The sequence below is a fragment of the Dermochelys coriacea genome, chromosome 6 (genome assembly GCF_009764565.3).
Source record: "Dermochelys coriacea isolate rDerCor1 chromosome 6, rDerCor1.pri.v4, whole genome shotgun sequence".
Lineage (NCBI taxonomy): Eukaryota > Metazoa > Chordata > Testudines > Dermochelyidae > Dermochelys > Dermochelys coriacea.
Window position 1 is genome coordinate 33,409,439 of NC_050073.1, and position 144,179 is coordinate 33,553,617.

General features: G+C 40.8%; 3 protein-coding genes across 9 annotated transcripts in view; 1 reads left to right on the forward strand and 2 right to left on the reverse strand.

Moving 5' to 3' along the window:
* Positions 1-243: 243 nt before the first annotated feature.
* Positions 244-46,450, reverse strand: BTBD10 (BTB domain containing 10). Of its 6 annotated transcripts, none has more exons than XM_038404625.2 (9): positions 46,197-46,450; positions 31,447-31,609; positions 16,714-16,907; positions 11,232-11,517; positions 7,909-8,011; positions 6,850-6,970; positions 5,418-5,615; positions 3,244-3,354; positions 244-1,387 (listed from the first exon to the last, which is right to left on the reverse strand). In XM_038404625.2, exons 2-9 carry the CDS (start codon positions 31,551-31,553, stop codon positions 1,077-1,079), a joined length of 1,431 nt encoding a protein of 476 aa, XP_038260553.1. In that variant the 5' UTR covers positions 31,554-31,609; positions 46,197-46,450; the 3' UTR covers positions 244-1,076. The 6 variants fall into 6 exon arrangements, with proteins under 6 accessions (XP_038260553.1, XP_038260555.1, XP_043371664.1 ...); XM_038404627.2 differs by having other exon boundaries at positions 31,447-31,582; positions 46,197-46,369; XM_043515729.1 differs by lacking the exon at positions 31,447-31,609 and adding an exon at positions 40,121-40,152 and having other exon boundaries at positions 46,197-46,366.
* A 9,523-nt stretch (positions 46,451-55,973) lies between these two features.
* PTH (parathyroid hormone) lies at positions 55,974-56,722 on the reverse strand. The gene is made up of 2 exons (XM_038404630.2): positions 56,629-56,722; positions 55,974-56,262 (listed from the first exon to the last, which is right to left on the reverse strand). Exons 1-2 carry the CDS (start codon positions 56,712-56,714, stop codon positions 55,974-55,976), a joined length of 375 nt encoding a protein of 124 aa, XP_038260558.1. The 5' UTR covers positions 56,715-56,722.
* Positions 56,723-117,781: 61,059 nt separating this feature from the next.
* FAR1 (fatty acyl-CoA reductase 1) overlaps positions 117,782-144,179 on the forward strand; it is a 74,930-nt gene continuing 48,532 nt past the window's right edge. The window contains exon 1 of one of the 2 annotated variants that reach the window (XM_038405582.2): positions 117,782-117,934. The gene's annotated coding sequence lies outside the window, so the exon portion shown is untranslated. The remainder of the gene's footprint in view (positions 117,935-144,179) is intronic. The other variant, XM_038405581.2, reaches the window with a different exon arrangement.

The window sequence follows — 144,179 nt, forward strand, 5'->3', positions numbered from 1 at the left end:
AATTTTTAATATTTTAATTCAGAAGATAGATTCCCCAGTGCTGGGATTCCTAACTGGTATTTGATGGCTGATAAGGAAGGGAAAAATTGAAGACTGACACCATTCCTTCCATCATTAACACATTATATTCCTCCTCTCTCCTTAAGACTAGAGATGGAGAAGGAGTAAGTGCACAGATAGACACTGGAATTTATACCTAGAATATATAGTCTTTAGTAAGGGATAATTCATTTGTCAAACTGATTAAAATAATGGAAATTTTATTTGAATGAAAAAACTTGAATTTACAATCATTTAATAAATGAAGAGTGAACCCTCTGCATTTTTTCTATTCCATGAGACTTACTACAAACTTTTAGTAAATAAATATTTCCATCAACAAATTCAGATAAGGCAAAATTTAAGAGAAATCCCCCTAACAATTGTTCACAATCCTTCAACATGGCTCACATTACAAACAAGTGAAAAAATTCACTGGAGAAATTTGAGTTGGGCAGGAAGTTAAATGGGTAATTGAATAATGTCCTCAATCCAAAAACCCCAGTGGTAATCATATTGTGCTCAATCATATACAATACATTTAAGAGTCCATCTATTTAGAGCAAACTATTTACATTTAAATGAGTAGAGAGACTTTGATAGAAGCACTTTGTTAAAGTTAGCATTGTGCAACACATTTAGAAAAAATGGCTTTGAGAATCCATTTATCAAGCAGCCATTCATAAAGTGCTACTATCAATTCTGATTCTGTATTTTGCCTTCCATGTAACAATATTGAATTTACAGTAGCCAGCAGATCCCATTGTTTTTGATGGGCCTAGAAGGACAGTCCAGGATACAAATAACCAATATTGCAAACCTACTCAAACAAATACATGTACGTAACTGGAACCTCAGGATGTTTTAGTTGTACTCTTTAAAAACCATGATTAGATACTCCTTTGGTCTCCAAGAGAGCCCATTCTGCAATATCCTAAACACTGTGTTATACAATGAAGAAAAGCTGGAATTGCAGTGCAGTATGAGAGAGAGTCACTTTTTAAGGTAGCATGCTTTTGTTTGAATAAGAATCTGAATCAGAGTGCTGGGTTTTGTCCCTCCGGATCCACATCATTGTTGCTGGGTGGAGGATGAATAGGTAGAATATCCAGCTCATCCACTTGTGGTGTGGGGTGCATTACCACTAGCTGGTCCTGGGGGATATCTGCTGCAGCTGCTGCTAGGTTTGTAATAGATTTACTCTTTACACATTGAAAGTCAACATGCCGACTCTTTCCTTCTTCCTTTTCCCATGACATCCGAATGAATGGTCTTTGGACATAGTTGTAAATCACCTCTGGCCTCCCACCTGGCCGTTTCTTCACTTTTTCTTTGTATGTGGGGTAACCTAAAAATATTAGAACAAAATGACAATTAAAGTTTCCATTACTACTTAGCTCAAAGTTCTCCTTCACCAGCTCAGCTTCAAAGCATGTACATAACCAGCCAACCAGAAGGTTGAGACACACTGAAGATAAGCAGGTCCATTTCCAGATTAGCATACAGAATGATGCAGACACCACCATGTTTTGGGTTGGGTTTTTTTTTTTGTTTTTTTTTTTTAATAAAAACCATCATGCATTCCCGCAGTTTATAAACCAAACACAAAAGCTGATAAACATTAGCCAAAATCCAGGAGAAAAAATGTTAAGGCCATTTACTACTAAAGCAACTCTCTCTGGACCTATTGAAGAGAGTGCCTGCAAAAGTAATGCTAATAACTCTCCCCTCTAGACAGAAAGTAGTATGCTACTCTCACAGCACTGTTGGCCTGGAGAGCAAGGGATGAGGTTTGAGATGTGAACCCCCATGCTGTTGATATAACAACGTACTGGCATGAGTTCTCCAGGCTGGGTCCCAAGCATTTTCCCCCTCATTTCAAACAACCGGAAACACTGACTAGAGACAATAATACATTACGATAACTTCCGCAGCAAAGCAAAACTGGGTTCCATATTTGTTTTGGGGGTAGGAAGAGAAAGATGCAGCCAAGTGGTCTTTTATTTCTCATTACTAAGTATGGAAAGTTGTCTCCAGTTTTATTTCTGTGGGGGCCCAGACAAATAGCAGCTGTTTTCTTTCATTTCAAAACAACAAAGTTGGAATCTAGAGACTGGAAATACCAGCAGTAAAAGTATTAACCGTGTATAAATGAAAATAGGGTTGCAGGACTAATACAGTTTTCAATTCAATTCAATATATTTTAAAGAACAGGACCAATTCTAAAACAATTGGATGCACGTTTTAGGTTAGCGAGCTAGAATCATCCAGCTGCTTCACCCAACCTGGCAAGTGGAAACATTGATTTGTGGGACTATTCATTTAAGATCATCAACAAGTTCACTTTCCTTAAATCACAACTACTGGGTTTCTGGGAACCGAGTTCAAGACTAACTCAGTTCTTATTCCTGCACTCATGCTCTAAAAATTTAGGGACACTAAACACTTCAGCTGTCCTTTGCCTGACCAAAGTTGTGCTAATGGAGTCTAAAGGGAACAGAGTCCAGCCCTTCTAGGCTAGAAGAAGGTTGTCATAAATACAGCTGGCCAACACTGTTCAAACTACTTTTGGGGGAGAATTTTGCTTGACAATTTCCATAAAATCTGGCTTATTGCTTTTTTGAGTTACAAAATTCTTATTTATGGAAAACCAGTGTTCAGTAAGCTTAAAAATCTTTTCCTATTTTTGTACCAGCTGCTCTAGTCATGAAATGGGGCAGAGAACAAGATCCTTAAAGCTCCCTAAAGTTCAGAGTAACCCAATTCCTTCCTTCCTTTCTCTTCCCCCACAGCTCAGTCATGGCAGCTTTCTGTCAGAGGGGTCAGGTTTGCCTATGTGAACAGGGCATGGGCAATATTTTTATATATAATTTTACATTTAAAAGCTCCATTATGAGATTATTTAGGTTGCAAAGAAAACACTTGAAAGTTAGGAAATCCATAATTAAGGTCACAGGATACAGCAGAACCATCCACTCATTGATAAATCAAAGAAAGCTCTGCAGTAAGAAGGTATGTTAGAATCTGGACACAAGATAAGCCAACAGGGTGGACAAATTAGTTTCCAACAGACTAATAAGCTAATACCACTGACTTACAATAGCTCATATAGTAAAGTAGGAACAGTGGCTGTACAGAAGGGCAGAAGCACAGAAATGTCCTTTGCCAAAGGATTAGCTTGGAAGCAATGAAAATTACTCATACCTTCAATACCCAACCGAATCTTCTTGAGCCCCCTTTCCTTCAGAACCGATTTGGCCACATCTCTGTTTTCAATATACTTGAAGAATCTATACAATTTTGTGCTGTAAATAACTGGGAAAATTGCATTTCAGAGATTAATAAAAAATTGTACTGGAAGTTTTTAACCTCTAGTTGTACAATGAAGATGGTCTAAGTGGTGGTTACAAATGAGACCAGAGGGGGTTGATAAACACCACAATGTAAAGTTACCTAGAATTCAACCATATGGGTGAATCATGAGCTCTTATTCCATCATCCTATTTAAATCTGTAATTCCAGTTGAAACTTTTGAAAAATCTCCTAGGATGTTATAAGTCAACTAAGATTGAAATATGAGAAAAATAAAGGCATATATTCAAACACAATTTAAGGGTATGGTCAACTGAAATGCTGGATGGTTTTTCCCCCACTGATTTCATTCATGTTTTTATAGACTGATGTTTTCTTGAAGGCGCTCAGAATTGAGACATGGCAGAGTTTGTAGTGTAAATTAAACTACAATGAATCCCAAGAAAGGTAAAGTTCTAAGATGCGTTCCTCATATAGACAGATTACCCTGCATACATGTTAAAATTCTTGCCAATCTATTTAGCAAGTGGATTAGAGTTAAGCTTTGATCATTTCTTTTAGAGAAAGAAAAAAGTTTCCTAAAAGGGCAGACACTACACTGACAAGTGGAGCCTGCTAAATACAGAGGAGGCTTCTCAGTCGTTTAGGTTAGTAGCCCTCGACCCCTTCCTGTTTTCATGCTATGTTATTTTTCTGAAAAATAGGAATTGCCAAGATTTACACAAAAAAGATCCCTTCACAAGCTATGTAAAATTCCCAGAGCAAACACATGAGTGTGTAATAAAACGGAATTACTTTTTTTTTTTTTTTTTAATTGCGACAGTTACTGCCTCCTTAAGATCGCTAGAAGTCTGACCAGTCTTCTTTGCCTTGCTCTGCTAGAACAGTGACATTACTCATACTTGGGCTTGGAAGTATTCCATTTTTATTGATAAATGTCAGTAAACATCAATGTCACCACATACACAAACTGACAAAAATATTTCCATCAATAATAAAAATTTACGGACAGGCAAAGTTAGAAAAATGCTGTTTGAGAACTTAGTGATTTAAGTATATTTATTTTGTATATTTTGACATGACACATTGACAATGTGTTTTAACAGTTATAAAGCTTTAACTTTTTGAATCTCAACATCTGTCATTAATTGTCCGACCCCCTATTCTCTGACTATAAATTCCCACAACTGTGAAAATTTAAATTAATAAAAAATCAAAAAATGGTTAAAAATAAAAACATTGGTATTTTCCGTTGAAATTAAAAAATAAAAATCAAATTCTGCCAAGCCTAACACACTGTCTGAAATTATTTTCAACTAAACTATTTTCACTGCCTCAAACATGCTGGGGGAGAAGAAACTGAAGTTTCTCAAGATTAAAATTCACCTTGACTGAGTTTTGGTAAAGTTTTAACAAAAGTTACTTGAGAGGTTTGCACAGTGTCAGATTAAAAGAAGAAAGCCTTGGAAGGCCTTTTATTTTGTTGGAGCACAAAAAAAAGTCAACTTTTTAAATAAACTGAATCCATATCCTCAGACTAGAAAGGAACTTCAAATGGCACAAAGATGCTGTGCATGAGCAGAAGGGAATTCATTATCAATTGCTTCTAACTTATTTATGGACCAAGCTGTTCAGAATGTTTACATAACGAAGGAAGAGAACTTTGGCTGGTGCACTCAATCCATGTCTCTTTTGTAAACCAATTCTTCATTTTAAAAGTAAAATTGGCCAAAAATGGGAATCATTCTTCAAATGCTTTCCAACTAACTCTGTTTGAAAGTATTTTTCCCCTCAACTGCTTGTGTCCTTTAGTAAGTATTTTATTCCTGTCTTTGAACAGAGTTCAGAGTAGCAGCTGTGTTAGTCTGTATCCGCAAAAAGAAAAGGAGGACTTGTGGCATTGTAGAGACTAACAAATTTGTTAGTCATTTGTTAGTCACAAATCATCTGTGCACTAGTAGCAGCGGGGATGTTGTAAAGCTCTGATAGTGACTCAGGCACTGATGCAGAGTCAACAAAGCACTTTGGCGGAGCTAAATTCAATACATTTATAAAATCAGACTTACTTTGTGAATATTCCTCTCCCATCTGTGGAGGATACTCTTCATCCCAATCAACCACATCATCATCCGTAAGCACGACAATGTGGCACTCTCTCTCGCCACTTTGGGCACTAGCTACCATCAGTGGAAGAATCATTTCTTCAAGGTAAAATTCAAACTGTCTGCGAGCACCATCATTTGATAATTCATGCATAAGAGCACCTGAAATCAAACCCATAAAAAGCGTACTGACATTGGGAACGTTGGTAGAGAAATGCAGGCTGGAATTAAAACTGAACAGCAGCAAACATCCGCCCATAACGAAATAAAACAAAGCATAATGTCAATTCCTTTGACTGTTAAGTGGTCTGATAGTTTCCTTTGGTTTATTAGTATGAGCAAAAGCAGAACTGCCTTTCAATTTAAATAGGCAGAAATAATGTGTCAAGGTTTGTGTAGGAAGGATTGTCTTGCAATTTTCTATTGTCCTGTCAAACAGAATAACCTGATAATCAGATTATGCAACCATGTCTTTCTACATTAAGTGATAACTGTTTTCTTACATTTCTGGTACATGTATGATAGTGATTTGTAAAATTCCCCTCGTATTTGCTAAAAAAAATTTGCAGTATTTAGCAGCCCAGGATATGAGAGAAACAAGATAGGTGAGGTAATAGCTTTTATCTGGCTAGCTTCTGTTGGTGGAAGGTACAAGCTTTAAAGCTACACAGAGCATTTCTTCCGGTCTGGGGAAAGACACCCTATGGAACTCCAAGGTCTCAATTCTGAAGACTGGCCGTCTAGGTGGGACATTACACTAATCTGAGATTACAAGTATCAGAAATATAGACTCATGAATGGAAAAATGTGTGTGCCAATATACTGCTTAAAAACTTGAAATACTATCTAGGATGCGTTTTTATTTATTAAAAGTTTTGTGCCTACTTTATTTGGACCAAAAGACTTGTTTAAGTATTGGCTCTTTTAAGCCTGGAACATACGGTCATAATGCTAAACATTGTATTTTATACATCCATTTCTCATCAAGACAGTTTGTCACTTTTACTGTGAAAACACTGAAATTAGAGAATGACCAACTTTCTAAGTAACAAATGATGGGGAGATCTGTTCATTAACTTCACCTCATGAATTTGTTCCCAAAAGATCTCTGCTGTCAACCAATTGCTGATATTTCTCAACTTGTCTACACAAGGACATACATGAACAAATAAGGACCTTAATGAGACACCTGTTACGGGGCTGTGCTGATCTGGCACACAGGAGGGAGTAGAAAAGAGAAAGGTTTATCTCCCCACAACATTTTACACATTCCAGATTATGCATTTGATTTTCTTACAATATTTTACAGTAATATCAAGACTTTTTAAAGTAAACTATGCGTACATTTTAATTAACACATGTACTCTACAATTATTGTAATAAATTACATACTTACTGAGATCTCTACATTTGATAGTACTATATTCAAAGGAGATGCAAAGATAGTCACATGCTTCTCTTAGTTCAGGAATAGATATTCCGTCAGGACAACGTATTATCCCAGTCTTATAGTAATCCTTATAATATAGGAAAAGCACAAATATTAGACTAAACTATCTGCTGATAGAAACATTTCGTTCACTGTTAAAGGACCTTTTCCATATTCATAAATCCTAATGCTCTGTATTGCAATCTTCAAGAACATGATTAATATGTTCAAAATATGTTTATCGAACAAAGACTGAACCACATGATTAATATGTTCAAAATATGTTTATCCTCAGACTTAGAGCTTCCAGAACAGAAGGGCCACTATCAAGTGAAAAGTCATTTTAAAGTTTTAGCTCTATTAAGTTTCTATTTTAAATTACAAATCTTTGAACTGAACATTTAAGTATGAAATTTATTTATATGGTTTACTATTTACACATCACTCAACTTCTACTGCTCTATAGCTCAGCCTCCAAAGCAGTACAGCAGCCAGACTGCATTGTGGTAATGTTTAAGGCAGTCTAATTTTCTTTGCAGACTGCACATTGCAATTTTCTGCAAGTGTAACTGCTGCCTGCAGTATGTACTGTTGAAATAACTTATTTCATTCACTGTAAAAGAATCAAGAACAAGAGCTGATAAAATAAAGCCCAAATGACTCTGAATTAAAAGTTCACAAAAAAGCTGTTTAAAAATAAGTTAAATCTTTCATAATTCTTGATTCCTGAGGCTTAGCCAAACCCCTGGAGTGCATGGCTGGAAACACAAGTGCACTTAAAAATAAGAGGAGCATTTTCCATATCAAGTTATTCTTTCAAAAGGAAAAATAATCACTTATTTATAGAAGATTGTATTTAAAAAGTCACATCCAGCAGAGAGATATTGCCTCACCAATATCTCTGTCAAACTTCTATTATATGCCTGTGTTGTTTTTAAATATAGAAAGTGTTCAGCTTTTCCAGTTTCAGGGATTATAAAATCCACACCTCTGTTGGTTAAACTGTACTATTGAAAATAAAATCACCAGAATAGCACGAAACACAGTTGATCCAATTCCTTCAGCTACTTCATATTCTCCCTTTTCATTAGGACGGGTGAAGTTATGTTCTCTGCCTGATCCAAACATCCTATTGAACAGAATGACAATTCAGTTAGAACCCACTTCAGATTTACAAGGAACTTAGATGAAGCATAACATGCTAAAACTGCAGATGTAATGGCAAAGAATTCACACTCCATCTCGGAAGTTATTGACCGTATGCAAGAGGAGATACTTTTGCACTGTTCAGCAGAGCTGGCCAAAACTTGGAATTTCCAATCATGGACATTTCAGAGTTTGATTTAGTTCCAAACTGGAATGAACACAAGTAATTTCAAAACCTCAAGCAAAACAAAATTCTGAAAAAAAATTTCTATCTTGAAAAAAATTCAAAACATTTCATGTTGAAACAAAACTTTCATGTTGATGTTTCTTTTGCAATACATACGGAGGCTTGGAGGATCAGAGAGTGGTTGGCTACAGAGTAATAAGAGGAACACGTTCTTCCTGAAGTTTGAGGACATTGCCTCTGCAGCATTCCCAGTTTTGAAAGTGAGGTATCCAGCTCATTCCCAAACTCAGGTGTGTTATCCTTACACTCCCCAATCTCTGCTTACATCTCTTGGTTCATATCCTCCTCCCTCTGCTTCTGGTTCCTAACCACTTCCCCCAAAAAAGTGCTTCCAGTGGAGGATTTTGCTTGTGCCACTGCTATACATAGCACATCAACCAGTACTGGCAGCAGTAAAGAGAAAGTTACTAGGATTGCACACATCGCAATTAATAGTGGTGATAGCAACCTAATGAAACTGAGAAAGCCTTCTGTGGTCAACCAGCACAGGAACAATTCTCCACTGTGGGATTCTCCTGCGCTATCATTTTACAAATGTAAGTTTAACATGGGGAAATAGTGACCCACCTGCACTTAAAACTCTCCTACATGTATTCATAGGTGTTATGTGCATATTATGGAAGGACATTTCCTATGAAATACAGTTTTACTGGCTAAAAGAAAAGGAGGACTTGTGGCACCTTAGAGACTAACAAATTTATTAGAGCATAAGCTTTCGTGAGCTACAGCTCACTTCATCGGCTGTAGCTCACGAAAGCTTATGCTCAAATAATTTGTTAGTCTCTAAGGTGCCACAAGTCCTCCTTTTCTTTTTGCGAATACAAACTAACACGGCTGCTACTCTGAAACCAGTTTTACTGGCTGTACTTCCCAGTTAAAACCTCCGATCTTCAGTAATAAGGGAGACCACAATCTTAAAGAGGATAGACTTTCAGCAGTTTTGAAAACTCCACCTATTGCTTTTACACTTTTCATAAACATCAAGCTGTATACATTATTTTATATCAGACATGGAGCTGAAACACTGCTTTGTTTTTTTAAGCACACAAACAGGCTCTAAGGCATAAAGTGTTATGCATTTATCCATCTTATGCCATTAGACATTTTACTTTAAAAATACACCCACTTGCCAATAAATAAATAAAATAAATCAATACATACATAAGTACATAAACATTAAAAAAAGTTTCTGCATGTATGTACATATCAAGGACAAATGCCTAGATTGAGTACCTTTTGTATTAATATAGGAGGCCAGCCTTTACATTCATATCCATGCCCTTGTTTAATATTTAATTTATGAAAGTCAGAGTCCAATAGGTTCTATAAGGCTTTAGGCAAAGAATAAATCTTCACCAAGGTAACCAAGTAGACTCTGGTTAAGCGGTTCTTGCTCAATGCCCTGCCAACTGGTGCTGGAGAAGGAGCAACATTAGATGTTATTTTCAGACCAATATTTTCACATTTTTTTAACCTACTTTTGAACTGGCAAAAGTATAGAATAAGCTTGTTCATTAGACCAATCCCTGGAGGAGAGACTAACCTAATGACATCTCATCTACACAAGAGCTCTAGTATTTTTGTCACTAGATGTCTATCCCCTAAGTCAATGACAAAGGAGACAAATTTGCTGCGTTTTACACTGACATGCAGTTTGTTTCCCACCCACGCCCCATATATGTCAAAAACATTTCCTTTCATCTACCTCATAATAAAGAAGGTTAAAGGTGCTGGTTTTGCCTTATTCCAGTTGTTTTGTTTCATTTTGTTTGTTCTTTTGGCACATAATCACAAAAGGACAACAAAGTTACTATTTAATCTTCCCATTGGCCATTTAAACAAAGCATGAGATTGTTTATCATTTTTACCACCTATACCTTAGCCAGAACCTCCATTCAGATGTATTTAAAAATATGACAGCATGAGTGCTGTGCTGAGACACAGCCATGTTTCACGTGAACATGTCGCACAAGGCTATATACCCAGAGAAGCATAACAATTTGGTAGTCCAGCATGAGACCCCCCTTGAATGTCCCATCAAGAGGAAAAAGTGACCCTTAAACATGGGAAATGGGAAAGTGCCTGGCGCCAGGCTGGTTGATCCAAAGGGTCTTTTCTGACCTATTACATTTATTAAAAAGACACAAAATATTGAAGTCAACACTGAATATTAAAGCCATACTTCTGATAATCTTTCATTCAACAATTTACCACTTCTTTAAGTGTTTTGATTCTCTTTGCTAATAAACACTGCCAACTATCTGCATTGCAAGGTAGTGTCACTCAATCTCACAGAAACAGGGCATGCCACTTTAGAAAACAGGAATTTTCAGCATCATTACGACTTTTCAACTGACTAGAACAAGATAATCCGCATCTTCCTGAATGGCTTTCCTTCACTCTCTTATCCCAGAGGTTAGCTATGGTCATTGCTTTGCTATCATGAAAAAATGAATTAAGAAGGGCAAATGTCCAAGTAATCCCAGCAGTCACTGGTTCAATTCAAAACCAGTTGCTTTGTAAATTGACTATAGTGCAGGACTGTATTTCTGAAAAATGTGAAAACAGACTGGCTTGAAGCAATGTATAGCAAGAGAAGAGGAAGCAAAGCTTCCATTAACAGATGAATGCTTCATTTCCTCTCTGAGAAACAGCTTGCCAGCAGTAACCATCTTTTCCATTTCACAGATTTCTCACTACCCTTTTAACTATTCATGTCACAAGGATGTTCTCTTTTGGATACAACTAATTGTGTTACTAATTCAGTCACAAAATCACGTGAAGTGAAATACAGGAAAGTAGAACTTACACAGTAACTATTTTTTTAAAAAAAATTAAAGATAAAACATTAGCAGCCAAAAACATTAGGATTCAACATTTGTTTTCAAAAAGCAATTCAATTAGATTCAAGAAATGTTTAGAGTATCGTATTGCGCAAAATAATAATGATACCAACCTGCCCAACATCGTATTAGGCTGTGCAGTAAAAATCGAAGGATCTACAACAAATCTAGTGTTGTCCACTATAAGAGTAACCCGTTCAGAGGTTCTTACACTCCGGGCTCCTTCTTTTGCATTCTCATACACAAATACCATTTCCCCAGCAGTCTTGCAACTCCCATCTGAACTTGACTGGCTACTGTTTCTACTGCTGTTCCCAACACTACTATTGGAACCATTTGGGGAAGTTTTCTGAGGACGAGGACTGCTTGGCCGAGATGAACTGTGATCCTTTTCTCGATCTAAAAACAGAAATTGGGGGGGAAAGAGAAGTTAGAATTTTAGGTTTAATAAGAGCTCGTCAGACCATCTATCTTATTTAAAAAAAAAAAACAAAAAAACCTCATGAACGTGGTGACCTGATTAACTGAAAAAAAAAGTCTTAGGACTTGTCTACACAACAAGTTACTGCATGCCAAGTATAGCACATTAGCTTGCTATGCAGCAACATCCTGCGTGGACGTTGTTACAGCACATTGAAAGTCCCAGGGTGGAATTTAGCATACCAATACTTCCACACAGGAAGCTATTGAGCAGCATGCTGGTGAGCAGTAGTTTGCCATGTAGACAAGCCCTTAAAAGTTAAAGACTAATAGGACAACCCAAATATTACATTTGACAACACAGCAAATCCTGCTACATTTTCAACCAAAGTTCCCATTTTCTGTATATATAATCATCTTTTTTTCCCCAAAAAAGTTCCTGGGAAAATGTAACATTCCATTTTCAGAGGAGAGGTTAGTGTATTGTATGAGTTCAGTTTCCAACAAATTAAAACAAAGGCATCGTATTTTTAAAATATTGCTTTGTAATAGCAGTTAAGCCTTTGCAGTGTTCTGTACCATTTGCTTCAACTCTGTTAATATCCTCTGGTGAGTCAATGACCAGCGGAAACTGCCAAAGGACTAGTATATGCTTCCAACTAGTGATGCACCTAATAGCCTTGTTACCTGGCAAACGGAGGCCAGCACCAGATACTTCACAAAAAGCAACAAGAAACTCCATAGCGGACAATGAGGAACAACATGCCCCTTGGGGAAATTTCTACCTAACCCCATCAGTCAGTGGTTAACTTAAGCCCTGAAGCATGAGAATTTATATCCATTATAAAAAATTATTTTAATCCTCACTAATAATATTGTGGATGTTCTCATCTATAAAATCTCTAATCTCTTGACTTCTAAGCAACTCTTGATCTCAATGATACCTTGCGACAAAGTACTGCAACATTTATTCATGGGTGGGGAAAAATCAATTTAACATCTGCCTTTCAGTTTCATTGTAACATTGCCATTTACTTTCTATATAGCAGTCATAATTTTGTATACCTCACATCCCTTGTCATGTGTTTCCTCTCTAAACTTTTTCAGTCTTTTCTCTCTTCGTATCATTCCATGCCTCTAACCGTTTATGCCACTTGGACCAATGATTTAAAAGTCACTTGATTTTTTTTTTTTAATCTGGTTTAAATCAGGTTGAGGCTTTGTAAAAATTAATTTGAAAATCTGTGCTATGGAATTTTAGACTAAAATTTATAATAAAAATACAGCATTTATAATTTTATTAAGTATCACTAATGACAGGATACATTATTTAAGATTACAGAACTGCTGTAGGCAAAAAAACAAAAACTTGAAAGTTAAGACCAGCAGACACAACTTTACTCACATGAATAATCCCATTGATTTAAATGGAACAACTTGTGTGTTTAAGATTAAACATGAACATAAGTGTTTGTAGCATCAGGGGCTAACATTTTTATTAAAAGCTTTCTTTCTAGCATAAAATCATTGTCATTTCAAAATAAAATGAACAATGTAAGCAACAATGCAATATTTAGACTTTTGCTATATTAACAAAATTAGTGAATTTTTTTTATATTCAACCCAAAAGTTTCAAAACAGACATGTAAAGTCAGACCCCTAAGATTGGTATTTTCAAAAGCACTAAAGTGACTCAGAAGCACAAATCTCAGTGACTTCAGCTGCACATCCTGAAGGAGGAGTTGTTGGGTGGTTGAAGCATTTCAGCCTTCTTAATTTGTGGAAGTTCTATAGGTCAGAAGTTGGTTTTAATTACAAAGTTACACAGGCTATTTATTTATCAATTTTGTGTTGCTTTCACAGTAAGAATGTTAATGAGACACCGGAGTTGTCTTTTTTGGCATAGTTGAGCATTTTAAGTATGAAATTTCTCTGTAGAAAAAAATCCATGTAAAATCTAAAATGACACTAATTAGGAAACTTTATAAGTACAAAACATCCACTTTAGCAATTTACTACAAAATGGGAAGTAAAGCAGCTTTGGCTTGTTTGTTTGTTTTAACTATATCATGGATTTTACCCACCATTCTTTGTATCCTTATGCTGTGACCAAATCACCCCCTCCATTCTTCGGGGCAGAAGCACAGGGGCCCACTTCCATTAGGTATTAGCAGGTATTCTCTCCCACCCAAAGAGAAAAGGGTGGACACCACCTTCATCCCCATATACACCTATTCTAGAAGGGGGAACCTTGTATTTAAACTTCCTATTGAGACGCATCGGAAGTGTATGCCTCTCAGAGCTATCATTTCACATTGCCTGCCTGAGTCTAAAGACCTCAGTACTTTGATTACATTCATTCAAGTTCTTCATCACAACTGTGATAGCCAGATATTTGATGTTTCCTTAAAAAAAAAAAAAAAAAAAAAAAAAAAAAAAAAAAAAAGCCCAGATTCTGATATAGTCACATGACTCCAGAAGATGGGGCCCTAAATGCATGCCTATAATTTGTATACTTCATCTGGCTCCAACTGAAAAAGAAATGAAAGGGTTATTTTATTTTATTTTATTTTTTTTAAATCGAACACTGCATGTCTTGTCAACTAACAGAAAATCGCATGTTAGGTCAGGATTGTTCCTCAAGTAGCACTTGGGAAACGGATTGCTTTTGTCAAAAGCAAAGAGGCAGATGACTTTGCATCCTTCAAGTTTTGGGAGGCAGGTAATATTCCTATAATTGACAATGAATGAAAACACTGCTCAAGAGGACACTGGCAACTGTTGGATTTGGGGAGTTGAGAATTGTTCTCAACGGCCTCAATTCTGGATAGACAAGGTGGATGAGGTAATATATTTTAATTGGACCAACTTTGTTGCTGAGAGAGACAAGCTTTCAAGTCTGGGAAAGGTACTCAGTGTCACAGCTAAACAGAAGGTTGAACAGCTACTCTCTAGTAATCACATGGAATGAGCATCTCTATAAGCGGTCACCTATTTGTGAAATCATACTCTGTGCAGCAAAGGAAAATACAGCCCAGTAACTGCAGAAAGTATTTTAAAAGTCACCTTTATTAAATATAAAAACACATGAGTGAGTTGAATCTCTGCTCTTTCATGATCTGTAACTTGACCTGCATCTGCCTCTTGATCTCTTATGTCTACCACTAGTATTATGGAGGCTCATTTTGAAGGGAAAAAATTACAGCAGTCCTTCCACCGCCACCATTTAACTTTTCTCGTTCTGCTAGTGAAGATTATCCCAGAGACCAGATTTTATTTATAAGTAGCAATCTACTGTTCTCTCATAGAAATTAGTTCTCAACGGCTGAAGGAGAATAGTAACAATCGCTTTTCTGGAACAAAGAATGAAAACGTGAACATAAACCTTCACTTTCATTCTCAACTATATAGTAGTCAAACAAAACAATGCTACCTGTGCTCTTCAGAAAGAAAGCATGTTCAGAATTCAGGAGTAAGTTAGTCCAGCTCAACAGTCTGTTTTGCCCAGCACAGTAACTCCTCACTTAACGTTGTAGTTATGTTCCTGAAAAATGTGACTTTAAATGAAACAATGTTAAGTGAATCCAATTTCCCCATAGGAATTAATGTAAATAGGGGGGTTAGGTTCCAGGGAAATTTTTTTTTTTGCCAGACAAAACATGCATTATATACATTTTAATCAATTTTAAACAAGCAATTTAATACAGGTATTAAACAGGCTGGCAGCCCTCCTATCAGTCCCCTATGTGCCCCCACACACACCCCACCCAGCGCCTCCCACCCATCGGTGGACCCCGCAGATCAGCGCCTTCCCCCTGCTCCCCCAGCCTCCTGCCTGTGGCAATCAGCCATCTTGCGGTGTTCAGGAAGTTGGGGAAGGAGGGGGGAGGCTGCACGCCACATCCTCATTCTCCCTCCAGCCTCCTGAATGCCGCAAGACAGCTGACTGCCGTGGGCAGGAGCAGCAGGGGGAAGGCGCTGATCTGTGGCATCCACCAGCAGGCGGGTGGGCGGCGCTGTGGGGGGAGGCACGTAGGGGGTCTGCGAGCCATGGACAAAGCAGGCGGCCAAATGACATTATAGGGGAGCACTGCACAATTTTAAACGAGCAAGTTCTGTAATGGAGCAGGGACGTAAGTTCGAAACGTCAAACGAGAGGATGCTAAGTGGGGAGTTACTGTATAGCAACAGTTCCACTATAACCTTAAAATGTTAAGGCACAAACTTTAGTAGCACCGGATTGTTAGACACCCCGCAAGCAGCAAAGTAAGGATGCTCATTTCTGAGCTTGTTTTTGGAACTGGAAAAAAAGCAGTTTACTTCAGAGATAGAATCAAGTAAGATTTCATATGTAAATTTGAGATCCTATGAAAATCAAGCTGTTTGACATTATGTTTCTATTACTGACATGACATGAGCGCTAATCATGACCAACGAGTAATTCTGGCTATATTTCATCAGCTGCGTCAACATGTGGCAGGAGCTCCCCAAACGCCAGATGCAATGAAACATTTAGCATTTTGTTCAACCCACGACGTCCGTTTCCATCTGGTACACCAGCTCCTTCTCCTATGTGACATCCCAGAAGACAGGGAGCCAATCTTTAAAAAGGTATGGAGAGGCTGAGTTTTTGTTTTTAAAAAAAGCCACTATTTATCAGAGTCTCCAGAGTTTAATACTTTATACCTCAAAGTTCACCAATTTACAAAACAAGATAGCGTTTTTTTGTTGTTGTTGTGTTTTGGGTTTTTTTTAAATGGAAGTATTTACCAGACACTCTCCCTGCCTTCAAATATTTAAGGTGCTACAGTAGGGTAAAATATATTTATTAACCAACTCCGGGCTTCAGCAGAGTTCTTTGGTTATTATGACTCAACATTTTAGTGCAGCTCCTACGTACTAGGGCATCATATCAAAATAGGAACCGCAAGCCAAACATGAATCAGCAACACAGTATGCCTAAGTGGAAAACATGAGTTTTGGACTAAAACTGAATATTACTTTCTAGTCCATGAGAGGCATTTTCCTAGTCTGAGGAATTTGAGCATGTATTGGTAATTATATATCAATTTTATCATCACTTGTAAGAAAAATTTTCTTTAATCTGCTCTACACAAAAAAAATAATTAGATTAAAAGATTAAGTTTTTGTAACACAAATTAATCTCCAACATACCACCATGGTGTTGTCTTGTTGGTGAAGTTACATTCCTGATACATGGAGTGAGTTGAGATTCTGATCTCTCATGGGATGAGTCTCGTGATCTGTCACTTGACCTGCGCCTGTCTCGTGATCTCTCATGTCCACCACTAGCACCATGAAGGCTCATTCTGGTATTGTCTACTCCTTTAGCAACACAAGATGGTGTACTAAAAACAAAAAACAAAACAAAACAAGAATCTATTCCGCATTCAACAATCTTAGAGCAACTTGTAAAACCATTCAGATTTTGAAAAATAATCCAGTATGTTTCAATATAAAATTAGGGAGACCAGACAACAAGTGTGAAAAATCGGGAGGGAGGTGGGGGATAACAGAAGCCTATATAAAACAAAGCCCCAAATATTGGGACTATCCCTATAAAATCAGGACATCTGGTCACCCTATATAAAATGATTTTAAATATTTTTATACTCAAGATACACAAAACTAGATTAATTTTATTTACCTCCAGTTCGTTGCTATATCATTCACATATTTCTGTATCTCTGTAGTATCGTTTAAGAGAATCAAACAATTACTCTCATATCACTGCAAAGCAACCTATAGTAAAATCCTACTGATCGCTTCGTGATTTGTAACGCCCAATTTCACAGAATCCATTGCACAGCTCCAATAAACCAACCATTACAAGTGATGCACATTTTAAAGTCAAAACAAAATATTTTAATTACTTCTACAAAATATACAAACAAAAGAAAATAACATAGTGCACCTTCAAAAGAAAAAAACATTAAATTAAAAAGGGTCAAGTTTAGCCTCAAAAAATTGAGTTTTGTAAAAAAAAAAAAAAAAGCTTTTATAAAATGTAAGACTAACAAAACATTGCCATACTATTTTAAAATTTAATTTTTTCCCTGAAGTAAACATTCCCCTGCAGTGTTCAGCCTCGTGCTAGCAACTGAAGAGAACCTGAAAATGGTGTCAATTTTTGATATCCAAACTAAGAGAAAAAGAAAATGAAAACTCACAAATCATAGCAATCCAGTAAGCAAAGAAGTAAGCTGCTTTCTTAAAACGGAGAAGTTTTTTAAAAATCTACAGTGCTAGTAACAGACAAGGAAATTTGTTTTAAAATATTTTAACTTGATAGCATAAGATCAAAGATTTAATCAATATAAAAAGTCATGTTACACTTTTTTGTTTAAATAAACAGAATGTGTTTTCTTAATACTGGCACCATTTAGCATTTAAACAAAGTTTTACTTATACATGTGAAAATATTTTTGTACTAAGAACTGGATTTCAAGCTCCATAATTTCAGAGGGTAGCTAAAATTATCTAATAATATTCTTAAACTAATTTATGGCACTTCAAATGCATCAAAATTTTAGATTACTACTGCTACAGTTTGGCACAGGAGTGATTCCACATAGTTTCTTTTTTGCACTCTTGACTTAGTTGAGAGTTCTAGGAAGACTATCAGTATAGACATGAATGAAAATATGAACTGATCCTTTTATAGGATTTCATATCCGATAATACAACGCATGCAACTTTCTAAAAATTAAGTACTGAATTACTGAGGCATAAAGAATCAGCCTAGGAGGCCTACACCAGAAAGAAAATCACTGTTTCCCACTGGTTTGTGTCCAAGAGATGGGGCTTGAATTACCCATTTACTTGCCAGCTTGTAAATCCCACAAACAACAATACTCTCAACCAAGAGAGAGCTTAAAGAAAGGACTGCTTGAGAAAAGCTAAGAGATTCAAGAACAACCCCCAACGGAAAAGATGGTAGGAATTATGATCCAATTAAGAACTACCAAACTAGACAGTGCACTCTACTGTAATTAGACACACAAACTTGAAAAGCCAGTTCCTGAAATATTTGTAAAAGGTTGATTAGAAGTTATCCAAGTAGAGATGAGACTCAAAGACTATTCAAAAGGTAAGTAACCGGCAGATAACAGATGTCTCCCCTTCAGCGATGGGTGCAGCATAAGAGCCTAAACACAACATAAGCTTCATGCCATCACTGCTTAATCTAGATGCCAGACCCCACCAAATTTAAAAAAAAAAGGATAGTGACTCTCTAAGAGGAGGAATTGGATGTCTCTTAACTAGCATTAACCAAGAAAATCCTAAAAATCTACGTCTTAAAAAGAATTTAAGAAGCCTAAAGTTTCTCTAAACCCTACCTGGATACAGACCATGAGGAAGAAGTTTCTACCAGCAAAAAAATTGGTGCAGAGAGAAACAACTGCAATATCATTTTCTGCCAAGCTTAAAATATGCTGCAGTAAGACAACACATTTTGTAGATGTAAAGTTGGCTAAGAGGTTACTGAGTAAGGTAAAAAACTGCAAGTCTTGATTTTTAGAGGGCAGCAAAGATCAGATGCACATTTCAAAATGAACAAGCTCTAAATGGATTCATTAACAAATGATGTTTTCAGAAGACACTTAGTGCCTACTTTAAAAATAAGTAATAAAATAAATAAAAAATTTATATTCTAGAATGTCAACATTTAAGGACTAAACATATATTCTTGTACTTGCCTTTCCCATTATGAAAGTAAAATAAGACTGGTCCTTCAAAAAAATGAGACTTGCAGCAGAAGTTGCAAACAAGAATCTGTAACCCCATCCCTTAGATTCCATGAAGATTTTGGAATGGAACATCTGCAAGTGCCTTATTTTTCTTCTAAGTATTTGCATTTATAAACTCAACTACTTTCACTGGAAGACTATGAAGTATTTTCAAAAATTAAAAGTGACAGGCTGCAACCTAGGATTTAAAAGCGCTAGCAACAAAAACTCTGTCCTGTCTACATTAGACTTCACAATCATGTTAAATAATGCATGCTAACATTCAAAAATTCAAGTTTAAACAAACCCATTGATAAAGTCATTTTAACACAGTAAAAACAACAGTTCAGTTAGTGTCCCTAGTCACTTCTCTGCCATCTCATTGTGAATTCAACTACTATACTGCTTGCCTGGGTTTATATATTAGTGCATTATGGGAAAGTATGAGCAGCCATCCCATAGTGCTTCAGCAAGGGAAAGAGAGCCCAAGGGACATGTAAACATTCTGGAAGACCTAATTCAAAAAAGCTGGAAAGCAGGAAAGACACAAACAAAAGGGATGGGTCCTGCCTACCCTGGAAACAGTTCCCAAAAATCTGTGCTGAACTGATTACAGGAATACAACCACATACATGACCAGGCAGGTGTCACGAGTGAAACACTTAGCCATCTAAGTTACTAAGGGCTAGTCTACACTAGAAGCACTAAATCGGTGCGGGTGCGCCGCTGTAGGGCATCCGTTGAAGACGCTCTATATAGAGCTCTTCCATCGGCATAATAAATCTAACTCCGCGAGAGACAGTAGCTATGTCGGTGGGAGAACTTCTCTCGCCGACATAGCACTGTCCACACTGGTGCTTAGGTTGGCGTAACTTGTGTCATTGAGGGGGATGGATTATTCACCCCCGAGCGATGTCAATCACACTGAAGTGAGTGGTAACGTAGACCTGCCCTAATACTTTAACCATGTGGTGGAAAGGTGCCTCATTTCATAGCAACAGTATTCATCATGACATGTTTCTTTTTGGATAATGTTCTCCAAATATATAAATGTCTTTAGACAAACAAAATGCACTACTGAGACATGAGATAATACATATAAGACTATAACAGGGTACCTTCAGATTACATTCTTTGGCACTCTAGGGACATGAGCCAATGGAAAAGACCATTCTTCAAGGAAGGACATATAAAGATTTTACTATATTCTCTAGAATTAAAATTTGTTTGTACACGAAGATCCAAGCTTTCAGTTTGAAGCAAAGTCCTTCAAAAAACAAATCAAGATATCTACAGCCACCGCCACCTCCCAGGCAATGTTCTTAGCTCTCATAGCAAAGCAAAGTTGACCCTGGTTAATCTTTCAATAGGAAATCTCTAAGGAAAAATCAATGCTACAGGAAGTACTGTTGATGACTCAATAGACCACGTATTTTCCTTTGTCAGTCCTGAATAAACACCTAACGAAAGAGACAGCACTCATTATGTTACTGGAAATGCCTTTTTCTGGACAAGTTGTAAAAACCAAGGTCTTCAGTACTCTGATCTTTTAAAAGGTACCAACGCACTTTTTGCAAGAAGTAGGGAGTCACAAAGGATAAGATTCCAGGCCCAATGTTCGCATTCCACCTGCATTCTCCACATACTTGGAACTCGAACTGGCGTTCCTTCACTCCTCCTCTATAATAGGCTGCTGAAGGTTTCTAGTTTCCATTTTTAATGCACACACAGATTAGACTCTCACATGTAAAATCCTATTCTTTTGGATGCTAGGTACTCTATAAATGTAAGACTTAAGTACGCAAGCCAGACTGATTGAAACAGCACTACTTGAAACATGAACATTTATCTTAATTATAGCCACTTAAATGTCAATGCTACTGTTGAATCATATCCAGCCAGACAAATTCAAAAAATGCATTTACTTGAGCAGTTTATATACCTGGCAAAATTTAAAGTTCTATTCATCTGAACACACACACTACAAAATAGAATACTATTATTGAATCACAGGCATGTTCAGCAGTAAGCAAGACAGTTAAAAGGGACAAGAAGCTCACCCCCAAATTTTGGGCTATATAAATAAAAAGGGTGGTAAAAACCCTAAGAAAATCAGATTTAGGAGAAAAATAAATGTCATTTAAGAGAGTTTATTAGACTTCGCCCTGAGTAATTATTTCTCTACAGTACCCAGCTGTCACTCTGCATTAATCTGTAATTTTGATCTTCAAGAAAGCTATGGTGTTTTGCCTATCATGCTGTAGCAAGTGTCCAGATGAACCACTATAGCTGCACATCTCTATTTTATTCTAAACGCTTGAGGGTTTGCAAATGGGAACTTTCAGTACAACAGAGACCTGAAAGTGCTTTTTTTATTCAACGATCACCTGTGAACTTCTCTCTCTCAAAAAAAACCAAACAACCACCCTACCTTTGCATTATAATCAATATATGATTAATAAAAGGTAATTAGATTTGGTAGTTTTGAATGTTTTGGTCACAATAGAGGAACAGAGCAAATTTTAAAAGCATAATTTGGAATGTAGATTCTCCTTATTTTGATTTTTAAATAAAAAAAGTTAACATTTTTAAATCAACTGTTGCGTAGTCGGTTTTGATCCAAATCAAAATTATATTGACCCAATACTGAAAATGAGGCACACAACAGCATCATAGAAGGCAATATAACACATATGGCTTTTTAAAGTTGCCAACATAAAGCAGCAGCATAGCCTGCTTTACTGTTTTCAGAAGTAGTGAAGTTTAAAAAAAAAAAAAAAAAAAAAGTAAAATCTTGCCCTGGGATGTGCGTTGATTGGCTCTCACTGACAGCAATAAGAGTAGAGCCTGCACATTCAGGAGAAGAATTTTGCTCAAAAACCTGTTAAGATTCTGAGAGGGACAAGACCATTCAGAGGCAAAACTCATTTCCTCTTTCATCCACGTGAAGCATACATACATAAATGGCAGCATATCAATGGTATAAAAAAAAAATCCCACATAGAAAAATGTTACCACAGGAGAATTTAAGAGATTTAACTCTGAAGCGCCTTATTTTGTCATTTATATTTCTACAGGGAAAGACATTATTCTGAAGATTCTTTAAATATACCAATATTCACAAACATCATGTATCACTATTTCCTAGCCACAATATGAATGTTGTGACAATACTGGTGCACACATCCAAAACTTTTGGGCCAGGCTACCTGGAGTATTTATTTTTCCTTCAAACACTGGATTAGAATGTTTTTCCAAGTAGTGTAGTGGTAAAAAAAGAAGTGGGTAACCTAACCTAAACAACATATTCCCCAAGTGAGAAGTATGGAAGCTCAGTTTACTGATATCTACTCTCTTCTACACTACTGAATGTGCCTCTAGAAAATATTAAAATATACAAAATATTTTAAAGTGCTTTAAAAGCAATTGCATTACAAACAAAACTTAACATGCTCAAAGCTTTACTTAAACACAGAAAACTAGATAATGGAGTCGGGTGGAAGAAAAGCATAAAATTTGTCAAAATGGCAGGTTTGTCAAAGTGTCATGATTTGTATGTTTTGTACTTCTGCAGTCAGGCAAGAGTTGATTATTTTTTTTATAAATGTCAACAGTCCTATTCCAATTTAAAACCTGGATGCAATTGTGAAAGAAAAATTTTACCCTTTCAAAATAAAATTGTATTCATTTGATACCAAACAATTAAAGGAGGATTAATTTTACCATAAAAGCAACTGCCATAGATTTCAAATTGCCAAGCTAATCCACACTCTAATGGACACTGTATAAAATATAATGGTTTACAAGCAATTTGTTGTAGCACTTAAATAGAATCAGAATATATTGATGTCTATGATCAGCAAAAATTTACGGACAGTTCAACGACAGTGAGCCAATAACAAAACCAACTTTAATACAATTTCTCTTCTTGCTATATTCTCTAAGGCTTTTATTTAAAAAAAATTCCTAACATATTAATTTATAGCTAACCTCTTGCACGCAATTGTGATTGTATTCATGTAATCAATACTTTCAGAAAAGGGAGGCCAATCTTTCAACACAAAGTTACCAAAGTATTTTTGTAAGGCTTTTTTTGAGAGAAAATCCTCTCTGCTTTTATTACAGTGACTTATCTTAGAAGTAACAAAATAGCCTCTCCCACACTCTTGGAAGTCTGCTCATTTAAACTGACCAGGATACACAAAGGACAATGCATCTCCATCTCTGTACTGTCCGTCCTGTTATGTATTGCTCACAGATTATCCCATTATCAACGGTTACGCACCTTCCTGTTGTATACACCAGGGAAGAAATACAAAAGCATTGAAATAATTTTGAAATCAGAGTACAAAAGAATTCTGCTCCTTCCAAGAAAGCAGCTCTGGAAGCCAGCTCAGCATCCTTTGGCATTACTTGCTAAATTCAGCATATTTGATATTTCCATCATCTCCTCAGTAGCACCACTGCACAATTAGCCAGTCTTACTTTTTTCTTCTATTTTCCTCTCTCCCTCAAGACTGACAATCCTTTTGCAGCTGTTCAGCCCACTAAGCGTTCAGAGACGCAAGCCCCCTCTAGATATTAATTCAATTCATTTTCTCACAGTCACTGACTCAGCCGTGCGTAGTGCAGTACTGACGTCTGACCTCGCAGCCTCCTGTGAGCTGAATTCATGCTTGCCATTTCGCCATTTCTAAGCGGCCATTGGATAATGAAATTGACAGACAGGATAAAGAGCGCATGAGAGGAGAGCTGCTTGATATATTGCCAAGTACCATCTGTGAAGATATTTCTAGTCCTGCCAGTTTGTCAGGTTTCAGCACACAAACAAAACACTGAAAAGGTTGTTGCTAACTTTCTCTTGTCATACATACATTTTTCATATTTGGTTTTATGGCTATTCAAGGCATTAAAGTTTTCATTTGGTATTTTACAATCTTCCTAAATTAGTATTTTCAACTAAAACAGTCTTTTGCTGAGACCACAAGCATGTGCTGCAATTGACTTTTGATCAATTTATATGACTTTTGATATAAAAATAGATCATCGAGTTTTTGGTTGCAAGTCCAATTTCTCATATACAAACGGGACTGGGTAAAAGCATCCCAAACCTATATTTAACAGTTTCAGGGCCATAGTTCCTAAAGTTTTTTGATGATCTGAGTGCTACACAATATTTTTAAATTGATTCATATCATTTACAGTCACATTACATTTAAAGAGGAAGGTAAATCCCAGGAAACAGACAACCATAATACGGAAAGTAAAGAAGGTTAAAGAGCAGATGATGGAAGTTAGATAAAGAGATACAGTTAAGAGTTCATCAAGAATTTGCAGCCAGGAAAGCAAATTTGGATTTCTAAAACAAAAAGAAAATCAGCAAAGGAAACAAGACAATATAGTTTTACTACTGGGGCAGCATTCCAGACCTCAAAGGATTTCAAGAATATGAATTTAGAACAATAAAAAGGGGATTTACAACAGTCAAGGTGGAAAGCTACAAAGGATTGAAGAAAGATTTCTGCTCATACAGGTTCATAGGATGGACAAGAGTCTGAATATCTATTTCCCCTGTTCCATATATACACCAAGTCTTTCAAATTACAAGAGACAGGGCACTCAATCCCCTTGTGCCCCTCATCCCGACCTCCTGCCCCTAACCAAACAGCCTCAACTTGTCCTTCCAATTGCTTCCTCGTTCCATTTCTGGACTCAGTACTGCAGCCCACAATACAACAACTTTCTATGGTATCCTTGATTAGCAAACTCTAGTAAATAAAAAGTTGTCAAATTCATCCACTCCACTATCCAGTAGGCACCCAATCACTTTCAAAGCCTACCTTGGTGTGACATACTGTACCCCAAAGTAGCATCCTACAACCCCCATATTCATCATTCATATATGGTTGTGATATGTCATACAAAGCATGCCATGTAAGGTACAATATGAAAAGTCATGTTCTGCTGAAACCCATTGTTCTGTCAAAATATGTACATCATTAGCATGTATGAGGTTATGAGACTGTTGTACGGTTGTCACTAAAATATGTTATAAGTTTGGGAGTCATCCACCACTAGTTTTCCAGTGACAGCAAAGCGGTAATCCACCCAGGAGGGTGTTAAAGGACCATTAATCAACAGGGGAGTTGTAAGCATGGAATTCAGTTATGTAAGAGAACTGTGCAAGCATCACACAATGGGTAATTGCTCAACTCTGACTCAAAGACATGTGTGGGCTAGTGTTTTCCAGACACATGGACTGAGGATATAAAATAGGGGACAGTGGCATCATGCTTTTACCTTTCTCCTCCCCCACTGATGCTGGAAGCAACAAAAACGCTAGGAAGACAGACTTGAACGGAGGAAATTGGTCCCAGGCTTAAAGGGGAAGCCTGCGTATTAAGGACTGTAAACTACCTTCCACATCGAGTGGGGTGACAAAAACTGTTTGATCAAAATACTACCTAATCTAATAAGGTTTAAGATTTAGACTGCGCCCTTACCTTTTATTTTCTTTGGTAACTATCTCTGACCTTTTGTGCCTACCACTCATAATCACTTACAGTTTATCTTTCTGTAGTAAATAAATCTGTTTTTATATTTTATCTAAAACAGTGTGTTTTGGTGGAAGTGCTTGGGAAATCTCAGTTCAATTGACAAAGGTTAGCATGTGTCCTCTCCACATCAAGGGAGAGGCAGACTGGGTAATGAACTTATACTGGTCAGGTTTCTGACCAGGGAGAGACAGCATATTCCGGAGGTGCAAAGCTGGGGGCTTGGAAGATTTACTGGTGCCTTTCTCTGTGTGATTCATGAATGGCTCAGGGAGCATTCACGCAATTTAGCTGGGCTTCCACATGCTGTTGTGCTAAGTGTTAGCAGCAGGTGGATGGGTTTGCTGCTTGTCACTAGAAAAGCATTGTGAGAGACAGCTCACGAAGAATTAAGGGGGCATAGCAGTACCCTAGTACCAGACTGTACCCCAGAGATCCTGTCACACTGCGCAACTCCAAAAAAAAAAATTAAATGACATTAGATAAACATCACACAAGACAGTCACAATTACCTCACTCTCTTCTGGCAGGATTGCAATCTGGATGTCCATAAAACATCATGAAATTTCTGCTCTTAAGGCAGGGGTGGGCAAACGACGGCCCAGGGGCCACATCCAGCCCTTCAGACGTTTTAATCTGGTCCTCGAGCTCCCGCCAGGGAGAGGGATCTGGGACTTGCCCCACTCCATGTAGCTCCCAGAAGCAGCAGCATGTCCCCCTCCAGCTCCTACGCGTAGGGGCAGGCAGGTAGCTCCGTATCCTGTTCCTGCCCCAAACGCTAGCTCTCCAGCTCCCACTGGCCAGGAGCCACAGACAATGGGAACTGCAGGGGCAGCGCCGGAGCACACAGGAGCCAGAGGGGAAACATGCCACTGTTTCCGGGAGCTGCTTGAGATAAGCGCCACCCAGAGCCTTCACCCCTGACCCCATTCTGTGCCCCAACCCGCTGCCCTAGCCTTGATCCCCCTCCTGCCCTCTGAACCCCTTGGTCCCATCCCAGAACACCCTCCTGCACCCCCAACCCCTCATCCCCAGCCCCCTGCCCCAGTCCGGAGCCCCCTCCCATACCCTGAACTCCTCATTTCTGGCCCCACCCCAGAGCTCTCACCCCAACCCCCAATTTTGTGAGCATTCATGGCCTGCCATACAATTTCCATATCCAGATGTGGCCCTCGGGCCAAAAAGTTTTCCCACCCCTGTCTTAAGGCAATCAGAGAAGAAGGAGAATTCACGGCAGGGTCAGCCCTAAAGACACTTGATAAAGGGAATCGTCTCTCAGGCTTAAATTTTAATTTAAGTCTAAGTCACGGAGTCTAGTTTTTAAAGTATTTGTTTCCACTTTTGAGTTCCAACATTTCCTCTCCTAATATATCCTCTCATGATTACTTCAGTCAAGTGAATTAGAGTTAGCAGCACTACATATGAAGACTCTGTTCTGACCTTCCACAAGGAAGCAGCAGTTAAATTAATTTCAGGGTTTATTTACAAGTCAGGACCTCCCATCATAAGTTTTCTCACCAAGCTTTTCTCTGACTCCAAAATCCCTCAAATAGAAAGTATGGATGTAATTAGAGTTCTTAAATGCTATTTACATATTCATACAGACTCATCTGTTTGTTGGGCTCTCAAGAAAGTTCAACAAGATTCCAGATTCACCATTAGGTAGGTGGATAAAATCTTACATTAGTTCTGCACATAAAGCCACAAGAATCTTCACCCCACAGCAGCATTCACAACCCACTCTTTAGGGCCATAACCACTTCCTGGGTTGAAAGGAGAAAGGCTTCAGCAAAAGAGTTGTGTGAGGCCACCATCTGGCAATCCTTACAGACCTTTACAAAGCAGGATATATCAACCCTATCAGCCTCCTCAGATGGCACCGAGTGCAGCTCATTGCTTCTCACCATTGTTCAGTGGAGAACAGATAGGGACAACCTAGAACCCACCCAAGGCCTTTATACATTGATGCTGGCAACTAGACTTTTTAAAAAAATATATAGAACATCAGACTAAACTGTATAATCAAATTTTCCACAATAAATATACTTAAGAGCTAAGAAAGAATCCAACAGGAGAAAGCACAGAAGCCAGCCAGTAGAAGGCAACAGATGGTGGAGAAACAGTCATGGAAACTGGCGATTGGTCATTTTGCCCAGCAAGTTAAACCACAGAGGAAAGCTCATTAGTCTAACTTTTCAAGTGTTTCATTACAGAAATTGAATTTATAGATAGGAAAAGTCTCCCTTGCAATAAAAGACTAAATTAAAGGATAAATAAAGGTTAAATTAAGGATAAATGCTGATGGTGCTCCAGTGATGACAGTAGGTAGCTTGGTGCCTTTCTGGAAAGGTTACATGCATCTGTATTTTAACTTTTTGTAGTGTGGATCAAACAGTTATAAAAAACCGTGAGAGTGAATCAAGTTACAGATTCATCCATCACCTATAAACATGTCCCAAACACCAACAAAAGCCATATTTGAACATGGATGTTCCTAACTTATAGTGAGAACTTGGAATGCAGATAGGCTCTTAGAGGCAAGAAGCGTGGAAAGTGATTCAAGAAAGATTAATAATTGTGGCCTTGGGAGTAAAAAACTAAGTTACAGAGATGGACATGGGAAGGCGTTATGGTGCAGCCAAAATCCTTCCATCATGACACATATAAGAAATAACAGAATTCAATAGTGAGATAGAGATAGAGAAATAGAGAGTGGTTTCGAACTGAGCATTAGCTGAACATAATCAATGGTCAAACAAGTATTGACACTCGAAGGCAGAAGAGGAAAGGTCAAGGATGAGCTTTGAAATAGCCATAAACAACAGGCAAAGCTTCCATCACACGTTAAGAGGGAGTGCTTAGAGAAATAGGATTAGTTAAAAAAAATGTGCTTTACAAGTTTATAAACAATGACAAATTAAATTAAAACAATACAACAGTTGTACTTACAACATAGTTGTAACTATTTAGATTACTCGTGCTTAAAGAGCAGTTGAAGTCCAAAGAGTGACTAAAAAATGGCACCTCTTTAGTCAACAGGTCTGATTTCTACAATTATTCAGTTTTGTCTGCTTATTTTCGTAATAGAATTTTTAAACATTACTCCAGCAGATATGAAAGTCAGTGTGACAAACATTAGTATCTGTATGCCATTCATTATTTTCTATACCTCTCATGTTCCTTCTAAATTAAACAATTCCTACCTATATAGTCTCTTCATACAGAAGGCTCTCCAGGACTAATTCAATTTCTGAATCCCTTCTATTTCTGCCATGGCTATATTTTATTATTCGCATGCTAGCTTGATGAGAGTTAATTTGAGTATGTCTTGTCAAACTGGGAATCGTACCCTCAGCTTGAAGCATAGAAGTACCCTGCGATGAGCTACCACAACTGAATACTGAGCTCAGAGAGGGAACACAGAGGCATTAACTTCATTTATGGGACTGAAACATTTCAGATCTGGGTTCTATGTGTAGGCTTTTTATTTTTATATTTTACACTTGAGAAAAATCTGTTCAGCCATTTTCTTTTTACACTCACTCACTCTCTGAGTTAAAAAAAAAAAAAATGGACACAACAACATTTCCGATATGCCATTTGCTGCATTTAGCAAGGCACAAAGTGAATGAAACAGAACTCTGAAGTAGCCCTTGTCCGATTATCAACCTTGTGCAGGACAATTTGCAAATAGTTCCAGATCATGCAGTCTCTTTTTTAAACCTAGTAAATTGCATAAAAACTATATGAAAAATGCTACAGTTCCATGGTTACACACTCAAATCAGGAAACGACCATTTGTTTGTACATGCAACCTTAACTTTGCTCCCTTGTTCAGATGGATTAGAATACAGTCTAGTTACATTAGGCCTTAAGTTTGTGTCCTAAAAAGCATTTTTCTACCACCACTAGCTCTATGCAGATTTTAGGTTCTTCTTTTGCAAGGAGCATCCAGTAAGTTAAGAGCAATACTGAATTAACTGATCACCTAAAAATATTAATTCTATTCTTTAGCACACTTTCTTTTCTAGTAATTCAGTCCTTTGCCCTAACACACTACTTTTCATATATTTCAGTGTCTCAATGTGGCAAAGAGAGAAACTTTTTTCAATACAAGTTATTTATTGTCAGCTGATACAATTAATTCAATTTCTTGTTCAAAGTTTCCCAAAAAGCTGTCTATATTATCCAATGGTCAAATATTAGTTTGGATGCTTTCCCTTCAAAATGTATATTAGAATTCTTTTTGGCATATTATACAGATCTATCACCTATAGAGCACTTAGCACTACCAAGTTATTTATCTTTAAGAGAAAACGTTTATTTGCTTGAATTTACTTTAATTTATGCTTCATTTTAGAGACATTAGTGCTCAATAATATTAATTCCACTGTTTTACCAGATGCATATTTGGCCGTTATGCAGTTATGCCAAATGCATGTCTTCCATATCTCCTAATGTAATATTAAAACTTTATATTGTAAATTTAAGTTATTTGATACAGCAATATCCCGTTACCAAGAGAGGAAGGTTTAGCAATTAAAAAGGGAATATAACAATCTGGTCTTATGAATTTTATTTCTAGCTCAACTGTTTAATCACTGTGTGACTTGATAATCATTTAACAATTGAGTGCATCAGTTTCCCCACCTGTAAAATGGATAGTCTAATACAGTGGTTCTCAAACTTATGCACTGGTGACCCCTTTCACATAGCAAGCCTGTGAGTGCGACCCCCCATATAAACTAAAAATACTTTTTTATATATTTAACACCATTATAAATGCTGGAGGCAAAACGGGATTTGAGGTAGAGGCTGACAGCTTGCGACCCCCCCATGTAATAACCTCATGACCCCCTGAGGGGTCCCAACCCCCAGTTTGAGAAACCCTGGTCTAACACCTAGCTGAGCAGAATGTTGTGAGGTGTAATTAATGTTTAATAACAGCTCAAATCCTTGGACATATATGTGAAGAAAAACTTTTCTAGAAAAATATGTTTGCAACTTAAGCTATTGTCTCGTTTAGCTTCTATTCTGAATAGAACAGCTGAAAAATAAATTTACTCCCTAAACTGTCTTCAGATTGAGTATTTACAAAGCATCGCAACTTAAAAAATCCGTATTTAGGTAAAGAACTCATTTAGCAGTCAAAAGCAAGCAAGTCTGCTAAGCAAACAAAAAGCCATAAAGAGTGAAACTCATGTAAGCAAATTTTAATTCATCCCCATGAGCAAGCTGCAAATAACCCAAGTGTGCTGTTAAATAATGCCAGCTCACTGAAATGATTACCGGTGAATAAAGTGTCTGGTATCCATCCCATCTATTCAGGTATCCACGTAACAAGCTACAAACTAAGTGAATTCATAATTCATTTAATTTGGAGAAGACTAAGAAACAAACACCAGAACAGATACAAGTGAAGATTAGGAAGGCTGATAATTGTTTCAATAAAACTAAATTATTTCAAGTGACATTTTTAACTAGAGTTGCTTTAAAAAGAGAAGAACTCCCACATTCATGGCAGTACTTGCCACAACCAAATATAGTTGTTTTTAAAATGAGATTTACTGTAGCTCTGAGATGCGATTGTATATGGCACCTACCTTGAATGTTTACAAAGCTTACGGGGTCTATTATGCAATTTCCGATCCTGATCCCAATTCTCTGGATCACTGGAGTTACTGTCATAAGGATGAGGCCGTCCTGCCATCCCACTGCAAGCTTCCTCACACTATTGCTCTGAAAAGCATACATGCAGCACTCAACCTACATTAAAAGAGCAGTGTCGACCTTTTACAATGCCATACAGAAAGAAAGATGAATAATTCAAAGTGCTCTGTTAGTTTATATTCATGAATACAGTATATTCTAGTTTTTATATTCTTCAGTATCCATGGTGCAAAACAGAGCTTATCTCCCCTACCTGGCTGCTGATACGGACACTAAAATTGTGTTTTCATTATAAAAAGTGTAATCCTATATACTTTAATAAATAATTTTAAATTTGATTTAATTTATTCCATTGTATGCAGACAAAAGGTTATTAATTAGATGTTACAAGCACAATAGAAGCACTTTTCAATATCATTTTAACTACAGAAAGTTAAATAATTCAGAAACAAACCAACCATTTATCTACTACAGAATTCTTGAATAGGTATAGATTTGTATTTTCTTAGGTGTAAAATGTTATTGTCTAACAGTTAATTGTTCCACTGTTCATCCAGTTGAAACAGAATTAAAAGCACCAACTTCATAGTTAGCAAATAGTGACATTATAGCCTATGCTCAAAATCCCATCAGAAATATTTAAAATGTTAAATATACTGAAAAATCCTACAATTTCTAGAACTGACATAAGAATTAGATGTGAATATCTATAAAGTAAAGACTTTGCAAACCTGCATGCTTAAATTGTTTCTCAAACTGAGACCAAACGGTTAGTATGTGACTCATCCATTAAGAGTACTTTTATGTAAAACATTAAACTTATGACCAATAAAAGACACAGCCAATCCAAAACAAATTGTATAAAACAAGTTACATCTGGAGTAGACAATACATTCTAGAGAAATTTGCAAAGTTTTCCGATCAGTCAAGCAATTCTTCTTCACCATTAGAAGAAGGACATGCTTTACTGATCATGTAAGCAGTTAATTTTCTCTAGGCTTTCCATATCTTATGAAGATTAGAAGTAAATTATTTCAGAAAGAATCTGCTATATTGGTTTGGCCAGATTAAGCTGAATATTCTGTGATCTTGTCTTCCTCTGCCTTTTCACTGTTATTCAAGTTTCAGTTTTTATATATTTTAATAATGAAAAATTACTCTCAAAGCTAATGAGAATGCCAGAAAGTTTCTATTGCCCAAGAAGAATTTAAAATGTCTTGTTGCTTGGAAAAACTTCCAGTAAAGGCAAACAGTAAAACACAAAACTCTTGGACAGAGTTAATTAAGAATTTAGAAGACAGAATTTGATTAGTGCAGAGGAATGGAAAAGCACAATCCATTTTTAAAAGTAATTTTGTGAATTATGTTTTATAATTTGTGGTGTCCATTTCAAACAAATGAAAAGAATAAAATAGTTCTAAAAATATTTACTGAAAAATCTATTTATTGATTATCTTTTTTAGCAAGCTGTTTAATTAGTCTGCACCATTATCAATACTTCTATATATGTGCTTAAGGTTTTAACTTCAATGGGACCACTCAAACACACATGGTTAAGCACATGCATAAGTGTTTATAGGATTGGGGTCTTAGTATCTTAAGAAATGTTCAACTCCTCCTCCATACATTTCTTCACCAAACATACAGACTAACAAAAATCAATAGCTGGTGTGAAGAAAGAGGGAGAGAGTTGTGTGTAATTTTTAATATAAACATCATATGCCCTGATATTAACCTGCCTGAACACCAGAGGTTAAATCAAAGAATGCTGTGAAGGGGGGAAACCCACAGGAAACAAAACAATGACAAATACAAGGCTCCTTGAGGGAACAATGGGAGGGGGCGTCATCAAATAAAAAATACTCTGGCTTCAACCAGGCCAGAATGGCTTCTCCTTCCCCGGTTGAACCTAGGATCAAAGATGATTCTTAAATGTCATAGATGCTAGAAAAAGGAGGGATTGAGTGAGTAACCAAAGGTTACCCAAGTTGTATTAGTGAAAGCTAACAGATCGACACATGCAAAGACAGGGATCCTGCTGCCACAGTACAGGCTATTTCTCCCTGCCAGCAACAGAGTCAGCTGGGCTGAGGGGAACTTACAAAAGCTGGCAAGAAAAGTTTAAGGCGTAAGCCCCAGGCGTGTACACCCTATGGATTTTACCCTGTGTTCTACGCACTTCATACCTTTGAGGAACAAATAAATAATGCTTTGTTTTGAAGACACAGTTTCTATATCACTGCAAACTTATACTATCACAAGTTCTTGAATGGAAACCACAGCAGATCTCAAAACCAAGTTATGCCTTCGTGGTCATGAATCAAGGGAGCTAAGCCCAAAAATCCCATCTAAGCGTGGTTTGACTGCACAGCTACACCCTGAGTGAGGTGCAGGGAAGACAGGAAGGTCACTTAAGTGGTACACTCAAGAGAGCTAACAGGGCCTAAGATGCAATTTGCCCTGTAATCATAGCAGTTTGACTTTTGAAACTGTGGCTTTGTGAAACCAAGAGAATTACAGCATATCCTACAAATCAACAACACATCTCTGTATAGCACACAAAGCAAACATAGAAGCAATAGTATTAAAGTTTTCGGTAGTAAAAAGCATTTTGACAATATTGGTGTCAAACCAGGTTAAAACAGCAGCTGAAACTGCTACCTCTCATGATTCACAATTAAATGCCAAGATAAATAGGTTAATGTACGTCTACCTAAAGAGGCAGGAAGAAAAAAAAAAAGTCTTAAATTTGTCTTGTAATTAAGGCGGATGCGGGCAAACTATGGCCCGCAGGACCATCCTGCCCAGCACTTGAGCTCCCGGCCAGGGAGGCTAGTCCCCAGCCCCTCGCCCGCATCCTCAACTCGCCATGCTGTCAGCGCTCTGGGCAGCGGGGCTGTGAGTTCCTGCCAGGCAGCATGGCTGTGAGAGCCACAGGCCTGTCCCAGTGCTCTAGACTACGGGGCTAGCTTAGCCGGGCTGCGTGGCTGCCAGTCCTGGTGCTTTGAGTGACATAGTAAGGGGGCAGGGAGGTTGGGTTAGGGTCAGGGGATTCCGGGGGGCAGTTGGATAGGTGTGGGAGTCCCGGGAAGCCTGTCAGGGGGCAAGGGTGTGGAAAGGGGTCAGGGCAGTCAGGGAATAGGTAGCAGGGGGAGTTGGATAGGGGGTATGGTCCCGGGGGGGGGGGATCCCAGGAGGAGACAGTCAGAGGACAAGGAGCGGGGGGGTTGGATGGGTCGGGGGTCCTGAAGGTGGGAGGGGGCGGATACAGGGAGTGGGCCAGACTGTTTGAGGAGGCACAGCCTTCCCTACCCGGCCGTCCATACAGTTTCAGAACCCCGATGTGGCCCTCAGGCCAAAAAGTTTGCCCACCTCTGTATTAGGGGATGCTAAGTTACTGCAGCACTAAAAGGGCCAATGACTCATTATATGTTAACTGAAAATTTAGGTGGCCAAAACATGAAGTGTATGTGATAGTTTTATAGCAAACCTAAAGTTATGTAGGTCGTTACTGTATTTACCATTTATCAAACAGCAAAGTTTTTGGTGCTTAATAAAGGAACCTGCAATCTAGTGCAGACTCAGAAAAAAATGGATAAGATACTCTGTATTTCTGTATGAGCTGATGGTGAATTTTGTAGTAATCTAGAGATTGTTAATATTAATTCACAGGTGCAGCACACCATATATTTTCAGCCCCCAAATAGTATTTAATAAATAAAAGACCTTTCTACATATCACATTTCACCTTGAATTGATACAAACTGTAAGCATCACTGATTCCATTATTAATGTGGAATGATAAGCAGCAAGTTTAGCAAAAATGTATCTGTGTAGTTTAGGACAGGAAGTAAAGAGTACTTTTTCCAGTTGAAACTATACAAGGAATTTAGGCAGGCAGAAGCGTAAATAGTCACGCACACTAGAATTTGGCCAGAACACAATACCCCTATTCATAGGTTTTCTCTACATAGATTCTTCTGAAACCTCCCCATCATTGCTGAAACCCAGTCTCATTTAAATCTATTCTCAGCAGTGACGTGGTGCTAAGAACACCTATACCCTACCTACTCTAGCACTCCTGCCATACCTACTGTAATGTTGGTTTTTCAAATTACTTGCTCACTTGTTCACACCCCATATTCTTTATGGAAATATGCTTATGATATGGATATGGCATAAAAGATATATTTTATGCAAGATGGGTCTTTTAAGATATCATGGAAAAGGTTATTTACTGAATGTGATTATCCAATTTTTATGTATGTATCATTTCTGTATCTAAAGTTAGGAATATTGACTATGTATGGATGTGTATTTAGGGGACATCCACCAGACAACAGTCTTGATGGGCCATTAGGAAGAAAGAATAAGACTTTGAAGATACTAATCTCTCTCCTTCCTGAGAGGCATCCTGGGACATTGCGGTGACACTAATAGGTCAAGTGATCCTGTCATCTGGTACTAAACACTGCCTTGGATTTGTAGTAATTTTTCACTAAAAGCAGGGGGAGGTCAAGACTGAGAAACAAAAGATTCCCGCCTTATGTAAATCTTATTTAAGGCAGGGAAGTAAGTTGATCTTGGTTCACTGCTCACTGAATCCCCACCCAATATGACTGCTGGAAACACCAAAGGAAGAAGGACAAAGGGAAAGGGGGAGGAGTACTGAACTGAGGCTGGAAAAGGGATCCATGTTGTCTGTGAATAAGATACCTGAAGATTTAAGATGCAAGCAGGGGAGCTAACCTTCAAGAATTTCTGCAATCTGCCCCAAAAGCAACATTCAGGGTGAGAAATTACTTCTTGAAACCAGTCTCTTTAAGATCTTAAGCTTAATATGCGTGGTTTGTTTTATTTGCTTAGTAATCTGCTTTCGTCTGTTTGCTATCCCTTATAATCACTTAAAGTTAACATTTTATAGTTAATAAATGCATTTCTTTATAACATAACCCAGTTTATGCAATTAATATCCGGGGAGGGGGGGAAAGGGGGGTGTAGAAGCTGTGCTCCCTTGAGGGAAAGGGTAAATTTTTATGAGCTTGCATTATTCAGACTTTTCTATGCACCACAAGACAATATTATTTTGAGTTTACTCCTCCAAAGGGGGTGTGCAGTTGAGTGCAGAGCAATTTCCTAGCTGAATCTTCCCATAGAGAGCTGCTTGCAGACTCTGTGCGATTCTACAGCTGGTGCGTAGGCCGTGTCTGTGTCTGTGTCCATAGGCCAAGAGCCTGATTCAGCAAAACAGGGAGAGGGAGCCCAGGCTAGTGGAGCAGGCAGTCTCAGTGAAACCTAAGTACATCAGGTGACATCCCCAACAGGGCGAGGGCAGATCTAACCCATCACAGGCTCCCAGGACTATTCTAGACTATATCTATATTAGGAGAACTTTACAAGTATAGGTATACCAGTATACTTTACCAGCAAAGCACTCCGAGCACAGACAGAGATAGAACAGCAAAACTGTGCTTTATATGAGTATAGTAAATCTACACCACCCCCTAAGCAAAACGAGCTATACCTATAAAAGCACAGATTTACCAGCCCATTGTAACTGTGTCTATAGTAGGGATTCTTGCGATACAGCTGTGTCATCAGAGATCATACCTCTTCACACTCTTGACTGACATAGCCATGCCAGCAAATATCCTAGCCTTGGCACCTTACCCTCCAGCTCAAGCCAGCTGCCCTACCAGAATAAGTATGAAGCAGCTATTTTCAACTCTTTTTATAAAAAATGTTTGAATATTAAACAGCTCTCAATTTAACTTTTACACTGGAAAGTGATGCAAAAGAGGCCAAATGCACTAAACTGCAGCTGAAGTGGCAGCCAAGCTTCTGAAGGGAAAGGAGCAATTTAAAATCTGCTTTTTCTCCTTCAGTTTCCTCATCCACCCTTACCTCTCTTACCACATTCATCTTTGTTCTCTCCATCAACTTTCTCTCTCTCCCTTCATTTAATGTAACAGACACAGGGATTGTGAGTAAGTTTGAGATACTAGATCTGTGTACCACGGGAAGACAGTGTGCAGCTGTATCATCATCAAGAAAGCCCAACCCACAAGTGTCCCCAATCATATCTTATAACAAAATGTTTCAATGTAGCACATAATAAATACGCTCTTACACAGGAATTCTTCCCAGGATCCTGCATTGTCCTCAACTGGATGCTTCAGAGACAGGCAAAAGCTCTGCAATGCCTGTGGCTTTACTATACGATGGGGAAAGTACTTACTTCCTGACCATAGTTAGCAAACAGGTGATGCCCTAAAGAATGAGGATTTGCACCACTGTAATTTTTTAAAATCATAGCTAGTGTAAGTACAGATGCTATTTTTACTCATATAAATTGCTTTTTGCATCAGCTTTTTTGGTTCAAGTTTATGCCAGTACAAGTGACATTTTTCAGCTCTTACTGCTCTAATAAGACCAGATAATAAGAGAAAAGTATCAAAAGACAAAAAAAGGTGTGATACCACAGAGAGAAGCTGTGCAGTAGTCTGAACTGAATGAGAAAACATTTGCCAGTTGAGAAATCATAACTAAACTCGCTGGTTCATTTTTAAACATTTCACTGAGGCAAATCCACTTTTACTGCAATTAGACTCCCCAGGTAACCAACAGGCTTGGGAAAAAACAACATTAAAAAAAGATGACAGATTTCCTCCTACACCAGGGATCATATAAGATAAGAATCTGGGATGTGCACAAAAGATATATTTACAGTCACATACACAGAGGGTCAGACATTGACATGGACCATTAGCCTTTAAAATGGTACAATGAGTTCTGTCTTGCAACTGAATAATGCAAGTCCATAAGGTGAGGATCTCCTATTGCACTCTGTACCTCATATGGCAAATCAGAATACCTTAGCTAGGATGGGTGTGCGGTTACTATGTTTGCCTCTGTTCTCACTGCAGTTTCAATGGCAACTTAGGGTATGTCTTCACTACCCCCCGGATCGGCAGGCAGCAATCGACCCAGAGGGGATCTAGTCTAGACACGATAAATCGACCCCCGAGCACTCTTCCGTCGACTCCTGTACTCCAGTGCCACGAAAGGTGCAGGCAGTTGACCGGGGAGCAGCAGCAGCAGCAGTCAGCTCACCACGGTGGAGACACCACAGTAAGTCAATCTAAGTACATCGACTTCAGCTACGTTATTCACGTAGCTGAAGTTGCATAACTTAGATCAATCCCCCCCACTAGTGTAGACCAGGGTTTGGTCTCTAGATGCCCTCATTTTAGCTTCCTCAGGCAGTTGATAAAATAATGGGGATAGTTTATCCCAGATATGAGAGACATAAATTAGCTAACAAATTGATAGTTGTATGCACATTTGTTGTTTGATAGAATACTACATCTTACTTATCTTGGCAATCTGGTTTGTTTTTTTGTCTCTTGGGGTCAGGAGAGAAGGAACAGATTTTCTTGACCCATCATGAGTTGTATGCACAACTGAGAAACTGGGGATTGGGTAAGAATATTTGAATCCCTTCTGTGAAACCTGGTAACGCTGGTCAGCTTACGGGAAGGTACAGGCTCAGCAAGAAGTCCATAGTTGGTGTTTTCATTCATTGGCTGGCTATTCTCAGAGCCTCTTTCACCAGAGGTAACAGAAAGACTATTTCCACCTCTTCCCCCACCCTCCCATCACCACTGACTCCAGAGCCAGAGACTGTTAGCCATTCTCAGATGTTCCTGGAAACTCCTGAAATCACGAGATGGAGAGACTGACATTAGGACCACAGAACTGCCTAGAGTTAAAGAGAACAGTGGCAGTAGGTGCTCAGCAGTACATTTATATAAAGCTTATATTAAGCAGTGGTCCCCAGACTCTGGGGGCACACGCCCGGGGGGGGGGGGGGGCATGGAAGAACATTAAGGACACAAAGCAGGGCCCAGGGCAGTTTCCATGGGGGCAGAGAGGAAGCACCACCCAGCTATGCTCTGTCCCCAGCTCCACTCCGACCGTAACCCCCAATCCCCACTGCAACGCCAGCCCCACTCCCAACCACAGGCTTGCTCCTGACCATAGGCCACAGCCACACTCCTGGGGGGAGGGAAGGGGGAAAATGACCAAAAAAGTTTGGGGACTACTGATCTAAGCTCTTGGGCTTCCACTTAAAAAGCTAAGTGAACCTGAAGGGTTAAGGCAAAGACATCTTCTGAAAAGATGCAGCCATTTTTCTTCAATATATACATCTCAGAGGATGGACTCTTATCAGCTTTTTTGAGGGAATCTGTCTTTGGTTTCTTGAATTTCAGGCACTGAGCCCACATCTCCCAATAGGGTCAGAGGACTAGTCATCTGTAAAGCAGAGCCATCCCATTGTAAAGCAGAGGGATTCCACATATGGCCTTTTAAGTGCTTACAACATCACCTGAACTGAAAGAGTTGCTAGCTTTTGAAAGGAAAGCATCACAGGCTAAACCTCAGACTCCATGCTGAATAGCAGTGAAGTTGATCCCAGGCACTAGAATCCACCTCTCCAAGGTGTGGCATATTTGACACATGAAAGGAGAGGTAGAAGAAGATTCCTGTTTTGTGCCACAAAGGAAAAAAAACTAACCCAGTGAAAATTGCAGCAGACAGACTTACCTCCCAATAGTAACTCTCTCTGTTGCCAGGTCCTAGGGGGAAAAAGGAAAAGTAAAAAAAAAAAAAAAGGGGGGGGGGAGGGAGGGAGGGAAAGTATCAAAATTTTCAGTGCAACAGACAGACTTTTTGGCACCTGGGAACTGGATGTAATGCTATCCATCCTCACTGAGGCACTGATGCTGAAGCACTGAGACACCTGCTACAGATGCACTGAAACCCAATGCAGCAGACAAAGGTCTCCAAAATCAGATGGACTGGATGCTAGAAGGCCTCTAACACAGAGAAGTGCCTGGCATGGAAGATGATGCAGCACCATGCTGGCTGTAATGGGGTGGCCATTTAATGAGCACCCCTCATAGCCAGGGGTCACTTAACAGGCCCCCTGCCACTTTTAGCCCCCCTCATATGAGCCCCTTAATTCTTGCAGACAGATTTTCATTTAGATATTAAATCAGCCCCAGGCAAGGGGTTTTAACAAAAATGTCTCAACAATCCTCAGGGTCCCAAAATAAAAGTCCATCACCACACTACAGTCCATACTTTGCTCTGGTGTCTTCTTTCGCAGCCAAGCACTTCTTCTGTCCTACTCTGTTCTCACAGCCCATCCTCCCAGCTCTTCCTATTTGGAACCTACCTTCCTAGGCCCCCAAACTTCTAGGGTCAAATCCATCTGGATTTCCCTACAGGAGCCTCCTGCTTCTCTGTCACAGCTCCCTTGATCTCAAGTCTTTCATGCAGGAGCTTTTCATACACTCTGCAGTTTCTCCACAATTTTCTGAGTTTTCCATTGCTCTTTATAGGGCAATCACTGTGATCTCTCCAAGGTGTGGCTGATTCTGTAATCAGGGATGGCTAGCACCAGGCCTCCAGTGGCACACTAATCTGTTACACTGGCTAGGACATCAAATTTAGTTGTGAGACACATGGCTCCATTTCTTTAACTCCAAACAAACCCTGTTGCAAATAATCCTCTAAAAGTTCAATAGGTCTTTCCACATTGACACTGAAGCCAGTGTTGAGCTTGACAGAGCAGACACCTTCCAACTCTAGGTGCCTGATTTTGGGGAATGCAACTACAAGATTGAAGAGTTCTTTGGTGGTAGCTTAGCCTAACCCTCAGTATCAAATGTAAGTACATCAAGCTTTTGCTGGCAAGGAAGTCTGCTGGATGCCTGTTCCTGATTCACCAGATAGGGGCCAGGTACTGCACATTGACTGCACCAGTTGATCGGTAAGAGGACAATATTCAATTACCCAACAGGTGGAATTTAAGGCTAATACCCCAAGTTCTACATGCATGATTGGTAAAAATCTAATACAGAGAAAGCAGAGTAGGTCCAGAAAACTCATCTGTTGCAGACACAGTACCCTCAGAGGAATACATCTTAAAGCTGAACAACGGACTCACAATCACACAAGCGTCACTGGAGCCTGGAACATGGAATGCCCAGTGGGGCCAAAATTTTGACAAAAGTCACACTATTAAATATTCCAAATTTCTAAGTTAAAACACTTAACTTCCCAAAAGGGACAGACAGTCAGTTTGCTGCTCAGTGCCTACAGTTGTCAGAAGAATATGAATAGCAGTTGAACTGCATTCCTTTATATATCCTTAGCTGGGATGAGATGAGGAGATCAGCAGGTGTGCTTACAGTCCCAATGAAATCTGCTTTGTAAGAAGTTCCAAGTGAGCATTTGCCACTGGTGCGCGCACACATCCAACCTCACCTACTGTGAAGATCCATGTCTGTTGAATAAATTTGCTGTAGACTTAAGTACACATTCTCCTATGTAAAAGCTACTTTATGTGACTGTATATCAACCATAATTACTTATAAAATGTTACTAAATTGACACTGATCAAGCCTAATTGATAAACATACCCTGCAATACAGCATTAACTAACATTAGGTTAGGTGAGATGCAAGTAATTCAGAACTTAAAATAGCACCCATGTACTCTACAGTGATGTTAAGAAAACTTCCCCTCATGAATAAACAATAGGTGGCAGTAGAGTGAAACTGACAACATTCTCCCCTGTGTAACAGCATATGTAGAACAGTCCTAAATTTCACTTTATTGCTACTTGCAAGAGTTATAGAAGAGAAGTGTCTAGTCTCACAACAGCACACACCTAAAAGCTTGTCCTCCTACTTTTCAAAGGACATCAATAAATCAGCTCAATGAAATTCAGTCAGTCACTGAGCTTGCTCCTATTGATTTCAATGGAAGCAGGAGTGGACTCATCCTACACGAAAGCAAAATCTTACCAGCTATTGCAGGACCAAATAGAATAGCAACTCATAGGTTAATCACTCATCTCCAAACTTATTTGCAGAGCTAGAAGTCAAAAGGCCAGTCACAGCTATCAATTGTTCAACTGCCTCAATAAGTAAGAATAACATTCCAGCAGAACCATAATTAGCTTAATACTACTCAACACCAGTGACAAAAGGATCATGGAATAAACTCTGACTCACTGCCCAAGAACCAGGAAGGGTTTATAAAAGAGGAAGTTGCAGCAATCAATGAGCTAATGGAGGGGAGGAAAACTTTTTGGCCTGAGGGCCACATCGGGGTTGCAAAACTGTATGGAGGGCCAGATAGGGGAGGCTGTGCCTCCCCAAACAGCCTAGCCCCCCATGCCCTATCTGCACCTCCCACTTCCCACCCCGACTGCTCCCCTCAGAAGTCCCAACCCATCCAACCCCCCCTTCTCCTTGTCCCCTGACCGCCCCCCCCCAGGACCCCATGCCCCTAACCGCCCCCCCATCTAACCTGCACCCTGCTCCCTGTCCCCTGACTGCCCCAAGCCCTATCCAAATCCCCGCCCCGACAGGCCTCCCACACCTATCCAACCCCTCCCCCCCACGTTCTCCGTCCTCTGACTAACCCCCCCACCCCCCCAAAAACTCTGCCCCAACCAACTGCTCCCTGTCCCCTGACTATCCCCCGGGACTCCCGCCCTTTATCCAACCCCCCGCTCCCCACCCCCTTACCATGCCACTCAGAGCAGCAGGAGCTCCCAGCCCCGCCACCCGGCTGGAGCCAGCCACACCACCTCACTGCCCAGCAGGAGCGGCGGGCCAGAGCACTGGCGGAGTGGCGAGGTGAGGCTGCGGGGGAAGGAGGACAGCAGGGGAGGGGCCGGGGGCTAGCCTCTTCAGCCAGAAGTTCAGGGGCCGGGCAGGATGGTCCCACAGGCTATTTGAGGCCCATGGGCCGTAGTTTGCCCACCTCTGAGCTAACGGGTATTTCTACACAGCAAAGGAAAACCTGCAGCTGGCCCATGCCAGCCAACTCTGGCTTGCAGGGCTCAGACTGCAGGGCTGTTTCAGGCTGAAGTCAAGGCTCTGGGACACTTGTGGGGTAGGAGGGTCCCATAGCTCAGGCTCCAGCCCGAGCCCAGAAGTCTACACAGCAATGGAACAGCCCCTGAGCCCAAGCCGGCTGGCATGAGCAAGCCACAGGTTTTTCTTTGAGTAGACATACACATGAGGTTTTGGGCAAAAGTTTTAGCTTTGTGGATGGAAGAAAATGTCCAGTCTTAGAGATGCCATCCAGGGAAAAAACTGCTAGATTTAGACAGCCTGGATATGTGGGAGTGGAAAGAGAATAAGTCAGAGATGAAACCAAGACTGCAGTCCGAGTAAAAGAGATGGCAGCTGTGGACAACAACAGCACTAAGAAAGAGAGAAGTTAGGGAAGTGAGGGGAGAAAACAGTTCTGTTTTGACTACACTGTCAGGTTGAACTGAGAAATGTATATACCATCATTGTTTGTGATGTTACTGTAGCTTGTTGGTCCCAGGACATGAGACAAACAAGGTGGATTAGGCTTGAATGCTTGTCCATTCCACCAAGAGAAGTTGGTCCAATAAATGACATTACCTCACCTACCTTGTCTCTCTCAAATGTATATACTTATGGTGATGTAGAAAGATTTTAGTCTGGATAGAAGGAGGCAGGTGTGAAGATCTGTAAATCTGCATAATGATAACTAGAGCCCTGCTTTTGAATGAGATCACCAAGATATAATGAGAAGAGGGGGAAGAGGAATCCAAGAGCCTTGTAGTACCGCCACTAAATGTTGAAGCAGGGATGAGGAGTATCCTGTGAATGAAACACTGAAGAAGCAGTCTCAAGTAAGAGGAGAACCAGTAGAAGACAGAGCCATTGCAAGCCAAAGGAAGGACAAGATTTTAAGAGCATGACTGATGTTAAAGTCAGTCAACAGATAAGAGTGACAAAGATGGAGTACTTGTTCGTGAATTTTGGTGAGACCTAGTTAGATGAGTGAAGTGGGCATTTCCCAAATTGGAAAGGGGCAAGGATGGAGTTGAAGGAAAAGAACTCCAGACAGGTGTTAGATGACATTCCATGAGCTTAGAGATGAAATGGAGTAAGGAGATGAAGTGACAGCTGGAGAGATGAATGGGGTTGCAGGTGGGTTTTTATGCTACACTGCTTGCAGCATTGGTGAGCGACTGCATTTCACTCATCCAAAAACTTGCAATTCCATTTTGTCAAAGCAATTTTGTCAGAATGCAACATTGTGTATTTCAGGCACCACCACAGCATAACTAAGCGCATCTTCCAAAACAGACACACGCTTCAGGGCAAAGAGGCACTCTCAATAGTTTCAGGAAGCTCAGCGGAAAAGCTGGAGCTGCTGAAGAAAACATCAGAACTAAGACTTCATCAAGGTAAGGCAGAGTTGCTAGTCAATCAGTACGTTCACCATTATATGTCTTATGGCAGTGGTTTTCAACCTGTGGTTTGTGGATTCCTGGGGTCCACAGACTATGTCTGAGACTTCCATTTGAAATTTAGGGGTTTGCAAATGAAAAAAGTTTGAAAGCCACCATCTCATGGTACTACAATAGGATTTCACTGTAAAACATTGACAAATTCAACATCACCAAAAACAAATCACAAATCCAAAAGAATCAGGGACAGGCTACAGTCTTAGCAACACCCCACTCATTGTTTTTATCTAGCCACCCATTGAGAGTAGTTCATTTTGGTGTTGAGAGAGCAGCCCCAAAAGCTAAGTGCTCTGCTTTAAGCGGCTGTACACAAAGAAACCTTTCACTGTTCACTAGACATCACTGGGACAAAGGGATGTTAATTTTATAGGAACCTGCAGAACTGTCCTATACCGTTTAATCACTGGTTTCAGAGTAGCAGCCGTGTTAGTCTGTATTCGCAAAAAGAAAAGGAGGACTTGTGGCACCTTAGAGACTAAGGAATTTATTAGAGCATAAGCTTTCGTGAGCTACAGTATCCGATGCATCCGATGAAGTGAGCTGTAGCTCACGAAAGCTTATGCTCAAATAAATTCGTTAGTCTCTAAGGTGCCACAAGTCCTCCGTTTAATCACTGGTTTTAACTGGCACACAAGAGAAAGAGCTCCTTTCAATCCCCAACAGGAAATGCAATTCTGACACGTGACAGAAAACCTTCATTAACACTAGGTATTACTAACATCTCCAACCACTTCATTCAAAAGCTACCAGTATGACGAGCCAACCAAGGGCCTCAGGAAACAACTCCACTATTCATCTTCCCGGAAGGCAAGATATCAAATGTACACAGAGTACCTCAGGAACGGTTATTTATAACGAAGCAGCACCTTACAGTCAGTAACAGCAAACCTGCTACGGCGGAGGAAGAATGGTCAGTGCTTTAAAGGGCCCAAAGCAGGAAACTGAAAGGGGAGGAGTCATTTATCTACACTCCTGCCACCCCCAGCCTCTGCCTCAGCCCCAGGGACACCCCACTTGTGCGCCCCGCAGCTCTGCCTGCTTCCCCACCTCTACAACCCCGAAGCCTCCCCGCCCGGAACCTCCAGCCTCCTCCCCAACACAGCTCCGCTCCCCCTCGGCCCGGCTCCACAGCCCACTCCCGGCCACGGCTTCACTCCCCACAACCCGCCTGCCCCGCTCCACAGACCGGTTTCGCCCCCTCCCCGCTCCCCAGCCATCCAACCCCACTGCCGCGACCTCGCTCCCCATCCTCTCAGCCCCCGCCTGCCCGGGGGGAGGGGGAGGGGGTCCGGCCGACCTCGCACCTACCCCGCCAGGTTCCACGACTACGGCCGCCTCGCTACCAGGCCGCTCCTGCACCTCCCAGGCCGCTCGGCCTCGGCTCGGCCGCCGCAAGCTCCTCCTCTCGCGAGAGAGGAGGAGGAAACGGGAAAGGGGTGAAATATCGCGAGGTTTGCGCCGAACGTGACGTATTGTATGGGAGAGCGGGGGGCGCGCAGCGGGCTTGCTACTTTCCAGGCTCTCCCCAGGCGAAAGCGGGGAAGGGAGGGGAGGGGAGGGGGGGAGCGCGGGGACGCTATCGGATGAAACCGAAAACGAGGTCGAGGGGCGTGTCTGTCGCCTGGGCGACGTCCGGTGTTGGAGAGTGCGGGCGGGGGAGCCGGGTGTGCTAGCGGGACGTCCCCGGTCTCCATGGTGACAGGGTGGCCCCCGGAGCCGCTGGCGGCAGAAGTGGGACAGGCCGCGGGAGGAGATGGGGGCGGAGGGGGGAGGGGAAAGTAGCGTGGGGGCGGTGCAGCGGCAAGTGAGAGACGGAGGAGCGGGTGGAGGAAGGCAGCGTGCGGGGAGATGGGGCTGCGAGAGCGCGACCTGGAGACGCCGCACAGAGGAGCTTCTCCAGGGGAGCCGAGCAGGCGCGTGGACGGGGGGGGGGGGGGGGGAGATTGACGGGCAGGAGCTGCCCCCTCAGCTTTGGCACAGCAGGTGACAGACCATGGGGGGCGGGAATGAACCTCACAACCGGGAGATTCTTCGTTCTCCGTGGCAGCTGCCGGTCTTGGTGATGGCAGTGCGGTGAGGAGGGCGACAAGCTTGGTAACGATGATCCTTGGCTCATCCAGCCTCTGTTAGCGTGGCTATAGGGGGCGTATAAGAACCTATAGACAGGTCGCTAGCCTGCTGTCAGTTCCACCCACTCGGCTGGCCGGCATCTCCTCCCAGCGGTCAGACTGCAAAGAGTTACAAAACATCATTCTGTAAGTAAGAATGACGGGCAGGCCCTGAAAACGGAGACGTGCCCCTGTTGTTTTAGGGGGTCAGCATTATTGGCCCAATTTGGCCTACCACCTGTAATTTGTGGCTGGAAGCGATGTCATTTTGCCACACGCTCCGAACTTCGGGATATGGTGTGATGCTCTTGAATTATGATCACAAGATCACCCAAGCTGATGAGTTTTCATATGCTTGTCGTTTTGAAACCAATACCACCACAGTGTTAGATTTGGATCCTGGAATTTGAATCTGAATACCCTGGTAAATTGAGAGGGTCTAGATCTGTGGGTTACGATTTTGGCCCAATTCACAAAGTATAGTGATAAAGGAGGAAGTGGAGATGTAGATATATCAGTTCAGTAGCTATGAAATTACTCTGTTCTCCCCCATCTATATGGATCTTTATGTTTCTCAGAGCAAGAAAAAAATGGATAGAAACTAGATTACTGATGGTGGAAAACCCAAGCTGAGGCATACAAGTTGAAGCACAAATAACTTCTACATGCCTGCGTTCATAGATTCTCTCCTTTCGTCTCCCTACAAACATGCTCAAAAGCTGTGGGGGTGAGTTGCTTCATCGCTCTGTTTACATAACACAACCCAGCATTTCTTGCATAGAGGTGCATTCATCCTTTTTCACTGAGCTCACCCATATCCAAGGTTTATAGAGATACCTGGAACTGAACATCAGCTACATGTCTAACATCATGACACCTTCCTTCCCCTCATTTGGTCCATTTAGAAGTCCTAGACATACTAATCAAGAGCTAGTCATTGCTGTCTGGAGAAGGAGAGAGAATAGTAACTAGGAATCCTTGTAATAGAAGCTTCAACACCATGTTTGAAAAAGGGATATTACCTCCCACCTTAAAACCTGCTATAGTCTTCCATTCCTAAAGAAACCTTTATGAGACATAACAGATCTAACTTGGTACCAAATGTATTTCTTAGCAAGCTAATCACACAGCAAGCAAGTACAAACTCCAAGCCAATCTTAGATCCTCTCCATTCTGGCCAGAAATAAATGTGAAACAGTGCAGGTGATGCAGATGAATAGTCTCCTGCAATCCATGGACAAAGAACATCTGTTCCCATACTCTTAGACCTCACTGTTATACGATACTCTGTCCCACTTAAGAGATGAGACAAGGGTCAAGGGAAATGCTCAGAAATCTTTCCTTGAAGGCTATAATGGGAGGGTGCTGCTGGACAACTGCTTTTCCACCACCACTTTTTCCGTATTTACATATAGATGCTATGAGAAACTGACACTTTATGCAAAAAGAAAAGGAGTACTTGTGGCACCTTTAGAGACTAACAAATTTATTAGAGCATAAGCTTTCGTCCACCAAATGCATCTGATGAAGTGAGCTGTAGCTCACAAAAGCTTATGTTCTAATAAATTTGTTAGTCTCTAAGGTGCCACAAGTACTCCTTTTCTTTTTGCGAATACAGACTAACACGGCTGCTACTCTGAAACCTGACACTTTATGGGCTCAAATGCCAATGATGTGCAAATGATGCTTGACTCCCTTAATCCTTTACAATATACCATCTTGCAGCTATCTCCATGTCTAGCAGAGATTAGCATATAGATGAGAAAAGAGTTGGCTGATGTTAAATCTAAACAAAATGAAGGTTAAATCTGATCAAGAGAGGGCCTCTACTACCTCCCAGTTCATTTCAAGAATGAATTAAAAATCCTATTATTAATTCATAAATCCTTTAATAGACTGGGATTGTGCTATCTCAGGGATCACCTATCCATCCATGACTCTCCTAGACAGTTATTGTTATGTTCTACATGCTAGACAAGCTCAGTTGTTTGGTGCATGCTCCATATGGGAGGAGAATAAACTGACCGCAAGCCTACGTGCATTCAGGTCTAAACTCAATGCTCACCTCTTTTCTAAGGATCTTATCCAGTATTATTATTAATTAAGTATTTTATATTAGGGTATTGTGCAGGCTGATACCTCAGTTACCCCCATTGTACTGGGCATTATACAAACACATACAAAAACAGTCAATTCACCAAAGAATTTACAGTCTAAAACCAGTGACATCTTCTCCCTTGGAAAGCTGGAAGAAGAGGATGGAGAGAGAGGAAGAAGAAAGAGAAGGAAAAATATTTGCAGTGCAGGGAGATGAAAAGAATAGAGCCCCCTTTGGACACAATCTTACACATTTTATTAATTATTCATTTCTTAGAACCATGTAATACGAACTGTGGCCGTATGCCTGATAGATGGAGATAGAATTGTTCCAGTAACATGCGTGACAACCTGAGTTTGGGGGGTACCAGGTATGAGAATGCATTGCTAGCATTCACTTTGCAAAGGATGATGTCAAACTAGTGGAGAAAGTTCACCAAATTGACTCTGATTCCAGAGATTGAAACTCAATATAATCTTTGCCTGGTTTGCTCTTTAAAGTTTGCTCTAAAGTTTCAGTGTGTTTATATCTCTGGCCTTGCCTAATGCATTATCAGGGCTGAGTTTTTGGAACTAACCTTTTCAGATAGGGAATCATTAACAAATAAGTTTTAAACTTTACATGAGATGTGTCCATGAAGCTTTTCTCCCTTATAACTTTAAATGGCATATGAGAAAAACTGGAAGCTGAACTACTGAATGCAACAAAATGTGATTCAGTTAAATGAGCTCTCTCTTTCTGTCCTTTAAAAACAGAGAGGTAAACCAGACTATTCTGGAAATCCATCATTAGGACAATAAAATGCCAACAAAGCTAGCACAAAAGACAAAGTAATTAGAATCAAGAATGTGCTACCTAGGCAAGGAGTCAAATAGTATATGCTGTTTAACAGCAGTCTCAGCAATATTCAACAGTAGTATTTAGAGGAGACAATGCCAGCAGCAGCAAAAACAACAGTAGTTTTCTCAACTGACCTTACAATTTCTTCAGTTTTTATTGGAGTATATTTTGTATGCTTTGATTGCTGTACTATCGTTCTGCTTCCCCGGAAGTAAAACAATTATTAGTTATTCGTTCTGCACAGCTTTTGGAATTTCTTTTTTGGGAGTATTCATAACCTCTTTAGGACTGGCAGGAGTCAGCATTTGCCATGATTGCTGATTTAATTATGCCCGTTGTTTCAATAATAATTCAGTAGTGATTCATATATGGAATATTTATGTAATAAATTCAGGATACAGTATTTCCTTTCTGCCTGCAGGCAACATAGTAGTTTCAAAATTAGGAGCGTGATTCTACACACTCTCCATGGGAGAGGCCTTGAGCATGGTGTTGCATTCCTGGCTATCTTGGGTAATAGCCATTGATGGATTTATCCTCCATGAATTTACCTAATTGATTTTTTTTACCCATTTATACTTTTGGCCTTTACAACATCCCCCTGACAATCAGTTCCACGGGTTGACTGAGCATTGTGTGAAGAAGTACTTCCAGTTGTTTTAAACCTGCTGCCTATTTATTTCTTTGGGTAATCCCTAGTTCTTGTGTTATGAAAAAGTGTAAATAACATTTCCTTATTCACTTTCTTCACACTGTTCATGATTGTATAGATCTCTATTATATTCCCTCCTTAGTCGTCTCTTTTCTAAATTGAACAGTCCCAGTCATTTCAACCTCTCCTTATATAGAAGCTGTTCCATACACCAATCATTTTCGTTGTCCTTCTCTGCATCTTTTCCATTCTAATATATATATTTTTGAGAGATGGTGATCAGAACTACACACAGTATTCAAACTATGGGTGTACCATAGATTTATATAGTGGCATTATGGTATGTTCTGTTTTATTATCTCTCTTAATGGTTGCTAACATTGTCAGCTTTTTTGGCTGCTGCTGCACATTGAATAAATGTTTTCGGAGAACTATCCGGGATGATTCCAAGATCTCTTTCTTGAGTTAATTAACAGCTAATTTAGATCCCATCATTTTGTAAGTATAGTTGGGATTATTTTTTTCCAGTGCACATTACTTGCACTTATCAACACAGAATTTCATCTGTCATTTGGTTGCCCAGTCACCCAGTTTTGTCAGATCCCTTTATAACTCTTTGCAGTTAGCTTTGGACTTATCTATCTTGACTAATTTTGTATCATCTGCAGATTTTGTCACTTCACTGTTTAACCCTTTTTCCATATCATTTAGGAATATTTTGAATAACACAGGTCCCAGTCCGGATCCTTGGAGGACCCCACTACTTACCTCTCTCCATTGTGAAAACTGACCATTTATTCCTACGCCTTGTTTCCTATCTTTTAACCAGTTACCGATTCATGAGAGGACCCTCCATCTTATCCTATGACCTCTTACTTTGCTTAAGAGCTTTTGGTAATGGATTTTATCAAAAGCTTTCTGAAAGTCCAAGTACACTGTATCAACTGTCTCACCCTTGTCCACCTGCTTGTTGACATCCTCAAAGAATTTTAATAGATTGATGAGGCATGATTTCCCTTTACAAAAGCCATGTTTACTCTTCCTCAACATATCATCTTTATCTGTTTGTCTGATAATTTTACACTTTCAACCAATCTGCTTGGCATTGAAGTTAGGCTCACTGTTTGTTGTTGCCAGGATCGCTTCTGGAGACTTTTTTTTAAAATCAGTATTACATTAACCACCCTCCAGTCATCTTTTACAGAGGCTGATTTAAGTGGTGGGTTGCAGTTAGTAGTTCTGCAATTTCATATTTGAATTCCTTCAGAACCCTTGGAGGAATACCATCTGATACTCGTGACTTATTAATTTGTTCCAAAACCTTCTCTATTGACACCTCAATCTGGGACAGTTTGTCAGATTTGTCACCTAAAAAGAATGGCTCAGGTGTGGGGATCTCCTCCATATCCATTGCAGTGAAGACTGATGCAAAGAATCCCCTCCCCCAACGCCCCCCAACGGTCTTCTCTTCCTTGAGTGCTCCTTTCGCACTTTGATTGTCCAATGACCCCGCTGACTGTTTCACAGGTTCCTACTTCTGATGTACTTAAAAAAAATTGCTGTTAGTTTTTGTGTCCTTAGCTAGTTGATCTTCAAATTCTTTCTTGGCCTGTCTTCTTATACTTTTACTCTTGACTTGCCAGAGTTTATACTCTTTTCTATTTTCCTCACTAAGATTTGACTTCCAATTTTTAAAGGATGCCTTTTTGCCTCTTTTACTTTTCTGTTTATCCATGGTAGCATTTTTTTGGTCCTCTTACTGTTTTTTTATTTGGGGTATACATTTTGTTTGAGCTTCTGTTAAATAGTTTCCATGTCATTTGCAGGCCTTTCACCCTTGTGACTGCTCCTTTTAATTTCTAAAAAGAAAAGGAGTACTTGTGGCACCTTAGAGACTAACAAATTTATTTGAGCATAAGCTTTCATGAGCTACAGCTCACTTCATCGGATGCTGTAGCTCACGAAATCTTATGCTCAAATAAATTTGTTAGTCTCTAAGGTGCCACAAATACTCTTTTTCTTTTTGCAAATACAGATTAACATGGCTGCTACTCTGAAACCTTTTAATTTCTGTTTAACTAGCTTCTTTGTTTTTATATAGTTGCCTTTTTTGATGTTAAATGCTATTATGGTGGGTTTCTTTGGCATTTTTCTCCCTACATGGATATTACATTTAATTACATTATGGTTGCTGTTACTGAACAGTTCAGCTATATTCACCTTTTGTACCAGATCCTGTGCCCCACATAGGACTAAATCAAGAATTGCCTCTTCCCTTGTGGGTCCCAGGACAAGGTGCTCCAAGAAGCAGTCATTTATGGTGTCTAGAAATTTTATCTCTGCATCCCTTTCTGAGGATAGTTGAAATACCACATTATTATTATTATGTTTTCTGCCATTGTAGCCTCTCTACTCTCCCTGAGCATTTCAGTCCTGTCACTATCCTAGTCAGGTGGTCTGTAGTATATTCCTACTGCTATACTATTATTGTTCAAGCATGGACTTTCTGTTCATAGAGTCTATGGTACAGTTTGATTCATTTAAGATGTCTACTTTATTTGACTCTATGCTTTCTTTCATATATAGTGCCACTCCCCAACCAGCACAATCTACTCTGTAATTTCTATGTATTTCGTACTCTAATATTGCTGTGTCACATTGATTATCCTTATTCCACCAAGTTTCCACGATGCCTATTATATCAATATCCTCATTTAATACGAGGCACTCTAGTTCACCCATCATCCATTTTAGTAGTTAGACTTCTAACATTTGTATATAAACACTTGTACACTTTATCCATATTCAGTTGCTTGCCATCATGTGGTATATTTAAATGGGATTTATGTTTGACTGTTCCTCAGTAGGAGCTTCTTTCCTATCCTCTTTACTAGGATATAGAGTTCCCCCTTTAATATATTCATTCCTAAGGGATGTCTTCACCCAAACCACATGGTCCTCTGCACTTGTCAGCTTTCCCCCAGCTCTTAGTTTTAAAAAAATCTTCTACAACCTTTTTAATTTTTTATGCCAGCAGTCTGATTCTATTTTGGTTTAGGTGGATCCCATCCTTCCTGTATAAGTTCCCCCTTTCCCAAAAGGTTCCCCGGTTCCTAATAAACCTAAAACCTTCCTCTCTACACTATCATCTCATCCGCGCATTTACCGATATAAATACTGACAGGAAAATCAGAGTTCATTATGCTTTATAATAATGTCCAAGAGCTTTTGGTCCATTTTATTTGGTGATACATAAGCGAGACATAGGTACAAAAATGCAATTTTATTCCTTTATAAGTTATGCACAAACATACAACAAAAGAATAAATAGAAGGTGCACTTTAAGGCCCCAGTCCCACAAATAGATGTACTATCATAGAACCCTTCGCGTACTATTCTCCGTAATGGGACTTTGTGCAGGTGTAGGGTCTGCATTAGCGCATCATCTGTTTGTAGCATTAGGGCCTTTACATTAGTAAAGGTATAGTCAAGATAACGAAATACAGTTCACTAGTTGCAAGTACATTTCTAATTTGCAGAAGATTTGAATTTATATTTTGAAATTATTATTTATTATTTGTTCACTGGTTTCCCAAAGTGTGAAGGCACCAAACAGACAAATAAACGTTACTGGGAACAGGGAAGGTTCTAGGGGCATGCAAGCAGGGCAGTTGCCCTGGGTGCCAACTTCTAGGGAGCGCTGTGCTGTTGTTACCCACTCTGCCTTTATCTTTTGCTCTATGTTCTGCCTGGCTGGCCATTTTCCATTTGTTTCGTTGATTGGCCAGCCCTTTTTGCCCCCCCTCCCCTTGGCCATTGCAGGGAGTGGATGGTGTTGAAAATGTTTACTTCCGTGGCTGGCAAAATGGCTAGGGAACATGGGGAAAGCCAGGCTGGCTGAGACCAATAGTTCATCTCATCTAGTCCAGTATCTGGTTCTGATAGTGCTCTGTAATAGATGCTTTGGAGGAAGGTGCAATAAACTCCACAGCAGACAATTATGAAAAACATTACCTGTAGGAAAAGTTTCTTCCTAAACTCCATTAGTCAGAAGTATGTTTATGCTCCAAAGCATATGCTCCAAACCTTCAATTCATGAGGGTTTATATCCCTTCCAAAATTCAGGTTAAGGATTTTTTGTTTGCTATTCTTTTTTTATCCTTACAATTTTACTTATAGACCTTTTTGTTATTCATAAAAATGTCCAGTCTTTTTTTGAATTCTGCTAAGCTCTCAGCCTCTGTGGAATATTGTGGCAATGATTTCCACAGGCTAATGGGAACCCATTGCAAAGATTTTAGAATCTGTTACCCCATTCTGTAAATACTTATGCCTGCACATGAGTAACATTACCCATATGAACTATTAGTCCTACATGCATCAAGTTACTCACATATGGGGCCTAAGATAACTTACAGACAATTTAGAGAGTGAATAATTTATAGACGAGAGAGGATTCAAATATTTTGTACGATTTTGGTTTTAATTTTAATTGTCTGATCCATACCTCATTCCCACTTTGTGTTACCTAACCTCACACCTAGATCCATGCCACTACATCTCCTTTTATTGTTTATGTTATAAATCCTATGCTTTTGGCCTTTGTTGGGTAATTAAACCTTTCCCTTATTTTAATATTATATTTAACCCTTGATTTTTCTATTTTTTATAGAATTAGTTTTAATTCTAGCCCTTTCCTTTTAATAATTCATAATGTTTGTTTTTCCTGTGTTTATATTTTACCTTACTTTATAATATTTTTTAAATTAAAATCCTCTTTTTTTATTTTTATGTGTAATTAACATTTCCCAGATCTTAGCCTGATCTTGTAAATGGACGTGAGCTTAACTTTATGCATTGTGAGTGGAAGATCAATGGGACTGGTCGCTTTGTGTAGAGTGAAGCACATGTTTAAGTCCCTATAGAACTGGTGCCCTTTTTATTATGGGGTCAGATTCTGCCATCCTCATTTAGGTTGATTGGTAATTTATTCTGTAGAGGATTCCACTGGGTTAAGATACTACTCAATGTAAGAGTGGTAAAACCTGGTCTTAAATTATTTTAACTCTGCCTTTTTTGTAACTATTTATATTTAAACCTCCTTCTTGTTTGGTTTTTTAAACATACATTTTTTTTAAACGTTGGAAATAAATGGAACACATTAGCCATTGAATTAGATATTCAAAAATTATCAACATTTGAGATGGGTGCATACGGACAATCTCTTAATCTAGGTTTGTGAAGGACCTAGCTGAATAGAGCTGCAGTCTTGGTTGGGGCCTCTAGGAACAAATGTAATACAAATAATAAATAATAATAAAATGCCCTAGTTGCTCAGTGACTTACAGACATGTGCTTACTTGGACAGATACAATGCTATGCCTCTTTCACTGGGACTTTGTTTTTAAGAGTATGTTGTCCATGTAAGCTTTGTCCAGAACAACAGGTTTCTTCTGCACTGCTGCCTGCAAACGCTCAGGAAGCAGCCTCTGACTTCTGATCTCTCCCAGAACAATATCATCCTTCTTTCGGGGCCTCTGGGTCCTAGCATCCACCAGTGCCTCAGGAGCACTGTGCACATCCTGCAGTTTCAGCTGAAGCCAATCCTGTCTCTCCACAGTATGCAGGTGCTCCCCAAGATTGTGCATCAGTTGCATCTCACTCACTGACCTCTTCCTATATGAAGGGTGAACAAAGTAACAATCTCATAATGGCCTTTCCTTCAATTCTTGATCTCCACTAAAGCCCAAGTTTGGGAACTTTTGGGAGGAAGTGCAAGGTACATTTATTCAATCTGGATTTTTTACCCAGGAGGGGATATACTGTCTGCTGGTGGGAGGGGAAATAGTGATATTTAATTGGTGGTGGATTTATTAGTGGGAGGAGGGTTAGAAGAGGGAAACGGTCTAGTTTTGTGGCATTGTTTATTTTAATTCTTGTACTTGATGTCAGATTTCAGATGATGATAGGCAGGTAATCAATCAAGTAAAGAATATTAGTAAAAAATCCCCAAATTCAAAAAATGTATAGCAATATACTTACGTTGCTGGTCTTCCATTAGATTTTGCAAAGAAACAAATTGCATATACAACAACTGCAGTCTTAGCCATACCTTTGACAGAAATCATGTTAACTATAAGGATAAAAAGAAGGAAATTTGTAAATCTATGACAGGTTTCAGAGTAGCAGCCGTGTTAGTCTGTATTCGCAAAAAGAAAAGGAGTACTTGTGGCACCTTAGAGACTAACAAATTTATTAGAGCATAAGCTTTCGTGAGCTACAGCTCACTTCATCGGATGCATTTGGTGGAAAACTGATGTGAGCTGTAGCTCACGAAAGCTTATGCTCTAATAAATTTGTTAGTCTCTAAGGTGCCACAAGTACTCCTTTTCTTTTTGTAAATCTATGTTTCAAATAATTTCAAACCAGTTGAACTAGGGGTACAGTTAGGGTTAGGTACAGAGAAAAGTGTTGAACACGTATATAGTCAGAAAAGAGATTGTGTAAAAATGTTTTTCACATGTAGTGGATACAACAAGGGATTTAGGTATCAGAAGAACTGGATTCTATTCCTTAATTTTTATAATGACTTTAAGTACAATCTTGGGCAAGTCTCTTAACTGCTGTATGCCTCAATTACCCCATGTTATCATCAGCATAATAATACCCACCATTTTAATATCTTTGGATTCAAAGCCGTGTTTAGTTGCAAAGTATTATTATTTATTATTAATTTCTGTCTCATGGAGATATTTGTAAAGCTCCTTGAAATACCTGCATACAGCTATGTAAATATAAAGTATTAGATTTTGTCTGCCTCTTGTGTGTCACTAAACTTTGCTGATAGAACCAAGAACCTTGAGTCTCTTATGGCAGCTTTGCATTGGCATAACTACTGAGGTTAGTGTTGTTAGTCCCTGTATAACCTGATGTGAGAAAAATCAGAATTGGGCCCCAAGTTTTTACAGTTTCTAGTACTACATAGGTCATATCGCTATGGAAGAGAGAAGGATTTTATTTTGCTTTGCACATCAACAAAATTGTCAGAATATTTAGTACTGGTGATGGCAGAAATAACTTTGAATTTCAGATTCCAATTTGAGTTCTTAGTGGTGATAGCTAGAAAAACATCTTTTGAGTTGTAAATAAAACAAATTTGATGTGAAGTATCTGAGGCAGAATAAATATAGAACCCTCCAATGCCATTTTTACAGTTACTTTCCTGTTTGATTTTTACAGTTTTACAGTAGGTCAGAAAAGCATTTACAGCACCATGTTTTACATCAGAGCATGAATATGCTCCAAGCACAGCATCTAACTCACTATTTTAAATCCATTGGTTGAATTCACTTTGAGTTATTTCTTTAATCCATCATCATAGGTGAATTTTATTCATTTAACTGAATTTTTAAAAGCTGATTCAGTTAACAATCTTAAAAACAGCATATTTTCACTTTCATTCCATTTTTATGCTTAAGCTAATCAGAAAACAAAATACATAAACTCAATTATAATTTGTTATTAAAATCATTTATCTAGTGTATCCTAAAAGAAAATATGGCATACTTACCAAATAATGTCTTAAGCAGGTTTCTGCTTCTGATAAGTCAGCAGCTGACTGTCTTCTGATGTAGAGTATATTTAAAGACTACTGAATTGGTCTAGTGGACCCCTTAAATGTAACTTTAAAATAGAACTTCTTAGTAACTAAGAAGCCCTTTTATTGTCTCAGTTGATGTCACTCCCAACACACGCCCCCTTGATCCTCATCCAATCCTCATCCAATCTTATGGTTTTTTGTTTATTGAGCATTTAAAGAAAGAGAGAGAAAGGAAAGGTTAGGCTAAAAGAAAGTATCCTGGGTAACTGTGAAGGAGTTTGACTTTTGGAGAATCTGAATTTGGGTTACGAGGAAAATGCAAGTAAAGAAATTATGTCAGTGTCTTAATTTATTGATCAGTTTCAAATGTTAATGAGTCAACAGATGACTAAAGTTAGTAATTTGAAAGTGAAGTGCAATGACCAAATAAAGTAAATGTCATGTTTCAGTAGCCTTTACTTTTCAACCCTTAAATAGCCTTATCTAGACTACTGTAAAAAGAAAAGGAGTACTTGTGGCACCTTAGAGACTAACAAATTTATTTGAGCATAAGCTTTCGTGAGCTACAGCTCACTTCATTGGCTGCATTTGGTGGAAAATCCAAATATGCTCAAATAAATTTGTTAGTCTCTAAGGTGCCACAAGTACTCCTTTTCTTTTTGCGAATACAGACTAACACGGCTGCTACTCTGAAACCTAGATAACTGTGTTATTTAATAAAAAAGAAAGAAAAACTATTTTCAGTTGATAACTTTAATTCAGTATTGAAACTTGATTTCAGTGTACACGTTGCAAAATAGAACAGATTAATGAAATGGATCAAATATTCAAATATTTTAATAGCTAAATTGCGATTTCTATTTGACCCACTCTGTTTCTTAGTTTTACAAAAGGATTTCTGACCCTTGTTATTCCTTACCCATCTAACAAAGGGGAGATAGTTAGGATTGATATCCTCAACTGCACACTGTGGCCCCAGTTCAGCAGGGTACTTAAGCACATACCTAACTTTAAGCATGTGAGTTGTCCCATTGACTTGCTGAATTTGGGCCACAGTCCTGACTAACTACTTTTTTGAGATAAATTAAGTAATATATAAAGATTGAAAATAATATATAGTAAAAGATTGCACCAATGTAGTAGTGTTCAATAGAATTTCAGTATTGATGTGAAAATGTATGTGGGCACAGGTATGTCATATATAAAAAAAGTCTACATCTGACCATAATCTATACAATTTCAAATATCTAAGGTCCCATCCTGAAGTCGGTGAAAGCAAGGTAGGATCCTAAAGTAGGTTGATTGAATAACATCATCTTGCTGTTTGATAAGGTATACATATTCTTATATCTATAGAACCTATAGAAGAGATGTTGTAACTAAAGCCCCAGTCCTTACAGCAAAGAGTTCAATGCAAGTGGAAACCCTGCACCCCATAAAGTCCCACTGAAGTCAGTGGGGCACTATACAGGCACAGGGACTCACCCACACAGAGCACACTGCAGGACTGAAGCTTTAGTAATCACATCCTTTCATGTTCCATTGTACCAGTAAAAGGCTTGATCCTGAAAGGAATCTTACATAGAACTCCCATTGATTTAAACAGAAACTTGAGCTATGAAAGCTTGCAAGATCTAGGGGCTTTGACTTATGTGTTTCATAAGGAACAAAACAAATCAAGAAAGTTGCACCCCCTCTGAATTTTTTTAATCAAAATATGGTTTCCATTGTAAATGAGGCATTTTCTTGCTACTATCCAGATATAATATTTGAAATCATAAAAATTATATGAAGGATTAGTTGGAATATAATGTATCTGTTAATCTGAACAAACTAAGTTGTTTTGTTAGTACTTTGTTATGGACTATTTTGTATTTAACTAGTAACTTTCATCAGAGAATTTCAAACAACTTCATAAGCCTGAACAATGGAAGCACCACACCATCCTGAGAGAGATACGAATGTTATCCCCATTTTATGTATGGATAAACTGAGTGACAAAGAGGTCTGTGACTCTTCCAAGACAGTCAATAGCAAAGCTGTGAACAGAGCCCGAGGGTCCTGATTTCTAATTTCCCATTCTAACAATTAGGCAACAGTTCTACCCTCTCCTTCAAAAGAAATGTTGCTGAGTGCACAAATGCTTTGTCCTATTATCATTGCACAAAATTTGGTGAAAAGTCACATCCACCCAAATTTACTTCTAAAATATAAATTATTGTGCTCTGAAAGTCTTTAATAAGGACTTTAAACTAGGTGGTGATATTCTTTTGCATAGTACACATATGAGTAAAGATTATTTGGTTCTGTGAAATCTTGGTAACAAATCATTATCATTAGGTGAAAAAATTCAGATATTATCCTCCTTGTGAGGATATAATTGATTTTTGTGACTTGTTTTCAAAGTTTTTAAAATGTAAAATGTCTTCTAAAGTTTTTGAAATAACAAATAGAGGTGTGTATGGCTGATACTGTAACATAGGCCCTGTTTAATTATTGCAGAAGAGAAGTCTGCAGTTCTGAATCTACCATTCTTGATCTTAGAAATGAAACAATATACAACTAGTCAAAAGTATATTAGAATAATGACTTCTCCATGACCTCAGACTTTATAACTACCGGCATCAGACAACACAAAGGCACTCCAGAGGAAAAGGGCTAGGAGTCCTAGGCTATGTCTACTCTACCACCGGAGCAATGCTCCGGCGATCAATGCACGAGGGGTCGATTTAGTGGGTCTACTGAAGACCCGCTAAATCGACAGCAGATTACTTTCTGGTTGACCACGGTACTGCACCCTGAACGAGAAGAATAAGGTAAGTCTCCCGTTGACCCAGCACAGTGTAGACACCTCAGTAAGTCGACCTAACCTACGTCGACTCCAGCTACGTTATTCACTTATAAGTTATGGACTTATTCACGTAGCTAGAGTTGTGTAACTTAGGTCGACTTACTGTAGTAGTGTAGACATAGCCCTAGGGACTGAAGATGCTGGAGTCACACTGTGTGTGGGAAGAGCTGACTACAACCTTGTGAAAGGCTTGATCAGGCATAGAAATACCCTTCCCTGACCTTCACACACTGATTGTACAGATACTTTAACCAAGTCAGCATGAAGAAACTGTACTCTTATGTTGCAGGAGGAATGCTACCTTGCCTTGTGTTTGTGCCACAATGTAATCAGTCTCCAAGCTGGAAAATAAACCACATTATCTGCAAGATAATTTTTTCAGAGGGAGGCAGAGGACAGCCACATTCTTAAAATGCAGACTTTCATAAAACAACATCCTTCCTATATTAAATTCATTTTGGCCGAGAATGGAGTTATATTCAGCAAAGAATAAAACTCATACTTAAGTGCTTTGCTGGATCAAGGCTAGAGTCTTGTAGGATGAACTCCTAAGTGACATGAATAAATTATCACAAATTAAATATGCATCCCCATAAAAGTACATCCCAGTAGCTTCCTAATGCATTAAACTCTAATTAAAGTTAAATTCTTAAGTTACATTATTTTCATCCGATTTTCATCTAAATAAACAACAGGCCAAAAGCCTAATATATATATATATATTTATATGAGCTCCTACATTAAACGCATTCTAATCACCACTGCAGCTATGAGGATATTAGTAGATTTTTGTGTGTGGAAGGAGGAGGGTAAATGATGACACACTGGATGACTGTGGTGAGGCAACCTTTCTAAATGTGTCTATGGAATGTTTTTGTCTTGACACAATTTGGATCCAAAGTGACAGTAAACTCTTTAGATCTTCATTTGATTGACAAGATTTGTGGCTTTTCAAATGCCTCAGCCGCATGTTTGGTAATTTATGTAAGCAATATGATGTATCTTTAGGTGTTTCTTGGCTTATTGCAGGTAGATGATGCTCTAATCAAGTTAATGATGAAAAAGAGAAAGGCCTCATGTCGAACTCAGAATGAGGCTAATACAGCTTTTAGCAAATGCCTGTGACGGTATGATACAACGTAGCTACTGCTAAATCTGAGTTCAGAAATAATAGCTTGCACTAATGTTTCCCTGCAATTTTATAGCACCTTTCATCCAAGGATCTCAAAGTGGTGTACAAATGCATGAATTTCCCCAGTTCCCCTGGGAAGTAGATAAGAGTTATGGTGTTGTCTGTATACTAGGGAAATTTAGGCAAAAAGAGGCTAAGTGCTGAGGTTACTCAGAATCAAGTCAGAGGAGAAGAAAATCCAAGGATCTTGGCTTTCAGTCTGCTTTAAGCACGCAAACTCACATAGTCAGGTTATCTTGATAGTACTCAGTAATCCAGAATATTTCTAGAATTTGCAGAGATTAAATGCAATATGTGATGCAACTGAAAGGGTACCTACTTTAGCCGTGCATACAGCACATCCACATTGTCACCCTTGATCATGCATTTTCTGTAGTGATCTACAGTGGACATGCCATGTTTTGATGATATGATCATGAATATATGAGTCTTTGCTCTCTGCATGCCACCCTACACCTTGGCTGCATAGAGTTTCATATAGCGTTACATGGCTGTTTTGAAGCCTAAATGGGGAACCCTGATTACCTCATCTCTCTCTAATGAGAAGAATCTCAAGCTTGGTCAAAATACCCAGAGGAATGCTGCAATGGCTGTTAAAGAAAGTCATGAAGATGAGGTACATCTTATTTTCTACAGAGACATGCTTCACTGATCAATAACAGAAATGCCATTGTATATCAGAAACAATAAGGAAAACCTTACTTAGTTTCAAAACCAATGTATACATACAAATATATATATGTATATACACACACATACAAATGACTTCTTTTGTGATATCAATTGTAGACCCAATGTCTAGTTATTTATAGAATTGTATAGGAGAAAATTAATTGTAATTTCAGAGTTTAAAATTTGGATAAATTACTATACTTTAAACTACTACACAATGATAGTAAAGTGAAGTATTAGTTTACTCAAACTGAAAATTTAATATATTTACACTACTGAATGTAATACATAATTAATAGCAAGCATTTATAATATTTTTATTCTATAGATCTTAGGGTGGTATTGTACTTAGACCTGGTGTCAGAGCATCAGAAGTTTGGTGTCTGATCCCAATTTTGAAAATATCTATAGATCAAATGCTACCCTTAAATACTTTTAGCACAGATGGGTTCACATTTAACCATGTAAAGAGTTGCTTTAATGGGGGCCTGTTTTCTTTTTGTCATCCTAGAAGTGGACACACAATCCTTGCACAGCCACCCAAATAGATTACACATGCTAGGAGCACAAATAATTCCAGAGGGGTGTGTATGTGTAAGAGGTCAGGAAGACCCCACCCTGGAATGCTTGCCCTGCTGCTGGGGCCAAGGAGGAACTCTGGAGTGTCAACTGTGTGGGGTTTGGCTGGGTTGCACCCTGACTGGCTATCTCACTTTGGGCCATTCAGTCAAATGCCATCGAAATTGGTGGAAACACTCCTATTGACTTTAACATGACTTGAATAAGCATCAGAGAGTTAGCTTGAATTTGGCCCCTTAATGTTAGCCAACAAATCAGTTTATCGTTAAAGACTGAACTTTTACAAACAGAAGATATTATCAAGTAGCTGGTTTTTGGAGTGGTTGAAGCACAGAACAGTTACATTCCCCAAGCCAGTTAGATGTTAGCTATTCAATAAAAGGGAAATTCACCCTTGTGCAGATGGCCAGCACAAGACCCATGCACCATTTGGTGTCTAAATGAGACTTGAGTGGTTCATGTGTCTTGTACTGGCCCCCTACAAGGGATGAATTTCACCCTAAGAGCTCTGTGCATTTCAATTCTTCAGCTTCATCAACATACGTCAGATTATTCCTGTTGTACCAAATGACTGAAATAGATGTGAATTAAATCATTTGTAATAGAATTTTGAGTGGGTAATATTTCATATTTTTGAAATATAATGTCTTGGCATCACTATGAAGTTACATCAGATTACTGCCCTGGCCAAAATAGCTAGAGCCCATTATCACATAATCTCATTTTATTACAGTATCACTGGCTATTAATCATATCACTGCTCATAATGCTATTGCTTGTAGTTAAATCTACAGTCTTTATAGTCTGTGCAGTATTTATCACTACATAATGCCATTTACTATAATGCATATGCTGCCTTTTGTAGTAGCATTCTTGTTCTATGATTAAATGTTTTCCTGCTGTCTGTCATCTGATTAGGGTCTACGGGACAAATTCTGTTCTTAGTTACACCAGAGTAAATCAGAAGTCAGGTTACCTGTAATGTGACTTTATTTAATTAAGAATCCTTATGCTCAAAAGACTAAATCTTTCCATTGCACTGACAAATATACCTTAGAACAGTGGTTCTCAACCAGGAGTATGCATACCCCTGGGGGTACACAGAGATTTTCCAGGGGGTACATCAACCCATCTAAATAGTTGTCTAGTTTTACAACAGGCTACATAAAAAGCACTAGCAAAGTCAGTATAAACTAAAATTTCATACAATGACTTGTTTATACTGCTCTATATACTATACACTGAAATGTAAGTACAATATTTATATTCTAATTGATTTATTTTATAATTGTATAGCAAAAATGAGAAAGGAAGCATTTTTTCAGTAATAGTGTGCTGTGACACTTCTGTATTTTTATGTCTGATTTTGTAAGTAAGTCATTTTTGAGTGAGGTGAAACTTGGGGGTCTACAAGACAAATCAGACTCCTGAAAGTGATACAGTAGTCTGGAAAGGTGAGAGCCACTGCTTTAGTACTCAAGTCCAGGTGGAAAGATAGGCACATTTGTTGGAGAATAACTTAGGTGGGATCATCCCCTCAGTTAGGCAGAAAAACTAAAAGTGACAAAGTCAAGAAAAATGCCTAATTCCCCAAAACATGCTAACTCCCAAGAAAAGTGCATAGATCTATAGCAGAGCCAGCCAGATTAGTAATGATGTGAGTGAAAGGACTGGCAAGGAAGATAGAGAGTTCTGTGCTCCCCTTGACTTCAGCAAGAAGGGAGATCTGGGCCTGAGAGCAAATGGAGTGGAGGAGAGTTGGCAGGATGGCATGCCACCATTCCTTCAAACCCCACAGAAACATGTCCCTGGGTGCTGTGTTTGGGTTCCAAAGTGTTGGGAGGGGTAAATCTGGCAGCCATCCATGCTTCATGGAATAATTTCCCTCTACCAACTGCATGAAACAGAGCTATGGAAATTTACATCACACAAATGCTGTAGTAACTTGTATAGGTTCTCATCTGTCCTGTGACACACACACCCTCTCTGAGCTTTTGGGAGAACAGAGGTTAAGAAACAGGCAGCTCTGCTTTGCACAGGAGACAAGCTGTCAGTAAGCTGCAGGGGCTAGATGGCAGTGCAGAGATAAGAGGCCGCCACTTGGATAGCCACTGTCTCTAGTGGCTTCTTCAAGATATATGTAGATCATGGGAGATTTGCAGGTTTATAATAGTCCCTAGATTCTTCAGTAGAGAGCTAGTTTCAGCATCCTGATGGAAGAATTCCAGGGAATTCAGCCTCAGCTGATGCTCTTAGTTTCCAGTGCCCTACCCAGGTTTCAGAAAGTTTAAACATAGACACGCACAGATCATTGTAAATGGAGAATGAGAAGACCTATTAGATCTTCAAGTCTGTCTTCCTACACCTGCAGAGCATAGGCATCAAACAGAATATGTGTTAGATGGGACACTTGTATTACACTGGATCTTAGTCAAAGGGTCTATAGATTCAAAAATAAAACTGTAGACTTAATATCCTAACATGACCAAATAGACTCCCCTAATTGGGGATACAGGTAGCTGTTACAGAACATTACATAGAACCCTGGATTGGTACTTTAATTTATTAATAGTCTGGGGTCAGTTTGATGATTAAACGTACGGATTTTATGAAAGGTTGTTAGTTTATCAATTTCTTCAGAGAAAATCTTCTCTAATGTGAATGTTTGAAATATGTCACCCTTGCCTAGCATTCCATTTTTTCCACTTCTCAGTAAAAGGCTAGTGTTCAGCACAGTCACAGCTCATTTCTTGCCATCCATCCATCCATTTATGGTGCTTCTAGATCATGTGTCACTACAGTGAGTAGATATAAATCAGCACAATCTGCAAAGCCTGTTGATTTACAATAAATTAAGACATCCCCAAAGGTATGTTTAAGCAATTGAATGGAATATTTTCATTCATTTGGGCCCAAAAATGAGAGGCTGGTGAATCATAGATACACAAGAATATCAGTTTGACCTAGCGGGTTGTTAATATTGCATAAAGCATTCTTATATGGCTCTGAACACTACAGAGTTGAATAGGGGTTGGTCTAGATGTTTTATACAGGCAACCAGATATTTTCCCATTCCTGCTGTTCAAAAGACATTTCAAGGTGAGACTTCCATACTTTTGCAATCCTTGCAGATGAGTTGATAATTTCTGAGTAAATTCTCTACAGCTTGATGACACAGCATGGGAATGACCAGCTCATTTTACAAATGAATGATAACGTCAGACCTTTGCTTTCATGAAGGAAAGTCCTTGGAAGTGCTAAGATTGCAGTTTCTCAGCTAGAAATATATATGCAAAATTGATTATCTGGCAAATAATTATTTGGCTTCCTAAAGGCCCCGTTGTGCTAAGTGCTGTACAGACACATGGCCCTTCCCTAACGAGTTTATAGTCTAACTAAAGACAACATATATGAGTGAGTTTAACAAACAATAGGAGGGAGGGATGATAGGATAACAAGTGCTACAGTAAAAAGAAAAATTTTGACATAATTATTTGACAAATTAGTGCAGATCTTAATGGGGCTTCTGTAATAGTAGTGGGTTTTTTCTGTTTAGTACAAATTATGACTGTTTACAGGCTATTTTTAATCATCAATGAGAAAGAGATAGTAGCAGGAAGTTGGCCAAGGGTAAGAATGGAAGAGGTACCAGGGATGGCAGGGAAGGACAGGAAATTAGCGTGGTGTGGTTGATTGGAGAACAGATATGGAGAAGAGGAAGGAGAGTTGATATAAGGATCAGGAGAATGAGTAGAGGTGGCATTGTGAGGTAGGCAAAAGCAAATAGTGTTAATAAAAACATGCTAGATGAAGCAGATCAGTTGAATCAGTAGCATCTATGAATTTGCAGTCAATGGAGAGTGACTGAGTTGGAGCAGGGGTTGCTGGAGTTCACCTTGCAGTCCACAAGTAGTGCCTGTGGTCAAGAGCAGTCAGAAACTGGATGTTCTGGTTCATGGGAGGCCAAAGATGTGAAGCACTGTGTTGGTTAAGGAGCTTTAGCAGCCCTCCAAGGAGCTCTTGTGCCTGGGGCCAGTTCTTCTGCATGATCCAATGGGAAGAGGGAGAAAGGGTAGGTGAATGTAGACTTAAAATCAAACGAGCAAAATAACATAACAGTCTTTCAGCCACAAGTTCAGTGAGAGAGCTAATCCGCAGGGTAACCTGCTATTCTGCATGAATGCTTTTTAGTTAATTCTTATATTTGGATGATACCATACTGTTTACCTGCAATTTGCTAATTTCCAGTGATTTCCATTTAAAGTCTCACTGTTTGTATCCATGCTTTATGGATAAGAGGGCAGTGATTTCAAAATGAAGGCAGCACCAATAGCAAGAGAATACACCTGTGCCATTTCCTATGTAACTGTGATCTTTAAATGATGCAGTAGGACTAGAGGATTAAGACTTTAGAGGATCTAATCAGCCAAAATTTTGGTCTCCTAGGCACACTGGCCAGGTTAGAGTTGCACAACTCCCAGACATTGCCATTCTTCTTACTTCCCTCCAATTCTGTCCTGCAACATAGTGCGCGGAGTTGAGGGAGAGGTACCATGGAACCAAGGTGCATTTCCTTTATGGGTCCTGCACTAGCAGCAGGTAGATGACCACAGGGCTCAAATCTCAAGAATTCTGCCTGACTCCTTGCTTTACAATGAACTTGCTATAAAAATAAGCAACTGTGAGCTTTATGCAACCTGTCCAGACCATATGAGCTTCTACACAACATTAACTAAATCTCACAAAGTCCTGCGCCAGCATGTATGGAACTATGGTAGAAACAGGAATGGATTCTTTGGAAGTGGGCTCTTCTTTGGTTGATCCAAAGTCCTGGTCAAGAAGTAGGAGGGGATCTTCCCAGGACAACATATTGTGAAGCCAAACCTCCCAACCTTGTCCCTTTGATTGTCAGATTCTCACAGTTATCACCATGCCTTCTTCCATGCACCTCCCCATGCATTGTACAACCTGTTTAAGCTCATCCATAAGACCCCTATCCTGTTCACTTTGAAGCCCCCCTTGAAAATCCACTTCAACTGTGCTATCTATAATGAATCAAGTTGACTTGTACATAAATTACCTATTGTTATTCCCCTTCCCTGACCTCTGTTTACTTGTTTGTCTGTAGACTATGAGATTGTCAGAAGAGGGACTGTCCTTCTGAAGTGTCTGTAAACATAGTGAGTGCCACCACAAATAAATAATAAATTATGATGTAGCCTTCAAAAATAACAACACTGCATTGATTATACAAATAAATGTTGTGTCAAAATGGGTTTGCTAATAGGGTTTAGTTAATATGTTTTTAAACGCTGTTTAGCCTCTAGTATAGACAGGGTTCAACACCTTTAAAACATGTTAGCTTTTCACTGTTGACCTTAAGAGATAGCCCTCAACATTTTAAAACACCACCTACCTTCCTAGTCTAGACATACCCTAAAACAGAATATTGTCCTCTTCATTGTCTTGGCAAGATTCTTCTAATCTGAGGTTCCGTGTTACTCCTGCAAAATTTGATGCAACCCAAGCACATACAGCACAGGATTTTCCTGAATGCTATGCCCTGCTTCAGGTACTTATGGTGTCAGCTATTTCTGACTTTTCGTACAATTAGGAAAGGCATTAACCTCACTCTCTCAGAGGCTGTGGTTTGGTAAATGCTCAGTTTTATTAGTTTTATTGTTTATTATCTAGTATAGGAATCCTGACTATCCCAGCTCACTTGCAACACTGCCTGTGAATGTGATATTTCTGTTCTAGGGACTAAAGTCCTTTCCACATTCCACTTGTGAATACATCATCAGTCCTTTTATGAGCAAAGAAAAGAGTTGCCCATTTTCTATATGAATGTCCAGAGAAGTATAATGTAGGATTTAAACCCATAATCTTGTTTCTATCAGTATCTTGTATTAAAATGTATTGTGAATCTGGGTTAACATGAACAAATCTTTTTAGTGGAAATAGAACATCTTTAGGGCCATAACTTCTCTCTCCCATGTAACAGGAAGACTAACCTGAAAATATGGAATGCATCCGATGAAGTGAGCTGTAGCTCATGAAAGCTTATGCTCAAATAAATTTGTTAGTCTCTAAGGTGCCACAAGTACTCCTTTTCTTTTTGCGAATACAGACTAACACGGCTACTACTCTGAAACCTGAAAATATGGAGAAATTATTTTGTGGGAGAAATCCACCACACTCTCCCATCTTTATGGTAGGGCACATGATCTTGCAACATCAGCATAGGGCATAGCCAGTTGAACACACAGAACCATGGGTAGAATTTGATCAACTCATACAGTTTACAGACCTCCATTTGTCCCCTTGCTGCTACCCCATTCCTTTCTGTTCATCCCATGCCACCGCTCAGATTCTTGTGCTGTCCTGCCACTGGCTGCTTCCCACTTCCCTGTGCAGTACTGCCTCCTTTGATAATATGTGGAAAATCTGGAGGAGTTCTCATTATTAATTTACATGGCAATTTCTGCTCGACAACATTGCCCTGTCCCCTTCACATCATAGGCTTTTCACCTCTTCCTTCCTGCACAGAGGAGCACATGACAGCTACATAGTATAGTGAACCATACTGCATATCTGATTTCCCCTCCCTAAAATCTCTTTTGCACATTTACCATCTGTTTGCTTCCTTCTGTGCCACAAAAGAGATAGACAGATATGGATCTCAGCTATTTGTGCAGTATGAGCCATCTTTATTTTTGTGAATGTGGCACTGAATGAGTAATGTTGATACCAAGCTTGGCTGATTTTAAAATACATTTCGATGTTAGTACAGTGATCCATGGTGAATGGGTTTTTTTAACAGCTGTCAAGAGGTCCTGTGTGTGAGGAATCTAATTGATCTCCTACATATATGCCAGTGCTCCCATGCTCTGTGCATCTGCGAGCAGTTAATCTCTCTTTCAACACTTATTATAATGTTATCAATTAGGTTTCAGAAAGATCTAAGAGACAGAGAAAGAGCACCTAACTCTGGGCTGGCACCTATTAGTCATTGTTGCTTATATTTTCTTTACATTTTGTGTAAATTAGTACATTGAAAAGTAATGAATATCACAGTTCGTCATGCTGTATGTAGGACTTTATAGAGAGAATGACCACAGACAAGGAAAAATAAAATGTCATGCTGCAACACGTTAGCTTTTCACCTCTGGAGAAGTGATCTCCAGTTTTGAGTAGGTTGCAACTAACGAGGAATCTTAATGAGTTCAACACTCATAATTCTGTTCAGCTATAATATATTAAATAAAACTATATATAGTGCTGAAGAATTGCTCTTGGTTGCAGTAGTGGAAATGTGTAGTAGCTCCATTGCTTTGAAGTCACTGAGAGAATGTATGTACTCATCACTTTGCAGAGAAAGAAAGAAAGAGAGCTCTCCATTGAGAACTAACCTGTGCTTTCTGGAGATCATGTGTTCATAAGCTGGCTTCAAAGATTTACAAAGTTCTAAGGAATGAAAAATAAATGTTTGAAAGGTTCTGTCTTGTCAGCATTCAGGAATACTCAACAAAATAAGTATTTATGCACGGTAGTTTTCTATTGTGTTCTAAAACAACTCTCCCTGAAATAAACATTACAGTATTGTAGTATTTTTAAATATTATTTTTGGTAGTACAGTAGAGCCTACAGAGATTCAAACCCCATTGTGGTAGGGGTCATAGAGATCATGAAAAGATGATTCCTACCCCAAAAGAGTTTACAGTCTTAAAATTCATAGTTCTTTCTTGTTACACAGGTATTACTTCACTTATAATAATGGCCAATAAAGTATTTTAACTTATATATACAGAATGATTTGGCCCAGACATTAAATTAAACAAAAAACCTATCCATGCAAAAGGTAAAATAGTTTCATTGTTATCTTTTTCATTTGGTGTTTCTTTAGGTAATCCCAGTGTCTGTACCGTGCTGCAGATAATTTCCTTAGCTCTCGATTAATTGTGGATTCACAGGTACTGATTTTTAACTTTTGCCATTGATTTCATAAACAGGGATTGTGGGGTTGATTGGGGTAGACCTTTCAATATGATTGATTAATTGTTTTAATCTCTTTCCTCATAGTTAATATCCTCTAGACCTTTCCTTCCCTAGAAAAAATATTCATTAAAGGTCTGAGGAAAGTATAAAGGGATCTCCATTCACACAACTCTGATCCTATGTTTCTGTCCCAATCTCTATTTTGAGCTAAGTGAGAAGCTAGTTTAGACTCCATAGCTCATTCAGTCCTTGGTTTCTTAGCTAAGACTGTCAACAAGGGAGCCAATTAGAACTAATTGTTAATGTCGTTTTTGTGAACTGGATTGACTGTACTATTCTGAAACTATGAAGCTCATTATGTCTTGCTTGGATTACTGTAATGGCCTCCTTTCTTCTAATCTCTTCCCTTCCCAAATCAATGCAACATGTCTCAACTAAAGTTCTCTTGATGGCCAGTTTTGTTTTTTTTTCTCATGTTCTTCTGTGCTCAGATCCTTTCTCTGGCTTCGTCTCTCAATCTGTGTTAAATTCAAAATTCTCATCTTCACTTTCTAGACTCTTTTCTAAGGGACTGATTCTCCACTGCCTTGCACCTTCACTGTGTTTTACACCTGTATAAAGTGGGTGTAAGATGCTACCAAATCAGAATCAGTTTTACACTCTCTTTGCACCAGATGTAAACAACGACAGAAGGTGCCAGGCAGTGGAGAATCATGCCCTATACATCTAACCTTATTTTCTGCAACACCCTAGCTTTCCACTGCACTCTGCCAACTGTTTCCCTGGGACAGCATTGTTGCCAGACGATGTTGTGAAGGCCAAAACTATACCAGAGTTAAAAAAAGAAGTAGATAAGTTCATGGAGGATAGGTCATCAATGGCTATTGGCCAAGATGGCCAAATATGGATCCCCATGCTCTGAGTGTCCCTAGTCTCTGATTGCCAGAAGCTGGGAGTGGACAACAAAGGATGAATCACTCAGTATTTTCCTACACTGTTCATTCCCTCTGATGCACCTGGCATTAGCTAGCTGTTGGGCTAGGTGGACCATTGGTCTGACCCCATTCTTATGGTCCAGTGGGTATGAGCATAAACCAAGAGTTAGGAAACTGTTGTATTCTTGGCTCTGCCATTAATTTGCTGTGCAGCCTTAATCGAGTCATTTAACTCCTCTGTGCCTTAGCATCCACATTTGTAAAATGGGGTAATAATACCAGTCTGTGTAAAGAGCTTTGATACCTGCAGATGAAGTGCTCTAAGTGATAGGTATGATTATAATTATCCATCTGACTGAATCCTGTCGCTTCCCACTCAGGTCTGCATGCATTTTTCTATGCTAACCCTTATCTAAGGAACTGTTGTTCTCCTGTGTGACAAGCAATTTGGCTCTCCTCTTTCACTTCACTCCTAATATTTCATTGTTTTTGGTCTGCTTTTCACCACCAACCACCCAATTCTACTCCCTTTGCCTACTTTATAATATGTAAGAAATATATAAAATCAATGTGTATGTGTCTGTAATACATACACCCAAATATTAGAACCAACAAGCATACCACACTTATGTAATCCACATTGCATGATTTGATGTTACTTCCTTTCCTTTCCTTCTTTTGTCTGTGCATTGTGAAACTTGGGGCCTCATCCTGCTGCTCTACAAGGCCCTAGTATGGTATACTCTTTAGGAATAGACCATGTTTTCTCATGCATTTATAATCATGGATCACAATCTGCTCACAAGTACAAATGTTACCCTCTCTGCCCTTGGAGGTAGTGTCCCTCCCTGCCCTCAGAGCACAGACCCATTGGATCCATGTGGAGGAGGAGCATGAGCATGTCATACCCCTACCAGCCCTATGGAGGGAAGGTCAGAAAAGTAACACAGTCCATGGCTGCATTAATTTTCCACAGCCCAGTGCCCTCCCTGCAGTGGAGAACCCCTTTAAAGGAGATTCTGGGGTTAGCTGCAGAAGGCCTGACAACACATTTCCTATTTGCGCATGCCATAATGCATGCACACCTATGTGTCTTCTCCCAGAGAGCTGTACAGCCAGATTCCTGGAGACTTGGCTTTAGAGATTAAGAGCCCACTTGGTGGCACAGGGCTTCAATGCAGATGTATCAGTTGCGGTAAGTCTTTTTAATCCCCTCCAATGACGTCCCTGTGGGAAGGATCCAAAATTTCATGCCAATTTATAGAATAAGGAAAGCTACTTTATTTAGAATCCAAGCTGTTCATGCTGGAGACTATCTCATACTATGTGTCTGTACAGCGCCTAGCACAACAGAGCTTAGATCTTGGCTGGGCTGTCTAGGCATTACTTTATCACAAATAATTAATAATTTGAGAGCTACAAAAGCACAAACAGAATGTAATGAGAAATAGTTGGCTGTACACAGTAATATGTGAAACATTTCAAAGATAGTGAACCTACAGCTCTAAAATTTCATTGTAATTGAGAGTTATGTGAACATAACCATCCTCAAATAAGATTCATAATGGTCACTTCAAGTGCTAACTGTTGGTTGTTACTGCCTGCCGTGTCTGTAACTCTAGGATTTACTAAAACATAACCAAATCTTAAAAACAGCATGCATTTCTGCATGCCTGACATGGATGCACAAGTCAGGGCTGTATGTGAGCCTGGGTATTTATATGTGGGTAAATATCCAAGCACCAAATGCACATCAGGCGCTGAGTACACACAAAACCATGCATGCAGGAGAAGTCAATTATTCTTTGTCAAGCTATAGCAGAGAAAATAATAAAAAAAATAACAATAATGATAATAAGTAAATAAAAAGATTTTGGCATCTGTTCAAAAGCATCTGGTGGACCGGATTTGGCCCACAGTCCACCAATTGACTACTCCTTTATGCATGTTTGCAGATTTGTCCCTTACTTTAGTAGCTGAATTTAAGATTATAGCAGAAGCTAAGAAGATGATCACTTTTCCTGGAAAATGGCAATTGTCTCCAGCACATGTGATTTTAAAAAAATTCCGGTTTTGGAGCTTTGAAATACCTATGCAAATTTGGATCTGCAGCTCGCTGACTGACTTATCAGCATAACAAATACAAGCCTCATGCTCTTCTCTGCTCTAGACCATTGAGGGAAGAAAAGGCAGGAAAAATGGTGGAAAGGCCCTAAAGCTTGTGGAAGGCTGGAGACCGCAGTTCAGTGGCATATTTCCTTCTCCTTTGGGGCCCGCAGAAGCCATTTTGCATCCATACCATTGAGCAAAGGAGTAGCTGATGAATACATATCTGTGGATCTAGTGAACTTCAAATGGAAAGCTCTCTCTGAAACCAACTTTAACCTGTGTGCCTTTTACACCCACTAAGGGGAGTGTGGTGAGTAGTGGCAGAAGAAAGATGTAGGCACAGCCAGGGAAGCCAATAATAATCCAGAATTTGAGGGGGCCCAAGCTGCCAGGAACAGGGACAGGGGAGCCATACAAAGGGAATTAGGGCCAGATTTTCAAAGGTATTTAGGCAGATAAAGATGTAAATGGAGTTCCAGACAGATCTGATGACTCCACAGGATTTCAGGTCAGCATTTTCTGCCCCGTTCACGAGACTCCAAGCACCTCCCCTGTAAGGGAAATATTTTTCCTCAGGTTTCAGAGTAGCATTATTGTTATTCTGTTATTCTGTGTTTGCAAAAAGAAAAGGAGTACTTGTGGCACCTTAGAGACTAACACATTTATTTGAGTATAAGCTTTCATGAGCTACAGCTCACTTCATCAGATGCATTCAGTGGAAAATAAAGTGGGGAAATTAATATACACACACAGAGAACATGAAACAATGGGTTTTATCATACACACTGTAAGGAGAGCCTGTAAGTGTAAGCCTCTATCCCAAGAAAGGGGAAAAAATTCATAGGAAGGAGTTGTAGACCAAGCTGGATGAGCAAGCATCTTAGAGAGGTGATTAAGAAGAAGCAGAAAGCATACAGGGAGTGGAAGATGGGAGGGATCAGCAAGGAAAGCTATCTAATTGAGGTCAGAACATGTAGGGATAAAGTGAGACAGTCTAAAAGTCGAGTAGAGTTGGACCTTGCAAAGGGAATTAAAACCAATAGTAAAAGGTTCTATAGCCATATAAATAAGAAGAAAACTAAGAAAGAAGAAGTGGGGCCGCTAAACACTGAGGATGGAATGGAGGTTAAAGATAATCTAGGCATGGCCCAATATCTAAACAAATACTTTGCCTCAGTCTTTAATAAGGCTAAAGAGGATCTTAGGGATAATGGTAGCATGACAAATGGGAATGAGGATATGGAGGTAGATATTACCATATCTGAGGTAGAAGCGAAACTGAAACAGCTTAATGGGACTAAATCGGGGGGCCCAGATAATCTTCATCCAAGAATATTAAAGGAATTGGCACCTGAAATTGCAAGCCCATTAGCAAGAATTTGTAATGAATCTGTAAACTCAGGAGTAGTACCGAATGATTGGAGAATTGCTAATATAGTTCCTATTTTTTAAGAAAGGAAAAAAAAGTGATCCGGGTAACTACAGGCCAGTTAGTTTGACATCTGTAGTATGCAAGCTCCTGGAAAAAATTTTGAAGGAGAAATTAGTTAAGGACATTGAAGTCAATGGTAAATGGGACAAAATACAACATGGTTTTACAAAAGGTAGATCGTGCCAACCCAACCTAATCTCCTTTTTTGAAAAAGTAACAGATTTTTTAGATAAAGGAAATGCAGTGGATCTAATTTACCTAGATTACAGTAAGGCATTTGATATGGCGCCACATGGGGAATTATGAGTTAAATTGGAGAAGATGGGGATCAATATGAACATCAAAAGGTGGATAAGGAATTGGTTAAAGGGGAGACTGCAACGGGTCCTACTGAAAGGCGAACTGTCAGGTTGGAGGGAGGTTACCAGTGGAGTTCCTCAGGGATCGGTTTTGGGACCAATCTTATTTAATCTTTTTATTATTGACCTTGGCACAAAAAGTGAGAGTGTGCTAATAAAGTTTGCAGATGTTACAAAGCTGGGAGGTATTGCCAATTCAGAGAAGGATCGGGATATTATACAGGAGGATCTGGATGGCCTTGTAAACTGGAGTAATAGTAATAGGATGAAATTTAATAGTGAGAAGTGTAAGGTTATGCATTTAGGGATTAATAACAAGAATTTTAGTTATAAGTTGGGGATGCATCAATTAGAAGTAACAGAAGAGGAGAAGGACCTTGGAATATTGGTTGATCATAGGATGACTATGAGCTGCCAATGCGATATGGCTGTGAGAAAAGCTAATGCGGTTTTGGGATGCATCAGGAGAGGCATTTCCAGTAGGGATAAGGAGGTTTTAGTACCATTATACAAGGCACTGGTGAGACCTCACCTAGAATACTGTGTGCAGTTCTGGTCTCCCATGTTTAAAAAGGATGAATTCAAACTGGAGCAGGTACAGAGAAGGGCTACTAGGATGATCCGAGGAATGGAAAACTTGTCTTATGAAAGGAGACTTAAGGAGCTTGGCTTGTTTAGCCTAACTAAAAGAAGGTTGAGGGGAGATATGATTGCTCTCTATAAATATATCAGAGGGATAAATACAGGAGAGGGAAAGGAATTATTTCAGCTCAGCACCAATGTGGACACAAGAACAAATGAGTATAAACTGGCCACCAGGAAGTTTAGACTTGAAATTAGACAAAGGTTTCTAACCATCAGAGGAGTGAAGTTTTGGAATAGCCTTCCAAGGGAAGCAGTGGGGGCAAAAGATCTATCTGGCTTTAAGATTCTACTCGATAAGTTTATGGAGGAGATGGTATAATGGGATAATGTGATTTTGGTAAGTAATTGATTTTTAAATATTCAGGGTAAATAGGCCTAATCTCCTGAGATGGGATATTAGATGGATGGGATCTGAGTTACCCAGGAAAGAATTTTCTGTAGTATTTGGCTGGTGAATCTTGCCCATATGCTCAGGGTTTAGCTGATTGCCATATTTGGGGTCGGGAAGGAATTTTCCTCCAGGGCAGATTGGAGAGGCCCTGGAGGTTTTTTCGCCTTCCTCTGTAGCATGGGGCACGGGTCACTTGAGGGAGGCTTCTCTGCTCCTTGAATTCTTTAAACCACGATTTGAGGACTTCAATAGCTCAGACGTAGGTGAGGTTTTTCGTAGGAGTGGGTGGGTGAGATTTTGTGGCCTGCGCTGTGCAGGAGGTCGGACTAGATGATCAGAATGGTCCCTTCTGACCTTAGTATCTATGAATCTATGAGATTGATCACATAAGATGAGCTATTAGCAGCAGGAGGGAGGGGAAGGAGGAAAACCTTTTATGGTGATAATCTAGGTGGGCCATTTACCCCTGGAACCCTGACCTGGGGTATTCTGTCTGCTACCCAAGATCCATAAACCTGGAAATCCTGGATGCCCCATCATCTCAGGCATTGGCACCCTGACAGCAGGATTGTCTGGCTATGTAGACTCCCTCCTGAGGCCCTACGGTACCAGCACTCCCAGCTATCTTCGAGACGCCACCGACTTCCTGAGGAAACTACAATCCATCGATGATCTTCCTAAAAACACCATCCTAGCCACTATGGATGTAGAAGCCCTCTACACCAACATTCCACACAAAGATGGACTACAAGCCATCAGGAACAGTATCCCCGATAATGTCACGGCAAACCTGGTGGCTGAACTTTGTGACTTTGTCCTCACCCATAACTATTTCACATTTGGGGACAATGTATATCTTCAAATCAGCGGCACTGCGATGGGTACCCACATGGCCCCACAGTATGCCAACCTTTTTATGGCTGACTTAGAACAACGCTTCCTCAGCTCTCATCCCCTACTGCCCCTACTCTACTTGCGCTACATTGATGACATCTTCATCATCTGGACCCATGGAAAAGAAGCCCTTGAGGAATTCCACCATGATTTCAACAATTTCCACCCAACCATCAATGTCAGCCTGGACCAGTCCACACAAGAGATCCACTTCCTGGACACTACGGTGCTAATAAGCGATGGTCACATAAACACCACCCTATACCGGAAACCTACTGACCACTATTCCTACCTACATGCCTCTAGCTTTCATCCAGATCACACCACACGATCCATTGTCTACAGCCAAGCTCTACGATATAACCACATTTGCTCCAACCCCTCAGACAGAGACAAACATCTACAAGATCTCTATCATGCATTCTTACAACTACAGTACCCACCTGCTGAAGTGAAGAAACAGATTGACAGAGCCAGAAGAGTACCCAGAAGTCACCTACTACAGGACAGGCCCAACAGAGAAAATAACAGAACGCCACTAGCCATCACCTTCAGCCCCCAACTAAAACCTCTCCAACGCATCATCAAGGATCTACAACCTATCCTGAAGGATGACCCATCACTCTCACAGATCTTGGGAGACAGGCCATCCTTGCTTACAGACAGTCCCCCAACCTGAATCAAATGCTCACCAGCAACCACACAACAGAACCACTAACCCAGGAACCTATCCTTGCAACAAAACCTGTTGCCAACTGTGTCCACATATCTATTCAGGGGACACCATCATAGGGCCTAATCACATCAGCCACACTATCAGAGGCTCATTCACCTGCGCATCTACCAATGTGATATATGCCATCATGTGCCAGCAATGCCCCTCTGCCATGTACATTGGCTAAACCGGACAGTCTCTACGTAAAAGAATAAATGGACACAAATCAGACATCAAGAATTACAACATTCAAAAACCAGTCGGAGAACACTTCAATCTCTCCGGTCACTCAATTACAGACCTGAGAGTGGCTATCCTTCAACAAAAAAACTTCAAAAACAGACTCCAATGAGAGACTGCTGAATTGGAATTAATTTGCAAACTGGATACAATTAACTTAGGCTTGAATAGAGACTGGGAGAGGATAGGTCATTACACAAAGTAAAACTATTTCCTCATGTTATTTCTCCCCCCCCCACCCCACCCTGCACTGTTCCTCAGACGTTCTTGTTAACTGCTGGAAATGGCCCACCTTGATTATCACCATAAAAGGTTTTCCCCCCACCCCGCTGCTGGTGATGGCTCATCTTAAGTGATCACTCTCCTTACAGTGTGTATGATAAAACCCATTGTTTCATGTTCTCTGTGTGTGTATATAAATCTCCACACTGTATTTTCCACCGAATGCATCCGATGAAGTGAGCTGTAGCTCACAAAGCTTATGCTCAAATAAATTTGTTAGTCTCTAAGGTGCTACAAGTACTCCTTTTATTTTTCCTCAGAAACTCTACAATGGCCTTGATCCTTTAAGTCCATATGTGCTACGTGAAGCAGAATTCATGAGCGCAGTTGGGAACTGTGCATGGACCCAGGTAATTAAGTTCGTTACATCATCCTCTGGCACTGAGCAGTAACAAGTCTCAAAGTCTCACTTGCTGCCAGACGTGTAAATTCACAGACTAAAAAAAGAGGCAGGTCTTGGGAAGGAGTATATCTAAGGAGACATGCACTTAATCATGAGGCTCATCATGTTAAGGAGGCACTTAGAGGCGTAGTCTCCTCCTTATCCTGATTCCTGCTCCTATGCAGGAGTGACTTGGTGTCCATGCACCAAAAGTACCATTAATGCAGCATCAGGTTTAATTGAACCTCACCCATTTTCCAGAAGTAGGACAATAAATAGTTCTCACAGCACCCCTAACAGGAGAGGTGTCTTACCCATTTTACAGATGGGTAAACAGACGCACAGAAATTGATTTGCCCAAGATCACAGAGGGTAAAATACACCTGTGGTGAGAAGTGCCACTGCACCATTCAAGCTCCTCCCTGTGCCCTGGTCTACACTAGGAGTTGAGGTCAAATTTAGCAGTGTTAAATGGATTTAACCCTGCACCCATCCACACGACGAAGCTCTTTTTTTCGACTTAAATGGCTCTTAAAATCAATTTCCTTACTCCAAGCGCTGAAATCGGCCTTGCTGGGTCGAATTGGGGGTGTGGACGCAATTAGATGGTATTGGTCTCCCGGAGCTATCCCAGAGCGCTCCATTGTGACCACTCTGGACAGCACTCTCAACTCAGATGCACTGGCCAGGTAGACAGGAAAAGGCCTACAACTTTTGAATTTCAATTTCCTGTTTGGCCAGCGTAGCAAGCTGCAGGTGAGTGCAGAGGTGACCATGCAGAGCTCATCAGCAGAGGTGACCATGATGGAGTCCCAGAATCGCAAAAGAGCTCCAGCATGGATCAAACGGGCAGTACGGGATCTGATCGCTGTATGGGGAGAAGAATCCGTGCTATCAGAACTCCATTCCAATTTTTGAAATGCCAAAACATTTGTCAAAATCTCCCAGGGCATGAAGGACCGAGGCCATAACAGGGACCTGAAGCAGTGCCGCATGAAACTTAAGGAGCTGAGGCAAGCCTACCAGAAAACCAGAGAGGTGAACAGCCACTCTGGGTCAGAGCCCCAAACATGCTGCTTCTATGATGAGCTGCATGCGATTTTAGGTGGTTCAGCCACCACTACCCCAGCCGTGTTGTTTGACTCCTTTAATGGAGATGGAGGCAACACAGAATCAGGTTTTGGGGACGAGGAAGATGATGATGATGATGAAGTTGTAGATAGCTGACAGCAAGCAAGCGGAGAAACCGGTTTTCCCGACAACCAGGAACTGTTTCTCACCCTGGACCTGGAGCCAATACCCCCAAACCCACTCAAGGCTACCTCCCAGACCCGCCAGGTGGAGAAGGGACCTCTGGTGAGTGTACCTTTTAAAATACTATACATTATTTAAAAGCAAGCATGTTTAATGATTAGTTTGCCCTGGCATTTGCGGCTCTCCTGGATGTACTCGCAAAGCCTTTGCAAAAGGTTTCTGGGGAGGGCAGCCTTATTCCATCCACCATGGTAGGACACTTTACCACACCAGACCAGTAGCACGTACTCGGGAATCATTGTAGAACAAAGCATTGCAGTGTATGTTTGCTGGCATTCAAACAACATCCGTTCTTTGTCTCTGTGTTATCCTCAGGAGAGTGATATCATTCATGGTCACCTGGTTGAAATAGGGTGCTTTTCTTAAGGGGTCATTCAGAGGTGCCCGTTCCTGCTGGGCTATTTGCCTGTGGCTGAACAGAAATGTTCCCTGCTGTTAGCCACGGGCAGGGGGGGAAGGGTGAGGGGCTATCCATGTGGTGGGGGGAGGCAAAATGCGACCTTGGAACAAATGCACATGTGCTATGTATGTAATGTTAACAGCAAGGTTTACTGTGAAAGAGTGTACCCATTGTTCTATAAAATGTGCCTTTTTAAATACCACTGTCCCTTTTTTTTTCTCCACCAGCTGCATGTGTTTCAAGGATCACAGGATCTTCTCCTTCCCAGAGGCTAGTGAAGATTAGAAGACGAAAAAAACGCACTCATGATGAAATGTTCTCTGAGCTCATGCTGTCCTCCCACACTGACAGAGCACAGACAAATGCATGGAGGCAGACAATGTCCGAGTGCAGGAAAGCACAAAATGACCAGGAGGAGAAGTGGTGGACTGAGGAGAGTAAGTGGTGGGCTGAAGAGAGGGCTGAAGCTGAAAGGTGGCGGCAGCATGATGAGAGGAGGCAGGATTCAATGCTGAGGCTGCTGGAGGATCAAACTAATACGCTCCAGCGTATGGTTGAGCTGCAGGAAAGGCAGCTGGAGCACAGACCACCGCTACAGCCCCTGTGTAACCAACTGCCCTCCTCCCCAAGTTCCATAGCCTCCTCACCCAGATGCCCAAGAACACGGTGGGGGGGCCTCCTGCCACTCAGGCACTCCACCCCGGAGGACTGCCCAAGCAATAGAAGGCTGGCATTCAATAAGTTTTAAACTTTTAAACTTTTAAAGTGCTGTGTGGCCTTGTCCTTCCCTCCTCCACCACCCCTCCCAGTGCTTCTCTCTTCCACCACCCCTCCCGGGCTACCTTGGCAGTTATCCCCCTATTTGTGTGATGAATTAATAAAAAATGCATGAATGTGAAGCAACAATGACTTTATTGCCTCTGCAGCGATGATCGAAGGGAGGAGGGGAGGGTGGTTAGCTTACAGGAAGGTAGAGTGAACCAAGGGGGTTTCATCAAGGAGAAACAAACAGAACTTTCGCACCGTAGCCTGGCCAGTCATGAAACTGGTTTTCAAAGCTTCTCTGATGCGCACCGCCGCCCTCCTGTGCTCTTCTAACCGCCCTGATGTCTGGCTGCACATAACCAGCGGCCAGGCAATTTGCCATAACTTCCCACCCCACCATAAACGTCTCCCCCTTACTCTCACAGATATTGTGGAGCGCACAGCAAGCAGTAATAACAGTGGGAATATTGGTTTTGCTGAGGTCTAACCGAGTCAGTAAACTGCGCCAGTGCGCTTTTAAATGTCCAAATGCACATTCTACCACCATTCTGCACTTGCTCAGCTTGTAGTTGAACAGCTCCTGACTACTGTCCAGGCTGCCTGTGTATGGCTTCATGAGCCATGGCATTAAGGGGTAGGCTGGGTCCCCAAGGATAACTATAGGCATTTCAACATCCCAAACGGTTATTTTCTGGTCTAGGAATAAAGTCCCTTCCTGCATCTTTTGAAACAGACCAGAGTTCCTGAAGATGCGAGCCTCATGTACCTTTCCCGGCCATCCCACGTTGATGTTGGTGAAACGTCCCTTGTGATCCACCAGTGCTTGCAGCACTATTGAAAAGTACCCCTTGTGTACTCGCCGGCTTGGTGCTCCGGTGCCAAGATAGGGATATGGGTTCAGTCTATGACCCCACCACAATTAGGGAATCCCATTGCAGCAAAGCCATCCACTATGACCTGCACGTTTCCCAGGGTCACTACCCTTGATATCAGCAGATCTTTGATTGCGTTGGCTACTTGCATCACAGCAGCCCCCACAATAGATTTGCCCATTCCAAATTGATTCCCGACTGACCGGTAGCTATCTGGCGTTGCAAGCTTCCAAAGGGCTATTGCCACTCGCTTCTCAACTGTGAGGGCTGCTCTCATCTTGGTATTCATGCACTTCAGGGCAGGAAAAAGCAAGTCACAAAGCTCCATGAAAGTGCCCTTACGCATGCGAAAGTTTTGCAGCCACTGGGAATCATCCCAGACCTGCAACGCTATGCGGTCCCACCAGTCTGTGCTTGTTTCCCGATCCCAGAATCGGCGTTTCATGGCATGAACCTGCCCTGTTAGCACCATGATGCCTGCATTGCAGGCCCATACTTTGAGAGAAATCTGCGTCCATGTCCTCATTACTCTCATCACCGCGCTGACGTCGCCTACTCACCCGGTTTCGCTTTGCCATGTTCTGGTGCCGCATATACTGCTGGATAATGCGCGTGGTGTTTAATGTGCTCCTAATTGCCAAAGTGATCTGAGCGGGCTCCATGCTTGCCATGGTATGGCGTCTGCACAGAAAAAAGGCGCAGAATGATTGTCTGCCGTTGCTCTGACGGAGGGAGGGGCGACTGACGACAGGGCTTACAGGGTTGGCTTACAGGGAATTAAAATCAACAAAGGGGGTGGCTTTACATCAAGGAGAAACAAAAACAACTGTCACACAGAATGGCCCCCTCAAGGATTGAACTCAAAACCCTGGGTTTAGCAGGCCAATGCTCAACCCACTAAGCTATCCCTCTCTCTGGTATTTCAGGCAGGACTTCATAGATGGAGGGAGGGGGGAGCAAAAGAATACAAAACAAATCTGGTCTATTTCTTGTTTTGATCCACTCCATCTATCTTTTACATCTTTGGCTGGCAGTAGACGGTGCAGAAGCACTGCAAGCCATCCACATTTCCTGGCTGCTCGGCAGAAGATGGTGCAATAGGACTGCTAGCCATCCACATCTCCTGCCTGCTCACCATAAGATGGTACAATAGGACTGCCTGCAGGACTAAAGAGAATGACCTGGTCGAATCACTCCTAATTTAGTCCCTGCACCCATATCTGCCCAGGCGTTCCTGACCGACCTTACCGAGGCAGCCAGGAGCACCTCGGACATGATGACGATGGTTTTCAGGCCTATTTTACTGTCTGCTGCCACAAGGCAATAGGTTGCTGCTGCTGTTGTGTAGCAATGCAGTACCGCATCTGCCAGCACCCAGGAGACATACAGTGACAGTGAGCTGAGCGGGCTCCATGCTTGCCGTGGTATGGTGTCTGCACAGGTAACTCAGGAAAAAAGGCACGAAACGGTTGTCTGCCATTGCTTTCATGGAGGGAGGGACGGAGAGAGAGAGGGCCTGATGACATGTACCCAGAACCACCTGCAACAATGTTTTTTGCCCCATCAGGCGTGGGGATCTCAACCCAGAATTCCAATGGGCAGCGGAGACTGCGGGAACTGTGGGATAGATACCCACAATGCAACACTACGGAAGTCTACGCTTGCGTCGGTACTGTGGAAGCGCTCCGCCAAGTTAATGCACTTAGAGCATTTTGTATGGGGACACACACAATCGACTATAAAAACGATTTCTAAAAAAATGAATTCTATAAATTCGACCTAATTTCGTAGTATAGACATACCCTGTGTGAGGGGAAGGTGGGTATGTGATTTAACTTGTTGTGCAAGGGTATGGCTGCAGAGACCAAAGGCCATCCTCCATTTTGGAAGATGGGGTCCTGAACCGCAGTGGCTGGCTGCCTTTTGCAGCAGTCTCTCACTGTTGTATTACTTCATGTTTAAATAAAAAGAATGTAGTAGCTACACACAAGCTTACTGTGCCTATGGAGAACAGCACAGTAGGAAGAGTGGCCTAACTCTTAAGAGAACATGCATCCCATGATACTGTTACTGAATCTGATAGCCCATTTTCTTCCCTGTGTTGGGATACACAGACATGAATATTACTCAAAAGACCATTTTCCTCCACGCTTCTCAAGTTCAATGTTATTCAGATTTTCACTTTTATTCTAATGACATCTCTCCCATGTTTTGAGCTCTCCAGAAATGTCAATACCAAACACGTTTGCAGGAGGGGGTGTATTTATATTGAATAGATACTTTTCTCTTAATTTATAGGTATGTTCTCTTAAACCATAAAGTAAAAGCTCTTTAAAAAATATCAACATTGAACGGCATGACTCTCATTCTTTGGATTGCTGAGAGGCCTCACACTGACAGCTGTTATTTCTGGTGCCAATTCCACCTCCGTTTTGTCATGTAATAAAACACTGTTCTGTATTATCTCACTAAACCAGTATGATAAATACTTTGTCACTGGCATTCACTTACATCTTAGGCCTTTCAGTGACTGTGAAACACAGGTGCTAACAAGTCACTCAGCAACTTCTGTGGCTGAACTGTTAATAGCCTTAGACTAACCAAGTGAGCATATCATATCAATATTTCTCACCCAAAAAAAACCAGCTTACATTTTTGAGCTCAAAGTGAAGATCATGAAACATTACAAAAAGATTTTCAAATTTCTCCATGTTCAGAAGAGACTGCTATTTGTGTAGCATTTTTAACATAAGGATAGGCTTTTAATTATCTCCCTATTTTACCACCAGATGAAGTGAGGGGGAAAAAATTCTGTAAGATATAAACCAATTACACATGAGTTTCCAGTGTGATACTGTTGCAAAAATAGCAGATACTAGAATGAGGTGTTTACTTGGCAGTTTCATATGCAAGACTAGGGAAGTAATAATTCTTCTCTGCATTGCCTTTTAAGGCCATATTTATGAGTGAGTAGCATAGGTTGGGGCTTGTTATTAATAAAAAAGACAACAAATTAAAGGAAATAGAGAGAAAGACAATTAAAAACAAAGAACTCTTAGAGAATGAGTGGAAATAAACATTTATATGGATAAACTGCCTATCCAGAGTCATCAAAATTAATAACAAATTGTGTGAAAGGGCTATTACACCCTGTGTTTCAGGGCTTAAGCCAATCTCTGATGATTGAAGATCTGGATGAGATCTAATGTGGGTGACATATTATTCCACATCTGCCTATTGCAGAGTTCTTATACTTTCCTCTGGTACTGGCCACTGTCAGAGATAAGATACTGGACTATGTGGACCTCGGGTCTGATCCTGTATGGTATTTACCATATTCCTAAGAGTACCTCACTCATTTGAGTCTCAGGGGTCCCTACATTCTACACAAATTTAGTGTCCTCTCACTTTTATTGTTAAAAGTTATTTATACCAGTTATAAAGTAACATGAAACTGAGGTTACAGAAAGAATTATTTGTGTGAAAAGAAGGAATCCTACAACATTTAACATGCCTGCATAAATAATTTGTGTGCACCCCTCATTTTAGATCTTTGACAACCATTGCAGCCTACATTTGGGTCTTGACAGGTTTGATACTTAGTTTCATATCTGACTGCTCTAGTGTTGAATGCTCAGAGCAATGCAATGTGAGAGATTTCTAAGACTTCAGTTTAGCTTTGTATCTTCTTAAACTTGTGCATGTGGAGGGTTTCTTGGTGTGTTTTCCAATCTTTCCACAGGTTCTCTCATCTTGGATAATATTCATTTGTAAAGCTATGTATAGATGTCATAAAATGACACTAATATGTTCAGACTATATATACACATATAGCCTCTGTTCATGTACATGCTTTTATCACAAGAACCTATAATACTTTAAAATGTGTCAAACTGCAGGACAGTGAGGTTTTACATATATACAGTTGCAGTTATATCTGATCAAATAAATTATTATGATTGTTCACAACCGTATCAATTAATACGATAAATTCCAGAGTTTCGTGGGGATTCCCGAACAGTAAAGTTCTTGCCTTTTTTCCTTACAGGCTTTTGCTCGCTGCCAGCGGCAGACTGAGATAGGAAATATTTTACCAAACTGATGCCTTTGCAGCACATTGATAACACATATTTCAGCATAATCAAACCTACGCTATTAGTCATGGGCATTTGCAATCAGGGATGGATCTGCTGAGGTGGATGTACCATGAAGGGCATTCTTTGTCTTGCTTGTGATTTCCTTGGCTGGCATTATCATTTTATCTGTATTACCATTTTTTGTTTTCAGCTATTTTTGCTGGTATATTGAACCAGAAAAGCAAAGCAGAAATATAAGATATTATATGGAAGCAGATATAATTTGAACAGATCATATCTGCCCCCCTCCCCACTTCTTTGTGTCACGTTTTAAAGAAGCAATTTGTAATGCATTTCTGTGCACTTAGGATGCAAGGAGGGCGGCAAAGGTGGCACTATGACCTATTTATGTTTTCTTATCCTGGAGACATCTGGGAGCTGTCACAGTAATGCAAAGAAGATGGAGTGGGGCCCAGGGCTGGCCCTCAGACTCTGGCCTACCCAACTGAGAGAATCTGGATTGGATTTGGTCTGGTCTACAGAAGCTCTGTGAGTTTCCTGGGCTTTGCAGCTGCAGAGGCTGCTTTCTATTCTATGGGGGGGTAAGAACCACTCTATAGTGGTCAGGGATTATGCATTCTGTGGAGGATAATCTGTGATTCCCCTCAGTGTAAATTCTGGGGCCAAATTTCCAAAAGTGGCATCTAAAATTATACCCTCAGTTTATGTCCAAATTTTTGCAACCACAGAACCTCATATATGCTTGTGCAAGTCATATTTGCGCTTACCTGGCAAAATGCTCTTCTTAGTTGCACTGGTGAAGCTCCTTTGACTTCAGTGGAATTGTGCTGATGTAACTGGGAGGAGTAGAATATGGCCTGCAGATCAGGTAAGGTAGTTGACCAACTCCTTGCTTTCTATTGTACAATGCAGGCTGCATTAACAAACCCTAGTTACACCATTACTAACTTGTAAATAGAGAGGGTGAAATCCTGGCCACAATAAAGTCAGTGTTTTGCCATTGACTTTAATGGATCAGGAATTTACCCCAAAACTTGTGGGTGCAATGTTAAGGAGATTGGATTGAGGTCCCTTTGGAATTGACCTCTATATAGTAAATGAGGTGTTGGGAAAGACATTGGTTACTTAGAATATCCCCCCAAAGTCGTAAGGCAAAGGCAAGTTCTTTCACTATGATTGAAAATAAGCTTACCAAGGCAGTACTTTTAGTCTTTCCTCTAGCTGTTCTCTACTATTAGCATCTGATCCAAAGGTCACTAAAGTCAATTGAAAGACTTCCAATGACTTCAATGAGCTTTGGATCAGACCCTTATTGTATAACCAGTGCCATTAGACATGTCCATTTGAAGATTAGAGCTAAGTGTACAATATTTTATATGATATTTATGTTATGAGTTTTAATGTCATCTTGTCAGATTGTTACTCCAATAAATGATTCATGTAAGGTTAACAAAAAAATCAAAAATCAAAGATATTGTTGAGAATGTGTCTATGTGCAACTAAACTCTAAAAGTTTAAGGAGACATCTGGGTAACCCAGCCCTTTCCAAGACTTATAGGAGCTAACTAACCACTGTTACATTTTCAAAAACCTATGCATGTGAGTACAAGCCATACTCTTGTTTTGCTTGCAGATTCTTGCATCTGTTAAAGACACTCTGCAGCACCTTCTTCTCAAACTGATCCAAGAACAGATGAGATGCAGCAACCATAAAGGCACTGAATTATAAATTGGGAGTAAGAATTTCATCCTTCAAATCTAATGTGATCTGACTAGATCTGTCTATGCAACCTGATAGACCTGATTTTTCTAACCCACAGTTAAAGCCTCCTCTCAGACCAAAGATATTCATAGAACTAGAAATAAAAGAAAACAAAAATACTAAAATAACATCTGGAAGCAAATGAAAATCATGCTAGAAACAGCTATTTGCTACTGAATAGCCAGAAGGGACAAAGGAGACAGGCCCTATGATTGTCAGAAGCAATCCAATTTATAAGAGCAAGTGCTTTATTCTTTCCACCCAACCATAAAAACATTTTTAGTGCTTTGCCTCTTATATACATTTTGTTTCACAACTCTCCCTCATTGCTAATAATGCTGATCAGTGGTGGGATTTCCTACTGCCATGGATGTCAGGACTTCTGACCAAAAAAAGTTGATCATACTGAAAGGGTAACTATCAAGTACCTTTTATTTTCTATAGGGCTGTCAAGTGATTAAAAAATTAGTCATGATTAATCATGCGATTAAAAAAATTAATCAGGACTAATCACGTGATTAATTGCACTGTTAAACAATAATAGAATACCATCTATTAAAATATTTTTGGATGTTTTCTACATTTTCAAATATATTGATTTCAATTAAAACACAGAATACCAAGTGTCCAGTGCTCACTTTACATTTATTTTTGATTACAAATATTTTCACAGTAAAAAACAAAACAAATAGTATTTTTAATTCACCTAATAGAAGTACTCTAGTGCAATCTCTTTATCATGAAAGTTGAACTTAAAAATGTAGAATTATGTACAAAAAAATAACTGCATGTAAAAGTTTAGAGCCTACAAGTCTACTCAGTCCTACTTCAGCCAATTGCTCAGACAAACAAGTTTGTTTACATTTGCAGGAGATAATGCTGCCCACTTCTTGTTCACAATGTCACCTGAAAGTGAGAACAGATGTTCTCATGGCATTATTGTAGCTGGTGTTGCAAGATATTTACATGCCAGATGCGCTAAAGATTCATATGTCCCTTCATGCTTCGACCACCATTCCAGAGGACATGTGTCCATGCTGATAATGGGTTCTGCTCGATAACAATCCAAAACAGTTTTCAGAGTAGCAGCTGTGTTAGTCTGTATTTGCAAAAAGAAAAGGAGTACTTGTGGCACCTTAGAGACTAACAAATTTATTTGAGCATAAGCTTTCGTGAGCTACAGGCATCCGATGAAGTGAGCTGTAGCTCAGGAAAGCTTATGCTCAAATAAATTTGTTAATCCAAAACAGTGTGGTCCAAAGCATTTTTATTTTCATCATCAGAGTCAGATGCCACCAGCAGAAGGTTGATTTTCTTTTTTGGTGGTTCGGGTTCTATAGTTTCTGCATCGGAGTGTTGCTCTTTTAAGACTTCTGAAAGCATGCTCCACACCTCTTCCATCTTAAATTTTGGAAGGCACTTCAGATTCTGAAACCTTGGGTCGAGTGCTGTAGCTATCTTTAGAAATCTCACATTGGTATTGTCTTTTCGTTTTGTCAAATCTGCAGCGAAAGTGTTCTTAAAACAAACAATATGTGCTGAGTCATCATCTGAGACTGCTATAACATGAAATATATGACAGAATGCAGGTAAAATAGAGATGGAAACATACAATTCTTCCCCAAGAAGTTCAGTCACAAATTTATTTAATGCATTATTTTTTTAACGAGTGTCATCAGCATGGAAGCATGTCCTCTGGAATGGTGGCCGAAGCATGAAGGGACATACAAATGTTTAACATATCTGACAAATAAATATCTTGCACTGCCGGATACAAAAGTTCCAGGTAAATGCCTGTTCTCACTTTCTGGTGACATTATAAATAAGAAGTGGGCAATGTTATCCTCCGTTAGTGTAAACAAACTTGTTTGTCTTAGCGATTGGCGGAACAAGAAGTAGGACTGAGTGGACTTGTAGGCTCTAAAGTTTTACAATGTTTTGTTTTTGAGTGCGGTTATGTAACAAAAAAGATCTACATTTGTAAACTGCACTTTCATGATAAAGAGATTGCACTATAGTACTTGTATGAGGTGAATTAAAAATACTATTTTTTCTTTATCATTTTTACAGTGTAAATATTGTAATAAAAATAATTTAAAGTAATCACTGTACACTTTGTATTCTGTGCTGTAACTGAAATCAATATATTTGAAAGTGTAGAAAAACATCCAAAAATATTTAATAAATTTCAATTGGTATTCTATTGTTTAACAGTGCGATTAAAACTGTGATTAATCACAATTAGTTTTTTAATTGTGATTAACTTTTTTGAGTTATTCGTGTGAATTAACTGATTAATCAACAGTCCTAATTTTCTAGAATCTATTGCAATATTCTCTCGGAAGCATGAAAATCATGTTTATTGCCCTACTGGCTCTGTTCCTTGCTATTGAGTAAATAATCATTGTTTCCCCTCTGTTTCTTACAATATGTAGCACAAGTCACTGGGGATAGAAAACAGTTCAGACATTCCGTACAAGCTTCTAAACTGCAGGGCAAAGATTTACAAAAGTAAGATTTCTGCAAGGACAGAATCACATTAGTCCATTTTGGAGGTTAAAGTGCACAGTGCAGCGTGAGAGATAGGTGGTTCATCACTGACACTAGTACTGCAGAAAAAGGCCTTGGGAGTATGCCAGGAATGATGGTTCTGTAGCTGAAGAACAGGACTACAAGTCAGAGTACCCGATTCTCCTCTGCCTGCCTTGGTGGAGTCATGTGCACCTGTGCAAAGGGTCTGTAAAGTACTAACAAGTCAGAATTCTATGCTCAACTAGGTGTAATTTGTGTGGGTGTAAATGGAGACACAAAATGCATGGCAATGGAGAATTGGGCCCAAGAGACACAGGTTTTATTTCTGGCTCTATCACAGATTTACTGTGTAAGCTTGGCCAATGGCCTGATCATTAGAGGTGGTGAGCACCCCTTGCTCGCATCTGTGAAATGAGGATATTAATTCAGTGTTTCCCTACCTGCCAGGGTACATGTGAGGCTTAACTGATTTTACATGTTCTATAGCACCTCAGATAGAAGTGCTATAGAAATTCAAAGTATTATTGTTTTAGTTGTTGAGAAAATCAACAACAAAAAACCTCCAACATTGTTAGTGGTAAAGGTGGGAATTGAAACAAAAAAGGGTTAGGAAAATCTCATTTAAAGTGCCTATAGCTAATCTTAATGATATCTTGTCTTTTTCACCAAGAGAAGTTGGTCCAATAAAAGATATTACCTCATTTGTCTATCTCATGTCTTCCATATACTTGCAGTAACCCGCCTCACAGGTAGATGGACCTCCCTCCACATAACAATAACATTAACTCTGCCCTCATATGAATACATACTTTGAACTTTATAGAGTGCCTTTCAACCAAGTATCTCAAAGGGTGAGGAGGCCTTCAGCATGTAGATAGAATGTGGCCATCAGCTACCAGTGATGGCTTAAGGCTCTAATTGTGCAGTTGTATGACTCACATTTAGTCTTCCCCCCTCCCATTTTTAACTTTCAATTCAAGTGCTGCTCATTAATAAAAGCTTTATGATTCATTCCTCAAGGGAGCTGTGTGGCGTTCTATCAGTCTGTGAGACTACCATTCTCAACATTTCCTGAAAAGGGATTTAATACACATTAGCAGCTGGATCATGAAGGAGGAGAAAAATGTAGGATTGACATATCAAAAATGGAAATCAACAAATCAGATTTATTTATAAATTAAGCAATAAATAATGATTGTCTAGGTTGCCAATACTGGGGAAAGGCTATAATTATAGGTTGTATAACACCCGTAGTGAAACCTCTTTGCTCTGTCCCTAGTTATAAATAAGCTTTTCTTTATGCTTTATAGTTCTTCAAAGTGTGAAAAAAATCTCTCTACGTTCTGAGATGCTTAAAATAAGGTATCTGCGTGCAACCACTGTTCTGCAGTGATGCACTGTCTGAGTATCCTATTTGCAATACTGCCACCAAGTGGAGAGAAGGAGAGAACATTTTTATAAACAGATTTAATTGATATCTAATCATGTCCATCCAATCACTAACAAGAATGCACTGAACGGATTTGCTGCCTCTACTGAATGCAATCACACAGGGCACCTAAGTATTGTTAGTTGAGGGACAAGCCCATCATGTGGAAGGAAATGGATAAACAAAAGGCCTCCTATTAAGAAAAGAAACCAGGCAACTGACCATATGAAAGATGCTGGGGCCATCAGGAGAATAAGCTGTATTAAGAGAAGACACTGGAGCCAGTTCTCCCTGGATGTAACTCCAGTGTAATCAATAGATTCTAAAGCCAGAAGGAATGAATTCGGAATGATGTGTCTAGCATTCACAGTTTCTCCATTGCTGGCTGGTGGTGCTGAGGTAATTGACTTTTATGTATCTTCAGCTTAGAAAAGAGACGACTAAGGGGGGATATGATAGAGGTCTGTAAAATCATGACTGGTGTGAAGAAAGTAAATAAGGAAGTATTATTTACTTCTTTTCATAACACAAGAACTAGGGGGTACCAAAGGTTTAAAACAAACACAAGGAAGTATTTCTTCACACAATGCACAGTCAACCTGTGGAACTCTTTGCCAGAGGATGTTGTGAAGGCCAAGACTATAACGGATCAAAAAAGAACTTGATAAATTAATGGAGGATAGGTCCATCAATGGCTATTAGCCAGGATGAGCAGGGATGGTGTCCCTAGCCTCTGTTGCCAGAAGCTGGGAATGAGCGACAGGGAATGGATCACTTGATGATTACCTGTTCTGTTCATTCCCTCTGGGGCACCTGGCATTGCCAGCTTGGAAGACAGGATATTGGGCTAGATGGATCTTTGGTCTGACCCAGTATGGCCATTCTTATGTTCTTATGTAACTTGATTAATTATGCATGTGTATGAAGAGAAGAATATACATCACAATGAAAAATGTATGTCACTAGTCCATGTGGAGACAACTGACATCTAGTGAGGGTGTTATACTACTTAGAAAGTAGCATTTTAGCCGGTGCATGTATTAATGGCATTATGAATAATGAACAACCACACTAGAAAAATATCTTGTATTACACTACTCTTACATAATGCCTGTCATCCAAGGATCTCAACGTGCTCTCCCAACACCCACTAACTCAGCTTCGTATTATCCCTGCAGGTCAAGAAAAATGATCAACCCTCTTGTACAGGTGGGCAAACTGAGGCTAAAATAAACTTAAGTGACTTGCCCAAGATGACATAGCAAGTTATGGCAAAGCCACTCAGGGGTCTTGCTCTAGATTTCTAAATCTTTCTGATCTTTTATACACATAAGAGAAGAGAGAAATACAGCCCTCAGAGATGTTCTGATCACACCACATGGCTCTCTCTCCAGTGTGATGTTAGTTAACACGAATAGAAGTAGAAGGAGGAAGTGGCTGCATGGATAAATGGCAGGTATTACTCTTATATTTCATGCATAGAGTTTGTTCTTTGTCAACTGGTACTGTTGTATTCAGAGTTAACATTGTGTGACAGGGTCGGGCCAGATGGCTACAGGAGAGTGATAGAAGGCAGATATATTAGCCCCCGGTTAAGCAGGTTCCTTTTCCCTGCGTAAGGTAACGGGGCAGTTCCAGAACAATCAGGAACTTGCTGGAACCAATTAAGGCAGACAGCCTAATTAGGACACCTGGAGCCAATTAAGAAGCTGCTAGAATCAATTAAGGCAGGCTAATCAGGGCACCTGGTTTTAAAAGGACCTCACTTCAGTCAGTGAGGGGCACACTAGGAGCTGAGAGTGAGAGGGCATGCTGCTGGAGGACTGAGGAGTACAAATGCTGTCTGGCATCAGGAGGAAGATCCTGTGATGAGGATTCAGAAGGTGTTGTGCGGAGGCCTTGGGGAAGTAGCCCAGGGAGTTGTAGCTGTCACACAGGTGTTACATGAAACACGGTAGACAGCTGTGATCCACAGGGCCCTGGGCTGGAACCCGGAGTAGAGTGCGGGCCCAGGTTCCCCCCATTCCCCCAACTCCCTATTGGATACAGGAGGAGTTGACCTGGACTGTGGGTTCCACCAGAGGGGAAGGTCCCTGGCCTGTCCCCCGACCCACTAGTGGACCAGCAAAGACTATGGGGATTGTTCTTCTTCCTTTTCCCCATGCTGGCCAGTGATGAGGTTAGCTGAGCAAATGGCAGGTTTGAGCCACTAGCAAAAGTGGCCAAAATGAGGGCTGCCGTGAATCTCTGAGGTGAGCAAATCCACCAATAAGCGCAGGACCCACCAAGGCAGAGGAGGAACTTTGTCACATTTGATAATTAACTCCATGTTTCTTGTTTGTATAGACCACCAAAGAAATGCATTTAACCGTTACAGTTAGTTAGCACAGCAAACAAAAAAATTGTCTCCTGGGAAATCATTCTTGTCAGACATTCTTGCTTTTCCTCTGCTTTTACAATGAAAATATCTGACAGGATAAGGACACTGACCACCCCCCAAATCTATGTTCAGCTCTCACTAAGATGTGCATGTACACATCCATGGGGGATCTGCAAGAGCCATCCTGTCAGAAACCACAAGGAAAAAGATGATGTTAAAAATACTTTTTTAATTAAGGTTTTTACCAGTTTAATTAAAGTTGTGATTTTAAGACAGTTTCATTAAATTGGTGCAAAATTATGTTTAATCACTCTTTATTCTATTTAAACTTGCATCAATTTAGCTTAACTCATGAGTTAAATTAATACAAGTGATACTTAAATTGAATAGAGTGAATACACAGGTTGCACCAGTTTAACTAAATCAGTTTTTAAGTCAATTTGAAATAAAACAGGTGCAATTTTGAATACAAAGAAGGCATGAATAAGATGTTACCAACGGAGCCTAGCTCTTAGATAGCAGTTTTCTGAATGCAGTGTTATCTTCTTACAGTACAATGCCAGCCTCCAAACTAACACACTTCTGAAGACCTGCTCATTGATACAGTGGGGACACTGCTTGTAATTAAGGTAGATTGGATTAAACTGAGTCAGCTTCTAAATATAGAGAAGTATGATAAAGAACTTATTAAAGTCTTGCAGTAGCAATGCAGTCTTTTGCTTCACCCACATACATATACCCAGCAAACACAGCTGAGATGAATGACAATATAATAATAGGTTGTTTTTACCTAACTAAAGATGTTTATGCTGTTTGGAACATGATATGAAATATTTCAAGGAACACTATAAACTCAAGAAACTTGTTACAATTTGTCTTTTAGTGGTTTTGGGGAGGGACAGGGATATTTGATATGATACTTTATTCCCATAAAGTACAAGGGTGCTAGATGGTGGAGTAGTTCATGGAAAAGGTTGAGAACCACTGCCCTGTGCTAAAGTAATTTCTCCCACCCCTTCAATAAGAAAATCCCCAACAAAAACCCAATATTCCCAAGAGTAAAATTTTGCTTACATGTGGGTTTTGTTGATTTATCTGAGCCATCAGAGCTCCAAGCAGTCAATACATAAAGCATCACTCACATAAGATTATAAAGGAACCCTAACATTTTTTGTGTTGGCCCTGGAAAGATGACATAAATATGTGTTGGTGTGTACTGAAAGACAGGAGTATTCCAATGTCATGGGCTGGCACAAGAGGAGACTCTGCCATTAAAGATGGTAAATTAGCTTGTCTTTAATTTATCTCAAATTAATATGGGAATAATTAATAAGGAATTATTAAATTAATATGGAATAATTTACCTCATTACATTAATAGGGGATCTGCCTTTTTTCATACTGAGGCACACAAAGATCTTATGGTTTTGGCAGCAGAGGTCATATACAGACTGTACCCAGGCCTGTTACAAAAGTGGTGGAAAAAGAGACTCCTCAGTTGCAGACCTGGGGGCCAGGCAGATCTCATGCTCACACGTTATTGACAATAGTTTATTTCCAGCAGATCATATTCTCAGTACAAAGCCATTGAAGATCTCAAACCAATTTATTCTGTGTCACAGCAATATGTTGACTGCGGGCAGCATTTCCCGCTTAACACTTTGATGGTGTGTTGTCAACACATTTTCCAATTAAAATCAAAGATCAAAAAGATCTTTAAGTATTGTCCTTTTGCAGTTTATTGAAATCTTGGTCCTCTCCTGACCCAATATGTGCTCTGATTGTTTGCCACTAGATGGTGCTCTTTCCTTCATATCCAAGAGTCCCTTATGGCTGTAACACCACAATTTCCCCACTACTGATGCTGTGAGGACACACCCTCAAAAAAAGGCAGGAAAATAACTTGCTAGAATATATACCTATGCTCCAAATTTAATTTACAGATATAAATGGCACCTCTCAGACTCTCTGAGGAACATAATTCAGGGAGATCTAGAATTGAAATAAGATAATACTCAGCACTTTTATAGAATGCAATTAATCTTCAACAAGTTATGAACATTAAAGACCACCCACGATATCTCTGTGAAGTAGATCTTATTGTCCCCATTTTACAGAAGGGAAAATGGAGACAGAGGGGCTATATTTTTTGCCCAAAGCCAGAGACAGACCTGATGTGACAGACACTTTATAGAGGTTGGTAGGAAGGTGGTTAACACTGTCCCTTTAAATAAAGGCCACCGTTGCTGGGTTACACACGCTTAAGTGATCATCAGGGAACCCATCCAGAAAGGAAATGTGGCTGGGCTTATCTGTTGTGAGAGGGACAGAATACATGCAGGTACAAGAGCACTGCAAGGGCCCATCAACATTATATGTCTGTTTAATGGGGAAATGGTAGAGAAGTGGTAGGGAAATGTGTTCAGAACTATTAATTCCTGCAACAGCTTAGTAAGTCTTCACTTATCAGGCTGGTTTCTGTGAGGGTGGTGCAGAGTTTGTCCTCAGACCTCACTCCTTCTAACCATTTCCGTGCCAGGCTGCTGAAGCCCTTTCCTCATAGTCACCAGCATAGCCGTATGAATAGCTAGTACAATACATAAATGGTATGTGTGCAAAAGTTATGCCATTGGGGATTTATCAGTGAAATCCAAACAGCTTCTTCCAAGAATGCTGATTTTGTCCTTCATGAAGATCTGTGTCTAAGTGCTCCTGCTCAGTGTCCTTACGCTGATTCACGTGCCATGGCAGAAGCCAATAACAGTGGCACTCTCCTGGCAGTCTGCTTTTCAAAAATATCACTCCATATCTGACCTCTCAGTCCTTATCCTCAAAGGAAATCTGTACAAAACCTTCAAGAGATGAGCCTGGGAGATTAGGCCATGTCTGTAGTATAGCTGCACTGCAACAGCATGTCTGGTAAAGACGTGTTATGCTGCCAGGAGAGCTCTCCCATTGGCATAATAAAACCACCTCCGCAAGCGGCAGAAGCTCTCCCGCAGACATAGCGCTGTACATATGAGCACTTATGTCAGTGTAACTTGTATCATTTCGGGGGGGGTGTATTTACAAGTTACAATATTTATAAGTTATGCTGGTTTCAGAGTAGCAACCGTGTTAGTCTGTATTCGCAAAAAAGAAAAGGAGTACTTGTGGCACTTTAGGGACTAACAAATTTATTTGAGCATAAGCTTTCGTGAGCTACAGCTCACTTCATCGGATGCATTCGGTGGATAAGTTATGCTGACACAGGGTGTAGTGGAAACATAGCCTTACATTCATAACTTCGTTAGACCCTAAAAACCATGGACTCAATGAAGACACTGATATGTGGCTTCTTGCAACAATCTATAACCACTAACCCTCCTTTGTCCTACACTTGCAAAGGAGTTAACTGCCCACTTCAGTGGTCTCTTACAACATAACTCCTTACAGTCTGTTCCACCTTGTATCTAACTGTGACACTGAGTACCTTTCCCAGACCTGAAGAAGAGGGCTCTGTAAGCTCTAAAAGCTTGTTTCTTTCACCAGCAGAAGTTAGTTCAGTCAAAGATATTATTTCACCACCTTTTCTCTCTAATATCCTGGAACCAACATGTCTACAGCAAATCTGTAAATCTCCTATCTCTGGTATCTCTCATGAACAACACTGCCCCACCTGCAAGAGTTAAGTCTGTTTGTTGTTGGTTCATGTGACTGTATGGCATTTTATCTTTTGGGTTCTCTCTCTCTCTCTCTTCTGGCTGCACTAACATTTCCCCCTCATTCTTGAGTTTCCCCTCCCAGAATGCAAATGAGCATTATTCAGGTCAGAGCTCATCAGTGAACAGGTCCCTCTGGCCCCCAATACTTGTGCCACATGTGACAATAACCCCACAAGGGTTTTACTGGTTGAACAGGAAACAGGGTTGTTTGGCGAGGGGAGGGGGAATAATTTAGCCTAGTATTTTTAAACATCTGGATGCTATTAATTATAACATTCCTTTCTGTTTTTCTCTTGCTGGTAGGTGCTGGGCATGTGGGAGCTGCTACTAGGGCAGTTTCCTCTGGGACCTTTCAACCCTGGCTCCCATTAAAGTGAGTGGCCTTAGCACAATAGCACTCTCTCCCCCCCTTCCTCTCTCTGGGGCAGATCCTCAGCTAGTGTAAATCAGTGTAGCCCATACAAAGCAGCATAGCTCCATACAAAGCTCCATTGCATGGAGCTACACCTATTTAGACGAGCTATGGATCTGACCCTCTGTTTTTCAGACAGAATCTGTTTCTATGTAGAAAGAGCAAACCGTGAAGGCAAAGCAGGTTGGCTCAAGCAGTTTAACTTGCTGGATAACTCAATGTAGGCAGGGAACTGTGCAGCCTAGAAATACCCTGGTCTTGGGGGAGAGAGATGCATGTCTCTGCCGAGGAGAGATGATGGCTGGAGAGCCATAAACCTTAGAGTGGGTCCCCTGACAGGACCACGGAGGGGAAAATACTGGTGCAATTGATCTAAACTGTGACACATTGGCTTTGGAAAAATAAATTAGCTGTAGTTTATTCAACAAATTTAACATCTTGTGTGTCATCTCTCAAATAGCTTAGCCTAGAAATTCTCACACTTGGTTTGCCTGGCTGAGGAAAAGTATTTTGGTATTTGGGGAAGGGGAGAGTAGACAGGAAGAGGAGCATAGATGGAGCATGAAAGGAGTTGTATGTGTGGAGTGATAGAGGTGGACGGGGCAAGGCAAAAAGCTTAAAGCTTTCCAGGTGGATAAAAGCGTTCCCATCTCCTTCATACCCTCTCCATCAACTACTCCCATATTTCACACAGGTAGACTCCTGCCACCACACCCTTTTTATGAGCCCCAGAAATCTCAGAAAGCAGAGCTCTCCTCCGGCAGGCTTTATATCTAACCTACTTTCCACTTCTGTCACTTCTCAAAGGAGAATTTGTAAGCAAGAGAACTTTTCAAAATGTGTTAGAGGTAAGTATTTCAATAGAACTTTGAACAAAAAACAGCTTCTGGGATATGAAAATCACCATGCTCAACATAAATGATATGTCATGGATGACACCTTCCACAGCAGTACATACACTAATCCTGAATTTAATGCTCGGACAGCAGGAAGTTTGTTTTCTGTTGACTGAGTTGTGAAAAACCAAGTTATACCTGTTTGACTTCAAGACTCTTGAGACAGTAATCTCTAACTTAATGACTGCTTCCGAGACCTGTTGCAATTGACATTAGAAGTCAGGAGTTCCCAAAGTAAAGTGTCTTATGCTCAGACCATTTTATCACATTGTTTTTAATAAGTGTAATTATTAAGAGAAATATTGAATTAAGAAAAGAGCTAGTATACATGCATCACAGATTCACATTTTTTATGACCCTATTATTTCCTGTCATTGTGGAAGAATCCACACCATTCTCCATAGCTGCACTGAGATATCTCCTGTCTCAAGATACTTTAGTAGGCTGCACAGGATTTTTAATTTAATTTAATTTTATTTGTTACTATTAGAAGCAGAGGTTCATACTGGGAGGGGCAATTTCTCACACATAACTGTTGCTCTAAACTAAGTGGAAGGTTAAGGCTAGTAGGGAAAGGAGGATGAGGCTCACAAGTTGTGTTGTGAGTATAGCGGGGTGAATAATTCATTTTTTTGGTTCAGTGGCCAAAAAGAAAAACTGAAAAATTGGTCTCAGAATGAATGAAACAAGCTGGGAGGGGTTGCAAGTGCTTTGGAAGAGGATTAAAATTTAACATGATCTTGAAATGGTCTGAAGTAAACAGGATGAAATTCAATATGGAGAAATGCAAAGTACTCCATGTAGGAAGGAAAAATCAGTTGCACACATACAAAATGGGAAATGACTGCCCAGGAAGGAATACTGCAGAAAGAGGTCTGGGGGTCATAGTGAATCACAAGCTATATGAATCAACAATGTAACACTGTTGCAAAAACAACAACATCATACTGGGATTTATTAGCAGGAGTGGTGTAAGCAAGCCATGACAAGTAATTCTTGTCTGATTAGGCCTCAGCTGGTGTATTGGGTCCAATTCTGGGTGCCATATTTCAGGACAGATGTGGACAAATCAGAAAAAGTCCAGAGAAGAGCAACAAAAATGATTAAAGGTCCAGAAAACATGACCTTTGAGGGACGATTGAAAAATTAGGTTTGTTTATTCTGGAGAAGAGAAGACTGTGAGAGGACATGATAACAGTTTTCAAGAACATAAAAGATTGTTACAAAGAGGAGGGAGAAAAATTGTTTTCCTTAAATTCTGAGGATAGGACAAGAAGCAATGTGCTTAAATTGCAGCAAGGGAAAATTAGGTTGGACATTAGGAAACACTTCATAACTGTCAGCATGGTTAAGCACTGGAATAAATTGCCTAGGGAGGTTGTGGAATCTCCATCATTGGAGATTTTTAAGAGCAGAGTAGACAAATACCTGTCAGGGATGGTCTATAATACTTAGTCCTGCCAATGTGGGGACTGGACTAGAAGACCTCTCGAGGTCCCTTCCAATCCTACAATTCTATGAATTTCCCTGATGGATGAAAAGCTATTGCTTTGTACCACTATGAAGACTGAGGGCCAGAATTCCTTTGGGGAATATCACATTAGTACTCAGACTTTAGTGTGACAAATATTGATGGGAAAGTATCCATCTTTATTTTATTCTGTTATATATAATACCTGTGTAGAGAATGGAGCCATTCAAATACTATCAGAGGAGTAACCAGAAACTGCAGTCTTGTAATCAGTCACCACCCACAACATAAATAATGGAAAAGGAAAACAATGTCCGATATCTGCAATTAGCACATTGAAAAATATTATTTTCAATGGTTGTACAGGTGCTTTCATATATATTTAACCATTTATCAGTGTTAGCTGATAAATGGTTAGGTGATTTGAATCTAAAAAAACTAACAGCAATTTTTTTGTTAAGTACATCAGAAGCAGGAAGCATGCCAAACAATCAGTGGAGGCACTGAATGATCAAGGTACTAAAGGAGCACTCAAGGAAGACAAGGCTGTTGCAAAGAAGCTAAATACATTCTTTGCTTCAGTGTTCACTGCAGAGGATGTGAGGGAGCCATTCTTTTTAGGTGAAAAATCTGAGGAACTGTCCCAAATTGAGTTGTCAGTAGAGGAGGTTTGGAACAAACTGATATATTGAACAGTAATATGGTATTGACCCAAGAGTTTTGAAGGAACTCAAATATGAAATTGAAAAATTACTAACTACTGTGATATGTAATCTATTGCTTAAATCCACCTCTTTACCAGATGACTGGAGGATAGCTAATGCAACACCAATTTTTTAAAAGACTCCAGAGCCAATTCTGGCAATTACAGGCCAGTGAGCCTAATTTCAATACCAGACAAATTAGTTGAAGCTACAGTAAAGAACAGAATTATCAGATGAACATGATATTTTTGGGAAAGAGTGAACATGGCTTTTATGAAGGGAAATCATGCCTCACCAGTCTATTAGGATTCTTTGAGGATGACGTCAAGCATGAGGACAAGGGTGATCCAATGTACTTGGACTTTCAGAAAACCTTTGACAAGGTCCCACACCAAAGGCTATTATACAAAGTAAGCAGTCATGGAATAAGAGGGAAGGACCTCTCCTGGATCAGTAACTGGTTAAAAGATGGGGGGGGAGGTAGGAATACAGTTTTCACAAAGGGAAAGAGATAAATAGTGGGAATCCCCCAAGGATTTGTACTGGGACCAATGCTGTTCAACATATTCATAAATGATCTGGAAAAGCGGATAAACAGTTAAGTGGCAAAGTTTGCAAATGATATAAAATTACTCAAGATAGTTAAGCTCAAAGCTGACTGTGAAGAGTTACAAAGGGATCTCACAAAACTGAGTGATTGGGCAACCAAACAGCAGATGAAATTCTATGTTGATAAGTGCAAAGTAATTCACACTGGAAAAAAAATCCCAACTATACATATAAAATTATGGGGTCTAAATTATCTATTACCACTCAAGAAAGAGATCTCGGAGTCATTGTGGATTGTTCTTTGGAAACGTGCTCAATGTGCAGTGGCAGTTAAAACATCTCACAGAATGTTAGGAACTGTTAGGAAAGGGATAGATAATAACACTGAAAATATCATAATGCCACTATCTATATATTCATTGTACGTCCACAGCTGGAATACTGCTTGCAGTTCTGCTTGTCCCATCTCAAAAAGGATACATTAGAATTGGGAAAAGTACAGAAAAAGACAACAAAAATGATTGGGGTATGGAACAGTTTTAGTAATGAGGAGAGATTAAAAGATTGGGACTGTTCATCTTAGAACAGAGTCTACTAAGGGGGAACATGAGAGAAGTCCATAAAATCATGACTTGTGTGGAGAATGTGAATAAGGAAATTTCATTTATCCCTTGACATAACATGTGAAGCAGAGATCACCCAATGAAATTAACAGGCAGCAGGTTTAAAACAAACATAAAGTACTTCACGCACACATGCACAGTCATCCTGTGTCACTTGTTGCCAGGGGATGCTGGGAAGGCCAAAATTGTAACTGTGCTCAGAAAAGAAATAGATAAGTTCATGAAGGATAGGTCCATCAATGGCTATTAGTCAAGATGGTCAGGGATGCAACCCCTTGCTGTGGGTGTCCCTAAGCATCTGACTGCCAGAAGCTGGGACTGGACAACAGTGGATGGATCACCCAATAATTATCCTGTTCAATTAATTCCCTCTGAAGCATGTGGCACCAAGCACTGTTGGAAGAAAGGATACTGGGCTAGATGGACCATTGATCTGACCCAGAATAGCCATTCTTATGATGTCTTCCCAGAACTTCTTACAGATTTTGCTAAAGGCTCTTTGAGGCTGCTTCAACTGAACAATACTGGGGAAAGGAAATTTTGTATCTCCCAGTGAGACCATCACTTCTTAAAGTAAGCTGCCTCTGTAGTACAGTTTGTTTGTCTTGAAGACAGAGCAGTCTACTAATGATAGGCCATGGTCCTGTTCTTTCAATCAGGTGTGGGTTGAGAGAACAGTCAATTATCCATTTTGTAGCAGAAGTTTTCAGGAATAGTATTTCAGGGAAACCAAGATTACATAATGTAGCACTGTATTTACTGGAATCTGCATTACCTTCTGGAATTCCAATGTCTAATCTGCTTTTGACTTGCAAAACTGAGCCTACTATAATGAGCTGCACAGTACATCACTCTAAATACACACTTCTGAATTTAATTTTCTGTTGTATACGCTCACACGCTAATTCCTCTGGATTAATCAGTACCATTTCTCAGATTCGGAGACCCGAGCTAATCACTGTGTATCTCTTAGATCTGACCACATTTTGACCGTGTCAGCACTAATCTATGTACCACTATTCTCCCTCCACAGCTCAGATCCTTGTCTCAAATGAAATTTTGATGGGTAAATGGACCTCATTACAGCTCTCAAACATAGATGATATTAAGTTGAAGACAGAGACACTCCAAAGTTACAAAATTCCAGAAGCTGAATTTGACATCCTATATTTTTAATGGTATACAGAACTAATACTGACCTTCCTCTGCAATGGGATGAAATAGTGGGCTGATCACGTCAGCAAGGGTCTATGGATCAAGTCTTTTTGCATTAACATTTACATTTAACAAGAAAAACAGGAACAGATTACATCTGTGCAATATGTATTTAACTTCTCTGTAAAGTTATGCGGTGCTCTTCTTCTTGGAGACCTTCCAAACTCTCTGCCTTAGAGCTTGTAACTTCCTTAGTGGTGACATTCAGCTTGCAGAGTTTGTGAAATGACAGCTTCACCAGCAAACCCTGTAAACTGCTTTAAGTGGAGTTATTTGTCTTGCCCTTACTGCTTTAGATCTGAGCCTAGCTGAAATGCTAATAAGTGCTTTAACTCTGGGTGTATGATAAACGGGGCCCTGACTTCGTGATGCTATTCTCTCCCAAATTTTTAAACTGAATGTTTTTAGTCCTCGTGGTTCTAGTAGAACCATCTTTAAAGCATTCAATTAATTTATCTGTATATAACTGGTTTAAAGAGTTTCTTGATACAGAGTTGTTCTAGGGAGCTTAAGATCCACTGGATTTGCTAGAAGATTAAGATGTCTTTAACTGGTATCTCCTTAAAATTCATTGTGACTATAAGCACCCATGCAGTCACACCCTACACACTATTGTAATAATCTTTGTACAAGATATGCCTTGCAAGATATCATTTGAAAACAAATAACTTGCTGATCCATAATATCCTGGTAAAATGTATGTAGTAACATTATATGTAAAGTTATAAATTCCCCTGTATGATGTTACTAGCACATATTCAAGACCAGAGAGCCTTGCCTAAGTAAAAGGTGTTAAACAAAAGAATGTGTTTACCTCAATTTACATACAAGCAGTAAACTGGGCTACGAAGGGGTAGAAATTGCTAAAATGCAAATTGTTCTGTTTCCTGCAAACACCAATGGGGGAAGACAAGAACATGGAGCTTCCTTCACCACCAGACTCCATGTTGCCTTCCTCATAGCCTGAAAAAACTTTACTTTGAGGGGTAACCTTCAGAAGAATCTACTTCAAAGGTTTGCTGGACTATAAAAGAAAGGGGCAAAGAACCCCAACTTATCTCTTTCACCTAAGACAAAGGAACAAGCACTTCGGGCTTCTGGAGAAGATTGTGGTGGTGGAGGGTCAGCCATCTTGCTGGAAGACTGGGGGTGAGAAAAACCATCTCGAACAAAGACTTTATTTTACCAGGTTAAGTTTTAGTAATTAGAAAGCTTCACTTTTATTTGCTTGCAACCCTTACTAATATCTCTTATACTTAAACTCACTTACAATGCTATCGTCTGTTGTTAATAAGCATGTTTTAGTTTTAATCTAAACCAACAGCATTGTGTTTGAATTACAGTGAACATTAATGCTAGTTACTATGAGAAGCTGTTGGGTGTTGTCTCCTTAAAGGAGTCAATGAACCTTATTATTCCTCTGAATGTTGCAGGAGAGGGCTGAAAATTGCACCTCAGGTAGACACAGATAAATGTTGAACTTCCTGAAACACCATATTTTGATTTGGTTGGGCAAAATGAAGTATCTAGATTTGGGTCAACCTTTCCTGATGAAGAGTTTCAGCAAAAGCAGTGTACCTGCAGGAAACTTCAGTTATGGAGAAACTGCATTTTCTGTTGCAAAAATGTAGATGGAAAATTCCCAGCCAGCACTCAGGATACATTTATGATTAGATTAAGAAAATAAAAGGTGGTGTCAAATAAGTTTAAGAAACTAAATAAAAAATTAAAGCTAACAAACGAGTTCAGTTTCAGTAAATTCTGTTGCTGAGGTAACCTGACCACAAGAAGTGTTACAGATAATTTGGACCATGCTGTTTATTTTGACTCTAAATGTGATTTAGAAACCTAATCTTCAAAAAGAAACCTAATCTTCAACAAGATATAATGAGGTATTTGTTTTATATTAAAGAAACTGATACTTTGAAATGTTGAGAAGCCAATGCCTGATTAAGTGTAGAATTGGCAGAATCTGTTCTCACTGCCCTCAGTCAGCTGAGGGCATCCGCAAATATATTTTGCTGTCAAAGTTTATGGCAAATAGAAAATGTATATTCAGACAGTTTGTGAATCACTTTCCATCTTTCTGGTTTGTGCTTTGTAAAGAGTCCTGCAGAGTACTGGGGTCTGTGTACACTGTGAAATTCGTAGCTAATAAATAGGACTTGAAGTCCTCCATAGTAGCCAGACACTCCAGTTCTGAAGCTGAATATTGTTCTTGACCTCCCAAAGCCACTGCTCTGTACCTATCATACACATCAATTTGTTCAAATGCAATCCAAAAGCAATCTTTGAGGCATCACAGGTTATCATGAATGGACAGGATGGGTCTGAGAATTTTAAGCATAGCACATTATAGTTTAGAAACCCTTCTCCTTCAGTGATTCTCAATCTTTTTTGTGTTTCTCTGTCTAGACAACGTCACTCTTAGCTAGTATAATGATACTGTCCGCTCTGAAATTTTGTACAAATCTCCTGTAGAACCTGCAGAAACTCACAAACCTCTGTACCTCTTTCAGGTTTGTAGGAACCTTCCATCCTTTATAATGCTCAGCTTCTAGGTTAGGGCTCCAATCCAACCTTGCTTACTATATGTTTGAACTCCTTGCAAATTGACATTTGTTTCCCACAAGTTTAAACCCTGGGACTCTTTAAAAATCTGTAGAATCCTTTCCACTACTACCAGATGTTCTTCCCATGCAGGATCTCTATTAAGATGCTCAAGGTGTTGTGGTCAATGCTATCAATGAGCTGAGTATGCTCCTTTTCTGTTAAAATTTCCCACTGCTTGTCGATTGTTTTAAACATGAGTAGTTTATTATTCCATCATGTTTCTACATATGTTTTGAAATCAGTAAGTAATGAGAATTCGGCTCATGCGGATCATTTTGGTTACTGTTTCCTCTTTCTGGTTTTCCGGTTTGGTAGTGTGCTCAAGTACGGTATTTATAATGTGTGCTGAGCAGCTTATTCGCACATAAGACTTGAGCGCTGCAACCACATTCGCTCTCCAGTCAGTAACAAAAACTATCTAGCTGGTAATGCTGTGTATATCAAATCCTCTGAGTGCTTGAATAAGAGCTGATTGAATGTTCTCTGCAGTTTTTGATTTCCTGCTGTCAAAGTGAGTAACACAAAGCACCCACTCCACCATTCCGAACTGTTGTGACTCTATGTAATGAACAGTTACTCCCAAATAGGCAACCTTTCTGTAATCCTGCCTCCATAAATTGATGGTAACTCCTTCACCCACTGTGCCAAGGATGTTTTTCAAGGCTGTGGAGATTTGTTTTCTGTTTTCTTCTGCCATGAGTGCAGCATGGCAGGCTGATGTTGTGGAATGTGGTATTAGTGCTTATGCTTCCATTTGACCATATTTGGAACCCATGTTAATCAAACATTGAAAATATGCAAGGAATCCCTCACCACTGACTACCTCGAAAGGTCTTATGTCTATTGTTATAAACTTCAATCATTCCCGAGTCACAGTTGTCTTCATGTCTTCTGTGATAATGACGCATTTCTTGGTGATTATCTTCAGCAAACTGGATCCTGATTCCAGACTGCATTTATGTTTAAGTAAGTTTGAAGTAGGGGTTTTATGGTTAGGAAAAGCACAGACTTTTTTGCATGCAACACGTAGGATATATCCAACCACAGTATCTCTGTTTTCATCAATAAGAAATCTGAATGTATTCCAAATTGGTGGTTTGTCTTTCTCATTTCCCTTCATCCCTTCCCATATGCACCAGTATTTAATTTCTTTTGAATTTCTTTCTCCATTGGCTTTTCAAATTCAGAGTTTGGAATCTTTTCTGGAGGCAACCGGCAAGGAAGTGCAGAAGGGTGACACAGTGACCATTTCAATTCGCACTGACGAACTGACTATGCCATATAAAAGCAACGTGAATTTTCACCAGTATTAGCTGAATTTGAATAATTATATCTGTATCCAATCTGTGATCCGCAAAGATGGTAAACAACACAACCTCATCCACATCTGCAGATATAAAGCGGATATCGGTGGATTTGCAGGCCTCTACCCATAGGGATGTCACAAAGGCAATTTTTTCTCAATCCTTAACTGTCATTTTAAATTGATGGCATCCAGCTACCAAATCAAAATGACTAAAATATTTTGCTCCTGACATTTTATCCAGTGTCTATGCAGGAAAGTACATAATTATCTTGAATAGCCTCCTTCAAAGTGGGATTATAATTGGGGATGTAGGTAAAGTAGATTGAACAATTATGCCATTCTCCACCATGAGATTTTAGCTTTTCTTTTACTGCTACCTGATATGCCAGTGGGTCCAACACTCCCTAAATCAAAGCACAATCCAATGATGCACCCAATCATCTCTCTCAAGCCTTTAATATTTCTTGAGAACACATTAGCATACTGTAAAAGCAGCTGTTCTAATCACTTCCTTTTGTTGCTTTCTGTGGATGCTCCTTTTAAGTCAACCCCTAGCTCTTTTACTCTGTGATATTTCACAGTTCTTGACCTCTGCCCATATGACAGGCTTTGAGATACCAGCTACAATGGACACTGTCCTCATGATCTGATTTTTTTTTTCACTCACAATACCTCAGTTACATTATCTGTACATTGGTCAGGTACAAATGTGTTCTGTAACCACCCAGCACTTTCTGTAATTAAATCAGACTAAATCAACTCCCATACACTACCACTAGAAATTCAGGTCACGGCAACAAAAATCTATTTAGTATGCAGAGACTCCAAGTTCAGTGGGAGCTGGATTTCTCCTGTTGTCTGCAGTGACTGATGATTAATAGTCACCAATTTAATTCCTGCAGTACATATTTTCTTCCACCCAGCACTGGGTGTTTGTTCTCCATGAATCATGCTTATTTCAGATCCTGAGTCCAACAGCATATTGGTTTTCCAGCCATTGACATCTCCAGACATGCAGTAACAGGTATCTAGGCAGCTCATCGTATGGACTATTCTAATAGTTGCTGCTGCATCAGCAACTTGTGACTTCTCTCTGCTTGGGCAATTCCATCTCCAATGCCTGCAAATACCATCTGACCTAGGACTTGCTCAGGAATTTTCTATGATCTGACCCACATGATGCCTGTGAATAGCTTGTAAGTGGGGTTCCTCCAATTTTTTAGCCATTTAACTAGTAATTATTCTTTGAAATGCAGCATCTAATATAAAGAAGTCACCCTGAGGATGGAAATTAACAGCTGATACCTTTAAAGGAAACCCCAGTTTCTGTCTCCACATGTGTAACTGTGTATAATCTGATCCTGAGGTTTATCCGGTATGTTATCTTCTTTCACCAGGAGGTTATGAAGTTCCCCTGTTAAACAGTTTATAAACTGACTTTTCACACAGGATTCTCTCATGGCTGGCCAATAGCTAGCCTTGCCAGTTCCAGATTTGAAGCAGCAGGTTCTGTTTCACTTGAGCAATTTCCTGGACAGGAGATGCAGGGAAAGCCCTATTGAAGTCTCTGCAATGCACATAAATATACAGGAGTTCTCCCTTCTGCTGCCTCTTTGCTTGCCATTCCTTCCGGTATTTCAAAAGGGTCAATCCCCCCACCATAGTTTTTGTACAAGTGTTTGTGTAACTTCTGTAAGATACATGATCCACAGCAGAAAGCTTTTGGTAAAAGACTTTGGAATCACCAAAGGTATTGTTTTGCTTTCTTATCAGATCACTCATTCACAGAGAGCAACAGCCCGAAGTCTGTCTAGTATTCACTGTAAATTTCTTCTCATACAAAAGTGCTTCTGGCATCTAGAAGCCATTGCCACGAGTTGTAATATTCGCTTATAGAAATCAATAGATTTACTGGGATACTGCAAGTAACAACCCCAGTACACACAGACAGGATTCAAACTTCCTCCTAAACCCTCCCATTCCTCCACCAAGACAACACATTATCTAAAAACAAAACAACAGCTTAACACTAAAATAAAGATAGAGAACCATTTATTGATGAAGGTGCTATCTGCACTGATCATTGTAATACATCAAAAGAAATAAAAAACTAGATAATTTCAGAGGACAAAAACTCAGGGAAATTTCACAATGAAGCCACCTACATCTAGAAAAAAGAAGAATTTATGCCCTATTTAAACCCATTTTAGAATGCAGTCTTAATTGTGGAGTTGAAAATTGATATCTGCATATTACAGAAGATCTTGATACCAATGCAACAAAAACTAGTTGTAACAACTCTAACACAGGAGATATATGCTGAGTGAGCCCAAATGTAAGTAAAATTCTACTGGCTTAATCCTGAATAAATTACTTCTACCAATTTGGCAGACAGTTTAGCAATTATCAGTATGTAAGTCTACGTGCTCTAAAGGTGTGAGTTACAGTATCCAAATCAGCTTTGGAAAGAAAAAGGGTGTACTCTGTCAGAATTCCAAAAATGATTTTAGAAACATTTGACAACAGTTTAAACATGTTCAGATATTGTTGGACCTGAGTCAAATACCCAAAGATATGAAGTGTCAGGATGACCTGAAAAAAAAATTTAACAGTCGCTTGGGATCAAAAAGAAACATTTGACTTTTTTACATAAATATCTCACTTTGAAAGGAATGCATTTAGAGACCAATTTCATAACACAAGAAGGAAATATTCAAATAAATTTTAAATGTACAAATTACAAACTGGTGAAAGCAAATACTTTCTCACATGTCATATAATTAGGCTGTGGAACCATCACCACAGGTATGTCATTAAGGCCAAGAATTTAGCAAGATTCACAGATTCCAAGGCCACAAGGGACCATTGTGATCATCTAGTCTGACCTGCTGAACAACACAGGCCAAAGAACTTTCCCAAAATAATTCCTAGAGCATACCTTTTAGAAAAACATCCAGTCTTGATTTGTCAGTGATGGAGAATCCAGCACAACCCTTGGTAAATTGTTCCAGTGGTTTATAGCCCTCACTGTTCAAAATATGTGCCTTATTTCCTGTTTGAATTTGTCCAGCTTCAACTTCCAGCCATTAGATTGTGTTATACCTTTCTCTGCTGGATTGATGGACCCATTATTAAATATTTGTTCCCCGTAGATATTTATAGAATGTAATCAAATCAATGACCTGGAAGAAAACATTAACTTTCTCTTTGTTAGACTCAAAGAGCCCAGTCTATTTAGCTTAGCACTATAAGTCATGTTTTCTAATCCTTTAATCATTCTTGTGGCTCTTCTCTGAACCTTCTCCAGTTTATCAACATCCTTCTTGAATCATGGCCACCAGAACTGGCCACAATATTAGAGGACATGTCACACCAGTGCCAAATATAGAGGTAAAATAACCTCTTTATTATACTCAACACTCCTCTGTTTATGTATCCCAGGATCACATTAGCTCTTTTGGCCACAGCATAATACCGGGAGCTCATGTTTACCTGATTACTACAACCCTCAAATCTTTTCAGTCACTGCTTCCCAGGATAGAGTCCTCCATCCTGTAAGTATGGCCTACAGTCTTTTTTCTTAGATGTATACATTTTCATTTAGCTATAATAAAACACACATTGTTTGCCTGGGGCAGTTTACCAAGAGATCCATATGGCTCTGAATCAGTGACCTGTTCTCTTCATTATTTAACATTCCTCCAATGTCTGTGTCATCTGCAAACTTTCTCAGTGATGATTTTATGTTTTCTTCCAGGTCATTGATAAAAATATTAATTAGCATAAGGCTAAGAACTAATCCCTGCAGGACCCCACTGGAAACATGCCACTTGGTGTCAATTCCCCTTTTACATTTACATTTACATAAGTTATCCAGTTTTTAATCTACTTAATGTGTGCCATATTAGTTTTATAATGTTCTAGTTTTTTAATCAAAATGTCATGCAATACCAAGTCAAACATCTTACAGAACTCTATTATTTCAACACTGTTACCTTTATCAACCAAACTTGTAATCTCATCAAAAAAGATACCAAGTTAGTATGACAGGATTTATTTTTGAAAAGCCCGTGCAGATTTGCATTAATTACATTACCCTCCTTTAATTCTTCATTAATTGAGTCCTGTTATCAGCTGCTCCAGTATCTTTCCTAGGATCAATGTCAGGCTGACGGGCCTATAATTATCCAGGTCATCCCACTGATTCTTTTTATAAAAGGGAACAACATTAGCTGTCTTCCAGTCTTCTGGAACTTCCCCAGTGCTTCAAGACTTATTGAAACTCAACATTAACAGTTCAGCAAGTTTCTCAGAAACTTGCATCCAAGAGTTTTAAAAGAGCTATCTGGACTTGCTAATCTAAAAATACCTTATTAGCTTCTGTTTAGCATTCTCCAGAGATACTAGTTGAATGGAAAGAAGTGGCCACTAATTAGTGTGTTTTTCATTTTCTGAGTACGCAATTTCACAGTCCATGTTATCCTATTTTAGAAACAATTATGGATGACAACTAACACCTTCAACAGCATTCAGAAGCAAATAGGTAGTCAGTATGGAGCACAGAGCGCTGGTGTTATGTTCTCACAATGGCTTCCATCACTCAAGAAGTACTGCATTCTTTGCTAGCTAAAGCTTTCAGGTGTTTTTTAAAGGTGTTTCCAAAGAGTGCACTACAGTAGTCTAGACTTGAAACTGGAACCATATAGTTATAACCACGTGCTGAGATTTGCACCAGGCAGAAATATCCCCTAAGGAAATCAATACTGCAAATGGCACCACTTGCCAGAGCTGTTACCTTGTAATTCAGGAACAGTAATAGACTGATCCAAGACTGGTTTCAGAGTAGCAGCCGTGTTAGTCTGTATTCGCAAAAAGAAAAGGAGTACTTGTGGCACCTTAGAGACTAACAAATTTATTAGAGCATAAGCTTTCGTGAGCTACAGCTCACTTCATCGGATGGAATACTCAACTGACAAAGGTTAGACACACAGTATCATTTCAACAGAAAGGGCACTCACACCCTTGCTCATTCCACTCTAGTTGCTTTCCCTGCCTTTCCACATCGCTTCATCTTATTCAGATTGAGCCTACACTAGTTTATTTCCATCCGTAGCCCTATTCTTCTCAGACACTGGGAAAGCAGAGACATACAAGTATCTGGGTTTGGTTTAAAGAATATGTGAAGAGCAGGTGTGATGAGGTATACTGACTGTTTAGGGTTTGGGGGAGAACCCATTTGGGGCTGAAAGCACCCTGCCCCAAGCTGGTGCTTAGAAAGAAAAAGTATGTTTTCTGTATGCACTGCAGCATGTTCTCCAGAACTAACCAAAGTAAATCATCCAGTGTGCTTGTCAGGTGTACTGAACACAATACCAGGCTGCCTTGTGGAGAACTCTGGGACTGTGGACCAGGTATGTAAGCAGCACTCAGAAGGTCATATTAGAGACAAGAGTGCCAGGAGCAAAAAGTAGAGGTGTAAACATGTTGTTTGAGGATGGCTGGCCAGAAAAGAAGGAGGCCTACAGAAAGAATGTAGGACAAGAACCAGGTTGTTCAGACTGGGTAGGGCTGGGAGGGAGGAAAGTCAAGAGTCTGTCGAGACTGTGTGTGTGTAAGTCTATGACCTTGCATCCATGGTGAGAATAACAGGGTTGTTTATATCAAAATACTTCAGGAGAGGCTCTTGTGACAATCAATGTTTTAATTCCTGGAAATGTTGCGGTTGCACTAAATCCAATATCAATTGACTGTCAGGAAGCAGTGGGAGTAGAGTCTGGCACATTTGGGTGAATATACACATATGTGATCATGTCAATGGATTGCTCAAGTGCTACTTTGTCTTATGGGGTTTTCATCTGAAAAATAAACTTCTGCCTTTTTGGGTTGTCCTGAAAACTGTGTTCACTGAGTATGTGCCCCATAGATGTGATTTTTTCCATCCCAGTTTGGTAGATTGCTTTAACTTAATTCCTAGGAGACAGAAGTTTTTTGGTGCAGAATCTTCTGGAAACAGCATCCACCTCAATATTTCTCATGGGTGAGCATTCATGTTGAAATCTCATTTGGACCTTAAAGATCAAAATAGAGGAATCCAACATGAACGCTGGCTGTCTCATGAGAAGTATAGAAGAGGTACTGTTTCTAGAAAGCCTCCCTCCTTCCCAAAAAAGTACTCTTGTCTAGGTTTTTGACAAGTGCCACAGGATCTCAGAAGTCTGTAGGTGCTAATCTCTGCAAAGGGACAATGAAGGCTTCAGTTTGTGACCCACACTAAATGAATCCTACACTGTTTGCCTATCTCAAGAGGGAAAGAAATAAGGCATTAAAGGGAAACTAATATAAAAACTGCAAAAATAATTTGACACTCTCATAGACAGTAGGCCAAATTAGGCTCTCAGTTACACCAGTGTAAACACTGAGTTATTCTGGTGTAACAGAGCAGAATTAGCCTTATTGGGGACCCAAAATTAGGGACATTTTTGATCTTAATATTTTTGTGCCTCAGTTCCGTGAGTGTAAAATGGAGTCTGAAAAGTACACGGACACTGCAGTGATGAGTACAGCTGGTTAGAAAAGAAGAATTTCATTTAGCAAAATATTTAGAGAGTTCAAAATTTGTTCTGATTCTTCATCAGAACAAAACTGAGAAGGCGAGAAACCACCCCAGAATAGCCAATAGCCTAGTGATTATGTCAGTTAACTGGGCTGTTGAGGCAGAGCAAAGACTTGAACTTATTTGGTTTCAACAAATTGGCATTTTCAGATGGAAATTGTTTTGTTGAAAAATTCCCTAGTGCTAAGCATCAGAGAAAGGCCCATGAAGAAATTTTATTGTCTTTAGAGCAGGGTTTGTATAGTGTGCAGTAAATAAGGCCCAGGATGACACACTGAACTATGAGGAGAAAACAAAATTTTTAATAGATAATAACTAGGTAAACCCTGAAGGAAGCAGGGTCCTGTTGGACAAAAATTGTAATCTGATCATGTAATTAAAGCTTCTATTACATTGCAAATGTGCTAGAGGGCCAATCTAAGGGTGCACAGAATGGACAGTCTGGTGGTGTTTGGATGTGGGTCCATTATGTGATCCACAGGGCAACGGTGCAGTAGAGAGAAGTGTTTTAATGGCCAGGGGTATGTTGTGTGACATGATGGCAAGACCACAGTTCTGTAAAATGGAATAATGGTGCAAGAGGAGGCGGTGGGACCTTGGAGTGTACCAGAACAGTGGCTCCATCGTGCAAGGCTATGACATAATGGCAGGGTTATGGTGCAGTGGCAGGCGGGCTGGGATTAGGGTTGCCAACTTTCTACTTGCACAAAACCAAACACCTTCACCCTGCCCCACCCCTTCTCTGAGGCCCCATCCCCCACTCACTCCATACCCCCCTCCCTCTGTCACTCATTCTCCTCACTCTCACTCACTCACTCATTTTCACTGGGCTGGCTCAGGGACTTGGGGTGCTGGAGGGGGTGAGGACTCTGATTGGGGGTGTGGGATCTGGGGTGAGGCCAGAAATTAGGAGTTCAGGGTGTGGGAGGGGGCTCCGGGTTGAGGCAGTGGGTTGGGATGCGAGAAGGGGTGAGGGCTCCGGCTGGTGGTGCGGGCTCTGGGGTGGAGCCAGGGATGAGGGGTTCGGAGTGTAGGAGGGGGGTCTGGGCTGAGGCGGGGGTTGGGGTGTATGATGGGGGCGTGGGTTTCGGGGCGGGGCCAGAAATGAGGGGATCAGGATGTGGGAGGGGGTACAGGCTTTGGTGTGGGGCCAGGGATGAGGATTTGGGGTGCAGAAGGGGGATCAGGGCTGGGGCAAGGTGTTGGGGCATGGGAGAGGATCAGGGGTGCAAGCTCTGGCACCTCAAGCAGCTCCCAGAAGCAGCGGCATGTCCCTCCTCTGGCTCCTACACAGAGGCTTGGCCAGGTGGCTCTGTGCGCTGCCCTGTCTGCAGGCACTGCCCCCACAGCTCCCATTGGCTGCGATTCCCAGCCAATGGGAGCTGCGGAGCCGGCACTTGGGGTGATGGCAGCGGGGGGAGCCCCCTGGCTCTCCCTACGCATAGGAGCCGGACAAGGGACATGCTGCTGATTCCAGGAGTCGTGTGGAGCCCTGGGAGGCAGGGAGCCTGCCTGGTCCCGCTGCGCCCCCGCCTGGACTTTTAACAGCCCCGTCAGCAGTGCTGCCCGGAGCCCCTTTTCGATCAGGCGTTCCGGTCAAAAACCCAGCACCCGGGCAACCCTAGCGGGGTCTGGGGTGTGAACGAAGTTATATGGTGGCAGCTGGCAGGGCAGGGCGGTGGGAGTGGCGTTGGAGGGCACAGTGCAGGCGGGAGGGCTGCGTGCAAGGGCAGGGTGACGGGGGTGGGGGGGGGCATGAGCTTGGAGAGGAGGCGCCTGGGGCTGTGGGTAGAGATGGCAGGGCCATGGTGGGAGGCTGGGTCGGCGGCGCGGGTGGTGACGGGGGGGCTGGGACCGTGAGCTTCCGCGGCACGTGGCGGCTCCGTGGCAGGAGCGGGGCGGTTGGTGGGACGGGGCGCAATGCGGAACGGCGGCGGGCGGGCGGGCGAGCGCCCGGCCCACGCAGCAGCAAAGCACCGCGCGGCTTCGGCCCAGGCTGTTACCGCTGCCGCGCAAGGGCGGGTCACGCGTCCGCTCCGGGACAACCCACGACGCCCCTCCCCCGCCCCGCTCCGCTCCGCTCCGCTCGCTCCCCCGCCCGCCCTCTATTGGCGTCTCATCCCGCGGGTAGGTGTCTTGCTACCGGCTGGGGCCGGACGGCTCCGAGAATCTACCAATCAGCGGCGCCTTTCGCTCGGCGAGTGGCGTGAGCGGGAGCTAATAGGAAGGCGGATAGCACGCGCCGCACAGCGGCCAATGATAGCGGTTCTTTCAGATCCTGTTGGGGTTCTGGGAAGTAGGTAGCCCGGGGCGGCCGGGTGAGAAGGGACGGGCGGGGCTGGAAGTAGCCGGCTGCCGCTGGGCGCGTCCGACGCGGAGGACGTCCAGGCTCAGCGGGGTCCGCGGCAGCACAACGGTACGGGTCGCCGCCGCGAGCGGGCCTGGGCGGGCGGGGAGCCCCCTGCGGGGGTGGGAGCCCTGGTGCCTTCCCTGGGGGGCGGCGCTGAGCCCCCCCCTCCCCCCCCCGTCGGGGAAGGGGGCTGTCTCCGGGCAGGGTAGTTGTGTCAGGAGTGCCCGGGGGAGGGGAGTGTTGGGGGCTGGGTGCCGTGCCCGGTGGGGGGGGGAGGGAAGAGGTGCGGAGACTGCTCGGGTGGGTGTTTTGGGGGGGGGGGGGGCGTTTCGGGCGCGGGGGGAGCACGGGGGCAGCATCCCCAAGGAGTAACGGGCTGAGGCTGTCTCCGGTATAGGGGCGGTACTGGGGTTTCCTGTCTGACAGGAGGGGGGGATCGACACGGATTCCTCCTCGAATTGTGTGAGTTTTGTAGTAGGGTGCATCATCATGCTAGGGGTGTGTTCGTCCTGGACTTTTAACTACCTTGTTTTAGGTATAAACTTTCTTGTGCTATGTGGATTGATGGCTCTGTTCTGTGTACTGTGACACTGTAATGTTGCTGCATTTGCATATGTAGGACTACATACCCTGATAGCAGTGGAGCTCTTGCCTGATGTTAAATGATTTCTCCTAGCTTGTGCATTTCTTGGACTTCAGTCTCTTTTGGAAGGGGGATTTTGCCACTTCATCGGATGCAGTGACCTGTAGCTCACGAAAGCTTATGCTCTAATAAATTTGTTAGTCTCTAAGGTGCCACAAGTACTCCTTTCCTTTTAGGAAGGGGATACAAACTACAGTTTCTGATATTGTTGACAGTGTAGCCTGTAAGTATAGATATTTGCTAGGTGAGGGATAGGTATAAGTTAAGGCAATAATGCAACAAGCTTACTAGCCTCAAGGCCTGTAAAATGATAGCTTAGTTAAACTAATCAAGGCATAAAGCCCCAAAAGCATAAGCTAACCAAGAGTAAGCCTAGATAGAATTCTATAATGACTTAACTGCTGACAGGTAACTACAAGGTGTTACTTTATACCATCTTGGAATATTTTAAGTTGGGGATATTGGCAAACGTCTGACTCCAAGAATGCATTAGTAACTAATGGATATCCATGTTAATAAGCTTGAGGTAAAAGGATTAATAACCTATGGGAGACAGGTGAGGAACTACAAATAAGGTAAAGGGGCTGAAATCCCTACTGAATATGCGTTAGGCATGGTAGCAACAGTATAACACACCATAAAAGCTGTATCCTGGCTAGTGTACCCTTGGAGATGCCAGGATGATGAATGATGGTGGTGGTGAGGGGGCAGATGAGGAAGATATCTAAAACTTCAGGCTGCTCTGTAAGTGTGTGGCTGCTCAGATCATTCTGTACTATGTTTACCTACCGTACTGGGTTGGAATGTTTTTAACTTTGCTAAGCGTGTTAATAAAACTATTACAATTACAGAAGGTTTTTCCTAGATATGAGTGTTGTCATTGGTGTGCACATTGGAGCTCCCCACTGAACAGTAATTCTGATAATGCTAAGCCTGATCTTGGGACAAGAACGTATCAAATTTCAGAGGGAAACAAAATCAGTAATGTAGTCAATATACAATATCTATCTACATCGGACAACAGTGAGTGGTTGTTGCTATGTACGTCATGGGTTGACAAGATTACTATATTTTGGTTCTGTAAATATCCTCGGACTGCTTCTGAAAGAGCAGTGATTGGCTATTGCTCATACTTCCCATGACTCTCTTGGGGAGAAACTGCTGGGTGTCATCTTTTTAAGCCTGTTTGTATTAGTGTAACTGAGACTGTTAGGGTAGACCACAATATTTTGGATTGCAATACAATTAGTATGATGATCTGAGCTACAAGTTCTCCTCAGCAAACCCAGAATTTTTATGCCTTTTGCTCACCCAATGGCTGGCTTCATGTTCTTGAGTGCATTCCAGACTCGTGAGAGGTTGTCACCACCTGCCCTGTAAGCCTGGGTACCTTAGATGCTCTGCGGCTTTGACTCACAGGCTAGACAGCCAGCAGACAAGCGTGCTGTAGTTTCCTGAATGTCTGTGTGCTTTGCAGCCCTGATTCAGCACTCTGACCCCAGCAGCTTGCCTATGACACAATAGTCTTGCCCTGGTTTCCACCAGCCTTGGTTACTATTGCAGGGTAACCCCAAGACACCCTTAGTCCTGAATTTCCCCAAAATCGTTTGCCCTGTGGTGTCCAGCCCTCTCGTGGGACGCTCTGGGAAGACTAAGATTTGTTGCTCCTTTAAAAGAGACAAAAACAGCAGCTTGTTGCTTTAACTGCAGTTAACAATCACTTCAATTCAGTTACATCACTGGGTTGGTTGGCTTAGAGTGAAAGTAAAACAAGTGTATTAACAAAAAGAGAGAGGTTTTAAATGACTTGAAGTACAAGGGATAAAGAAAAAATAGGTACAAGCAAATAAAAGTAAAATATGCTTTCTAGTGGCGAAGGTCTGGTTTAAGCTAGAAAATTAGATTAGTTTACTATGTCGGTCAGGGGATGAAAAATTCACATCCCTGAGCGGCGTAGGTAAGCTGACCTAAATCTGAGTGTAGTTTAGCTCTAAGTTGATGGAAGAATTCTTCTGTTGACCTAGTTGCCACCTCTTGGAGAGATGGATTATGTATGATGGTGGGTGAATCCCTCAGGTTGGCCAAGGTAATGTCTATACTGAAGCTCTAGAGTGGTGCAAATATGCCGCTGTAGCGTTTTATGTGTTGACAAGCCCTTAGGCTTAACTCAACAAGCGACACTTGAGTCAAGGTAGATGTTTTACCAGTCTGTCTTTCCTGCCATGGCTGAGTTTCTCTGTCACGTGTTGGTTTCCCTTGACTTTGTTGGTGAAAGATCTGTGTGTATTTGGGTTTCTCACCTATATGCGCTCCCCAGAGACTTCAATGCTGTTGGCTGAAGGACCTGTCTTTCTCAGCTTGCAAGAGCTCTGGCCCCATGTGTCGGTGCAGTGGCAGATGCCGTGATGTTTTTGTCTCTCCTATATCTTTGGATGACCTCATGCTTCTGTTCTCTTCCTGAGGACTTCCCTTCCCACTGCTATTTCATATGTAAATAAGGCTTTCATTGTTTGGATTCCATCATGCTTAATTTACAGAGGAGACAGTGGTCTTCCCTCCTGTCTGGGGGAGAACGTGCATCTCTCCCTTTGTTTGGTCACAGACATTAAACTGTAAAATTGGTGAGTATCCATGATTCCTTACATAATGTTAATACATACTTTTTACATTGATATTAATCACTAGTGTCACCCATTTGCATATGCCCATTTTAGGTACAGATTAGGACAGCAGTGAGTTGGGACATATTGGGCTGGTCAGGCCAGCTGAAACTCACTGCTACATACTAGGGTGTCCTTTGCCATCTGACACTGGGGTGCTCTTAAGGTCCCACCTGGCTGAAAATGATCTGGAATTAAATTCAGACAAGATGGAGAAGCTGATAGGCTGACTGTAGAGGCATTAAAGGACAGCAGCAAGGGACATGTGAAAGCATAGCCTGAATGTGACTGATCACTTCGTTGTGAGGGTATGTTTGCTCTCTGTCTCCATAGCTTGAAATGTCAGGGCTGGTCTACATACTCCTTGTGCCAGTTTAACCAAAATCACTTAAATATTTAGTTGAATGAAGGCAAACTGCTTTGAGGACACGCTGAGTCAATTTACAACTGACCTATATTGAATTAGCGTAATTTGGTTGTAAACTGACTTTAAGTGGGTCCACAAAGGGGGTTTCCCCAGTTTAACTCAATGGATTTAAAAAAACAAACTTAATATCTTTTACCATATTCAAATGGTCCAGAGGCTACATCATTTTCAGAGGAAGACTTTGTCATAATTATTCTTACACTTTTCACCTTCTGACTAGGTTCCTGTAGTTTATTTTACATGGTGCTACCCTACAAAGTTTCTCAGAAGCTTCAGCTAGTACAGTATGTGGCCACATGTTTGTCAAAAGGATAAGGTGAATGTGAGTTTGTAGCACAGCTGGTTCAGGCTCTTTATTGGCTACCAGACTGCACTTAAACACACACACAAGTACCACCAGCTGGGCTATACCTATCCAAAAGTTCCCGTGACAAAAGCAGTCTCATTCAGACCAACTCAACAGTGGCTCAAGTTTTTGAGGTCAGTGTGTTTGCAAGATGCAAATTTTATTATTGGGAAAAGTATGCGGGAAAAGATGGATAGGCAAGAAAAGAAGGTATGAAAACTGACAACAATGTGACCTTAATGGCACAGCCATAACTTTCAATTAGACTTCATTTGCAGCAAGGGCACTGTGACGGGGTTCCTGGGATGCAGCCTGGACTGTGGGACCACTGAGCCCTCTGTCCTACCAACCTGGGCTGCCTCTCACACTGACGCTGTTGACAAGTTACAAATTTGTGGCAAGTACTGCACTTATAGAGACACCCACAGGCAGACACACGCCCAACTGAATGACATGAATGCTTCTCCCAGCCACTCATGAACCAGCAGTTGTGAGGCTTCACTCAATTCTCTTCAGCTCCCCAGTCTTGCACCCCAGAACTGTACCATCTTCTACTGGTCAGAAACCTGACCAGTGTCAGTTCATTATCTAGTCTGTTCCCTCTCAATATGGAGGGGACACACGCTTGCCTTTGTAAACTGAGCTGAGATTTCCTTAGCACTTCAACCTATACGCACTGTTTTAGGTAAAATTTAAAACTGATTTATTAACTACAGAAAGATGTATAGGTTTTAAGTGATTATAAATAGTAAGCATGGAGATCAAAGTTGGTTACCTAAGAAATAAAATAAATTCAGTCTAAGTTCTATAAACTAAACAGGATTTGAATCAAGCAGTGTCTCATCCTGACGGATGGTATAGTTCAGTGGTGGGCAACCTGCGGCCCATCAGGATAAGCTGGTTGCGGGCCATGAGACACTTTGCTGTCATTGACTGTCCGCAGGCACAGTCCCCCCGCAGCTCCCAGTGGCCACAGTTCGCCAGCTCCTATTAGCCAGGAACAGCAAACCGTGGCTACTGGGAGCTGCAGGGGGCCGTGCCTGTGAATGGTCAACGTCAGCAAAATGTCTTACGGCCTGCAATCAGATTATCGTGATGGGCCCACAGGTTGCCCACTACTGGTATAGTTCCTCAATACACGGGCTGGAATTGCTTTCCAGCCCAGAACCACACTCCCCAGTTCAAAGTCTTTATCCTCCAGATGTTTCTTCCATGTGCTGAGTTGTTGGGGGAGGGGAATGAGGCCAAGTCATGATGTCACTTCCCCTCTTTATAGTTGCTTCCAGCTTGCTGGAGATATCTATGTTTGTGGCATAGGTATCCTCACCCTTTGGTTAAGCATTTTCCATTGTCTATGTGCTGTCTCTGAGAATTCTTTCGGGATGGCTGTTGAGAAAGTGGATTCCTTTTAGTGGGCCATTAGCACGTTTGGGTAGTCCATTGTTGTACCTGAAAGGCTGATTGTGGGTGTTCCCAACCTTCCAACATAGTTCAGTAACACACGTACAGCATAACTTCACATACAATGATAGCGCATACAATCCAACGGGACATTAGTGTTTGACAGATCAAGACTTTTAAAATACCTCACAAGGCATACTTTGTACAAAACGTATCATGATTATATGATAGTGGTGAATATAGGGGTTCCAGGGTGCTGCTGTGAGGTACAGAGTGCCACAGGCACTTCCAACTTTCACATAAAAGTTAACATGAGGTGTATATATAATTGAACATGGAGCAAGGAATTCTGACCACAGCTCAGCTAATGAGCCAGTCAGGCAGCGGCACAGAGAGCTGCAGCGGCACAGGAGCTAGCAAACGGAGCTCTAAACGGGAGTTTGAGTGGGAGTTCTGTTGGAGTAGGTAGTTGTACTTGGTTTTGTATTTTTAGTATTTGTGTGTGTGAAGGGGCTTTGTGCTTGGAGAGCAGCTGAGCCCTGATTAGGGGGTGGGGCTTTGTGCTGGGAGAGCAGCTGAGCCCTGCTTAGGGGGTGGGGCTTCTGACTAGAGGTCCTATAAAGGTAGCCAGCCAGTCAGGCAGAGGCACAGGAGCTAGCAAACAGAGCTCTAAACAGGGGAGTTTGAGGGGGAGTTTGCAAGGGGAGTTTGTATTGTGGTGCTTGTTTGGGGTTTGCTTTTGCTGGGGAGGGTGGTCTTTTTGGTGTGGCTTCTGTTTCCCAGATTAACAGGATTTAGGTGGGAAGGTGATGACAGATACAGAGGCAGCTGTGGGAGTGACTCCTGTGGTGGAAGACCCATTGAGGATGACTGGATGTGGAAGCTGTGGTATGTACATGATCCTGGAGGGGGGAACCAGAAAGTTTTTTCTGCATGAAATGCCATCTGATAGAACTGCTGGAGGAAAAGATCCGAGGTTTGGAGATGCAGGTAGAAAGTCTGGTTGAGTTTAGGAAGGGGTTTGGGCAGATGATGGAGCAAAGATATGAGGTATCTGAAGGGAAAAGCTCAGACTCATGGATGGAAGCAGGGCTGGGGAATTTTGAGGGGAGACTGGGTGAGGAAAGTGGTCAGTGGAAGCATGTGACTAAAAGAACCAGGCAGAGGAAAAGATGGGCTAGTGAAGGAGAAATAGAGCTTAGGAATAGGTTTGCAGAGTTAGAAAATGAAGAGGGGGCTCAGCAGGTACTTGTTGAAGGGGAAGGGGAAGGAAGAAGAGAAGAGAGGCTAGACCTATAGGAAAAGCGGAAGAATCAAGGGAGACTACACCAAATATGAGCCCCAGGAGGATACAGGATGGGTTGAAGAGGATTATAAGGGAAAACAGGAATGGAAAGAACTTGCAGCCAGAGGGAACAGGGGAGAGACTGGAGAATAGCACCGTCACCAGGAAAAGGCAGGTCTATGTGATCGGGGACTCTTTATTGAGAAGAATAGACAGGCCTGTAACTAGAGCTGATCCAGAGAATAGAAGGGTGTGCTGTCTTCCAGGTGCTAAGATACGGGATGTAGACCTGAGGTTGAAAAGGATCCTAAAGGGAGCAGGAAAGAATCCCCTAATTATCCTTCATGTGGGAACAAATGATACGGCTAGATTCTCGCTGGAAAGTATTAAGGGAGACTATGCTAGGTTGGGGAAGACGCTTAAGGAAATCGAGGCTCAGGTGATCTTTAGTGGGATTCTGCCTCTTCCTAGAGAAGGGCAACAAAGGTGTGACAAGATTATGACTGTCAGCAGATGGCTTAGGCAATGGTGCTACAAGGAGGGCTTTGGGATGTATGGCCACTGGGAGGCATTCACGGACAGAGGATAGTTCTCTCAGGATGGACTTCATCTGAGTAGGGAAGGAAATAGACTTCTAGGATGGAGGCTGGCACAACTGATTAAGACAGCTTTAAACTAGCAATTTGGGGGAGATGGTTGGGAGACGTCCAGTAATCTCCACGCCGGATTTTAGCATTGAGAGGGAAGAAGACAAAGTAAGAAAGGATGCAGCCATGGGTAGAAGAATGTATATAAAGGAGGAAAGGCAGTGTGGATACCAGTCTAATAGGTTATACTGGCTGTAGAATGACTGTGCCTAAAGGGTACAAAATGTGAGCGAGGTCAAACAGCAAAAATTAAGATGTTTGTACACCAATGCGAGGAGCCTAGGTAACAAAATGGAGGAACTAGAGCTACTGGTGCAGGAAGTGAAACCAGATATTATAGGGATAACAAACATGGTGGAATAGTAGTCATGACTGGACTACAGGTATTGACGGGTATGTGCTGTTTAGGAAAGACAGAAACAAAGGTAAAGGTGGTGGAGTAGCATTGTATATCAATGATGAGGTAGAATGTAAAGAAATAAGAAGCGATGCAATGGATAAGACAGAGTCCGTGTGGGCAAAAATTACATTGGGGAAGAAAACTAGTAAAGCCTCTCCTACGATAGTGCTTGGGGTGTGCTATAGACCTCCGGGATCTAATTTGGATATGGATAGTGCCCTTTTTAATGTCTTTAATAAAGTAAATACTAATGGATACTGCGTGATCATGGGAGACTTTAACTTCCCAGATATAGACTGGAGGACCAGTGCTAGTAGTAATAATAGGGCTCAGATTTTCCTAGATGCGATAGCTGATGGATTCCTTCATCAAGTAGTTGCTGAACCGACTAGAGGGGATGCCATTTTAGATTTAATTTTGGTGAGTAGCGAGGACCTCATAGAAGAAATGGTTGTAGGGGTCAATCTTGGCTCAAGTGATCATGAGCTAATTCAGTTCAAACTAAATGGAAGGATTAACAAAAATATATCTGCAACTAAGGTTTTTGATTTCAAAAGGGCTGACTTTCAAAAATTAAGGAAATTGGTTAGAGAAGTCTATTGGACTGAAGAACTTACGGATCTAAAGATAGAGGAGGCCTGGGATTAGTTTAAATCAAAGCTGCAGAAGCTAGCGGAAGCCTGTATCCCAAGAAAGGGAAAAAAATTCATAGGAAGGAGTTGTAGACCAAGCTGGATGAGCAAGCATCTTAGAGAGGTGATTAAGAAAAGCAGAAAGCATACAGGGAGTGGAAGATGGGAGGGATCAGCAAGGAAAGCTACCTAATTGAGGTCAGAACATGTAGGGATAAAGTGAGACAGGCTAAAAGTCGAGTAGAGTTGGACCTTGCAAAAGGGAATTAAAACCAATAGTAAAAGGTTCTATAGCCATATAAATAAGAAGAAAACTAAGAAAGAAGTGGGGCCGCTAAACACTGAGGATGGAATGGAAGTTAAAGATAATCTAGGCATGGCCCAATATCTAAACAAATACTTTGCCTCAGTCTTTAATAAGGCTAAAGAGGATCTTAGGGATAATGGTAGCATGACAAATGGGAATGAGGATATGGAGGTAGATATTACCATATCTGAGGTAGAAGCGAAACTGAAACAGCTTAATGGGACTAAATCGGGGGGCCCAGATAATCTTCATCCAAGAATATTAAAGGAATTGGCACCTGAAATTGCAAGCCCATTAGCAAGAATTTGTAATGCATCTGTAAACTCAGGAGTAATACCGAATGATTGGAGAATTGCTAATATAGTTCCTATTTTTTAAGAAAGGAAAAAAGTGATCCGGGTAACTACAGGCCAGTTAGTTTGACATCTGTAGTATGCAAGGTCCTGGAAAAAATTTTGAAGGAGAAATTAGTTAAGGACATTGAAGTCAATGGTAAATGGGACAAAATACAACATGATTTTACAAAAGGTAGATCGTGCCAAACCAACCTAATCTCCTTTTTTGAAAAGGTAACAGATTTTTTTAGATAAAGGAAATGCAGTGGATCTAATTTACCTAGATTTCAGTAAGGCATTTGATACGGTGCCACATGGGGAATTATGAGTTAAATTGGGGAAGATGGGGATCAATATGAACATCAAAAGGTGGATAAGGAATTGGTAAAAGGGGAGCGGGTCCTACTGAAAGGCGAACTGTCAGGTTGGAGGGAGGTTACCAATGGAGTTCCTCAGGGATCGGTTTTGGGACCAATCTTATTTAATCTTTTTATTACTGACCTTGGCACAAAAAGTGGGAGTATGCTAATAAAGTTTGCAGATGATGCAAAGCTGGGAGGTGTTGCCAATTCGGAGAAGGATCGGGATATTATACAGGAGGATCTGGATGACCTTGTAAAATGGAGTAATAGTAATAGGATGAAATTTAATAGTGAGAAGTGTAAGGTTATGCATTTAGCGATTAATAACAAGAATTTTAGTTATAAGCTGGGGACGCATCAATTAGAAGTAACAGAAGAGGAGAAGGACCTTGGAGTATTGGTTGATCATAGGATGACTATGAGCTGCCAATGTGATATGGCTGTGAAAAAAGCTAATGCGGTTTTGGGATGCATCAGGAGAGGCATTTCCAGTAGGGATAAGGAGGTTTTAGTACCATTATACAAGGCACTGGTGAGACCTCACCTAGAATACTGTGTGCAGTTCTGGTTTCCCATGTTTAAAAAGGATGAATTCAAACTGGAGCAGGTACAGAGAAGGGCTACTAGGATGATCCGAGGAATGGAAAACTTGTCTTATGAAAGGAGACTTAAGGAGCTTGGCTTGTTTAGCCTAACTAAAAGAAGGTTGAGGGGAGATATGATTGCTCTCTCTAAATATATCAGAGGGATAAATACAGGGAGAGAGAGGAATTATTTCAGCTCAGCACCAATGTGGACACAAGAACAAATGCGTATAAACTGGCCACCAGGAAGTTTAGACTTGAAATTAGATGAAGGTTTCTAACCATCAGAGGAGTGAAGTTTTGGAATAGCCTTCCAAGGGAAGCAGTGGGGGCAAAAGATCTATCTGGCTTTAAGATTCTACTTGATAAGTTTATGGAGGAGATGGTATGATGGGATAATGGGTTTTTGGTAAGTAATTGATCTTTAAATATTCAGGGTAAATAGGCCTAATCCCCTGAGATGGGATATTAGTTGGATGGGATCTGAGTTACCCAGGAAAGAATTTTCTGTAGTATCTGGCTGGTGAATCTTGCCCATATGCTCAGGGTTTAGCTGATTGCCATATTTGGGGTCAGGAAGGAATTTTCCTCCAGGGCAGATTGGAGAGGCCCTGGAGGTTTTTCGCCTTCCTCTGTAGCATGGGGCATGGTTGACTTGAGGGAGGCTTCTCTGCTCCTTGAAGTCTTTAAACCATGATTTAAGGACTTCAATAGCTCAGACATAGGTGATGTGTTTTCATAGGAGTGGGTGGGTGAGATTCTGTGGCCTGCGCTGTGCAGGAGGTCGGCCTAGATGATCAGAATGGTCCCTTCTGACCTTAGTATCTGTGAATCTATAATGAATTATTGTGTGGTTTGTCTGTCATGATGAACCTTTAAGGAAGTTAAAGGATTATTCCCCTCATCTTCAGACCTAGGTCTGCAGTGTTATGATGCCAGAAGCATTACAAGTAGTGCTCCTGGAGGAATTCTGCATCACTGTGCATGTGCAGAATTCACTTCCCTTGCAGATTTCTTTGCTTCCCTGCAGAAAAATGACTTCTGATGGGGAAGCAAAGGGAAACCTCTAGTGGTCGTGCGCCCCTTCCTGGAAGCTCTGGCAGGTTGGTTTGGTTACTGGGCATGTGAGGCTGGGCAGGGGTGGGTTGGTGTGTGTGTGTGTGTGTGAGAGAGAGACAGACATTCTGTCCCTCTTGCGTGCTGTTGCAGTGTGCTCAGCATGGAGGGGCAGGGCTTTGGGGTATTGTTGCGCAGGCTCTGATCACTCAGGCAGAGCAGAATGTAGCAGCCTTCCTGCTTAGTGAATTGTTTAATGAATTGTTCCATTTGTCTTTGTGAATCCACCAGAGTATAAAACAGGTGTAAAAGTTTTAACACTCCTTTACGTTGCCAAAGTGGTGTAAAGGCATCTTATTATAAGGACAGTATGGCTTATAAATGCTTATAGTGCTTTAGTGATTAGAACTGGTCTAATTTTTTGGCCTGAACACGTTTCCTATCAAAGTATGCTCCATGAACTGTTTGCTACTGACCTTCCTGGAGATGATCAGTAGCCAATATAAATTGTGAATTTGATTCACCAGCCCTCACTTGCTCTTCAGTTCCCTATTATGTAACACTGAGCATATGGCTTCATATATTTGTTGAGTAATAACTAGAAATAAAGGGTCAAACCTAGCTACGTTATGAGATGAATGAGGTTTGGGGATTTCCTTTAATGCTCTCCACTCCCATTTTCCATCTGTAGTATTGTATTTTAAATAAATTACCAAAATAATTGAAACCAGCATGATTCTATTGTGGTGTTTTGACAAATAAAATATGCAGAATTCTGCAAAATTTTAAAACGTGTGCAGAATTTTAAATTTTTTGGTGCGGAATTCCCCCAGGAGTAAAGTATGTATGTAGCAAGCAGGGTTAGTAGCAGTGCTGCTTCAAAATTGTAAACTTAGTGCTCACAGCCTCACTCATATAGGTGTTTTACTCAAACGAAAACGGATAATGCTGTATCTAGAAAATTCATGATCTACATGTCATGTACAAACCATGAAAAAAATTGTCAGTATGTGATAAGCTCTTAAAGACAAGTCAAAGTGGGGGTGGGGAAGAAGAGCAAGGATTTAGGAGGAATTGAAAAGGGTTTGAGGAAGTGACTTTGCTTACTGCCTGTTATGCCTCTTGATCATCAGACTACAGTTAATCTAGCCATATCAGCTTCTAGCTGAGCATATATATTTTTAATTTGGCTTAAACTGATTTACAGATCTGGACTAATATACAAAATGGGGTGTCTTTCCATTAGTAGTTGTATATTAGGTTAGTTGATCATATCAGATTGTGGGAATACACGGTTACTTTCCTCTAGTTAGCCTGTTGTAATTGAAGGAAACCCTGGGAACATACTTGCCCTGCCTTGCATACATCTTCAAGTAGTCTGTTGGAAGGTATTCACTTTGCTGGTGTAGCCATGTGGATGTATCCCATTCAAACTGATTTAATGGGATTGTTTCTGATGAGTGTTCTTCAGGATTAGATTAATTCAGGGATTCTGGTGATGTACAGACCAACCCATTATTGCTCTTGACAATGCTGACTGAGTTGTCTTGGGATGTCATGGCCTTTTTGACAACTGGGAATTCTCTGGTGGCTTCTGACTACTTTTAGGTGGGAATACACTGAATTTTAGGGTCTGACTGGGTAGGAGTGTAGTGATTGGTCTGGCAAACGCTTTTATCAGCCTCATGTCAAGACCTTCCTAGATTCTGTTTTGATGGTTATCCAAACCCAAACATCCATTTGAATTCTAAGGCTGGAGATATAAATACTGTCCAGCTACTGGATCAGTGCATTGATGGTTTGGGCCGGGGTTCTCAAACTGGGGGTCGTTACCCCTCAGGGGGTCACGAGGTTATTATGTGGGGGGTTGCGAGCTGTCCGCTTCCACTCCCAAATCATGGTTTGCCTCCAGCATTTATAATAGTGTTCAATCTTTTTAAAAAAAATGTGTGTTTTTAATTTATAAGGGGGGTCACACTCAGGGATTTGCTGTGTGAAAGGGATCGCCAATACAAAAGTTTGAGAACCACTGGTTTAGGCCATCTCTCCTGTAGATTACTGTGGTTTGTGCTTTGCCTATGAGCTGACCTTGCAGGGAAGAAGGCTAGAATGCAATGGAAGAGGATGCATTCCAAATCTAAAAAAAACTACGGCATAGGTACTTTTACATGCTCTTCGGTTGTTGTAGGAAGCATAAGATTGTTCCTTTGGCTAAATACAGTTAGTAGAGTCAATGGTGGGCCACTCGAATGATCCAGTTGGCCTCAGCTTGGTGATGGAATATTGTTGTGAAGAGTTTCTATTCTCCTCTCCTACCATAAATATTTATTTCACAACTAAGGTTATATCCACTGAATAACACTGGAGCAGAAAGGCAATATGCCACCTCTTTGGAGGAGTTCTGCTGCCAGGAGTTTAGGATATACTGGGTGGGTTTTGTCCAAATAAAATAGATCCTGGACCCTCAGGGTTGGTGAAAGCAGGGCCAATTATTGAGATTCATTAACTTCCCTTTGACATAGATTGCGTGTTTTTAATGTTCTTGCAAGGTAACTTGGTTTAAGGCTGATGGGTGGTAATTTTTTGTTTTTGTTCGTTCTTCTCTGCTATGACCATTTGTCCTTACCCAATCTGGGGCTATATACACCGTGTACCCCTGTGTGCATCCTTATAATATCATTGTAATGATTGTGTGGTATCCAATGCAAAGTTTGTCATGTTGGGTGTCTTTGGAAGGCTCATGATGCGCTGAGCATTGTTGTTATAGTAATGTTGTTAGTTGTAATTTCATGTATATAGTTATGAGGCTGAAAATGTGTCCTCATGGCTTAAAACAAGCCCAGGCAAAACTTTCCAGGAGCAGAGGGGCAGTTCATACCTCATCAGGACATGTATGGGACAAACCCAGCCCAGGCCCACAGGAACAAAGGACACTGGCCTAAGCAGCAGCAAAGGATCTGTCGGACTCTCAAGTGAATCACCCCCTTCCTCGGTCAGTTTGGGACTGTGAGGAGGTAATGCTCACCTGACTCTGAAAAGAGGGGAGCGGGGGGCAAAGCCAAGAGGGAAGAAAGAACATGATAAAAAGAAGAGACGTTTGCCATGCTCTCTCTCTTCCACCTCCATCTACAGACACCACCACCAAGCGACTGAAGCGCTGATCAAAGGGGAGAGCCTGGCTGAAGGGCAACCAGCCATCCTGTGGTGAGAAGCATCTAAGTTTGTAAGGGCACTGAAGGTGTTAAGATCAGCTTAGAATGCATTTTGTTTTTATTTCATTTGACCAAATCTTACCTGTTGTGCTTTGACTTAGATTTTAAGTGATTATATCTTTTGTAGTTAATACATTTGTTTTTGTTCTACCTGAAGCAGTGCATTTGGTTTGAAGCGTGTCAGAGATTCCCCTTGGGATAACAAGCCTGGTACATATCAATTTCTTTGTTAAATTGACACTCATAAGCTTGCAGTGTCCAGCGGGCATAACTGGACACTGAAGATGGAGGTTCCTAAGGTTGTGTCTGGGACCAGAGATATTGGCTAGTGTCATTTGGTTGCACAATCCAAGCAGCGGCTGGCCAAAAGCACTCACTCATGTAGCTGGGAGCAGCTTACATGCTAGAGGCTGTGCGTGAACAGCAGAGCAGTGTAACGCTGACTCCCAGAGTTGAGGATTGGAGTGACCTAGCAGATCACCAGTCCAGATAACAGGGGAACGTCACACCTGCTACTTGTACTTGCCACATCTCAGATTTAGGTAAGCTTTTAGTCTTAAATGGTCCACTTGTTAGCATTATGTACCTTTATTTCCCTCTCATCTTTCTTATACTCACTCTTGTCTCCTTTTTTATTGGGCTTAAACTAAAACTTGAACATCTGTTGGAACTAAACTCTTAATACAGAATTTCAAGAAAGCCTCAGAGACAGAGGGCTGATCCTCCCTTTGAAATTTTGTTACTAAGGCAGCCAAATCCTCAGTGTCCAGCAAATCTGGAAAATATCCTTCTGATTCAACAAAACACTTGCTATAAAATAGCAATGTGGATTTCTGAAGCATCTCTTATCTGGAGATTCATAGATCTTAATGTGTTACAAAGCAATGAGTTAAATATTTGCTGCACTGACTGAAGAAAAACAGAGCAGCCATTGTATGCCCTACAATAGTACTTGCTCAGCCTTAGACACTAGAACTTTTTACTGAAAGAGAAAATGTTGGCCAAGAAGTTGGACTTATTGTTTCCTGTTTGTCTTTTTAAAGTGCCTGGGGAGTTTTAACTTCTATCGGAGATGGGCTGAAGGAACCTTTTATTGAACATTTTATTCAAAGCATCCAGCTGCCTTTTCAACATGGAATGCAGGCCCTGAATTCTGGGCTAAAAAATACTGGCATAAATTCTTCTCCAACAGTGTTCAGCAGAAGCTTCCCATGGAGGATACAGAACTACATGGTTAAGAAAAAATTGTCGTGGTCTTTTTATGTGAACAGTACAGAAATAAACTAGTTATCCAACTGTTTACATTATTTCTGCTTTAAATCAGGAACCTTTAAAAAACTGTTTGCATTAAATTCTCTAAACTGTCATAATCTCTTTTGCTTGTTGTTGTTAGTTCTGTGAATAATGGCAACTGTCAGTCTGCCAGATTCCGAGTGACTAGTTGCTACTTTATAGGAATTTTGGTGTTGCAAGTGCTAGATTTGACATTACTGAAGCAATCAGGAATATCTGGATGTTTTTAAAAGAAATAGCTGTATATATAAATCATTTGGTTAACCGAGGAAAAAGAAAAGGAGTACTTGTGGCACCTTAGAGACTAACAAATTTATTTGAGCATAAGCTCTTGTGAGCTACATGAGCCACAGATATCTGATCAAGTGAGCTGTAGCTCATGAAAGCTTATGCTCAAATAAATGAGCTACAGCTCACTTGATCAGATATCTGTGGCTCATGTAGCTCACAAGAGCTTATGCTCAAATAAATTTGTTAGTTCTAAGGTGCCACAAGTACTCCTTTTCTTTTTGCAAATACAGACTAACATGGCTGCTACTCTGAAACCAGGGGGGAAAAAAGCACTTCTTTCTGGCTTAATGGTGATTTTTAGCATTCTGTATCTCATCCAAATCTGTAAGGAATTTTTCAGACAAAGATGACCTGCTGCAAACAATGATGGTGAGAGCTTCTAAAAAGAAAAGGTAACAAGAATATCTTGAAAATGTTAGGCCAGAGGTTCTCAAACTGGTCCGTGGACCACCTGTGGTCCGCAAGCTCTATTCAGGTGGTCCATGAATAGTTCCGTCTAAGGTGTGCGCCAGGGCAGCTGCACGTGAGAGAATGAAGGGCCACCCACCTAATTAGTGGTAGCTTGCAGGCGTGGCTCCACTAATTAGGTGCCTGGACCCTGGAGAAGATGCACATGTAAGGTGAGGTGGTGGCCTGGGGAGGAGGGGGAGAATAAGGGGCAGTGGTGGGGGAATTTGGGACATGAAGGGCTGTGGCAGCCAGAGAAGGAGGCGACTTTCCCCATCTCCAGGGCTGTGGCTGCTGTGGAGAGACCCCTCTCCCTCCTTCCCAGCCTAAGCTCTGTGGCTGCTGTGGTGGGGGAGAGACCCCCCTCCCTCCCAGCCCCAGCTTGCGGGCTGCCGCAGCAGGGGAGAAAGGGCACATCCATCGCATTAGTAAGGCAAGACTACTGATATTAAAATGAGTGTTGTGCTTTTATTTGTAGAACAAAAAACATTAATTAAGCGTGTTTTTATGTAGCGCTTTTATCCAAAGCACTTTATAATAGTTAGCTAATAGTGCAACAACATTTGGAAAGATCATTAAGTGGTCCGCAGAGACCCTCAGCAATTTTCAAGCGGTCTGCAAAGAAAAAAGTTTGAGAAGCATATGTTAGACAATCTTAGTTTTTTTTTCCTTAAAATTTTAATTAACGTCAAAAATGTCATATAGCTAGCCAGTGGAATTCACATCTTTAATATAAATAGCGTACATCTTCAGATAACATCAATTTATTCATGAGCTGGCTTTCAGTTCCTGCCTATGCTATAGGATACGATTTTGCAAGCACTGTTGCAACCATAAGTATTCCTGTAACACAGTCAGTTGAAAAGTTGCTAGGTACAGTGCATTGGTATTGACGCACCCTTAGTCTTGCTCAGAGCAAGTGCAATCCCTAAGCACCATGTTATCTATTAGTGTTGCTTGCTCTGCTTTGGTTCAGTGTCTGAGTAGGCAGCAAGCTCTGCAAGCACTGGTTTAATGTTTGCAAGGAGCGCTCTCTGTGGACATGGCATATCGTGTGCAACCAAAACAGAAACTTTTTTGTTTGTGTGGATTTGCTGCACTTACGGCTTGTACTGGCTCAGTGGCACTGGTGCAAGTTTTAGTATTGCAGTTGTTGTTTTAGCTATAGTGATTTATCAAGTCTAACATCTCATAAAACAAAATAGAAGCTTGGATGGCCACAGTCTAAAACAATCATGCCTGGGAACTTATTGACCTATGCTTTTTCTTTTCTTTTTCTTTTTCTTTTCTAGTATCATACTCTGCCATAAGCTATATCTCTTGTTTACTAAAATATGTATCTTTACAAAACATTTCTTTTGAGAGACTAAAATATGTTAATCTTGTTTGTACTGGGTGCTGTACAAATAGGCTGAAATACTGTTTGAGACCTTGGGATACTACATTAGAAATAAATAATAGCAACAAAGACCATCCTTATTCCCATATAATTTAGAATCTAAAACACGAGTACAAAGGTTTGGGGATGAAGATATAGCATTAAAGCATCTGAAGATGTTGGTGAATTAGTACAGTTTTATGTTGTGATGGAGTTAGGGTAAGGAAATGGCAGAGATAGAACTTAAGAGAGTAGGAAAAGGAAGGAAGAGAAAGATAAATGGTTACAATTCTTCACCTTCCTAGCAATCATTAGTAGGCAGGATTTTATAGGCTCAACAGCAAAAGGGAGTTTTGAGGAGAGATTACTGAAAAAAAGATAATGGCTGTCTTTTTAAGCGTTTTGCCCACACTCATGCATAAGGGGAACATAAGAGAAATCATGGAGGTGCTTGAGGGTCCACACTGCAATAAAAGACCTGTGGCTGGCCCGGGTGAGCTGACTTGAGCTCATGGTGCAGGGCTATAAAATTATGTAATTTGGGGCCCTCCCACCTTGTAGTGTCTCCTGTGAATGGGGAGGGTCAGAGCTCAGGCTATAGCTGAATCCAAACATCTACAATGCAGTTTCATAGCCCTGCAGCCTGAGCCCCATGAGTTCCAGGTCAGCTGACCTGGGCCAGCTGTGGGTCTCTTTTATTTGAAGTAACCCAGGGAAGAAGATGACTGGTATGTGGTAAAGATGGGGAATGTTGGAGTGAAAGCAGTAGTGTTGGACATCATGAGTCACCTGACAAGAAGCTTGTGCTGTAATGCAAAGCTGAAAGGGGAAATGACTAATAAAGTCAATGGGCTAGTCCAGGGGTCTCAAACTCAATTTACCTTAGGGCCAGTTCCAGTCCTCAAATCCTCCCAGCGGGCCAATAACGTCACTGAATATGGTTTTCAGACAAGAAAACGTTTATTTTTTATTTCAAATTTCTTAGAAATAATAAAACTGTCATACAACTTTATACAATTCTTCGCCTGCCAGAGATTTCTTAGTGTTTGCCAGACACCTGACAACGCTTCAGTTCTGTCAGTTTGTTGATGCCTTGGCCTCAGTGACTGAGCAGTTGAAACCTTCAGGATTGCAGCAAGGTGTGCATTAGATAGTTGTGTTTGGTATTTAGACTTGTTTATATTCATTGTGGGGGGGGGGGGGGAGGAGTGATGCTGCTTCCATGGCTGACTCTGCCTGGCGACTAGTGATGGTATCTCTGTCCCTCTCCCCCAGCCAATGGGAGCCGTGGAGGGTGGTGCCTGCAGCAGACATTGCTGGCAGCGTGTCTGCATGTGTGTCTCCTCTGCGGGCCACAATGGAGAGGTTCTCGGGCCGGGACTTTGAGACCCCTGGACTAGTCATTTCTCTTTTCTACTACCTTATCAGAGGTGGTATGGTTTGTGAAGAGTTAAGTTCATAGTAATCAGGATAACTGTATCCTCAAGTTATCATTAGACAATATTGCCATCTGCCTTTTCAAATGAACTTATTTCAAAAGTTTACTTGCTCCAAATTCTTTCTAGTATGAATTCTATCAGAGGATAATTTGGTCAAAATACTTGTCCAATTGGGGATTTAAGTGCTTACTCTGTTTAGGGACTGCCACAGGTATATGGGTGTGGCTTTAGGTGCTTCATATAGTCCTTTAATGTGTGCAGTACAGGAATTTATAGTCTCATTCTCTGCTCTTGGATAAGAACCTTTAGTAAATAATTACCAAGCTATATGCCTTGCTGCCTGAAACTTCTAGGATTGAAACCTAGCCTACTCAGGTGGCTGGACTGCTTGCTAGAAATGACTTACCACATAATTCAGTACAAGAGGAGTCTGAGGAAGCATGGGCAGAAAAGCACTTTGGAATATTGTTGGACAATGACTTCAGTATCAAAGATACTGCTGGTGTTGCCACACAGCCTGATATTGATTTAGGAATATTATTTAGTCACCTACCTCACAGGAGTATTGTGAGGATTGTTTGTAAAGAATCTTGAAGTTGAAAAACAGGTATAATTATCACTATAGTGCTAGATCTTCACCTGTGTGAAAATTATGCTGCAGTTCCTCACTATTGGAGTAGGCAGTGTCATGTCTCATGCATGTCTTGTTAATAGTTTACTGCTTGCAGTGGTTCAGATGAGTCATGGAACTGCAGATCAACGCTTCAAATTATAGTTATAAAAGTCTACCTCGTGGCATTCTCAGTTCCTCTTCTTCCACCTACTCTAAAACCCTTCTCTTTTCATTAGCTGTTCTAGTAATGTAATCATCACTTGGTAAGAAGTGTGGGTCAGCTAGGAGAATAACTAATTCTTTGAATATACTGTTTGTGTAGATCTGTACTAACATCCCTCCTCCCCCCTCCAGTGACTTTCAGGTTGTAATGGCTTGATACACAACTTCTGTAGCACAGATCTTCACAGGCAACTGTGTGCACACAATCCAGTTACTAATAAGTAACCTTCCTATTAAGGTAGATAACTCTGTATTCATGGGTTGTTTCATTGTAACAAAATATAAAGCCACATGTTGTAGTAAAGCCAGACATGCCGCTTCTATGATGAGCTGCATGCAATTCTAGGTGGTGCCCCTAATACTACCCCACCCCTATATGTGGACTCCTGCAAGGGGGGAGTCTCTCACAACAGGGATGAGGATTTTGGGGATGAGGAGGAGGATGAAACCATTCTCCCCGACAGCCAGGAACTATATCACCCTGGAGCCAATACCTTCCCAAGGCAGGCTCCTGGACCTTGAAGGCAGAGAAGGCACCTCTGGTGAGTGTATCTTTGTAAATATAATACATAGTTTAAAAGCAAGCATGTTTAATGATTGATTTTGCCCTGAAGACTTGGAATGCATTTGCAGCCAGTACAGATACTGGAAAAATCTGTTAACGTGTCTGGGGATGGAGCAGAAATCCTTCAGGGACATCTCAATGAAGCTCTCCTGGAGATACTCCTAAAGCCTTTGGAAAAGGTTTCTGGGGAGGGCAGCCTTATTCTGTCCTCCACGGTAGGACACTTTACTCCTCCAGGCCAGTAGCACATAGTCTGGAATCATTGCATAACAAAGCATGGCAGCGTATGGTCCCGGTGTTTGCTGGCATTCAAGCAACACGCGTTCTTTCTCTCTCTGTGTTATCCTCAGGAGAGTGATATCATTCATGGTCACTGGGTTGAAATAGGGGAATTTAATTAAGGGGACATTCAGAGGTGGCCGTTCCTGCTGGGCTGTTTGCCTGTGGCTGAAAAGAAATCATCTCCGCTGTTAGCCATGCAGTGGGGGGTTGGGAGAAGCGATCATCCTAGAGAATTGGGTGTGTGGGGGGAGGGGCAACCTTGTACCGAAAAAATTGCATAGCGCATGTGCTAACAGCTTGGTTCATCATGAAAGAGTCTACCCTTTGTTCTCTAACATGTCTCTTTAAATACTACTCTCCCTTTTTTCTTCCTGCAGCTCCAAATGTTTCAAAGTTCCCCCATCATCATCTGTTTCAACGTTCCCCAGAGGGTAGAGCAGATAAGGCGAAAAAAACGCACTCACGATGAAATGTTCTCTGAGCTCATGCAATCCTCCCACACTGAAAGAACTCAGCAGAATGCATGGAGGCAAGCAATGTCAGAGTCCAGGAAAGCACAAAATGAACATGAGGGACGCGCGAGAGGAGAGGTGGTGGGATCAAGATGATAGGTGGCGGCAGTGTCATGAGAGGAGGCAGGATGCAATGCTGAGGCTACTGGAGGATCAAACTGATATGCTCCGGTGTATGATTGAGCTGTAGGAAAGGCAGCAGGAACACAGACCACTGCTGCAGCCCCTGTGTAACCAGCCACCCTCCTCCCCAAGTTCCATAGCCGCCTCACCCAGATGCCGAAGAACGCAGGGGGAAGGGGGGTGCTCAGAGGACACTGCAAGCAACAGAAGGCTGGCATTCAATAAGTTTTGAACTGCAGTGTGGCCTTGTCTGTCCTTCCTCTCCTCCTGGGCTACCTTGGCAGTTATCCCCCTATTTGTGTGATTGAATTAATAAAGAATGCATGAATTTGAAACAACAATGACTTTATTCCCTCTGCAAGCAGTGATCAAAGGGGGGAGGTCAGCTGGCTTACAGGGAAGTAGAGTGAACCAATAGGATGGGTTTTCATCAAGGAGAAACAAACAGTGTCACACAATAGCCTGGCTAGTCATGAAACTGGTTTTCAAAGCTTCTCTCATGCGCAGCGCGCCCTGCTGTGCTCTTCTAACTGCCCTGGTGTCTGGCTACGCATAATCAGTGGTCAGGCAATTTGCCTTAACCTCCCACCCCACCAAAACATCTTCCCCTTACTCTCAGATATTGTGGAACACACCGCACGCATTAATAACAATGGAAATATTGGTTTCGCTGAGGTCTAACCGAGTCAATAAACTGCGCCAGCATGCTTTTAAACGTACAAATGCCCATTCTACCACCATTCTGCACTTGCTCAGCCTATAGTTGAACAGCTCTTGACTACTGTCCAGGATGCCTGTGTATGGCTTCATGAGCCATGGCATTAAGGGGTGGGCTGGGTCCCCAAGGTTAACTATAGGCATTTCAACATCCCCAACGGTTATTTTCTGGTCTGGGAAGAAAGTCCCTTCCTGCAGCTTTTGAAACAGACCAGAGTTCCTGAAGATGCGAGCCTCATGTACCTTTCCCAGCCATCCCACGTTGATGTTGGTGAAACATCCCTTGTGATCCACCAGTGCTTGCAGCACCACTGAAAAGTACTCCTTTCGGTTTATGTACTGGCTGCCTTGGTGATCCTGTCCCAAGATAGGGATATGTGTTGGGTCTATCGCCCCACCACAGTTAGGGAATCCCATTGCAGCAAAGCCATCCACTATGACCTGCACATTTCCCAGAGTCACTATCCTTGATAGCAGCAGCTCAGTGATTGCATTGGCTACTTGCATCACAGCAGCCCCCACAATAGATTTGCCCACTCCAAATTGATTCCCGACTGACGGGTAGCTGTCTGGCGTTGCAAACTTCCACAGGGCTATTGCCACTTGCTTCTCAACTGTGAGGGCTGCTCTCATCTTGGTATTCCTATGCTTCAGGGCAGGAGAAAGCAAGTCACAAAGTTCCATGAAAGTGCCCTTACGCATGCGAAAGTTTTGCAGCCACTGGTAATCATCCCAGACCCGCAACACTATGCGGTCCCACCAGTCTGTGCTTGTTTCCCGATTCCAGAATCGATGTTCCACGGCATGAGCCTGCCCCATTCCCAGTGGGATGTCCAAATTGGCGGGGGCCCTTACTTTGAGAGAAGTCTGTGTCCATGCCCTCATCACTCTTGTCACCATGCTGCCATTGCCTCCTCGCCTGTTTTTGCAGGTTCTGGTTCTGAACATACTGCAGGATAAAGTGTGAGGTGTTTACAATGCTCATAACTACTGCGGTGATCTGAGTGGGCTCCATGCTTGCCGTGGTATAGCGTGAGCAGGAGAGCAGAATTGCAGTGGAAGCAGTGGATGATGACGGATGCCACAAGAATAGATGTTTATAGAGAATGATGAAGGACCTGCGAGGTGGATTCATAAGAGCAGAGTTGCAGCAGAAGTGGGAACCCTTGACAGCCAACATGGAGAAATTCGCTATCGAGACAAGAGTAGGAGAGCAGAGATGTAGCGGAAGCGGTGGTTTGATGATGACGGTTAACAGTCCTATTGCACCATCTGCTGAAAGCAATATGGCATCCGCATGGGAAAAAAGCACGAAGCGATTGTCTGCCGTTGCTTTCATGTTGGGGGGGGGGGGAGAACTGATGACATGTACCCTAAACCACCCGCGACAATGTTTTGGCCCCATCAGGCACTGGGAGCTTAACCCAGAATTCCAATGGACGGCAGAGACTTGAGGAACTGTGGGATAGCTACTCACAGCGCAATGCTCCGAAAGTCGAGGCTAGCCATGGTACTGTGGACGCACTCCACCAACTTAATGCGCTTAGTGGGGACACACACAATCAACTGTATAAAATCGCTTCCTAAAAAATTGACTTCTATACATTCGACCTAATTTCACAGTGTAGACATACCCTTAGATAAATCCTAGTTAAGAAAGTGAAATAGTCTTCTGAGGTCTGTCAGGGTTCCTTCCCCACTCTGAACTCTGGGATACAGATGTGGGGACATGCATGAAAGACCCTCGTAATCTCATTTTTACCAGCTTAGGTTAAAAACTTTCCCAAGGCACAAATTCTACCTTGTCCTTGAACAGTATGCTGCCACCACTAAGTGATTTAGACAAAGAATCAGGGAAAGGACCACTTGGAATCCTATTCCCCCAAAATATTCTGGGGAAGGTTTGAGAATAATATCCTCACAAATTGGTACAAGTGAACACAGACCCAAACCCTTGGATCTTAAGAACAATGAAAAATCAATCAGGTTCTTAAAAGAAGAACTTTATTTAAAGAAAAGGTAAAAGAAACACCTCTGTAAAATCAGGATGGTAAATACTTTACAGGGTAATCTGATTCAAAACAGAAGATTCCCCTCTAGGCAAAACTGTAGTTACAAAAAACCGGGATAAATCTTTCTCTAGCAAAGGGAAAATTCACAAGTTGAAAACAAAAGGTAATCTAACGCGCCTTACCTTATTTACTTTTTTTTGTAATATCAAACTTGTACAGGATGGTTTATAGGAGGAGGGTTTTTTTTTTTTTGACCTGATGCTTCTCTGCTTTCCCCAGAGAACACACCAACAAAGCCTCCATCCCTGCCCCCAGATTTGAAAGTATCATCATTCCCCATTGGTCCTTTTGGTCAGGTGCCAACCAGGTTATTTGAGCTTCTTAACCCCTGAAAGAGAGAGAGGAATTCTGGACTACCCTTAGGTGTATGGTTAGGACAAGGTCTTTACTTTAGCCACACCTTGAGAATGCTGAAACTCAAAACAAGGGGGTGTGAGTATTCTGTGATGGGTATGTAAAATCTATCATTTGTGTGGCTTCTAAAACATGCTGCTAAACAGCTTATTGCAGGAAACCAAAGAATACCCTAGGTCTCTTGGCCTTGCTAGCCTTCTGGTATTGCACCTTGTATAGTGTACAGCAAGTCCCCCATAACACATAGGCCTGGGATAAAGAATAGTATATCCGTCGCTACTAGGTGCAGCATACTTCTCACATCGTGGTGAGATTTGTGCTTTGGAGTGCATTATGATCAGACATTAGAATGCACATAAAGTGGATGGCTTATTCTTTTGCCTCATTGTACTGTCCGTGTCCATTTCTGACTCACTTAAACTTCATCTGCAACAAGGATGCTCTAACTTTCATCTGGAAGGAGGGAACTCTTAAATCCTAAATCTGGTTCTGTCCTGACTACTATGCTATCACTAGGGAAGAATGTTTGTTTGGTTTCCTCTGTAAAAGAGGGATACTACTTAATTTTGTCCGAGTATAGTGGTGAGGATAGATGTCTATACAGGATGTTGAAAAAATAATGTACTAATTAAATACTAAGTACCATAATCTAAATATGGGGCCAAACCTGAGTGTTTGGATTTTTATGTGAATTTTCCAAGTTCAGATGTGTGTACATCCAGATATCTGTGTTTTAATTGTAATTTTAATTCCTCCTATCACTGACTTTGTTCTTTTTGTTCACTTTTACTTTCTTGTCTTGGTTTAGTTTCTGTAAACCCAAAGCAGAAAAAAATCTTGGTTTTTGTTGGAGTTTTAAGATACTCTTAAAAGTTGCATGTGTTTCTGCAAAAATTGCAATATTTTCCAACTCTGCTTGTAAATGACTGGCTGAAAAACTTAGAGGTAATTAATTTAGACCTTGTCTAGTTGTGCTCTGTTTGAATCCAAGCAACTATATTTGATTGTAAGAATCTTTTTATTTAAAAAAAATAAAAAGTGAATTTATGAAGAAAGTACTACGTTAAGTATTTCTAGCTAATCGGTACCTGGCTATAATAAAAGGTTAATGTTGTCCATAAAACTGCTGATGCTGTCAACATATTGATACAGCTCGCTTGTTTCTGTTGGCTATTAAAAATTTAAAGAATTTTTCCTCAGGGAGCTAGAGTTGGCTTTGTTTGGCTTTAAATTATTGCAAGTAATAAAAATCCATACCAAAACTAATACAGTTCTATTTGCAAGTTCTAGTTAACAGTATGAATAACTGACTTATTTTATTTTACTTTTTGCTGGCCCTTCTGAAAAATCAAAATTTAGTTTCAGGTCAAATGAACTGGTTAATTTTGAGCTTTTAAAAATATTTTTCTGTTTTTAATAAACCTGAAGTAAATTTTGAATAAAAAATCTAAACGTTTTCAGTAGACTATGTCAAAACCAAACTTTTTAAAAAACTTTTTAAGCTTATCTTTTCCAGATGAAATGACTTGGCAAAATTAGACACACGTTCACAATGTTTTGGTCAGTCCAAATCTGCTTTTTGGCAAAAACAGTTTTTTGACCAAAATTCACCCACCTCTATTTTCAAGTCCTCAATTTTTGTGTGAGAAGGGCTGGGGTGGGTTTTATTAGGATTTTAACTTCCACTTTTTAAAGGATGCCTTTTT

Excerpts from the sequence above, each read along its gene's own strand:
- PTH (XM_038404630.2), bottom strand. The coding sequence starts at position 56,714 with ATGATTTCTGTCAAAGGTATGGCTAAGACTGCAGTTGTTGTATATGCA. Across the intron at positions 56,263-56,628 it reads TCTAATGGAAGACCAGCAAC|GAAGAGGTCAGTGAGTGAGA; the intron begins GTAAGTATATTG and ends CCCTTCATATAG.
- BTBD10 (XM_043515726.1), bottom strand. The coding sequence starts at position 23,699 with ATGCCAAAGGATGCTGAGCTGGCTTCCAGAGCTGCTTTCTTGGAAGGA. Across the intron at positions 11,518-16,713 it reads AACAAGACAACACCATGGTG|ATCGAGAAAAGGATCACAGT; the intron begins GTATGTTGGAGA and ends TTCTGTTTTTAG. Across the intron at positions 8,012-11,231 it reads CCTAATACGATGTTGGGCAG|GATGTTTGGATCAGGCAGAG; the intron begins GTTGGTATCATT and ends TCTGTTCAATAG.